We start from the raw sequence: 121,896 nt of genomic DNA, 5'->3' as shown, positions 1-121,896 counted from the left end.
AGAAAATAATAAATTCATCTCAGAGTTTTTGCTATAGGAACTTGGAATAAATTCTTCTAAGCTGCTTGGTTGGCATACATTTGGAAATACTTATAGGGGGATACTTACAAACAGTATCTCAACACAGTATTGAAAAAAGGATCAACAAGAATATATACTCGTTTGTAAATAACTAAACACATCTTGTGTTTCCTTTTAAATTCAGGACCAAAAAAGGCAAACATGTTGTTTGCAATCTTCATCAGCGTAGAAATAAAATCTCCATTCAGGAGAAAAACATCAGTGAATCATTTTCATACCATTCTATATAGGAGTCACCCCCAAAAAGAGTTCACTGAAGAGAAAAAAAAACACCGTGTCATTCAGGGTCATAAGGGCCAATTTATTTTGGATCCAAGGCACTAGTCATATTTTTTAATGGTTCCAGCAATTATTGAGAGGGTGTCAAAATCTATTTTTCTCCTTGAAGTTGTATTAGCTTTTGCTTCACCTATTATAAACCTCTGTGGGTAGGCACATAAACCTTTAAGATTGTTATATCCTCTTGACTGAGCCACTTTATCATTATGAAATGACTGTTTATCCTTGGTAATGCTCTTTGCTCTTAAACCTTCTTCAGGTTTGTGCTCATTGACAGTCTTTACACTGGCAGAAGAATATTCCCTGCCCAAAGGAACAGCAGTTCTTTTGCTACTATGGTCTTTCATTTAACTTAGTTCAAAGGGATTTGTTTACTGAATTCTTGGTATATTAGCAGAAGATGTTCAGGGGATATTTACTCACAGAATAGGATGAATGTCAAGATTTAAGTTTTAAAAACATGTTATGTCTAGTTAAAATGAGGGCGTTTCAAGGGCTACAGACCTAATCCCAAATTTTGCTTGCAGAAGTCTAAGTATTATTCAGAGACTTGAATTTCAGATCTTCAAAACAAGATAGAAATCTAGTTTTGCCTGCTTATGGTTTTTGTGGGAAAACTAAAGCTCACAGGAGGTTCAGAAGGGCCGATTTTCTGGTAGAAATAACAGATTGCCACAATGAGTATACCAGAACACCAGCTTCCTGATTCAGAACAGACCCCTCTGAATGGCAGCGTCCTGTGCCTATGGTTTTATCATCTTCACACCTTTGTTTCAGTTTTTTATCTTTGAACCAGTAGACAGAAGAAAAGATTAAATATTGAGGAAAAAAAATCAAATGAGTTCTGACTTTCCCAAAATGTTCATATGTCAACGGTGGCTTTCATTTTAAAATTCCACTTACCCTTCATCTGGAGAAATAACCTTCCACTTACAATTTCCTCAGACATTGTAAATATTTTCCATTTTCACTGTGGTCTAAATATTTTTTCCTTGTTTTTAAGATACACCTTGCTACTTCTTCATTCCATTGAGCTTGAATATATTAATCTCTGTCAGAGTATAGACAGACCAAGAACATATAAGCTGCTAACAAATATCATGTATGTCTGTGACTAGGATGTTATTAGTGTAGATTCTAAGAATGTCCTGAGCATACCTGACGTCATGCTTCATGGGGTCAAAAGAAAAAGAACCACGCATTTGAATTAAGAATCGAGACTTGCTGGGTGGCACGGACTGGATGTTTTGAATAAGTAAGATTAACAAGTGATTTCAGAACATTTTGATGCAATTATTATAATCTTAAATCACACTACCATATAACAGAACAGAGGTTTCTGAACATAACCTTTATTTGATCATTTTAGCATATGTATTTTTTGCCCATTCATATATTTATTTCACCAGTTCAGAATACTTATAATGCATCAGGCTACATGTGAATTACCAGGAATTCACAAATGTATAAAATATCAAGGAACTTGGCATCTAATGAGGGAGACACATGTAAATAAATAAAGTTTAACTTACGTGATATAAAAAGTGAAGTGGTAAATAGTAATTTTGCCAAGTTACTGTTGTTTCTGGGGTATTACTGGTTTTCTACAGAAAGCGTTATATACAGAAAGTATATAAGCATAGCACAATAGACAAGCCAATGTCCTTGTTCCTTCTCAGGGGACTCTGATTATCCCCTATATCACAATATAAATAATATAGCTGAGGGGTCGAAAAGACAAAACAATTCCACGGGATGAATTAAAGCAGGAAACTGATAGGATTAAGAGCATATTCGAGCCTCTCCATGTCCTCACATGGCCTCTTCTCTGTACACGTACAGAATGAGCCAGCTCCGGTGGCTCTTCCTCTTCCTATAAGGACAGCAGACCTTTAGGATTAGGGCCTCACCTTTATGATCTCTTGTAACCTTAACTGACTCCCTTTAGGACCTATCTCTGAACACAGTCACACTGGAGATCAGTGCTTCAAAATGTGAATTTTGAAGGGATACAATTTAGTCATAACACATTCGCCCCCCACTCCCACGCCCCAGCCATAACACATTTACACTTCTGGCCCCCATAGGCCACATGCATAGCAACACTAAATTACTTGAGTTACCTGAATTGCTCACATTTTTTTCCTCCATGGCGTTGCTTGTGCTTTTCTCTCTGCTTACTTCTCCTTGCTTCCCCGCCTGCCAAACCTTCAGCTCAACCTTATCTGTGAAGCTTTCCCTGACTTTCTTTAGGAAGAATTATTGTATCTCGTATATAATCTCCAGTATGGCGTTATCATATTAAATATTTGATGGTAGATGCTCAATAAATATGAATATTTTTGAACATATGAATGACTTAATATTTGATAAGACTTCCCAATGTTGCAGAATTCTGAAGCCAGTTCTCCATTAAGTTATATTCATGGAATATATGTCTTTCCCTGCAAACTTGATATATGAAGTAAGAGACAGGGGCTTTTGCCTAAGACTTTCAGGGAGAAATTTAATTGAGGAAATATCTAATAATAAACATTATTGCTAATTTTATATTTTCAGTCCATATCTTAATCTTATTTCCCGAAGATGAAGAATTTTTAGTTAGGAAAGACAGTGATGTTATTTAAAATAAAAAGGATAAAACAGGCACATCTGGGAAACCCAGACTCCCTAATGATGTGGAACAGCTTCTCCAAAATGACCTATGACTCCATTGTAGCATTACTCAAACCCTGCTTATTATTCCCTTGGACTGCTGCAGTCCAGACAATTTCAGGTCATAGACCAGTGTATATTCCAGATATTGAGGGTGCAATCAGATTTTCAAGTTCATACCCTGTGTTAACTGCCTAGCACTCACTGTCAATTGGAACATATGGCCCAGATAATAGAAAAATTTAGCTGCTAACACCTCTCACTAATAAAAGGAACTGTCCAACGACCTTGATAATGTGGAACTCATAACGTCTCATTGTACTCATAATGTAACAGGTGACTTACTTATATGGATGATACTTCTTATGATCTGAAACAGGCAGTCTGAGCTTAGAAGTATTAGCTGTGTTACCTTAGGCAAATTTGTTACTCTGTGGCTCACTTTCCTCATCTTAAAACAGAAATAAAGCCTACCTCTCAGGACCACTGGCAATATTAAATGAATTAATATATGCAAAATACTTAGAATAGTATCTGACATTTAGTAAACACTGAAATGTTAGCTATTATGATTATTATTGAAGTAGTGCTTACTTAGAATTGGTCCTACTTAAGTATACTCCAATGAACAAGCCTGCAGTCTTAGAATTCCACATAGACTTCAACGACTACAACCAACCAGGGAATGATACTTCTCATATGAAGGATACTTCTCATATGAAGGATGTCTTAACTTTTCTACTGATGAAGCTTTGTTTATGGGCCAAACTAGAAGATCTGATCCAAATGTTCCAAAATGAGTCAAGAAAAAAAAAAAAAAAAGAAAACAAAAGAAAGAAATGAGTGAAGAGAGGAAGCAGTGCTGATAACCAAAACCCATCAACTCCATTAGCTATTATTCTTTGAGAGTTGAAAATATTTGTACAATGCTGCTATTAGGGCGTTTCTTTAGAAAAGACAGCATATAACCTTTTAATGTATACCTAGAATTCTCACATTTCTAGAATTACAAGTCATATATAAATTCTACAAACATATGAGGATATTAATTTTCAAGACCCATAACTAGAGTCTTTTTCTTGATGTAGTCCTGATGTCAGTAAACTTCCTCGGCCATGTGAACCGTGGGAACTATTCTTGGCTTGCAGCTCCATTCAGCAGTGATTTGGTGAGATATCTGTGGCAATCATTGTCAACAGAACCTTATTTTTTCTTCTCCCTCTGCCGCATTGACAAAACACTGTTATCAGTTTCACTTGGAATGGTCACAACAACTTGGAAACATTGCACTTCAATCTAACTGTGAGAGGAATTCCACAACTTTCCCTACTGCAGTACGTGATTACTTATTCCTTGCAGGCATTCAGGTGAAAAATCTGGAGTCAACCTTTACTCCTTCTCTTATGTTCATACCTCATATCCAGTTTACAGAAATCCTGTGACTCTACTTAAAAAAAAAGCTGCCAGAAACCAATCCCATTTTATTACCCCCAAGGCTACTCCTGGACTAAGACATCGTAACATCTCACCTTGATTATTGTAATACTTTTTTTTTCTGAGAAGGAGTCTCGCTCTATCGTCCAGGCTGGAGTGCAGTGGCGCCATCTCTGCTCACTGCAACCTCCGCCTCCTGGGTTCAAGTGATTCTTCTGCCTCAGCCTCTTGAGTAGCTGGGATTACAGGTGCGTGCCACCATGCCAGGCTAATATATATTATTTTTATATACATACATTTATATATTAATGAATATATATTCATATATATGTACTAGAGACGGGGTTTCCCCATGTTGGCCATGCTGGTCTCAAACTCCTGCCCTCAGGTGATCCGCCTGCCTCGGCTCCCAAAGTGCTAGGATTGCAGGTGCGAACCACCGCCCCCGGCCTGTTGTTAATACTCTTTTAACTGGTCTCCCAGCTTCCTTCCTTACTTACCACCCTCCTTATGGTCTATTCTCAACATAGGAGCCAATATGATTATTTGAAAAGTCAAGTCACATCAGGCTACGCTTCTGCTGAAAACCTTTCCAGTCAAGGCCCTAACAAAAAAGCTGTATGATCCTAAGCTTTTAGCTCCCTCACCAACTTTTCTCCCACTTATACCCTCTGACCTGATTTCTGTCTACCTGTTGGGAATGCTCTTCCTCTATGTATGTATCTGCCTAACTACTCTTTTCCTTCTTTGCTCAAATGTTACCTCGGGGAGGTCTACGCTGGCTATCCTATTGAAATATGCGTATGTCTGTACACACCTAAACATCTCCTATCCTGTCCTCAATGTTTCCTCCATAGCATTTATCACTATTTAATACAGAAGTTCCCATAGTGTGGTCCCCAGAACTTTCTAGCAAGTTCGCAGGTGATGCTGATGCCGGTCATTCAGACACCACATCTTTGAGAACCAGTTTCAGGAGAATCTGTTCTCAGACTTGCAATATTTCTGATTTGGGTAGAACTAAACCACTCAAACTTTAGGGACCATCTTAAGTGTCTCTTAAAACTCAGAAGGCTGGGACCCATTCCTAGAGTTTCTGATTGGGTAGGACAGGTGGGGCCCAAGATTTGTATTTCCAATCACACTCGGAGAGCCACTGATGAAATGTACTGTATATTTTATTATCTATTTCCTCCCTTTTAGAATGTTAAACTCTGTGACGGAGGGACTTTTTTTTCCTGCTGTTTCTGCTTGCAAAGAACAATACCAGGCACATAGTAGCTATTCAGTAAATATATATTGAAGGAATAAATGAAAATTGCTCATCCTATTGTTACATCAGAACACATCTCCTAATTTTACTGTAACATTTTATAGGAAAAAATACAAATACAAAGTTAACAAACATTGTATAGTTCAATCCCCTCATGCAAGAAGGCATTTTTAAGCACTGGGCCACATAGACAACTGGGATTTCCTGATACTTGGGAAATAAATTAACAATTTACATTACTAGAGCATTAGTATTGACACTAAACATTTATGAAATGCTACGAAGGTGCTAAGCACTTCGGGTACTGCATCTCTTTTAATTCTCATGACTACTGAGATGGCTAGTGGTGTCATTTCCATTTCACAGAGAAGGGCTCTGTCACACCATGCAGCCCACTATCAGCGGACTCCATAGTTTCTATATCATCTCCTTCCCTCCATGTGCTCTCCCAACTGGGAACCAAAAGGTACGGTATGAAATGGGAGGTGATGGGTTTACTTTTTAGTGTACAGACATACCAAAGTTTAAATTAAAATTTGCTGAACATCATATAATGCTAAAGGTCATCCTGGCGATCTAGTAACATTCTGAAGAGCACTGGATTTCTAGATGCAAATGTGGAACCCTACAAATGTTCATACATCTTGTAAAAGATAGGAAAATGTTTTTTAGGAGGCATGTTTTTTGGGGATATTTTTGTGATAATTTAGAATAGTCAGTCTGAATATTTATTCTACCAAACCTTGTACAATAGCATTACATTTATGCAGAAAATAATGGATATAAATGATTATGAGTTAGTGATGCGTTTTTTTCCCAAACAGGCCATTAGACTAGGTGTCTAACTTTTTCTTAGAGGGCCAAACAGTAAATGTTTTCAGACTTGCAAGCCATACAACTCTGCAGTTGTGAAGCAACCACAGACAAAACATAAATGAGTGAGTATAGGCTTGTTTCAAAGAAACTTTATTTACATTAACAGGTGGCCAATCCATGGGCCAAAGCTTGCTCACCCTTGTGTTTAAAGATTTCCATCTTAGTAGCATGAATAAAATGGACCAGATAAATTTCAGGTAACTTTGTCAAATTTATCTTTAAAAACAGCAACAACAAAAAACCTGTTTCTTCCTATAGAAACACCCATATTCCTATAAATAAAAATGACTTTAAAAAAAGACAATTCTAGCAGGCAAATAAAAACAGACATTTGTCTTTGTAGTAAGTTGAATTAGCTAAACGAATCCTTGTATTTATTTTTCACACAGTACAAATGCAGGTGGTACACAGCAAGTTCATAATTCCCCACAAAACTTATAAACTTAACAAATGGGAATCTAAACATAATATTCTGAATCATCCATAGCTATCCACTGTGTGGAATCCATTCTACAGCAGCAGAGGAGTACCTTAATTTAGAGCACCAAGTTTCCAGGCAAATACCTTCTTTTCATTCTCTAATACATGCAGTCAAACTGCCTATGAAGCAAATACCAATTCATCTTATGCTTTAATAAATAAGGTAAAGCAGTTGGGGAATCAACATTATTCTTAAGTCTGAAAGTGATTCTACCTCTTTACCTTATCATATTTTCTCCCATGAAATATTAAACTTTTAATAGAGTTATATTTAACATGAGAATAAATTAAAATTTGAACTGAATGTCTTTTCAGATTAATCCACCAGTTTAGAATGTTCATATTTGTTTTATGTCTCGAGGGAAACAAAAACATAATTTCTAATTTAGAATATTCTGGCAATCTTTATTAAAAGTTACATTTATAATTTTATAGCAAAGTAATATCATCTGTTTGTCCAAACGTTACAGATTTTAAAAAATTCCCCTAATGTATGTAAATACAAAGGTTATTCCCAGTATACATTTTATAGATGTGTTTTCATTTGTTGAAGCGGGGTTCAATGAGAATTTTTAGGGTCTTGCTGACATCAGCCCTATATACTCAGAGATGACTGAATCTACTAAATGGACAACGAAAACTGGTTGAGGCTGCTGCTGAATGCTTCAATAAAAATCTGATACACACAGAGTTTCATTGTCATATTAAATGAAACCAAGTCTTCCTTAAAACTGTGATCCTGATAGGCTGAAGATAGAGTAATGGACTGTTAGTTCCTCATGCCAAAAATACATGGGTCTGTTATACAAAGGCTTCATTCTCTGCCTGTCGTCAGTAACTTGAGCGCCTTTTGTAGATTCTGTACAGCAGTACTTACATCTTCATACTGCAGAGCACTGCCAGCATATTTGCAGTACTTCTGAGCTCTAGCAAAGTCCTCTGGGGTTAGACGAATATCCCCTAGAAGAAAAAAAACAATTAAGATATTTATAAGAATATAAAAAGTGTTCTGTAAGGTTGGGCAAATGCTTATGTTTAAGATTAAAAAATATATTTAAGGCTATGTAAAAACAGTAGTTTTAGTAAATCTCATAAGAACTTTGATACATTTTCTTCATTCTTTTCAATTGTCTTTTTATTACTAATATAAACCATAGACACATCAATATGTAATAACTTAGATGAACAAGATTTTCCTTCAAGAAGCAACAAGGACAAACAAGGAGAGTAGCTTTGGTGTCTATGCTAGAATCACTTAGCCTTTCTCTTCATGGAACAATACACACAGACTAAACCAATTCAACCCTCATTTGAGCTGGAATATAAATATCACCTTCAATAAAAAAAAGTGAATAACAAACTTTATGTAAAGAAAACCAGGTTGCCTAGCTTATTTTAAGCATGAAAATATTTTACATTTTTGTGCCACCTATGTAAAAATCTCTTAAGGTTTCTTAAATTTTATATCACTGAAATATGCAATTAAACATGTAAACAACCATTTCATATTATTTCTCTAAAATTTATTCTTAGCAAGTTTTCTAGTTATACGTATGATTAATATGTAGGGCCCAACTAAACAATTTCAGTAACAAAAAATTAAAAACATTTCATTTAATCTAAGATACAAATTTCCTTGAATATATACTTCTAAAGACAAAATTAAAAATGGACATTATATCTTGTCTTTTGAAATAACCACCATTTTCTTTGGAAATTTTTATAAGAATTCTAAGGAGTACTAATCAGAAGGCTGGGAGGCATAGAATATAACAAGCAGATAACATATTTCAATTCTGTTTGAAATAAGTGCAAGACTGTACTGCTAAATAGAATGACTTCATTTAGTTGCTTTTAATTTTGCCATATGTATATATTTTATATATCAAAGATTTCAAAGTAGGTAGCAACTCCAGGCAAGCTGATACAATATTCTGATCCAAATTATTACTTTCTAAAATTTTCAAAAAAGAGTACTGAAACAATATATGCTATAGTTTTCAGCACAGTGCCAGGCATCTCTAGGTACTCAGTAACTTCACTGCATGAATATGAAAAAGTTGTATTTTAAATTATTTAGCCTATTTTAAAACTAAGTTCATATAGAATGAAACATTAATTAAACTGCAGATTTTAAAATACACATATATTTACTAGTGTAGGGTGCTATAGTAAGTCTTCAAATATTTGTTGAACTAGTAGTATATAAGATTACATAAAATTTGGCCTTCACTGTGGTGAATCAGGGATTACCGATTCCAATTTTAACAGAGGTTACTGACTTGGCGTTTGTTGCCCATTAAACGTAAACATCAGCTATCCTGCAGTTCTGTTTACAATTTAGTCAGGTATGCTCCAGTTCATATTTCTGATCTTGAAAAATACCTACCAGATTCTTTAATGGTTTTTCAAAATATATTTACCCTACATATGCTATCTAGGTGAGGAAACATCGTTGAAAATTGAGTTTACTTTAATGCTACTTTTTGTGCTTTAAGTCTCTCCTCTCTTGGGGCACTCTTTTAAATATACAGGGCATCCATCCAGAATTTACTGGATGTGCTGAAAGAGGGCCGCAATGGACAGATTAATCTTATTTCTACAGCATTAGCTTTAGCACTGTTTGGCTGACGTATCACTTATTAATAAGGTAAAATGTGTATAATGGCAAGATCTCTGTTACTATTTTTGTTTTATAAACTTATCTACTAAGGATTAAATTATTTTAAAACACAAATACTGTATTTTTGTGAAATAATTTCAATATTTATAAAACGTGAATGAAAATATATTAACAGAAAAATATAATTAGATACAAAATATATAAAGTTCACAGACATGCATAGCTAATTATAACTCATATATAAAATACAAGAACTAAATAACAACCAGTGTATAGATTTAGATCCAAAATGTAATTTATAGACATAAAGATATTAGATTTATTTTCAACAATGAAAAATATAAGCTAAAAAACCATGTTACTTGCTATTTTGTAACACATAGGCTCTCCTTTATTTTAAAAATATAGTAGTCTACAATTCATTAATAAAATATGAATTGAATTCTTAAACTGAGTAAAAATGTCACCTAATTATGAGTCTTTAAAATTAGCATTTAAAAACTCAACAAACAAAAAATATATGAGTAAACACATTTCAGAAAGAGAACAAGTGTTAAATTTCAGTTTACCTGATTTTATGCTCAAAATGGTCAATATAAGCTTAATGCACCAAAATAAAAGCTGTTTTTTCTATCATTAACATTTACTAGAGGCCATAATCAGAACCACAGTGTGTGCAAGTGGACCTAAAAGATGTTTCAAAGATTAGAGGGGTTGTCTAATATATCTCTCTTCTGAAATCTTAGCTTATAAGTTCCAGATGAGTTGCAGACAGGACCATCTATATATAAGAGGGCTTCATCTCTTCAGAGGTCAGGACAAGATCAGGCAGAAGAGAGCTAGAACTATCAGTTAAATTCTCTACTACAGTGGCAAAGAGAGCCTGGGTCCGCACTGGATCAAAGATAACATCACTTGGTGTGAAGAGAAAACACTGCGTGCCCAGTTAACATAAGCATCCATTTCCAAAGTTGATATATCTAACGTCATAAGAGAGGATAGAACACTTGTAAATAATCTCCAAAATGAGTCTAATGAGGCTCTTTCCAATTTTACTAGATAGTTCTAGAAATTCTTATGTCAAGGGCCTTGGATAATCTCATTCTGGTATACTCTATTATCCTTTGACTTGGATGGAACGCATAGGACACAGACAGAACCTTCATACATACAGGCATTGCTAAGAGATGTCACTTAACAATTCCAACGACAGTAGTAATGCATACAGGCAGAATTTCATTATGTCAAGGGCTGTGCTAAATACTATTCAGATATTATATCACTTAATGCTCAAAAACCTTTTTTTTTTGTTTTTTTTTTTGAGACAAGAGTTTCGCTCTGTCACCCAGGCTGGAGTGCAGTGGCGCAATCTCGGCTCACTGCAAGCTCCACCTCCTGGGTTCACACCATTCTCCTGCCTCAGTCTCCCGAGTAGCTGGGAGTACAGGCGCCCGCCACCATACCTGGCTAATGTTTTTTTATTTTTTTTTTTAGTAGACAGGAGGTTTCACCGTGTTAGCCAGGAAGATCTCGATCTCCTGACCTTGTGATCTGCCCGCCTCAGCCTCCCAAAGTGCTGGGATTACAGGTGTGAGCCACCACGCCCAGCCAATGCTCAAAAAACTTTATGAGGTAAGTTGTCATTAACACTCTAATACTATTCAGAGACGTAAAAGTAAAAATGTAAACACTGTGCTTCAAATACCTACCTATGCAATCCCACTCTCCAGAGTCAGCCACAAATTCATTACAATATATTTAATATCCATTAATATCACACATATATGCATTAAAAGGTGATTAAGTACTAAGCACGAAGGAGAAATATGTAGCAGAAAAGGGATATAAGAAGTACTAGAAGTGGTGGTAATGGTAGTGACAGTGGTTATAAATGCACTATTTTTTAAAAAACACTTTATTTTTTAGAGCAGTTTTAAGTTCACAGAAAAGTTGGGAGGAAGGTACAGAGATTTCCCTTATCTTCTCTTCCCCACCATGCATAGCTTCCTCCATTATTAAACTCCCCAACTCGAGTGGCACATTTGTCACAATTGATGAACCTGCATTGATCCATCAGTATTACCCAGAGTCCATGTTAGGGTTTACTCTTGATGTTGTGCATTCCATGAGTTTGGACAAATTTATAATGACATATATCTATTGTTATAGTGTGATATGGTTTGGATTTGTGTCCCCACTCAAATCTCCTGTTGAATAGGAGGAAAGGCCTGGTAGGAGGTGAGTGGATGATGGGGGTGGATGTCCCCCTTGCTGTTCTTGTGACAGTGAGTTCTCATGAAATCCAATGGTTTAAAAGTGTGTGGCACCTCCCCCTTCATTCTCCTATTGCCATGTGAAGAAGGTGCCTGCTTCCCCTTCGCCTTCCACATGACTGTAAGTTTCCTGAGGCCTCCCAGTCATGCTTCCTGTGCAGCCTGTGGAACTGTGAGCCAATTAAATCTCTTTTCTTCATAAACTACCCAGTCTCAGGTACTTCTTTATAGCACTGTGAAAACAGACTGATACAGACTGATACTTCTTTATAGCACTGTGAAAACAGACTGAATTGGTACAGGGAGTGAGGCACTGCTATAAAGATACCTGAAAATGTAGAAGCAACGTTGGAACTGGGTAACAGGCAGAGGCTGGAACAGTGTGGAAGGCTCAGAAGAAGACAGGAAGATGTGGGGAAGTTTGAAACTTCCTAGAGACTTGTTGAATGATTCTGACCAAAATGCTGATAATGATATGGACAATGAAGTCCATCCAGCCTCAGGTGGTCTCAGATGGAGACGAGGAACTTACTGGGAACTGGAGGAAGGTCATTTTTGCTACGCTTTAGCCAAGAGGCTGGAGGCATTTTGCCCCTGCCCTAGAGATCTGTGGAACTTTGGAATTGAGAGAGATGATTTAGGGTATCTGGCAGAAGAAATTTCTAAGCAGCAAAGCATTCAAGAGGTGACCTGGCTGTTTCTAAAAGTATACGCTCATATGCATGAACAAAGAGATTATCCAAAACTGGAACTTATATTTAAAAAGCAGAGCATAAAAGTTTGGAAAATTTGCAGCCTGACTATGTGGTACAAAAGAAAAACCTATTTTCTGGGGCAAAATATAAGCCTATCACCCAAATGTGCATAAGTAAAGAGGGGCCAAATGTTAACAGCCAAGACAGTGGGGGAAAATGTCTCTAGGGCATTTCACAGACCATCACGGCAGACCCTGCCATCACAGGCTTGGAGACCTAGAAAGAAAAAATGGTTTAATGAGCCAGATACAGGGCCAGCTGCTCTGTGCAGCCCTGGGACATGGCACCCCAGCTGGTCCAGCTCCAGCCATGGCTAAAAGGGGCCAAGGTGTGGCTTGGGCCATGGTTTTAGAGGGTACAAGCCCCAAGCCTTGGTGGCATCCACATGCTGTTGGCCCTATAGGTGTGCAGAAGGCAAGAGCAGAGGTTTGAGAACCTCCGCCTAGATTTCAAAGAATGTATGGAAATGCCTGGATGTTCAGGCAAAAGTGTGCTGCACTGGTGGAGCACTCATGGAGCACTTCTATCAGAGGAATGCAGACAATAAATGTGGGGTTGGAGCCCCCATGCAGCATCTACTCTGGGGCACTGCCTAGTGGAGCTGTGAGAAGAGGGCCACTGTCCTCTAGATCCCAGAATGGTAGACCTACTGACAGCTTACATCATGCACCTGGAAAAGCCACAGACACTCAACACCAGCCTGTGAAAGCAGCCAAGGGGGCTGTACCCTGCACAGCCACAGGGGTGGAGCTGCCCAAGGCCTTGGGAGCCCACCCCTTGCATTGGCATGACCTGGATGTGAGACACGGAGTCAAAGGAGATTATTTTGGAGCTTTACAATTGAATGACTGTCCTGGTCGGTTTCAGACTTGCCTGGTGCCTGTAGCCCCTTTGTTTTGGCCAATTTCTCCCATTAGGAATGGGAGCATTCACCCAATGCCTGCATCCTCACTGTATCTTGGAAGTAACTAACTTGCTTTTGATTTTACAGGCTCATAGGTGGAAAGGACTTACCTTGTCTCAGGTGAGAGTCTGGACTATAAACTTTTGAGTTAATGCTGAAACAAGTTAAGACTGGTGCACTATTGAGAAGAGATACTTGTATTTTGCAATATGAGAAGGGCATGAGATTTGGGAGGAGCCAGGAACAAAATGATATGATTTGGACTTGTGTCCCTGCCCAAACCTATGTTGAACTGAAGAAGAGGCCTGGTGAGAGGTAACTGGATCATGGGGGTGGATGTCCCCCTTGCTGTTCTTGTGATAGTGAGGTCTCATGAGATCTGATGGTTTAAAAGTGTGTGGCACTTCCCCCTTCCCTGTCTCCTGCTGCCATGTGAGGAAGATGCCTGCTTCTCCTTCACCTTTCGCCATGATTTAAGTTTCCTGAGGCCTCCCAGTCATGCTTACTGTTAAGCCTGTGTAACTGTGAATCTTAAACCTCTATTCTTCACAAATTACCCAGTCTCAGGTAGTTCTTTATAGCAGTATGAGAACAGACTAATACACAGTGTCATGCAAAACAGATTCACTGCCCTAAAACTTCTCTGTGATCCACTTATTCATCCCTCCCTCTCCCCCTAACTCTTGGCAACTGCTGATCTTCTACCTCCTCTATTGTTTGCCTTTTTCAGAATGTCACACACTTGAAATTATACAGTATATAGCTTTTTAAAATTGGTTCCTTTCACTTTGTAATATGCATTTAAGTTTCCTCCATGTCTTTTCATAGCTTGATAGCTCATTTCCTTCTAGCACTGAATAATATCCCATTGTCTAGATGTACTGCAGTTTATTTATCCATTCACCTACAGAAAGATAATCTTGGTTCCATCCATGTTTTGGCAATTATAAACAGAGCTGCTATAAACCTTTGCTTGCAGGTTTTCATGTGAATATATGTTTTAAACTCATTCAGGTAAATAAATACCAAGGACACAACTGCAGGATCCTAAAGTAAATACATTTAGTTATGTAAGAAACTGCCAAACTATTAAAGTGGCTGTATCGTTTTGCATTCCCACCAGCAATGAATGAGAGTTTCTGTGGTTCCACATCGTCACCAGCATTTGGTGTTGTCAATGTTGTACATTTTGGCCATTCTAACAGGTGTGTAGTGGTATCTCATTGTTTTAATTTGCATTTTCCTGATGATATATGCGGTGAAGTATCTTCTCATATGTCTGCTTTCCATTTGTATATCCTCTTTGGTGAGGTGACTGTAAAGGTCTTTTGCTAATTTTAAAAGAGGGTTGTCTGTGTTACTGTTTTATAGGAGTTCTATGTATATTTTGTTAACAGTCCTTAATCAGATAAGCCTTTTGCAATGTTTTCTCTCAGTCTGTGGCTTTTCTTTTCATTTTCTTCACAGCATCTTTAGAAGGGCAGAAAATTTTAATCTTAATGAAATCTGCCTTATCATTTCTTTCTTTTATGGATCATGCATTTAAAAAGTCATTGCTCAGTCCAAGATCATCTGGATTTTCTCTTTGCTATCTTTTAGAGGTTTTATAGTTTTGCATTTTACTTCTTAAACTTATTTTTATTAAGGTAAAGTAATCATATATAATTTGCCATCTTTACAATTTCAAAGCATACATTTCAGTGGTAATAAAAACACATACATTCTTTTTTTTCCATTTTCATCCTCCACACCTTCCCCCTTTCCTTCCTGGCCTTTGGTAACCACCAATCTACTCTCTGTTTTCATGAGATCCACCTTTTTTTGCTCCCACATGTGAGTGAGAACATATGATATGTGTCTTTCTGGGCTTGGCTTATTTTATTTAAAACGATGACCTGTAGTTCTATCCATGTTGCTGCAAAAATATAATTCTTTTATTTTTTTGGTTGAATAATATTCCACTGTGTATATATACCACATTTTCTTTATTCATTCATCCACTGATTGTCATTTAGGTTGATTCTGTTTTTGGCTACTGTGAATAGTGCTGCAATAAACATGAGAGTGTAGATTTCTTGCAGCATATTGATTTCCTTTCTTTTGGATTTTCTTTTGGAATTGTTGAATCATATGGTACTTCTATTTTTAGTTATTTGAGAAACCTCTGCACTGTTCTCTATGCCTGTCTTTTGGTATGAGCCATTTTAAGGTAAAATGATATTGCAATGTGATTTTGATTTGTATTTCTCTTACGATTAGTGATGCTGAGCATTTTTTCATATACTTGACATTTCATATATGAAATGTTAGATCTTTTGTCCATTTTTAAATTGTATTATTTGTTTTTTGCTATTGAGTTGTCTGAGCTACTTATATATTCTGGTTATTAATCCCTTGTCAGATAGATGGATTGTGAATATTTTCTCCAATTCCATGGGTTGTCTTTTCACTTTGTTGGTTTCTTCCTTTGCCATGCTGAAACATTTTAGCTGGATCTAATCCCATTTGGCCATTTCTGCTTTATTTGCCTATGCTTTCGAGGTCTTCCACAAAAAAATCTTTGCATAGGCCAATGTCCTGGAGCATTTCTCTAATGTTTTCTTGTATTAGTTTCATAGGTCTTAGATTTGAAGTTTCAGATGTAAGTCTTTAATTCATTTTGATTTGATTTTTGTGTATCATGAGAGATAGGGGTCTACTTCCATTCTTTTGCATACAGTTATCCAGTTTTCCCAGCACTATTTATTGAAAAGATTGTTCTTCCCCCATTGTAGGTTCTTGGCACCTTTGTCAAAAATGAGTTGGTTGTAAATGCATAAATGTATATCAGGATTCTCTGTTCTGTTCCACTGCTCCATGTGTATGGTTTTATGTCAGTACCGTGTTGTTTTGATTATCATAGCTTTGTAGTAAATTTTGAAATCAGACAGTGTGTGATGTCTTTAGCTTTGCTCTTTTTGCTCAGTTCTGCTTTTGCTATTCAGGGTCTTTTATCATTCTATTTAAATCTTAGGGTTCTTATTTTTTGGTGAAATGTCATTCTGTGAAGAATGTCATTGGCATTTTGATAGGGACTGCACGGAATCTGTAGATTGCTTTGGGTAGCATTGTCATTTTAATAATATTAATTCTTCTAATCCATAAGCATGGAGTATCTTTACATTTTTTATGTGTCCACTTCTATTACATTCATCAGAATTTTATATAGTTTTTCTTACATAGCTATCTCACTTCTTTAGTTAGATCAATTCCCAGGTATTTTATATTTTTTGTAGCTGTGGTAAATGGGATTGCTTTCTTAATTTGTTTTTCAGATTATCTCCTGTTGGTGTTTATAAATGCTACTGATTTTTGTATGTTGATTCTGTATCCTGTAACTTCACTAAATTTATCAGTTCCAACAGTTTTTTGGTGGAGTATTCAGGTTTTTATAGGCATAAGATCATGTCATCTGTGAGCAAGGCTAATTTGTTTTCTTCCTTTTCAATTTGGATGAATTTTCTTTCTTTTGCCTAACTGCTCTATTCTCTGTATTATAAAATTGCTCCATACTAAAAAATTCTATACAAAGTATTAATTCTACCAGTGGATTTTATACCTTGAAATGTTTTCTTCTGCACATTAGTGTTTTCTTTCAGACTGAAGAACTCCCCTTAGCTTTTCTTGCAAGATGGGTCCGCTTTTGAGTTTAGGAAAGACTGTATCTCTCCTTCATATTTGAGTGACGATTTTGCTGGATACAATATTCTTAGATGACAGTTTTTTTTTGAAAATGTTGTTCCAATCCTTCCTGGCCTGTTGAGAAGGCTGTTGCCAGATGACTTGGAGCTCCTTTATAGGCTATTTGCTTCTTATCTTTTGCTGTTTTAAGGACCTTCTCTTTGTCCTTGGCCTTTAGCATTTGATTACTACATGCCTTTAGGTAGTCTTATTTGGGGGTTGAATCTGTTCGGTGTTGAAAGACCTTCCTGTACCTGGATATTTATGTCTTTCTCAAGTTTTGAAAAGTTTTCAGTTATTATTTCTTTGAATAAGCTTTCTACCTCTCGTTCAGCTCCCTCTTGAACATCAATGGCTCTTAGATTTGGTCTTCTGAGGTAGATATCTATATCTTGTAGCCAGTCATTTTCATTCTCTTTTTTCCCTCCTCTGACTGTGTATTTTCAAATAGCTGGTCTTTGAGCTCACCGATTTTTTTCCTCTGCTTAGTTCATTCTGCTGTTGAGAGCCTCAAAAGACTTTTCCAGTTCAGCAAATGTATTTAGCAGTTCTAATATTTTATTTTTTGTTTTGAAAAAGTATTCCAGTATCTGTCAAATTTCTTTATGGCTTTTCTGTATTATCTTAGAGGTCAATGAGTTTTCTTAAAATTGTTATTCTGAAGTCTTGGTCAGAGAGCTCACAAACTGCTGTTTTGTTAGGGTTAGTTTTGGGATTTATTTTTTTTTTTTGACGGAGTCTCATTCTGCCACCCAGGTTGGAGAGTGCAGTGGGGCGATCTTGGCTCACTGCACTCTCCGCCTCCCAGGTTCAAGTGATTCTCCTGCCTCACCCTCTCAAGTAGCTGGGATTATAGGCATGCATCACCACGCTTAGCTAATTTTTTTTGTTTGTATTTTCAGTAGAGAGATAGGGTTTCACCATGTTGGCCAGGATGGTCTTGAACTCCTGACCTCAGGTAATCCGCCCACCTCAGCCTCCCAAAGTGCTGGGATTACAGGCTTGAGCCACCGTGCTGGGCCAGGATTTTTGCTTTGTCCTTTTGAGAAGGTCATGATTCCCTGTTTGCTGTTGTTTCTTGTGGGTCTTTCCCATGTCTTTGCACTGGAAGAATTAGTTATTTATTCCAGTTATCTCTGTCCAGCTTGTTTTGGTTTTTATTGCATGTATTTGCTGACAAATCTTCACTGCTATGTCGCTACCTCCTTTTCAGCTCTAGGTGGCGCTGTAAGCCCAGGTTTCCCTCAGTTCTAGTAAATGTTTGGAGCACTGAATGTCCCAAATGGATTACACTGGCAGTGTGGGAAGGCAGACGAGGTAGGGGTTTGTGCTTACAGGACCTAGGAAATATACCTCCTGCAGCTTAGTACTGCTGAACAGCCACTCTGATTTGGTGTCTCCTTTGGCCAAGATGCAGAGTGAAGTTCCTGGGGCTGGGAATAATAGTCGCTGCTGGTCTTCAGTGGTATTTTCCCTTCAGGCAGTCATGATGCTACCTGTGGGTTAAGGCAAGGACAGGTCTCCTGCCAAGGAACCCAAGAAGGTGGGGACGATGGTTGACCACTTCAATTTTACTTCTTCCAGTGTAGAAATTATGAGGTGGCGGAGATTTTCTGTGTGGGCATAAGGACAGGGCAGAAGCATCATGAAAGTGAAAGTCCGATTCTCCTACTGGAGTTTTTCCACTTCTCTGTGGCCCCAGGAACTATTTCATCCTCATACTTGGGCTCTGGGTTGTTGCTGGTGTCGATCTCGGTGCTGTATATTTGTTTTTTTTGTTTTCTGTTGGTGGGGAATGAAGTCAGTATGCTTCTACATTGCCATTTTGGAACCAGAAGTCCCTAGTTTTGGAGTTCAAATTTAGGCATCATACCATTTTGAGTTAAATGTTGAGATGAGTGGAAGGTCTGTGTCTAGATTCACTTTTTTTTTTTTTTTTTTTTGCTGTATGTGACTGTCCTGTTATTCCGGCACCATTTGTTGAAAAGAGTATCTTTTTACAATGGTATTCCCTTTGCTCCTTTGCCAAAGATCATATGACTTTTTCTATATGGGTCTATTTTTTGGACTCTCTGTCTCACTGATCTATTTGTCTGTTCTTCCGCCAATACCATACTGTCTAATTTACTGCAGATTTATGTTTTGAAGTCTAGGTGGTGTCAGTCCTCCAACTTTGTTCTTCTCCTTCAATACTATGTTGACTATTCTGGGTCTTCTACCACCCCGTATAAACTTTAGATAGTTGGAGTTCATATGCACCAAATAACTTGCTGGGATTTTGATGGGAACTGTCCATAATCTATAGATCAAGCTGGGAAGAACTAACATCTTGAGAATACAGAGTCTTCTTATGCATGATTATGAAATCTCCATTTATGTAATTCTTTGATTCTTTCATCAGCATTTTGTAGTTTTCCTCATATAGATCTTGTAATGGGTTTTGTTACATTTATGCCTGAATATTTTTGGTGGAATGCTAATGTAAATGGTACTTTGTTTTCAATTGTTGTGTTTATGTAAATACAAACACAATGGCAGTGTATTTTAATTTGAAATCCCACTTGTTTTGTGCTATGTGGAAAGCAATTAATTTTTGCATATTAATCATGTATACAGCAATCCAGCTATAACTGCTTATCAGTTTTTTGATTGATTCTTCCAGATTTTCTACAGATCATCATGTCATCTATGAACAAAAATAGTGTTATTTTTTCTTTCCCTATATTTATAGCTTTTCTTTTTCCTTTCTTACTGCACTAGCTAGGACTTCCAGTATAATGTTAAAATGTCAGTGTTGATGTTTATATTTCATCCTGAATAAAGTACTCTATGTTTTGTCATAATTAAGTCAAATGAAATCCTTTTCTTTTATATTCCATAATTCTATTACTGTTCAAAATCATGGCATATTTTTGTTTGCTTCCAAATTGAGATTTCTTATATAATATCAAAATTTTTCTTAGATGTTTTGTTTTAGTTTTTTTTTTCCTTACTGGCAGGATTCTATGGCTTCTTATCTATGTCTTTCATATTCTGAAGCTTCTATTCCATATATTACATGAAATTCATGTTACTTTTCTTAAAGGAGGGGAGTTCTCCAATTTCCTCTTCTAATTTTGGAGCAATTGCTTTCCAAGCATGTGGGAAAGCTATCATAGAATCTTTCTTCTTTAGAGTATCTAAAGAAGTATATTTCACCATTTCGTATATCTCATATTTCTCTTTTGCTTAATTACCACCCTCATCTTGATGGAGGACATCCTGAGTTAAGTTCCTTAAAAAAGGTATGTGCTAGGCAAAAGGTGAGAATTCTTACATATATAAAAATTATTTTGCCCTAACACCTGCCTAACAGTTTAGATGGGTAAAGAATTCTAGGGTTCTGGTTCTATGTGTTATACTAAGCATATATAATTAACTATTCTTCCTCCTGAAACCATAATGAAATGATAAAGTAACACAAAAGGAAATAAATCTACAAAACTGAAAAGGAGAAGAGAAGAGAAAAAGAATGAAAAAACTGAAAAGGGAAAATTGACAAGAGATTTAAAGAACATCTCCCTAAAACTGTGTAACAAACTGCCCAGACAGTGTTAGGACTCTTAAGGTAGGTATGATATCCAGCTCACCCACAAAAGGCTCTCCTCATTCAATGGCTGAGAGGCAGGAAGGCTTAATTAGCCAGTTCCCACTCATACAGGGAGAACAGAAAATTCGAGGTGAAAACACACCGACAGACAGTATCAGAGGAAACTAAATAACAGCTATTAGAAATAAATGGCTGGGCACGGTAGCTCAATTAAAGCTTACCAAATATCCCAGCACTATGGCAGGCTGAGGCAGCTGGATCATGAGGTCAAGAGATCGAGACCATCCCCTGGCCAACATGGTGAAACCCCATTTCTACTAAAAATATAAAAATTAGCTGGGCATGGTGGTGCACACCTGTAGTCCCAGCTACTGGGGAAGTTGAGGTAGGAGAATTGCTTGAACCCGGGAGGCAGAGGTTGCAGTGAGCTGAGATTGCGCCACTGCACTCCAGACTGGGGACAGAACGAGACTCCATCTCAAAAAACAAAACAAAACAAAAAAGATCTTTACTTTGAATATAAAAGGATTAAATATCATCTGACATATGAAGAAAACAAAAGTCTGAATGAGAAAGACCAAAATAAACACAATGCCTGATTTGGGCTAAAAAACAGAGAAGTAAAGATTATACTTAAACCAATCATTTAGCCTGTAAATCAACCAACCAAAGTAACCTCAGAGATTTTTATTTTCAATAATGGTCAGTTCCTTTCTTTTTAGATAATTTAATAACACTGTAGATAAGTCACAATCAGAACTCACAATAATCATGAACTAAATTAATATAATCTAGCATAGGCTTCCATGGCAGCCTTGGCTATACGTTTGCTCCTCTATATTCGGTACTGCATGAAGAAAAGAACTGTAACAAAAGAGGACACCTTTGGATGTTGGTATTTTTAATATCAAACAATCCTGGCTCATTTGAGAATCTAGTGAACATAGGCATTCAAGGAAATTTATTTCAAATTACCTAGAAATGCAAATTTAAGTAACAACATTTAAATATATGGTACTGTCAAGGTAAAATTACAAAACAGCAACCCAAAACAGGAGATAAATGTATCTCACAAAACAGTCAGCTGACTTACCCTGGGAAATTGTATTGAAAAGTGCGGGATCAATGGCAGGTATAGTCTGTGGAGTAGGTTGGATAGTATTACTTGCTACACCTGCAAATCAGAAAAGCATAAATGAGTATAAAAGTATTACACTTTTTAATTATACAGTAGGGTAGCACTTAAAAATCATGAGGCAATTTCATTACTTTGTTTATTTTCTTGAAACATCAATGGATTCTAATTGGATATACTTATTTGATGTTGGAGGGTATCAAGTGTTTACATATGTGTATCGGTTATGCTTTCCTAATATATATTTTGTCTAATGCTTCAGATTACTTCTCAATTAAAGCTTACCAAATTCTGTAGAATTAACAGACTTCCTACTTTTCAATTTCTCAGCCAATTTAATTTGGTGATAAAGTAAGACAAAATTCTAATTTAGTTTAACTTAGAAGATGAATCCAGTTTCATCACTGTGCATGAAATTCCAAATTAATATTTGTAATTCTCTAGTTTACACATTTTAAGATATTTTTATATATCCTAACAATTATCCAATAAATAACAGTTTTGACTTTGTTACAATGTTTCAAAACTGTCATATTAATGAGTAACTTAGCATTCTTGATTAATGGTAAGGAATATACTAAAGTTGAAGATTATTTATTAATCATCTAAAAAACTAACAAAAAGTGTTAAAAGTCCCTCCCCCCCAAAAAGGACTGAAATGATTCTATCAGCAGGAAAATAAAATGAGGAAAAGTTGATTATGGTAAATCAATGGAGTTAAACAGTCTTTCAAAATGGATTGTTTGCCAAATTAATACACTGAATTCGAATAGGCAATTTGTAGAAAGGGTAAAGTGGGAAAAATGCTGGAGAAAAAGGAAACAGAGAAAAAGGTTAAATAAAGAGGAAGTTTCTAGGGGAATGGATATGTATCCACTGAGAGTTCTAGAATAATGGTTTCACAAAAGATGGCTGAAGTTCTAAAATTTTCTAAAGGTCTAAAGTTTCTCTGGTATGAAGTTCCAAAGTTCTTCTGGTGTGAAGTTTTAACTTTTAAGATTTTTCTCATTCCTAACCTAAGAGAAAAAATGGTTTAAATATACATTATTTACCTCACTTAATTGTGCTTAGGGACAAACTCGCTCCGTATTTATACTCTTTGGAACTATTAAAAGCCATACAAATCTTGTTTTTTAACTAAAAATTGAAAAATTTTAAAGTACATAGGGATACAGATGAACAGTGAAATACAAATTTTATATAGTACAAAAAAATATAAAGGAGAAAGCCTGCCTCTCCTACTCCAAAGCACTTTAGGGCTAGCACCAGTTTCTATGACACCTTTCCACCTACCTACGAATAACTGTGTCCAATCCAATCCACATATATGTCAATGCTATTCTCTGCTGAGAAATTTGTGTACTTGTCTAAACCAAAATCTTCCAGAAGGCATACTTTGTGTGCGTGTTTTGCAAATGGTAGTAAGTTCTGCATACTATACTGTTTTATGCATTTTTCACTTAATGTGTCCTAGCAATAATTCCAGATTAATACATATAAGTTGTGCTGTTTTTAATGGTTAGTGTCCCATTCTCTGCATTGCATAGTTTATAAAGCAATCCATTACTGATGGACATTTAAGTTTTAATTTCCAATCTTTTGCTATTACAAATAATGCTGCAGTAAATATTCTTATATACTGTGTATATGAATACATTTATAGAAAACTGTATAAAATATAAATCCAAAGTGAGGAGACAGACCAATTTTAGGCTGATCTATTCAATGACTATTTTTTTGCTTGATTTTGATAAATACTCACCGAATGTATTTAAATTATAAACATCTGACAATTTTCTCCATAAAAGTTGCCAAACACTGAAAGGCACATAAATATATATTATTTTAAAAATGCTAGAATGTAAAATCTGAGATGGATCTTCAGAGACTAGTCGTGTCTAGTGCTTTGAAGCAGGTGTACCTATAGCTTATGTAGATTACATGTATTTTTCATATACATCTTTATAAACAAGGTAAATCTACCACACTTTAACGGTCCAATCTATAGATCAATGCCATTCGTTGCTAAGTAATTTGCATTTCTGCCTAAATTAAAATACTCCAAACAAATCTCTAAATAGAGAAGGCTATCCAGAAAGTGTGATTAAACAGACTCCTGAAAGAACATAACATTTGGAAAGACACAGAAAAAGAGAGAAAGACATGTTACCTACATTACCTATGAGGAACAGCATAAGCAAAGAATGAGTGAAACCTTAATCATGAGAAATAGTGTTGACAGAAATGCGTAGGCCAGAGTATCAACAATAGGATATCAAAGCTTACAGAAGAATGCAAACATGGTACTTCTGACACAAGTACACAGCCTATATTTTGATCTATGAAGTGAGTTGCATTTTACAATGAAAGGCTAGCTTTGATCAAAAAATAACTTTATTATTTAATCTAGCTTTATTACTAAAATCTTCTCCTGTAATATGAACTGTAAAAAGCTTATGTTTCCTGAGAAAGAAAAAAACACACTGTATCAACTACATGTGATATTTGTGCAGTGGTGAAAGCACAAGAAGCAAACATTTCGCCTGTTTAAACAATCACTATCCCTGTCCTCATTGCACCCCCTTTGCTTTTTTGTGGAAGAACTAAAAACTGCAAATTAGTACATACTATTCTTTTCAGCTATCTTAAGGATTTCCCTTTGATAAAAGTGCATCCTGGACCTTTATATGAGAGAAAATAAATCATTCTTAAAGTGAGTAAGAAGGGAAACATTTGCTATTATTTATACATTAAAAACATTATTTTGTTTTTTATTAGGCAACTATGAACTTCTTTTTTTTTACCGTTTCAAATATAATAGAAAAAAAATCAGGGGCTAAAAGGAGATTTCAACATCTCAAACCAATCTTAAGGGGAAATATACTATCAGAAAAGTAGGTTTTGAGAGGATTTGAATTCCTTGGAGGAAGGAACATAGAAGGCAGGTGGCCAAAACATGAAGTCAAAAAAACTTGGATTCAAATCCTGGTTCTGTCCTTACCGGGTATGTTTGTTTTCTTAGAATAACTGCTTAGTCTCTTGAGAGTTTGTGAATTAAAGACAGTAACATATAATATAGTTGTGCGAGAATAAGTGTGGAAATTAGCTATGATAATCATTTGACTGGTAAGGCTACAAGAGTGTATAAAATATGTTTAGATCTCATTCTATAAAAGTTTTAAGTTTTTTAGTTTTATTCTTCCCACTAAGGAACAAAAGAGAAAACAAGAGGCTCATGCTAGAGTTAACTGGATCAAATTGAACTGTTTATGACAGAAAACTTTCTAATGGAAAACCACCTAATATTTATCTTTATGTCATGACTATTCTAGCCAGGAGATACATTGTGTATTAGTTTGAACATATAAGACTACCAATACTGTATCGTTTTTGTTACACAAAACTAACAATTTCATATGGATCAATCTACTATAGCCTCCTACTAAAAGTGTTTTCTCTTTCGTATACTCATAGAGTTTACCTATATATAAAATATACATTGATATGCCCATGCCACAACTCTGCCTGGAGATATACTGTCTAAAAACTTTTTGGACAGTCTTTCTATAAGGTTAATATCCTACCCCCAGTTGTGATACTTCTCTTGATTTGCACAATAATTTTAAGTGATCATTAACTTGCCATTAAATACCTTGTCTCTCCTTGGCACAGAAACAGGAAGGAAAAGGAAAAAAAAGAGGGAAAGGAGGCTAATTTGCTGAACACTGATTTTGTGATAGGCCTACTACTAGTCCATTTTTATAGTTTTTCCCTTTTAATAATTAAAATAACCATGAGAAATATGATTAATTTCATATTCAAAAGAGGAAAAATTAAGGTCATGAGAAGTTAAATATCAGCTGAGTTTATGCTTTAGCATGGGGTAGAAACAAATAACCAATATGATTTGCCTCCTAAATGCATTTTATTTCCTCTTGGCTCCTCTATAGAATGCTTGTGTCTGGGACTCTTGATCAGATTTAAACCTTCAAGTATAATTTGAACAGTATTCATCTAAGGCAAAGAGATCTAAGTAGCTGGTTTCACTTACATTATTCTACACTGGAAATAACAAATATTTCTAAACATAACAAAATACTTAATAGTGTTCCAAGAAATTTTACTTCCAAAATAAATGCAAATAGGTTTGTCTAATAATGTCATCACACAGGCCATAAAATATTGAAATGTCAGGGTAAAATATGCTGAATGAAGACACAAAAAGAGATCAGTGCTAAAATTATCATTTCATCAATAATCTTAAAGAAAATGTTAGCAATATTTTTGCAGATAATATAAACTTGAAAGTTTAAAATAGGAGGAAAGACATTAATCATACTTGATGTTACGATGGTCAAAATAGAAAACTTGCATATAATGTAATTCACGTAAAATAACTTACAAGGTTTGGGTAAAATAAGGCTGACAAATGAAAGTCAATAAAGTAACAGTGTGTTGCATAATAGGAACAGTAGAAATCAGGGCTCGAAGGATGACTATCATTCCATTCATTAAGTATTTTAAAGCATTTATATAGTTTAGACCATAAGTCACCTGGGATAAAAGTAAATTTTTAAGAAAAGTTTCTGAAAAAATTAAATTAAATGTAAAATTTAAATTACAGTTGCAAGTGTCCTACTTGGAGATAAAGGTGACACTTTGTCAACAATGCAATTAAAGGGAAGAGTAACTGAAATTTTGTCAAAGTGTCTTTACTGACCCTGACTTAACTACTGAGGACTAATTTTGTCAGATTTTTAAAAATAAAAACATACACATAAACCACTGATTTATTCAAAGATAGGTCTCTCTTTCCTGTTAGTTTTTTAAAGTGTCACATTTGTAAGGTTAAAAAAAAAATAACCCAAATCCCTCCTTTCACTTGTCTTATGATTTCATTGTTACTGAGATTTTATGCCTTAAAGCCTACTCCCTATCACGGGCAGAGGCATAGTCCCAAGGGAATGAAACAAACCTAGGTATCACAGTGAGACCCTAACTGACACATCCTATAATCAACCCCACTCACCTCTGAGCCATTCTAAAACAACAGTGAGGGGAAAAGAAAGGGAAGAGAAGAAAAAGAAAAACAGCATATATATGAAAAGCATAGAAACTAATCTTATTAATAAAATATAAGGTTAATAGCAATCAATGCACATAATACTTGTCATTTCTCAAATAACTAGAACACAACTTTTATTAAAACTTTAATTAAAATAATTTAATGTTTCTTGTGGGTTCAAATGGAATTCAAGGAACTTGTCATGTTTCACGACCATCATTATGAGGCACATATATGATAAGAAATGCAGTTCTTATTTATAAAAGGGGAATTAAATAAATCATTCAGTTATAGTTTCCTACCTGTGCTATGAGGCACTTCTGCTGGTGTATTAGCTGGAGCGTGTGCACCCGGAGGAATCTGTATTCCAGTATAGTTGCCTGACGGCATGTTGCTTGGGTCATAAGTTGAAGATGATGATGGCTGAGTTGGCTGAGTGGGCAGAGAGGCTGCTCCAGCATCTTCATTTTCTTCAACATCTATCAGATCACATATACACAATGTTACACTAGGTATTTTGAAATACAAATGCTAAGTATTCTTATTTCACTATACACATGACAAATGGAATCTTTAAATGCAATTCTATTTAATGCAGTGGAGAAGCAGGCTCTCTATTCTTAAAACAATATTTTTAATTTTTTTATTTTCTTAAAAAATGTAAACGCACCTGACAATATGATTATCACTTCTTTCAGGTTAATATTTTCTAATTCTATAAAATCTCTGCATATAGTGTGTGTGCATGTGTATATATATGTTTATATATATATACACAAACATATATATATATATATTTTTTGAGACGGAGTCTTGCTCTGTTGCCCAGGCTGGAGTGCAGTGGCATGATCTGAGCTCACTGCAAGCTCCACCTCCTGGGTTCACACCATTCTCCTGCCTCAGGCTCCTAAGTAGCTGGGACTACAGTGGCCCACCACCACGCCCAGCTATGTTTTTTTTTGTATTTTTAGTAGAGACGGGCTTTCACCGTGTTAGCCAGGATGGTCTCGATCTCCGGACCTCGTGATCTGCTTGCCTCGGCCTCCCAAAGTGCTGGGATTAAAGGTGTGAGCCACCGCGCCTGACCTATATTTTTCTTTAAAATAAACTTTCTTTAAACTTATGAAGACTCAAGGATATTTCTGGCAAAACATGTCACATTTATGCTATCCAATAAGAACTCCATTTTCTGACAGCTGACTTTTACTTAAGATTTACTGTGTAGTAGCTACTAAATGATTGTGAGTTTTTCAATGCATTTAGCTAATAAACAAAAACAGGAATAAAATTTTGCATTTAGCTATGTAGAAAGAAATGAGATATTTCATTTTGAAAAGTCCTGAAATGTAAACTTTTAAAATATACTGTATCATGAGCCGAATTTGAAAACTACCTTGAAAAATTGAGCTTTGAGTATGAAATGACAATCAGTCACTATTGGTAATCATAATAACTTAAAATAAAAGCAAGCTAGAGCTACAGGTTCATCAAAGAGAACAGATCTTATTGTTTCCTACCACATCTTTAAATAACTTTTTTGTCTGATTATAAACAGGTTATTCAATGTAGTTAATTTCGAATAGGAAAAAAAGTTAAATTTACTTACTAATCTGAGATAAGCATTTTATCAAGCAGCCTTGTGGATGTATTTATACTTTACACACATTAACATGACTTTCCCCAATACTGGAGAACTCTAACATTTATACATTCTGAGAAAGAAAAAAGCTCCACAACATAAAAGCACTAGAGCACGACCAAAAGTTGGTAGAAACGAGAGTAAGGGTAAGAGGAAATCTTACCAGGTAACATTTGATTTTATGTGGCTTTTCATCTGAGGGCACTCAATAGTCTACACAAAAGAAAGAGTTGCCAAGAAGTGAGCCATGAAATGTTTGTATGAATCCCAACTAAATACCTACAAGTTCCTGAATTATGCACACTCAGGTAAGACTCTAGGGGGCCCTGGAGAAAAGCAACAACTTACAGCTGAAAGTGGGGGACAAAGTTTGAGTTCTGGCAAGTCAATGGTCTGCTTGAACAAGAATCAAGACTTTGCAGAGAAAGACAACAGGCTGCAGAGGAGCTTCAACATGTTATCAACAATAGAAGTTATTAAAAATTAGGGAAGAAAAGGAAAATGTAAAAAAAGGAGTCTACAAAAAAGACCTCAAAATGACCCTGATACTGAAATCAGCAGAAAAGCACTTTAAAGCAACTATGATAAATTTGTTCAAGGCCATAAAGAAAAACATAGACATAACAAATGAAAGAGAAAAACTAACCGGAGGGGGGAAAATTGTAAGAGGAGAAAAAAAACAGATGGGATTAACAGAAAGGAAATGGCAAAATAAGTTTAAATCTAGCTATAGCAATTACATCAAATGTAAATGAACTAAACACTATTTCTCACACAGGGGCTGAGAGTCAATAAAAAAGTGCCTTTATGCTTTTTGCAGGAAAAGTACTTTAAAACACAAAGACCTAGATTTGTTTAAACTAAAAGGATGAAAATTGACATACCATGTGAATATCCAGTAGACAAAAGCTGGTGACTAATTTTAATAATAAACAAACAGAATCAATGACAAGGAATATTAGCTGAGATAAAAAGGACCATTTGATAATGATAAAAAAGTCACATAAATATCAAGCTGACAAAAGCTGGAGTGGTAAACTTTAAAATGAGGACAAACAGAATTAATAACCTCGAATATCAGCAAGATATAGTGGGATGTTCCATAATAATATAAAGGTTAGTACATAAAAAATAACTATAAAAGTACATGTGCCTAATAACAGAGTCTGAAAATGAAACAAATTGACAGAACTAGTAAAACCACTATAGTTGGAGACTTAACACAGAACATCATAACCAATAACTGCAGAATACATTCTTTTCAACTGCACATAGGACATTCACCAAGACAGATCATATGCTGGGCCATAAAATAAATCTTGGTAAACTACAAAATACCGAAATCTTTTATAGTATGTTCTCCGACTAAAATGGAACTGAATTAGAAATCAGTAAGATATCTAGAAACACCTCCAACATTCTGAAATTAACATATTTATAAATAATCTATTACTCAAAGAAGAAATCACAAAGAAAACTGCAATTATGGTGAACTGAGTGATACCAAAATTTGCAGGATGTCACTAAAAACCAATGCTTAGAGGGAAACTGATAGATTTAAATTATTCTATCAGAAAAGAAAGATTTAAAGATCAAAGATCCACATTTCCTCCCTAAGAAGCTAAATAAAACAAAAGCAAATTAAACTCCAAGTGTGGTGCAGGAAAAAATAAAAGGAATAGAAAAGAAAAAAGAAAAAAATTTACTAAGTACTTGTTGAAATAATAAAAAAAAAATTAAAACATCTCTGTCAAGAGGTTGGGGGGAAAAAAGAGGAAACAGCTATTATGAATATGACAAATGAAGGAGGTGATATCAAATACATCCTACAGACATTAAAAGGATAGTTAAGACAATAAAAAAATATTATGCCAATAAACGGCGCTACCTCAGGGAAATGAACAAACCACTTGAAGATACAAAATACCATAACTCACCCAAAAAGAGATGATCTGAATAGTCCTAAATCTATTGGGAAAATTGAATTCATGGTTAAAAACCCTCCTACAAAGAAAATGCAGGGCCTAAATGGAATAAGCAGTGAATTATATCAAACATTCAAGTAAGAAAAAATACCAATCTTATGCAAACACTTTCAGAAAACAGAAGGGATTACTTTCACCTTGTTTTATGAGGCCAGTGTAACCCTGATACCAAACCTCACAAATACTGAAATGTAGACATACAAATTCTTAATATCAGAATCAAATCCAGTCATATAATACAAGGCCTCATCATGACTAAGCTTACCAATGAGTGCAGGGTTGGTTCAACATTTGAAAAATCAATCAATGTAACTCATATTAACAGAAGAAAAAAAGTCCTATGACAATTGCAGTAAGTGCATAAAAAGCACTTGACAAAATTCAATATTTATGACAAAACTTCTCAGCACCCTAGAAATAAAGAAAATTTCTCAGTATTGCATAGGGCAAAAAACCAAACAAAACAATGGACATATTTATTGCCCCTGGCACAATAGGCAGGAAAAAGAAATGAGGATTGGAAAGGAAGAAGCAAAACTGTCTCTCCTTGCAGATGACATAATTATCTACATACAAACTCTCAATGAATTTACAAAGTAATTATGAGAATCAACAGGTAAATTTAGCAAGGTTGCAAGATAAAAGATTATACAAAAATCAATTGTAATTTATATTAGAAGCAAACGATTGGAAAACTAAATTATAAAATTAATTTCATTTACAAGAGAATGAAAGGACACAAAATACTTGAATTTAACGAAAGAAGTACAAAACCTCTACTCCAAAAAATCTAAAATACCGCTGAAAGAAATTACAGAAAGCTTAAATAAATGGAAAGATATATTATGTTCATGTACTGAAAGATAATTAATTCTCCCTAAGTTTAATACTAATCATAATCCCAGTAGGCATTTTTTCTAAAAAAGAGAAACTGAAAATCTAATTCTAAAATTTATGTGGACACTCAAAGGACAGAATAGTTAAGATAAAGGAAAAAGAAAAGACTGAGTTACTCAGCAGATGGGTCCGAGCAATACACCCAAATGAGGAACGTGTGGACTCCAAAATCCAAATAGGCCCACTAGGTACCGTACCTCTATTCTTGGTTGTAGGAGTGGCTAGATAGAACAATATCACCTTAGTATGAATATCTTGACATGCCCCATATTACCAGAACTTTAGAAATTTCACTGAGGTTCCTGAATTTTAGTCAAATTGATTTCCCATTCTCTGAGAAGCAAATGTCTTACCACTAAGTCCAGATTAGTTGCTCACTAGGTCCAATCAGCATAATATCATCAATATAATGGACCAGTGTAATATCTTGTGGAAGGGTAAGAAGGCTATTAAGATCCCTGCAAACTAAATTGTGACACAGAGCTGGAGAGCTGATACACCCCAGAGGTAGGACAGTGAAGGTGTACTGGGGCCGTGCCAGCTGAAAGCAAACTGCTTCTAGTGAACCTTATGGACAGCTATGAAGAAAAAGGCCAGATCAACAGCTGTATACTGGGTACCAAAGAATGTTAATTTGCTCAAGTAATGAAACCACAACTGGTGCAGAAGCTGCAACAGGAGTCACATAAAGGAACATAATAAAGAATAACGGGTAATGAATTATAATCACTGAATATAAATTCATGAGCCCATATTGATGTAAATAATTAAATGAATAAACACACACATTTATTTATGTATAGACTGGAAAGTCCATCCTCATGGTAGAGTGCCAACTAATTAAAACAAAAAGAATGATAAATCATCAACCCACGGGGTGAAGTTGCATAAAAAATATAGGATATTTACGTAATATCAAAGTATCTTCCTTAAATTAAATAGCAAAGGGAAAAATAACTTTAATGGGGAATAACTCAGAAGACACCACATTACCCAAGTGATCACTTAATATCACCAATATTTCACCAAAATCGTATACTTCTAATGTAAGGCAGGGAGGACAAAACCTTATTTTGGGCTATTCTGCAAAAAATGCATAGGGTTAAACTAATTATGAGGCAACATCAGACAAACAAATTGAGGAACAGTTAACAAGTAATTGTACTTTTCAAAAACATCAAGGCAAAGAAACACCGGAAATCCTGAGGAGCTACTCCAGATTAAGGACACTAAAGAGATATGGCACCCAGAGGGGCGACGTATGATCTATTTGCATGAGGAAGAAAACTACAAAGGGTATTACTGAGTCAACTGCTGAAATCTGAATACAGATGGAGATCAGTTGATACACTGAATAAATACTATACTTCTCAATTTTGGTAAGTACACTGTAGTAAAAAGAATGCCACTATTCTTAGGAAACACAGAAGTATTCAGGAGTAAAAGAGCATATCTCTAATTTACTAACAAAGACTTCTATATATACAATATGGAAAATAAATACATATAGAAAATAAATACATATATAGAAATATATATATATATGTCTTGTGAAGCCATAAGTCATTTCTAAGGAGATACAGCTAAAAATCATGACATTAACACCAGATTATGATGCCAAGTTGTATTTTAAAATTTTACACACACACACACACACACACACACACACACACACACAAAATCTATCTATAAAATAACCTCATGTCCTTTCTTGCGTATGTGTGGTAGGGGGAGTGGGGAGAGACAAAAGGGGACAAGGGGTGAGAAAGAGAGAGAGACTATGAATCAATGAGAGAATGTTTAATTCGGGATCAAAGGCATATCGGAATTCTTTATATCATTCTGGCAACTTTCCAGTAAATTTGACATTGTATCAAAACAAATTTACCACATAAAATGAGTGGTTTCAATGATCTATTGTTCTTTTTTTATCATTAATTCTACAGATGCTCACCAACATATGATGGTGTTATATCCCAATAAACCCACTGTAAGTCAAAAATCTAAGTAAAAAATGCATTTAAAATACCTAACCTACTGAAGATCATAGCTTAGCTTGGCCTACATGAAACATGCTCAGAGCACTTACATTAGTGCAAAATCATCTAACACAAAGCTTTTATGTAATTTAATAAATACTGTACTGAAAGTGAAAAATGATGACTTTGTAAGGGTTCTCGAAGTACAGTTTCTATTGAATGGATATTGCTTTGCTATCTTCTTAAAGGTGAAAAAGTATACGTTAAACGATAAGTTGAAGCCTGTTTGTAATATCTATTAAAATGTCATGGTGATGTGGTATTCAGCTAGAACTTAATACACAGTACTGTCTTCAAAAGTATATACGCTTGTTCTTTATCTAAGTTAACTAAAGTACAATATCTATTATTTTATACTGGTTTTACTAGAAATTCAATTCCAGAACAATAGAAAATTAGGTTTTTGTGAAATATACTACCTTTTACACTTAAGACTATGATGCAAGAGTTAATCCTAAAACACAACAGAATATAATTCTACACTCAGAAAAAGAAAACAAATCAAAGTCTTAAGCGTTTTCTCACACAAATTCAGATTTAATGACAGTATATCTTGTAGATATATAGGCTATCTTTGAGAAGATATTATTAGATGTTATGGCATTAAGCCCTGATTATGACACCAGGTTATGTTTTAAGTTAATGAGTTGAAAAAGTATGCAGTGAACATATTCTTCTTTATATTGTAGAGGATTTATTATTAATATTCTATAGCTTACAATTTTCTACTATCCAGAAACTCCATCAAATCTGTATGAAAATAACAGAAATGACAACTTCCATTTAAGCTGACTTTTGGAAAACAAAAACTATCTACATTTAATAATCTATTTGGTATTATTAATAGTAAGGGCCTACAATAACCATTTCAGAACAAAACAGATCAACGTGATAATCAAAATGCACATTTCCTACTTTCAAAGGCAAAATGTTAAAGAGTTTTTAAAGAAGTCACTGATATTGAAAGAAAGCCAAAAAAACCCCAAACTGACAATTTATTAGGTATTTCAATATACCTAAAATGAAACATCTAAAATAGTCCTGAAAAGTAAAACAGCTAGTTGGTTTCACAAAAAAATGTCTAGGGTGAATTTAAAGACCAGATAATTCCACTGTTCCAAAGCATAGAAAAAGACCAGAAACATTCTGATTATATTTATGAAGTAAGCATAACATCATAACATTGATACCAAAAAGGAAAACTGTAGACCATTTTTAGTTATAAATGTCAATGTAAAAATCCTAAATGATATAGTAGTGAAATGAACCTATCAGTATAATAAAAAATATATATACATATCATCACCAAGTGGGGTTTATTACACAATGTAAAGTTGGTTCAATAATAGGCAATATTTCAATATAATTCATTATAATACTAGATCTAAACAGATTAATCAGATTGGGGTTAGCCAACTATGGCCAGTGGGCTGGTGGCCTGTTATTGTAAATAAAACTTTACTGGAACACAACCACACTCATTTTTTTACATATTATCTATGGCTCCTTCTGTACTATAACAGCAGAGCTAAACAGTTGCAACAAAGACAGTATCATTCATAAACTGAAAATATTTATTATCTGATCCTTTAAGAAAGTTTACTGATGCCTGCATTGGATAATTATCTTCACATATGCCTAAAAGTGTGTAGCAAAATGCAAGGATCGTTTGGAATTTTCTCAGTTCCAAGAACAGTGGTCATTCTCTTTATAACCATCTATTTACTACGTCTAATACATAAAAAACAAGTAAGTGAAAAAAGGTTTCCCTTTTCTATTATACATTAACTGAAAGGCCAAGTAAAATAATAAGACCTTTATTTTTTCGTGATTAAAATTTGTAAAACACACTATGTGATGGTAAAATTTTCCTGTACATATTAAGTTTAAAAAAAACCACAGCCAGGTGCAGAACAGCATGTATATTACCAGTTGTATGAAAAACGGGAGCATATATGTTTCTACTCGGTAGTAAACTCATAAAGAATGATCTCTGTAAAGATACACAAAAAACCTAAAAACAATGCTTACTTGAGTTTTGGTAGGATCTGGGAAGATAGGAGATGTGGTAGACAGGAGAAATGCACTTCATATTTTTTATATACTCTATGATTTTTTTCGAACCATGTGAATGTATTACTAACTCCCCAAATAACCTACACAACTCAAAGAGATTTACAAAAACTTATACAGTATTCTTTGCAGTTTTAAAACATTTTATAAATTATAAATGGATTGCCTTTCCTATATAACAGGAATGAAATCTGATTAAAAGTAGGAGACAGGTAAGTCATTTTGTTGACGTGGACAGGTATTACAAGTTTGACCTTTATTTCTATTTCTCACTGTTCCTAAGTTTATGATTTTATACTTAACTTTCATAGATTCTGGGCCTGATGAAAACAAAATTGTATTGTTCTCTCCAAAAACTCTGAATAATCTACTGAATAATTATGATTCTACTAAGTCCTTTTACTCAGAATAAATAAATACATACCATTATCTTCTTCAATTCCAACAGGGCCTGCTTGAGGAGTCTCCCCATTCTTCAAACAATTATGGATGTATGTTGCCTTCCATCTGGCATACTTCCTGTGTTTCACATTCTAAAAGAGAGCATTTTTATATCAACATTGGACTACAGTAAAAAAGTAAAAAGTAAACATTTATGATGATCTATATCATATTTCTGAGATAAAACCTATTTATGCAGATTACAGCTCTGAAAGAAACTGGCAACTCCCACCCTATTGCTAGAATCCACCAAGTATTTAAGGCTTGACAGAATTCATAAAAAGCTATTGTCCTCAAAACACATGCCTAGTTCTCTTTTATCATTTAACATTTCAGAAAGGATATGCAAGGTAAAAACAGGAGTGTCCTTCCAGCAAAATTTGTATCTCTTCTGCACAGGGGAGAAACAGGCTAAAGTAGAATTCTAAGACTAAATATAAAAATAACAATAGATTGAATTATTTTCACTAAAGACAAAAAAAAGACCTGCACAAATCAAGAAAAAAAATTAAGATGATGTAGTGGTTAAAGCAAATGCTAGATTGATAGTTAAACCTGACTTTTTAACTAGTCACCTGCTAGTTAACAGCTCTGAACCTCAGTCACACTGATTCTAAAAAGGGAAAAATAATACCTGATTGGGTTGTAAGAAGAACTGAAAAGATCATGAAAAACCTGTTAGTTGCCTCTTCTATGCCTTAAAACTAATTTTACATGATATGCTAATGTTATAGGATATAAGATTAAAATTTGCTTTAAAAATATAAAAACCTCTTAGAATTTTGGATGTGCTAGTGATTTTTAGTTTATATTTTCAACTGACCTTTATAGTGGTATCGTTATAACTTGGGAACTTGTCAGAGATGCAGAATCTTCAAGCCCACCCCAGATCTACTGAACCTGATCTACAAGTGCCAGTCTGCACCTGCACTACAAGAACCCCAGGTGCACATTATAGTTTGAGAGCAAAATATGCACATTAGAGTTTGAGAGCGAATGTGGTTTTACTATCTGAAAACAGGCATGGTGGCTCACATCTGTAATCCCAGTACTTTGGGAAGCTGAGGCAGGCAGATCACGAGGTCAGGAGTTCGAGACCAGCCTGGCCAACATAGTGAAACCCTGTCTCTACCGAAAATACAAAAATTAGCTGGGTGCGGTGGCAAGCGCCTGTAATCGCAGCTACTCGGGAGGCTGAGGCAGGAGAATCACTTGAACCCGGGAGGCAGAGGTTGTGGTGAGCCAAGACCATGCCACAGCACTTCAGCCTGGGCAACAGAGCAAGAGTCTGTCTCCAAAAAGAAAAAAAAAGAAGAAGAAGAAAAAAAAAAGAAATAGAGAGCTAGGCGCAGTGACTCATGCCTGTAATCCGAGCACTCTGGGAGGCCAAGGAGGGTGGATGGCCTGAGCTCAGGAGTTGGAGACCAGCCTGGCCAAAATGGTGAAACCCCATCTCTACAAAAAATACAAAAAATTAGCCGGGCATGGTGGCAGGCACCTGTAATCCCAGCTACTCAAGAGGCTGAGGCACGAGAGTCATGTGAACCCAGGAGGCAGACGTTGCAGTGAGCCAAGACTGCGCCACTGCACCAGCCCGGCTCCGGACCTCCCCCTGGCCAAAAAAAAAAAAAAAAAAAAAGAAATAGAGTAACCTTCTGCAAAGATCCACTAGGTCATTGATGAGTACAAATGCAGCATGTGGTCCAGATACTTAGTTGAGTATTCTATAATGTGAGTCTCTAGATACTACTAGAGGTAGCTTCTGTACAGAAAACTAAAAAAATTAACCCCTAAATTACTGAATTTGTATCACATTTCCTTCTTATCAAACACTCCTCTTACATATTCAATTAAAAAATCTATACACGGATTCTGATTTTCTTCCAGGTATGACATTTTGCTCCACTTCACAAATGAGCTTTCCAACAGAAGTATCCACATTTAAAGTCTTCACTTCTTTACCATTCAGGTCACTCTGGGGCTGGGGAGGGTGTATTTCTTTTCTGTTTACTTCATATTCTCCAGTAACACAAAAGGTTAGGGAATCTGAATATGCCTGTGTCTTTTACTGGTAGGGAGCCCACGTGTGTCAGCCTGTACCTCACTTAAGTTGTCAGTTCATTTGAGGAACTGATCTTGCTAATATCAACTGCCTAGTCCACTCTAGAAAATCCAAGGCACACTTTTTAGGTATCATCTTACCAAACTGCTACGCTCTGTAAATATATTAAAAGCCCTGGACTATGCCAATCTTTGGGAAACATTCTCTATCTCTTGTTTTTGTGACATTCAATTCTCTTGATTTCTTTCCTATCTCCTTTGGCTCCTAATCTTCTAGCTGACCTTCAAGTAATTTTAAATACTCTGTCCTAGCAGAGAGTGCAAAATAGTGGGCGCAATCAATAATAACACATTTAGAATTTTAAATAAGAATTATGTTTTCTATATTCAAATATGGGAAAAGTTACAGAAAGCAAATTTCTAACTTCTCTTTTAAAAATGAAAGATCTGGGCCCACATTTAGTAATAATCACCTGAGCTGATACAGGCAGTTCCCTTCAGATAATGTACATTCATTCATTCTCCCTCTCCCCCATCTCAAGTTCGTACAACATATCAGTTGCCATTTGTTATCTTACAGTGGGCTGTCTTAAGTCATTATACCACCTACCAGATTCATACAAGCATCATGATCCTGCCATCTAGCTTATTATTTTTTTTTTTTTACCTCTTCATATGCCTTCCTATAGCTTTAAGCACTACTGATACATTTATTATTCTTAAATTTATGAATCTAGCCAGAATCTCCTTGGACAAATATCCAACTCACTATGTGACACCAGCACTTGGATGTCTCACATACAATTAAAATTAAAACTGTTCTTTTGATCCCCCTACCACCTTTCCTTTCCTCTGGGAACTTCACTCTCAAGTAAATGGGAGGAGTCATTTTTAACAGTTCTCCCTATGCTTTGCCTCTCTCCCCACTCCCTTACCTAATTTACCAAGAATCCAATTGATTTTCCTTCTGAAACATACCTTGATTTGTCTTCATCTCCCCATTTTCGCTGCAATAGCCCCCTAATTTGTCCCAACTTCCATTCTTGCCCTAGCCCCTACCACATCTTCCTCATCTAATACTCCGAGTTCAGGGATCTTTCTAAAATATAAATCCACTCATATCAATCTTTTCATGTAAAATGCAAAATCAATTCTAAGTTTGGATACAAGGATCTACTCTACCTGATTCTTGATTGTCCAACCTCTTCTCAATGTCCCTATCCCATTCACTGACTACTATCCAGCTATGCATTTTTCTTCTGTTACTACACATGCCACGGCCCATACATCCTGTTTGCCTGTTGTCTTTTTTCTTCCTCACCCAGCTAACTCACTCCTACTCAGCTCATTCCTCATATGCCAGATCAAATGCCACTTCCTAAGAAAGGTTTTCCTGATGTTCCCAATCTAAGGTCAGACTCTCCAGTAATCTTACATCTTTTTTTTAAAACAACATTTATCACAGTTTGTAATTATATAAGGATGCTGACAAAGTGTCCTCTCCAACCCTCAAAACACACACACACACGTTAAAATATAAACTCATTAAAAGAAGAGTCTATCTGTTGTTTATACCAACCACTTGGCTTTGTGACCAGTATGTAGTAGTTGCTCAAGATGCATACACATCTCCAACGTATGACAGCTTAACTGATTCTAACTGATGTTTCTGTGGTAGTACAAGAGATCATTATTTCTGTCGTATGTAAGGGGCTACTGGATTTAGCAAGTTCTGTTACATTTATGATACAGTCAGATAGAATGACTTGAAATTTCCAGTGTTTGTTTTAGGCCTATAGAAACAGCAATAACCTGTGGTTCACCTTTTTCTTCCGTTTTCATTCTTTCAGAGCAAAAAATATATGCTAAAGCACTGACTTTTCCAGATTTTTAATTTTTCAAAATCTTGAGCAATTAGAACTGAAGGGCTACAAATGCTAGATTATTATCAGATTTGAATCTCTATGTTCACATGTCCACTTGAATTCAGTATCTGCAAAATGACATTATTTTAAAACGTTTATTATTAACCTATGCTCCAGCAATGAAAACTAATGAAGGTAATTAACTACTCTATATTTTTAGTGGTTTAAACTTTCCCTCTTTGGGGGAAAACATAAGATATGTATAGTTAACCTCAACATACTTTTAGGCTCTGAAAAAGTTTGCTATTCATTAAGACCTTTAATTAGCAATACAGGATATATAAAGTAAGTCAATACGTTACTTCTGCCTTTAGGGAGCTAATCATCTGGCTATGGATATGAAATTAAAATACAAAGAACTATTACTATAAAAACACACTTAGTAGGAAGTATTAAACTTGTTTCCTATAGTAAGTACATGGAACAGTTCAGAGAATAAAGAAAAAACAGAATAAGGTAAAGGAAATGATGCTTTAGTTTGGCCATGCAGCATGGGTAAGTTATGAAAAAACTGAAGCGGTAACAAGATTCTGGAGAGAAGGACAAGTACAAGCAAAGGTAGAAATAAGGAAATATTTGGGGAATAAAGATAAAGAAATCAACATGCCATGGATAGAAGACACATATTAAATGCTAGTTGGACAAGATAAATCCAAGAAAAGATTAAAGTATTAGACTGACATCTTTAGAACATCCTACAGGTTATAAAGCATTTCCACACATTTTCCTCTACTTGGTCCTCATCAGAACCTCGAAATTTAAGCAGGTCACATTGTACTCACACTAAGGCTTTGAGACATTATAGGACTGGCTCAATGTAAATACAGTTTAATCTGGCATTCAAGGCCCTCCACCTTGTGCACACTCAGTCTTATTTCCATTTCCCTCAATCAAGATTGGATTCCTGTCTTACCTGCATTCTCTTCTGTTATTCTCTCTTATCTAACATGGTTTCCTTTCCGCCCAGTCTCCTTTCCTCCAAGGCTAAGTGCAAATGCTTACTCCCTATGAAGCGCCCTCATTTCCACTAAGTCAACAGTTATTTATTACTTACTCACGTCAGGTACTATGCTAAGTGCTGGGGATCCATGAGATGAATGAGTCAAGCATGAGCTTTACAGTCTAATGTGAAACCAGGCAATAACTGACATTCCTAAATCTGGCACATGTCTTATCTGAAGTCCCATATTTCTTCATCCTTCTTTCTTGGGATTCTATAATCCTATCATTTTAGAGACAAAGAAAGGTCATTACAAAAATAAAGTAATTTACTGAAGGTCATACTGTTTTAGTAGTAAAGTTAGCCACTCATTTGGGTCTATCTTGGTAAACTACAATTACCACACTGCAATTTGCAACTCAGATTAAAATATATGAAATAATAGAAAATAAGCCTTAAAGGTCAGCTACTTAGTGTTTATCAAGGTAGAATGTACCTTTTGGTAGTTACAAAGAAAACGATTTTAAAAGTAGATGAATAAATTGCTAAGGAAAGTTTAAACTGCCTTCTTTGAGGGTCTTTAAAATTGGGCCAAATTTTTTTCTATCTGAAATAATTTAATCCTGTCTAAAGACTTAGTGGAAAAGTTGTAATGACTTTGGAAGGTTCTTTCAGTCCTAATATCTAAGTATTAGCAGTGTAGAGAAGTTTAAAACAATTTGGGTTTCTGCATTAGTAAGCGAAATTTAAGAAACTAAGTTGAAAAAGGTTCATTTTAGTAAAGCAACTTAACTTTTTATTTCATACTGTTTCCAAAACATCCCTATTCCTAGAAACTGATGCATATACTATTTAGCAGAAATTTCTGGCAGTTGTAACTCCACTAATTCACTTTTCAATGTTGTTTTATTTAAAATAAAGGATGTAAAGGATGCTGGATACTAAACAATATTTTTAAAGGAAACTTTCAAGATGTATTTTTGAAATTCATTAACTCCTTTTTGCTGATTAGACATCCTTTCTAAGAAACAGGAACTGCAAAAAGAACTTTTACTTTTGTCCTTGGCCTCTAAGTTCCTGTTTTGTTACTGGATTGATGAGAATCACTGACAACTGCAAATTCTGGCCACTTAAGAATTACCATGAATTTTCATTTAATTTTTAAATCACTTGCTACACTGAAGCATGACTGGTTAGAGAACAGCAACTGCAGGCCGGAGCAGGAATTTTTAAACTTAGTACCTTTAAGAATCACAAGAGTGTAATAATAAATTCCTGGCTAGAACGATGAAAAATTTGATATAAATTATTCTCCATTAGCATACCAAAAAGTCACCTTGAAAGACAAAGTTTTATACTAGCTGTCTCTATCTAATTCTTCCTCTTTGATTTTATATTGAACCCATCCTAGGCAAGTTTTTAATCCCCACTACTCACTGCAACAGTTTTCGTCAAGGTTACAGATTACTTCTATATTCCTATTAGGTTGGTATGAAAGTAATTGTGGTTTTTGCCACCTAAATTCAAGGCTTACATGCCATCTTCCTTGACCCCTATCAGCATGAACAGGTGATTATTTCCCACCCCATTCCTTGATGCCCCACTTCACACTTGCTTTCCTGGTTATCAAGACCTCCTAGTTTTCCTTCTCCCTTCCTGTGTTCCTTCAGTCCTTTATACTGGTTCTTTTTCATGTCCCAGTGTCAGGAGTTCCTCAGGCTTCAGCTCTTGGATTCCTTGTCTCCTCTTTCTACACTTGATGATCTCATGCAGTCTAATAAATATACCACCTTTAAATATCATGAGGTGTATTTGCTAACTTCCAAATTTATATCTTCTGTTCAGACTTCTCTAAACCTTTGGATTTTGTATAAGTACATATCCAATTCCACATTTCTCCTGTGTATTTGATAAGTTTAAAACCAACTCCTGATTTTCCCCCACAAGTCTATAAACGGCTAAAGTGGTTAAGAATGATCTTACAGTTGTCAGGTCCAACTTTTGGGAGTAATTTTTGAGTTCTCTGTATCTTTTACAGTTTGCCAATGAATCTGTTATATTTTGTCAGCTCTACATTCAAAATACATCCAGAATCCAACCACTACTCACCATGTCTTCCTCTGAAAACTCTGATCCTAGCAAGATCTTTTACCTTGATTATTTAATAATGTACTAATGAGTTTGCCTTTTCCAATCTTGTCCATTACAGAAAGGAAAAATACTTTAAAAATACAAGTCAAAATTTATCAATTCTCTGTTTGAATCCTCCCCCCCCAACACCCTCATCCTCATTTCCTATCCTATCACTCCTTCTCATTCTGGATTCTGCCACATTGTTCTCCTTGTTATTTCTTGAACAAGAATAGGTAGCTTGTACTGTAGTCTCAAAAATGTAGCACTTTATCTTGCCTCTTCCTGGAACACTCCCCAAATTACATGCAAAAATGCAATACACATTAGACTGAGAATCCACAGCTTTCATAACACTTTCAAAGTAGTCAGTGATAACAATGGGATTAATAATCTCTAACTTTGTGGCAACATCACAAATACATTTATACTCTTAGTCCCTCAACCTCCTAAGTTATTATATAAACAAGACTTCCACATAACTCCGAGAACACTGAGAAGTGGTATAATGAGAAATGCTTGAAAAACACATATTAAACAAATGTATTATCAAAATGATTCAGATACTGAAATATTTATAGTCACAGATTACATGTATTTCCTGATATTTATTCAACATTTTAATCCCTTTATATTTTTCAAAGCAACTATAATGTCATCAAACAAGTTTTTAAAAAGGAGAGCAAAACTATACCCTCAAAATCAAAACTATAACTTAATATACAAATACTTAAATATAACTCCTCTATTTTTAAAATATCATAACATTGGAATATACGTTCCAAGTAAACAAAAGATTTCCAAACAAGGTATGGTCGGTAACTGTTTAATACTTAATCTACTGGGGTAAGACAAGAAACCAATGTTAATTATTTTTTGAAAAAAAAAAATTATATATAGTTTTCATCAAACTTACAGGAAGTTTTAAAAATAGGACAACATACTCCCACGTCTTCTACTCAGATTCTCCAACTATTTAATTTTTGTTTTATTCATTTACTTCTATATATAAATGTATACAAAAAATATATATATATATATATACATATAAATATAAAAAGTGTGTCGGGCCAGGCACGGTGGCTCACGCCTGTAATCCCAGCACTTTGGGAGGCTGAGGCGGGTGGATCATAAGGTCAGGAGACTGAGACTGACCTTATGATCCTGGCTAACAGAGTGAAACCCCATCCCTACTAAAAACACAAAAAATTAGCTGGGTGTGGTGGGGGGCGCCTATAGTCCCAGCTACTCAGGAGGCTAATGCAGGAGAATGGCATGAACCCGGGAGGCAGAACATTCAGTGAGCTGAGATCACGCCACTGCACTCTAGCCTGGGTGACACAGCGAGACTCCGTCTCAAAAAAAAAAAAAAAAAAAAAAAAAAAAAAAAAAGCTTGTGTGTCTGTATGTATCTATTTTTTTTTCTGTATCATTTAAGGGTAAATAGAAGACACTGTGTCCCCTTTCCCTTTCATTGCACTTTCCAAAATCTAGGACAATCTCAAAAATCAGAAAATTTAATATTTCAACAACACTACTGTCTGATCCACAGTCCCAAGAAATTTTGTCAATTGTCCCAATCATGTCCTTCGTAGTTATTTTCCCTCCAGGCCCAGATCTAATCTAAGGAGAATGATTAGTATTCCTTGAACTTACTTTTTTTTGTTTTTTAAACAACACAAATTTATTATCTTACAGTTCAGTAGGTCTGCTACACATCTCATCAGAATAAAATAAAGCTTTCAGCAGTCTGTAGCCCTTCTGGAGGCTCAATAGGAGAACCACTTCCTGCTCATTCAGGTCATCATATGGTTGTAGGACTAAGGTGCCTGTTTTCTTTCATTTATTTATTTATTTTATTTTTATTATACTTTAAGTTCTAGGGTACATGTGCACAAGGTGCAGGTTTGTTACATATGTATATATGTGCCATGTTGGTGTGCTGCACCCATTAACTCATCATTTACATTAGGTATATCTCCTAACGCTATCCCTCCCACTGCCCTCACCCCCCTACAGGCCCTGGTGTGTGATGTTCCTCTTCCTGTGTCCAGGTGTTCTCACTGTTCAATTCCCACCTATGAGTGAGAACATGCAGTGTTTAGTTTTCTGTTCTAGCGATAGAACAGAAACATCATTTGCTAAGAATGATGGTTTCCAGTTTCAAACATGTCCCTACAAAGGACCCAAACTCATCCTTTTCTATGGCTGCATAGCATTCCATGGTGTATATGTGCCACATTTTCTTAATCCAGACTGTCATTGATGGACATTTGGGTTGGTTCCAAGTCTTTGCTATTGTGAATAGCGCTGCAATAAACATACGTGTGCATGTGTCTTTATAGCAGTATGATTTATAATCCTTTGGGTATATACCCAGTAATGGGATGGCTGGGTCAAATGGTATTCTTAGTTCTAGATCCTTGAGGAATCGCCACACTGTCTTCCACAATGGTTAAACTAGTTTACAGTCCCACCAACAGTGTAAAAGTGTTCCTATTTCTCCACATCCTCTCCAGCACCTGTTGTTTCCTGACTTTTTAATGATCACCATTCTAACTGGTGTGAGATGGTATCTCATTGTGGTTTTGATCTGCATTTCTCTGATGGCCACGGATGATGAGCATTTTTTCATATGTCTGTTGGATACATAAATGTCTTGAGAATTGTCTGCTCATATCCTTTGACCACTTTTTGATGGGGTTTTTTCTTGTAAATTTGTTTGAGTTCTTTGCAGGTTCTGGATAATAGCCCTTTGTCAGATAAGTAGCTTGCAAAGGTTTTCTCCCATTTTGTAGGTTGCCCGTTCACTCTGATGGTAGTTTCCTTTGCTGTGCAGAAGCTCTTTAGTTTAATTAGATCCCATTTGTCAATTTTGGTTTTTGTTGACATGGCTTTTGATGTTTTAGACATGAAGTCCTTGCCCATGCCTATGTCCTAAGTGATACTGCCTGGGTTTTCTTCTAGGGTTTTTATGGTTTTAGGTCTAACATTTAAGTCTCTAATCCATCTTGAATTAATTTTTGTATAAGGTGTAAGAAAGGGATCCAGTTTCAGCTTTCTACATATGGCTAGCCAGTTTTCCCAGCACCATTTACCAAATAGGGAATTCTTTCCCCATTTCTTGTTTTTGTCAGGTTTGTCAAAGATCAGATGGTTGTAGATGTGTGGTATTATTTCTGAGGGCTCTGTTCTGTTCCACAGGTCTACATCTCTGTTTTGGTACCACGCTGTTTTGGTTACTATAGCCTAGTAGTACAGTTTGAAATCAGGTAGCGTGATGCCTCCAGTTTTATTCTTTTGGCTTAGGATTGTCTTGGCAATGGGGGCTCTTTTTTCGTTCCATATGAACTTTAAAGTAGTTTTTTTCCCCCAATTCTGTGAAGAAAGTCATTGGTAGCTTAATGAGGGTGGCATTGAATCTATAAATTACCTTGGGCGGTATGGCCATTTTCACAATATTGATTCTTCCTATCCATGAGCATGGTATGTTCCTCCATTTGTTTGTGTCCTCTTTTATTTCGTTGAGCATTGGTTTGTAGTTCTCCTTGAAGAGGTCCTGCACATCCCTTGTAAGTTGGATTCCTAGGTATTTTATTCTCTTTGAAGCAATTGTGAATGGGAGTTCACTCATGATTTGGCTGTTTATCTGTTACTGGTGTATAAGAATGTTTGTGATTTTTCCACATTGATTTTGTATCCTGAGACTTTACTGAAGTTGCTTATCAGCTCAGGGAGATTTCGGGCTGAGACGATGGGGTTTTCTAAATATACAACCATGTCACCTGCAAACAGGGACAATTTGACTTCCTCTTTTCCTAACTGAATACCCCTCATTTCTTTCTCCTGCCTGATTGCCCTGGCCAGAACTTCCAACACTATGCTGAATAGGAGTGCTGAGAGAGGGCATTCCTGTCTTGTGCCAGTTTTCAAAGGGAATTTTTCCAGTTTTTGCCCATTCACTATGATATTGGCTGTGGGTTTGTCATAAATAGCTCTTATTATTTTGAGATATGTTCCATCAATACCGAATTTATTGAGAGTTTTTAGCATGAAGGGCCGTTGAATTTTGTCAAAGGCCTTTTCTACATCTATTGAGATAATTATGTGGTTTTTGAATTTTGTTTGGTTTATATGCTGGATTACATTAATTGATTTGCATATGTTGAACCAGTCTTGCATCCCAGGGATGAAGCCCACTTGATCATGGTGGATAAGCTTTTTGATGTGCTGCTGGATTCGGTCTGCCAGTACTTTATTGAGGATTTTTGCATCCACGTTCATCGGGGATATTGGTCTAAAATTCTTTTTTTGTTGTGTCTCTGCCAGGCTTTGGTATCAGGATGATTTTGGCCTCATAAAATGAGTTAGGGAGGAATCCCTCTTTTTCTATTGATTGGAATAGTTTCAGAAGGAATGGTATCAGCTCCTCCTTGTACCTCTGGTAGAATTTGTCTGTGAATCTGTCTGGTCCTGGACTATTTTTGGTTGGTAGGCTAATAATTATTGTCTCAATTTCAGAGCCTGTTATTGGTCTATTCAGGGATTCAACTTCTTCCTGGTTTGGTCTTGGCAGAGCATATGTGTCCAAGAATTTATCCATTTCTTCTAGGTTTTCTTGTTTATTTGCGTAGAGTTGTTTATAGTATTCTCTGATGGTAGTTTGTATTTCTGTGGGGTCAGTGATGGTATCCCCTTTATCATTTTTTATTGCATCTATTTGATGCTTCTCTCTTTTCTTTTCTATTTGTCTTGCTAGTGGTCTACAAATTTTGTTGATCTTTTCAGAAAACCGGCTCCTGGATTCATTGATTTTTTGAAGGGTTTTTGTGTCTCTATCTCCTTCAGTTCTGTTCTGATCTTAGTTATTTCTAGCCTTCTGCTAGCTTTTGAATGTGTTTGCTCTTGCCTCTCTAGTTCTTTTAATTGTCATGTTAGGGTGTCAATTTTAGATCTTTCCTGCTTTCTCTTGTGGGCATTTAGTGCTATAAATTTCCCTCTACACACTGCTTTAAATGTGTTCCAGAGATTCTGGTATGTTGTATCTTTGTTCTCATTGGTTTCAAAGAACATCTTTATTTCTGCCTTCATTTCATTATATACCCAGTAGTCATTCAGGAGCAGGTTGTTGAGTTTCCATGTAGTTGGACGGTTGTGACAGAGTTTCTTAGTCCTGAGTTCTAGTTTGATTGCACTATGGTCTGAGAGACAGTTTGTTATCATTTCTGTTCTTTTACATTTGCTGAGGAGTGCTTTACTTCCAACTATGTGGTCAATTTTGGAATAAGTGCAATGTGGTGCTGAGAAGAATGTATATTCTGTTGATTTGGGGTGGAGAGTTCTGTAGATGTCTATTAGGTCCGCTTGGTGCAGAGCTGAGTTCAATTCCTGGGTATCCTTGTTAACTTCCTGTCTTGTTGATCTGTCTAATGGTGACAGTGGGGTGTTAAAGTCTCCCATTAGTATTGTGTGGGAGTCTAAGTCTCTTTGTAAGTCTCTAAGGACTTGCTTTATGAATCTGGGTGCTGCTGTATTGGGTGCATATATATTTAGGATATATCATTAGCTCTTCTTGTTGAATTGATCCTTTTACCATTATGTAATGGCCTTCTTTGTCTCTTTTGATCTTTGTTGGTTTAAAGTCTGTTTTATCAGAGACTAGGCTTGCAACTCTTGCCTTTTTTTTGTTTTCCATTTGCTTGGTAGATCTTCCTCCATCACTTTGTGAGTCTCTGCACGTGAGATGGGTCTCCTGAATAAAGCACACTGATTGGTCTTGACTCTTTATCCAATTTGCCAGTCTGTGTCTTCTAATTGGAGCATTTAACCCATTTACATATAAGGTTAACATTGTTATGTGCAAATCTGATCCTGTCATTATGATGTTAGCTGGTTATTTTGCTTGTTAGTTGATGCAGTTTCTTCCTAGCATCAATGGTCTTTACATTTTGGCATGTTTTTGCAGTGGCTGATAGCAGTTGTTCCTTTCCATGTTTAGTGCTTCCTTTCCATGTTTAGTGCTTCCTTCAGGAGCTCTTGCAGGGCAGGCCTTGTGGTGACAAAATCTCTCAGCATTTGCTTGTCTGTAAAGGATTTTATTTCTCCTTCACTCACGAAACTTAGTTTGGCTCTATATGAAATTCTGGTTTGAAAATTCTTTTCTTTAAGAATGCTGAATCTCTTCTGGCTTGTAGAGTTTCTGCAGAGAGATCTGCTGTTAGTCTGATGGGGTTCCCTTTGTAGGTAACCCGACCTTTCTCTCTGGCTGCCCTTAGCCTTTTTCCCTTCGTTTCAACTTTGGTGAATCTGACAATTATGTGTCTTGGAATTGCTCTTCTCAAGGAGTATCTTTGTGGCATTCTCTGTATTTCCTGAATTTGAATGTTGGCCTGCCTTGCTAGGTTGGGAAAGTTCTCCTGGATAATATCCTGCAGAGTGTTTTCCAGCTTGGTTCCACTCTCGCCGTCACTTTCAGGTACACCAATCAGACGTAGATTCGGTCTTTTCACACAGTCCGATATTTCTTGGAGGCTTTGTTCATTTATTTTTACTCTTTTTTCTCTAAACTTCTCTTGCTTCATTTCATTCATTTGATCTTCAATCACTGACACTCTTTCTTCCAGTTGATCGAATTGGTTACTGGAGGTCGTGCATTTGTCATGTAGTTCTCGTACCACGGTTTTCAGCTCTATCAGGTCATTTAAGGACTTCTCTCTACATTGGTTATTCTAGTTAGCCATTCGTCTAATCTTCTTTTAAGGTTTTTAGCTTCTTTGCGATGGGTTTGAACTTCTCCTTTAGCTTGGAGAAGTTCGATCGTCTGAAAGCTTCTTCTCTCAACTCCTCAAACTCATTCTCCGTCCAGCTTTGTTCCGTTGCTGGTTAGGAGCCACGTTCCTTTGGAGGGAGAGAGGTGCTCTGATTTTTAGAATTTTCAGCTTTTCTGCTCTGCTTTTTCCCCTTCTTTGTGGTTTTATCTATGTTTGGTCTTTGATGATGGTGACATACAGATGGGGTTTTGGTGTGGATGTCCTTTCTGTTTGCTAGTTTTCCTTCTAACAGTCAGGACCCTCAGCTGCAGGTCTGTTGGAGTTTGCTGGAGGTCCACTCCAGACCCTGTTTGCCTGGGTATCAGCAGCAGAGGCTGCAGAAGAGTGAATATTGCTGAACAGCAAATGTTGCTGTCTGATTGTTCCTCTGGAAGCTTCGTCTCAGAGGGGTACCCAGTCGTGTGAGGTGTCAGTCTGCCCCTACTGGGGGGTGCCTCCCAGTTAGGCTACTTGGGAGTCAGGGACCCACTTGAGGAGGCAGTCTGTCCATTCTCAGATCTCGAACTCCATGCTGGGAAAGCCACTACTCTCTTCAAAGCCGACAGACAGGGACATTTAAATCTGCAAAGGTTTCTGCTGCATTTTGTTTGGCTATGCCCTGTCCCTAGAGGTGGAGTCTACAGAGGCAGGCAGGCCTCCTTGAGCTGCGGTGGGCCCCACCCAGTTCGAGCTTCCTGGCTGCTTTGTTTACCTACTCAAGCCTCAGCAATGGTGGGCGCCCCTCCCCCAGCCTCGCTGCTGCCTTGCAGTTAGATCTCAGACTGCTGTGCTAGTAATGAGGAAGGCCCCATGGGTGTGGGACCCTCCAAGCCAGGCATGGAATATAATCTCCTGGTGTGCCGTTTGCTAAGACCCTTGGAAAAGTGCAGAATTAGGGTGGGAGTAATCCGATTTTCCAGGTGCTGTGTGTCACGGTTTCCCTTGGCCAGGAAAGGGAATTCCCTTACCCCTTGCACTTCCCGGGAGAGGCGATGCCTTGCCCTGCTTCAGCTCTCACTCGGTGGGCTGCACCTAACATCCTGCACCCACTGTCTGACACACCCCAGTGAGATGAACCTGGTACCTCAGTTGCAGAAATCACTTGTCTTCTGTTTTGCTCATGCCAGGAGCTGTAGCCTGTAGCTGTTCCTATTCGGCTATCTTGGAACCACCTCAACCATGACTTTTTAAAAAATACCAACCAAGCTGTAAAATGTCTATTGATTTGTCTGATGTCACCTCATGATTAGGTTTGGGTTATACATTTTTGGTAGCATTATCACTGAAGCGATATTTATCTTTTTCAGATCATCTTATTAGGATGCACATGATGTGGGTTGTGCCAACATCAGTGGTGTTAGGTTTAATGACTTGGCCTAAAGAGGTGACAAGTTTTCTCATTATTAAATTACTATTTTCCTCTGAAAGAAATAAGCGATTTGGTAAGATATTCATAGACATGTAAATTTACTTCTTATCAAACTTTCCACCTACTACTTTTAAAGCTCACTAATAATTTTCTAATTTTATCATTATTTGTACATTTATAGTTAGAATCCTATGAAAAAGAGCCTTCTCTGCTCTTTTATTATTTATTCATTTATTTATTTCATCGTATGTATCAGTATGGACCCATACAGATTCTTTATTCAATGAGTTATCACTCATTACTATCATTCTAATTTTTATGCTCAAACTGTCCCTGGCTTGGACAATGGGAACCCTTTCAAGTCGGCTTCTGGGTCCTATGATTATGATAACACTTTCCTACTTTCTGTCACAAGAAGGTCCGGCCTTATCTATAGCTTTCCTGGACTCAGTCCTAGATTAAGCACTTTCTGTGAAAGTCCTGGTTCCTTATGCAGAATAAAATTAGAATAGAAAATCAGGTACTAGGGATGCTCACTGTGCTCTCACTGCTACTGGTGCATCATTGGTCCCAGGAGAGCACAGAGACATACAAATAGCACACGTACAGTATACATATTATACCTATATATCTATTCATCTAATATATTTAAAAGCATGAATTAATAAGATTACAACAATTCCAACCTAACAGCATAACACAATCTAGTCTTCTCTCATTCCACATCGTAACTAAATTCCCCAAAAGTGAGAAAACTGTCTCCCTCAATATATTTAATCATTTGGTCACTCCTAGAATACAGAATAAGCAGGTTTAGAACTGCCAACCCATACTAAGACAAACCAAACCTATAAACAAAATAGTTCAATATTTAACTTCTGCAGTAAAATGAACATACTTTTGGGATGTATACATCTTCAGTGCACAATATTTTGACAAACAGATTAGTATACCTGGGTAAACCATACTTCTAATTATATCCCTTCCTAGAGCAACTTCCTTTGGTGTGCATGCATGTACACACACATACACACACGTGTATGAAGGCAGTCGTATAGTTTGCATTCTTCCGGCTTTTTTCCTCAGCATAATGTCTACTAGATTCATCCATGTTGCAGGGTATATCAGTAGTCAGTTCCTTTTTGTATCTAACACCCCAATGTGTTTGCCAGTGCCCCCAGTGCCCCTGTTGGTGGACATCAGGGTTGTTTCTAGCTTTGGGCTATTATGAATAAACTTCCCATAAGTGCTCCTGAACTAGTCTTTTTCTGGACATATGTTTTTATTTCTCTTGGAAAAAAACCAGAAAAAGAATTGCTGGGTAAAAGGGAGTATGTTTAGCATTAAAAAAAAAAAACTGGCCAACTCTTTTCCTAAAGTGGATGTAACATCTAACATCTCCATCAAGCAATGTATGAAAGCTCTTGGTTTTTCACATTCTAGACAACAGTTTATGTGGCCACTCTTTATTCGTGTTATTTTATTGATTTTTAAAAACTATTCTATCAATGACTAATGGGGGGTGTTAAAATTTCCAACTATGATTATGAATTTTTTCTTACTTTTCTTTTCTGTCAATTTGTTTCATATAGTTTGAAAGTCTTATTCTTAGGTGCACAGATATTTGTAACTGTATTGTTTTCTTGATGAACTGACTCCTTTATTATAATAAAATGTTCCCTTTTATTTCTAGTAACACATATACTCAAAGTCTATTTTATCTATGGCCACTTGGGATTCTATTTACTTAGTATCTGCATTGAGCATCTTTTTCCATATTTTCATTTTCAAAATATTTATCTTTGTATTTGAACAGTACCTGCTATAAACAGTATACAGATAACTGAGAAATAGAATAGTGGCAGACAAAATATTAAAAAATAAAAAAACAAAAATGTTGAAGGACTAGAGAAAATAGACTTTAGTTTTATACAAGTGAGTAATGACATGAAATTAAAAGGAAAAAAAAAATCAAGACATGACCAAGAAAAATATCATTAAGTAAATGAGATCTATTACATTTTAGAAAAGTTATGAAATATAAGTTATATATAAACAAGTATAAGGCATTTTTCCATCTACAGATTAAACAATGAAACACTACTGCAACTTTTCAAGCAGAAACTAATCAAGAAGACAAAGCCCCCTCTTCAAGTACTTGCAATATAATTTATTCAAAAATATAATACACAAAAATGTAGTTAATACATTCATAGTGTAATATTCATAAAGTTAGAACTCTAAATACAGGTGGGGGAGAGCTGAGAGAATGGAGAAATTCATGTAAGGACTAGAATAATGTAGGTGAGACTCGAAGAGAAGATAAAACTTAGGCAAAGCCAGCTAAAAACACAACATTTCCAAGGGTGAAAAATGAGAAGACAGTGAGCAGCCTGATCTACAAAGAAAGTAGGACTGGCAAATAGTGCTGCAAGCAGAGTACGGAGCATGACAGAAAACCTGAAAATCTGACAGAGGAGTATGGACTTGTAGTGTTAGGAAATAAGAGGTTCCTGTAGGTTCTTCAATGACAGAAGAATAAATTGCCAGGGGAAAAAAAGCTCAAAATAGGATGCATTAGTTATGCAAATTGCATAATTCATCTTGTGAATCAGTGGCCTTTTTGAAAAGGGATGGAATTTTAAGTAAAAAGAACTTAATTAGAATACCCCAAATCATCACATACAGATATCATACAGAAGGCTTCGGTTATTCAGATTGTGTACATCTTGTATTAGTCTATTTTCACTGCTACAAAGGAATACCTGATGTTGGCTAATTTATACAGAAAAGAGGCTTCACAGTTCCGCAGGCTGTTCAAGCACGGGCCGAGCATCTGCTTGGCTTCTGGTGAGGCCCAGGAAGCTCTTACTCATGACGGAAAGCAAAAGGAAGCCAGCGTGTCACAAGGTAGGAGAGGCAGCAAGACAGACGCCAGACTCTTTTAAAACACCACTTCCCACATGAAATAACAGGGCGAGAACTCCCTTATTACCATGGGGAGGGCACCAAGCCATTCAAAAAAGATCCACCCCCATGACAACTCCTCCCACCAGGCCTCACCTCCAACACTGAGGATCCCATTTTAACATGAGATTCGAGGGGGACAAACATCCAAACTATATAATTCCACCTCTGCTTCCCGCCCCCCTCAAATCTCACGTCCTTCTCACATTGCAAAATATATTCATCCCTTCCCAAGAGCCCCCTGAAGTTTTAACTAATTGCAGCATCAACTCAAAAGTCTGAAATCTCATCTAACAATCAAGGCACATTCCTTTCACCTGTGAGCCTGTATGATTAAAAGAAAATTATTTACTTCTAAGAATGAATGGTGGTACAGGCATTGGGTTAGCATCCCCAGTCTAAAAGGGAGAAACTACCCCAAAAAAGGCGCGATACGCTCCACACAAGTCCAAAAACCAACAGGGTAGACATTAAACTTCAAAGTTTCAAAATAATGCTTCACTCCATGACCAGCATCCAGGGAACACTGGTACAAGTGTTGGCCCTGGGCAGCTCTGCCCCTATGGCTTTGCAGGGTGCAGCCCCTGTGGCTGCTCTCATAGGTTGGAGTTGAAAGCCTGCACCTTTTCCAGGCTCAGGGTGCAAGCTGTCAGTGGCTAAACCACTCAGGTGGGCCTGGGTGGTGGCAGCCCCGCTCCTACAGCTCCACTAAGCAGTGATCCAGGTAGGACTCTGTGTGGGAGCTCCAACCTCACATTTCCCTTAGCACTGCCCTACTAGGATCTCTTTGTGAGGACTCTAACCCTGAGGCAGGCTTCTGCCTGGGCATACAGGCTTTCCCACACATCCTCTGAAATCTAGATGGAAACTGCCAAGCCTCCTTCACTCTTGCATTCTGTGTACTTGCAGACTTAACACACCATGTGGAAGCTGCCAAGGCTTACAGCTTATGTACTCTGGACCAGTGGCCCAAGGTATACCTGCGGCCCTCTGAGGCACAGCTAGAACTGGAGCAGCTGGGACAACCATAAAAATTTTCAAACTTTAAATCAATTAAAAATAATTGTCTGCATTATAAAGATGTTTAAATTAAAAGACAAATATACAAATAAAAATTATGCCATTCCCTTGCCCATTTTCTTTTTTTATTTTAGATTTCAGTGTTTCCCAAAACACATTCTATGAGAAGGAAAACAACCAATTTTGAAGAAAGTTTCAGCTTTGTTAAAAAGCTACGGAATATCAAGCAGTTAAATAACACCAGTGCCTTTCCTTATCAACAAACAAACCAGTTATGGTTAGTCTTGAACTATATCTAAATGTATCTAATGAGTATATATCAAAAAAAAATCTTGTCTACCTGAAATCTTCAAACTCATTCTTTCCCCACTTTTCTGTTCCCTGTCTTTGTCTCTACCAGTGTTTTCAAATTACACAATTAAACTAAAGTGAAATTGTAAAGGAGGAAATGAGTTAACACTGCTAAATGATTTGAAGACCAGTTTATATTCGTGGTTTTGGAACAACTCATCTTTTTATAGTTTTTGAAATAAAGGTTATAATAGTTTGTGTCTTGTTTTAGGCATATAGTGCTTAAATGACAGGTAAATAAAAAAACTTCCACGTTCTTAGACAACAATGAGGACCTGTGAGAGGGCTGATGCCGCTAACTATCTTGCTTATCAATATTTTTAAGGGCTAGTAAAATCACAGCTGAAGTGTACTTCTCCCTTTTCCACCTAAACAAGCATTACTGAAAACTCCTGGCATTTTAAATCATCATTATTATTATTATTTTAAACAGAATCTTGCTCTATCACCCACGCTGGAGTGCAGTGGCACAATCCCGGCTCACTGCAACCTCTGCCTTCTGGGTTCAGCAATTCTCTGCCTCATCCTCCCAAGTAGCTGGGACTATAGGTGCAGGCTGCCACATCTGGCTAATTTTTTGTATTTTAATAGAGAAGGGGTTTCACCGTGTTGCCCAGGCTGTTCTCAAACTCCTGAGCTCAGGCAATCCACCTGCCTCGGCCTCCCAAAGTGCTGGGATTACAGGCGTGAGCCACTGCACCTGGCCTAAATCATCATTTTTTAAAAACCTCAGTAATCACCATGAAGACTCTGTTTCTAAAATGGAAAACGATGGAACAAAATACAATACTGAAAATAAGAGAAAACAAGTCTGAATAAGGCTGATCACACTGGTTGGCCTGAGGCATATGGATAGACTTAACAGTATTTTCCTTTCTTTGGCTGACTTTATACAGTTAGTCAACCTTAGTTTGTAGTCAAAAATCAGTTTACTAGCCATGTAAGGGTAAGATCACTGTAATATATTGCATATGAGAAAAGTTAGTATTTTGAGTGTCAAGCAATTTGTACACTAAGTGCAAACTTTATATATAACAAATTTAAGTTAGTAAAAAGCACCTACATAATTACATATTAACTGTGTATACACACATTTTTCAACACAGATATGCAGGATTTACAGAAGGCCCAAGAATATACTTCAGCCCAAAGCATATGACCACAGAGACTCCCTTTCCACTCTGGCCATATAGGTTTAATTTCTTCTTTCCATCCCATTCCAGACCCCTCCAACTATCTAGAATCCTTTATCTACCAACAAAGACGCAATCTCCTACTTTATTCTAGCACTAGTGCAAGGCAAAGGGGCTTAGGGAGCAGGTTACGTAGTGAGATAAGGGGTAAAAAAAATCCCTTTACCCTTACTCTTTAGTAACTCTCATATCTACACAAATCCCATCCCATCACCCCAATCTCACCTGAAGCCTTCTCATTGGCCTCATTTACAGTGTTTGCCCTAGGTTCTATGTTCAAAAAACTAAGGAAGCTGGTTCTTCATTAATGGTAGCTAAAAGTAGCTAAAAGTAAACCTAGATTTTTCTCCTGAAATACAGATAAATTATGTAGTTTATGTACGTGGAAGTGTTACATATTCTTTAAGTGAAAAGAACCTATTACTCACTTAAGATTTCTGGAAATTTTGTTCTTTTTCCTATGACTATTACTTAACCTGTTAGCTGGGTTCACCATTGTTAGCAGTTATAACTTTAAAGGATTATGTGCTTGCTTCTAAAATACATAGGCGAAGGTAGCTTCCCTAAGTAAGAAGGAGCAGAAGGCAAGGAGAGCACAATAAACCATGTGGCATTTTGATCTGCTACTTTGCCTTATCATGATCCTCTCCTCTCATATCTTGAATTTCCATTTACATCTACAAATGTGTTTCTTTACTAACTTCTTCCTCTTACATTGCAAAAATAGGTGTTTACCAAGGGTTTTTACTTAGTCATCTTCTCTCTCACTCAAAACAATCCACTTACCTGAAGGGTTGGTCTAATCTTATAACTTGAATTGTCCCCTCTACTTTGCTGTCTTTTGCTTATTTATTTCCAAGAGGCTTCTGATGATTCCTTTTTGGTTGTCAAACTTGCAACTCTAATTTTAAAATCTAAGTTTCAATAAATTATTGTTTCTCAAATCAAAAACAACTCATCATGTACGGTTCTCCACCTCTCAACTAAGGCCCACAGTTAATCATCAACCAGTTTTTTTTTTTCTTTTTTTCTTTCTTTTTTTGTCAAATGGTTCTGTAGTTCTCCCTCACTACAGTTCATTGTACAGACTCCTATTATACGAAGCACCCCAAGTCATAATTCTTTACTCAAAAATACAAATTGAAGATTGCAGGTCTTCCATCATCTGTCTGACCTGGCTTATGACTTACTCTTCTACTCTGAATTCTCACCATTCTCCTTCACCTACCTGGTACTCTCCAAAGTTCTACTGAACCACTCAAAGCTTTCCATCATGTCATGTTTATATTACCTCTGTATCCCCAAGTATTTAGCATAGTTCCTCACACTAGTAAAACAGAGAAGAAAAGAAAATTTGGATCATTAATAACAAGAGATGAAGTGAAAGGGAGTTAAAAACGTGGATCCATGAGGCCATCAGAACATAAAAAGGTAATACCCATTGAATAACAGTTCAGGTTTTCACACTCCAGGTTATCAGTTCTCCTTTATACGACTCTGTACAAGAGTTAAAACATCTGAGAGCAGTGGCTCTGAATGGGCATTGCTCCATAACCGAAAATATCTCAGGTGGTTTCTGGTTAGCTCAGTTAGTGGGAAATGACACTGGCAGTGTGTGGGCAAGGGCCAAAACTGCTTTATGTTTTGGAATAAAAGGGACAGTCACATTAAAAAAAAAATATCCTGGCTGGGAGTGGTGGCTCATGCCTGTAATCCCAGCACTGTGGGAGGCCGAGGCAGGTGGATCACAAGATCAGGAGATTGAGACCATCCTAACCAACATAGTGAAACCCTGTCTCTACTAAAATACAAAAAATTTGCCAGGTGTGGTGGCGCACACCTGTAGGCCCAGCTACTTGGGAGGCTGAGGCAGGGTAATCGCTTGAACCCAGGAGGTAGAGGATGCAGTGAGCAGAGATTGTGCCACTGCACTCCAGCCTGGTGACAGAGTGAGACACTGTCTCACAAACAAAACAAAACAAAACAAAACAGTCCTTCATTTGTCACAACTTTGAAATGACCTGAACAACTTTCATGCTGGCAAAACCCCTGCTTATACTCATCAAGCTTAGAGAGTAACTTCATTTTGAATATAAAGAAAAAATAACTTTTTGCAGTTTTGCTATACAATCTTTTATAAACATGCCTTATACACTGATTGTACTTTGTTTTGTTTGGGACTTTACTAAGAGCTAGTCATCATTTTGAAAAAAAAAAATTCTATCACAGAAAACAACATTGCCCGTAGTGTTCAAATCATTCATATACACATATGTATCAATCTTATTTATAACTCTTTCTTTTTCTAGATTAATACATTCCCTCTCAGAAAATAAATTCTCCACCTGAATGGTAAAGCCTGTTATAGTGAAAATAATACTGAACTTAAGGCAGTAAATTTGTCATTGAGCCCCCATTTGCCCATGTATAAAATGGTTATGTGCTTTGCTTACATTAGAGTCATTATGGGAATCCAACTGATAAAATGAACAGGAAGTATGTTATAAAATATTAAGTCCTATATGCATTTTACAAGAGAAACAAACCATTAACAATAATGCTGACTAGAAATGAAACAGAAAAAAAGATCATAAAAAGATTCTACCTCCAGTGCCAGTGTGTTGGCTCACACCTGTAATTCCAGCACTTTGGGAGGTCAAGGTGGACACATCACCTGAGATCAGGAGTTCGAAACCAGCCTGACCAACATGGTGAAACCCTGTCTCTAGTAAAAATACAAAAATTAGCTGGGTGTCATGGCATCTGCCTGTAATCCCAGCTACTAGGGAGACTGAGGGAGAAAAATCGCTTGAACCCGAGAGGCAGAGATTGCAGTGAGCCGAGATCGCGCCATTGCACTTCAGCCCGGGCAACAAGAGCAAAACTCCATCTCAAAAAAAAAAAAAAAAGATTCTACCTCCACTATGTTCAACAAATTACAGTGTAAAAACTTAACAACATACAGGATTAGTAATATGTTAATACTTAATAAGATCAAACTCTAAACCTATGCTGTCCAATACTGTAGTCACACATATGCTGAAGTGTAAAATACATGCTGGATTTAAAGAACTTATTACAGGCCAGGTGCAGTGGGGTTCACACCTGTAATTCCAGCACTTTGGGAGGCTGAGGCAGGCAAGATTGCTTGAGCTCAAGAGTTCCAGAGCAGCTTGGTGAAACCATGTCTCTACAAAAAAATACAAAATTAGCCAGCTATAGTGGCTTGTGCCTGTTGTCCCAGATACTCAGGAGTCTGAGGCAGGAGAATTGCTTGAGCCCGGGGAGGCTGAGGCTGCAGTGAGCTGAGATCACACCACTGTACTCCAGCCTGGGCAAAAGAGCAATAACCTGTCTCAAAAAACAAACACAAAAATAAAAATAGAGAACTTAGTACAAAATTAAAGTATATTATTAGAAATAATTTATTTTTTGAAAATTGCCAATAAAAAATGCAAAATTACATTTTTTGCTTGCATTAATTTCTGACAGACATTCTGCTGTAAATAAACAATGCAATAACAATATTGATAAACAGAAACGTTACTGATCTTCAGCTAAGACAATAAAGAATGTACACTCACTTCATCAGTGAGTTCTCCAAATACTGTTATGACATCTATCAAAAGACTTGCAGTATAGAAGGACTTGATCATGTTTCTGGAAGAGAAAAGAGAGTCGGTCTAGTTTAAATATGAAACACATTAAAATGTAGTTTTGTCATGTAGTTATAAGAAAAAAAAATTCCTATCTTTATAAAAGCACTCCGAAATTAATGTTTTAAATAAAATCAGATTTCAAGAAAGTAACAAAAATCGTTTTATAATCTGTTACTATGAGAAAGTAACAGGGCTCATATTATAAGTAAATGCGCCACGGCAAAACTTTTTGTATGTTTTTGATTTTAGAAAAATGTAATTATAGTATTATCTGACTCCATATGAAACCATAATGTATTTCTTTACATGCAAATATTATACTGAAAAATCATTTGAATTGACTGGGGTGGGTACCTTCAAAATCAGAATCAAAATCAAAATCATGAGGCGAGGCTGTGATTTTGCCTAAAATCAACTCAGATTTTACTAAATGTTAAAAAACAGCTAAGTAGAGTATATTTACTAAGTAAATAAATCTGCCCTGGGTATTTCTTCTTTCAGCCATTTTCTTTTATGAGAAAGGCCAGAATTTGTAACCTAAAATCACTGTGAGGTTCGATAATTTTTTCTAAAAAAACCTAAATCAATCAGCAGGTTAGAAAGTGTTCCAGAGAAAACTAGTTACTTTTGGTTATACAGTTACAAAATTAATAAAATAATTTTTATTTTTCTCTTTACTTACTTGTGAAATCGCCCAGCACGATCTTCATTGTCTGCATACAAAAACATTTTCAAAGCATAATTCTCCAAATGGGCACAACCCACTATTTCTTGAGTAATAGCTTCATTATCACCCAACTGCTTCTTTAGCTAAAATAAAATCAGATACATAGCTTATGATTTTGGACTCTTAGAAGTGTTGGCTTAATTACAAATAATTCTAATAATCATTTTAAGTAAATTATTTTACATTCATTTCAATAAAAGATGTTATCAATGAAATTTGCAAAAAGAGTTGCTATGCCTCAGCCCAATGCATTTAAAACAAAATCCAATGCTTACAACTTTGAAGAAACACACTTATGATAAACTGAAAATATAATTTAGCTCTAACAATCAAAATAACCAAGCATAAAATGATAACATATCCAATTATCTATATGAAGGAAGCATCAAATACTTCAAAATGATGTTTTATTACCCAAACTATAAGTTATCCTAAAAATAGAATTAGAAAATAATTTCTAGGCATATATAACTTAAAATTTTAATTTATTCCCATTTCTTCTGTCAAATCTAAAAAAAAAAAAAGACTAGAAGGTTCATCATGTCCTAAAATAGTATCTCTCGGCTGGCCACAGCGACTCATGCCTGTAATCCCAGCACTTTGGGAGGCCAAGGGGGCGGGTCACGAGGTGAGGAAATCGACACCATTCTGGCTAACTCGGAGAAACCCCATCTCTACTAAAAATACAAAAAGAAATTAGCTGGGCATGGTGGCGGGCAGCTGTAGTCCCAGCTACTCAGGAGGCTGAGGCAGGAGAATGGCATGAATCCGGGAGGAGGAGCTTGCAGTGAGCCGAGATCGCACCACTGCACTCCATCCTGGGCGAATGAGCTACACTATGTCTCAAAAATAAATAAATAAATAAATAATAATATAATAATGTCTCTCAGAGCACATCATGTAAAAAACAAAAAAGATCTAATTCTAAGTAAGGTATAAGACAACAAACTCAGAACCAACTTATGGAAGCTTTTAAAATTTAGACAAATATATACCTGCAATCAATGCAACTTATATCTGTAAATTTTTAGCCCTTTTCTATAGACAAAATAATTTAAAGCATTAAAAAAAAGTTCCTAATTTTTACTCAGACTACAATACAGGAATAAAATAACTCCCTGGAGTATCAGATCTGAGCATCATAGTAGTTGATAAAAACCTGCTTTTTTTTAAAGTAAAAAATTAAAATCAAAAGAAGCCCCAGGACTTTTCATAAAATCAGCAAAGTAAATACTTTCATAATTAAACAGAATAACTTATGGTCCAGAAGAGATTTAACGCTGAAATTTAAGGCAATTTTATCTATGTTTATCCTGAACAAAACAGAAAAAAGAAAAAAAAAATCCCCACAGATAACAGTAATTTATGTATCTAAACTGCAAAATCATTTGTAAAGGCAGATTTCGTTATAGCATAATTTTAGTGAGAGTAGGCCACTTCATCTCATCTTCATCAGAAAATATCTGACAGCAAAAACATAATATATTTGAAGTTTTAAAACTGTAATGCAAACATTATAGTGTGCCCTCACCATGGAATAAACTTACCCTACCTGTCATTTAATGTACGTAGTGATAAATTCCTGATGAGTCCCTTCATAAATGTGATTTTACACTTCAGAAATCTGTTTGAATTTTGTCTTATCCAAGAACTATTATCCGAGCTACTACTGCTATACAGTGAAGTTAATAAAGAGACATTATACTATACAAAATGCTAGAGTTGGATTTTACAAATATACTGCTATGTGTGAGAAACATTATCCCTTCTACCCCAACCCATTCCCTAAAAAGAGAGTACTCAAATTTATCTTGTATCCACAGAAGCAGCTGTAGAAATGGAAGGCCAGATAGGCTCCAGCAACAGCTGAATTTCCTCAGTGTTGCCATGAGGCTGATTTTGGGTAGTTAACAGTAGCAGATGACAGGAGTCAATAAGCCAGAGAGCCACACCAAGTGAGAGAACACTACTGCCCATGGCTGCTTTATACAACTAGGTAGGAAGTTCTGTCTTCGCATAAGTCTTGTTTGAATGATAACCTCCTAAAAATACATAAAAATAATAAAAACAATGAAAAGCTCTGGGCTGAAAGTGTTTTCATTTTGGTTTTTGTCTAAATTTTCTCAAAGCAAAATAATACAACTGATAGAATAAATAGGTTTCTAATTCTCCTGAGGTTGGATATCTAAATAAGCAAATAAAAAGTAAATCACGACTATTAATGTAACAGTCTTGGAGGAGATGAATTAATGAGTGTACCCTGACTTTGTTAGAAGAGAAACCAGGTATGGCTGAGTCCAGGAGTTACAGGTAGGCACTGTAGACTACTAAGGTTGGCACTGCCGTCTTTGTGCACTGATATCCAATCCAGTAGGCACTTCTCAGTAAGTACCTCTACAGTGATCTGTGAAGTTATATTAGGTTCAAGAAGGTGACTAATTAGTCACCTACCACTTTCCTGCTAGGAGGGATGCCTAAACCCTAAGAATATCTTGCCCTGGGACCCCAGAGAGGGAGGAAGAAAAGATAAGTAATTGGCATCATTTCCTTCATTGTTCCTTTCACTAAATACACACCCTATTATTTCATTATTACAAGAAATATTAAGATTCCCAAATTAATCACCCATGTAACTGCAAGGGAAGGTTAGAAAGGGTTTTTCACAGTTGGGCATGGTGGCTCATGCCCGTAATCCCAGCACTTTGGGAGGCTGAGGTGAGTGTATAACTTGAGGTCGAGTGGGAGACCAGCCTGGTCAACAAGGTCAAACTCCGTCTCTACCAAAATATACAAAAAAATTAGCTGGGTGCGTTTAGTGTGTGCCTGTAGTCCTAGCTACCTGGGAGGCTGACGTAGGAGAATTGCTTGAACCTGGGAGGTGGAGGTTGCAGCAAGCTGAGAGATCACGCCACTGCAATGCACTCCAGCCCGGGTGACAGAGTGAGACCCTGTCACAATTTAAAAAAAAAAAAAAGAAAAGGTTTTTCACTTATAAAAGGATGAGCCAAAGGCTATCTATAATAATGTGGAACAAGATATGATGGCATATGCAAAGATATTTGAACATACTTTAATTAACACTCATAACTCCTCTGGAAGTATACAGCAAATAATTGAAAAAAACTTATGTCTAGTTTTTCCTCAGGTATAATGGCATTGTTGATTGTTGCCAAGGGAAAGAACTAAAATGACAACACAGACACACAAATGAATAAAATGGTATTTTAACCATAACCAGAAAATAAATGATTAGCGTTCAACTTACAGCTTCTAACTGATCCATTAACTTTGATAAAAATTTGCGACATTCAGGAGTTTTACTATCGATCTTCATTCCAGTCTGCATTGCGTATAAACGACCTAGAAAGAAAAGATAATTTGAACAATTTCATTTTAAAAAACCCATGTTTACGAGTGTTTAAGATATAATTGCTAATAAATAATTTAAAATTCAAGTACATTTAGAAATAAAACTGATTTACTATGGAAGTTATAAACCTAAAAAGCACAAAAATATTATTCAAAGAATGCAAGATATCCATAATGATAATTTTTTTTTTTTTTTTTTTATCAAGTAAGGCCTTCTCTTCTGGCATTATGTTAAAAAAAAAAAAAAAATGACGAGGTATGTCCTAAGCTGTCAAAGGCAACTATAATTTAATTGGTAGGACAAAGCACACAGCAAACAACCATATGTACAAGAGCACTTGCCAAATGCCAAATAAGTGATACTGACAAAATATACAAAATCTGGGATAGTAGGAAATAAGACTTGAACTGCAGTTTATAGAAAGAATTGCTACAGTAATTTTACATATACTCTCTCTTTGAATAAATGTACCTTCTCTTTAAAGAGTTAATAAAAACAACTGAGATAAGGCTAAACCTAAATAGCTGACACCACAATTTTTATTGCTTTCCCAGTGATAAGAACTGTGAACAGTTCTGGTGGTAATTGCTGTTACCACTGATGTATACATACGATGTCTGTAATTTACCCCTTACATTCAACAATATGTCCTGGAGATCTGTGTCAGTGCTAATGTTCTACAGTATGAATGCATCAAGGTAACAAAAGCACATTCAGGCAGCTCTCAAAATTTCATTATAACTAATGTTGTGCATAAATGCAACAACAAAATGCAACGAAATTTTTGAATGAAGACTGATGGTAAAACTCATGAATTGCAAAATACCTCCTTGTGCACAATGCAAGAGAGTTCCCAGGGGAACCAAGAGGTGAGATTCCTGGGTCATAGTCTCTGTGCCTTTTTCATTTTGAGACCTACTGTTAAGCTGCGCTCCCAAAACAAAAGTATCAATACACAGTTGTATCTGCAACATATACAAGCACTCATTTTGCCTAAACTCACAAAAAACTTATTAAACTTACATTCCTATCAACCTGAAGACTAAAAGCACTCTGTTTGATTTTATATTTTCTTTCCTAACCACTAAAAAACTATTAGGTATTTACTGAATAGCCCTATATTCTCATTTATGAATTAAGGATAGCTATCAAAATAAAATAATCTTCTGCCAAATTGGTTTCCTTTTAAACAAATTGACTTGTAGCAATTCCTTACACAGTATGAAGTAGAGATATAATGTTCCCCCACCAAATGAAATCTTCTACGTGTTTATTCTGTCTCTACCCTAACTAGAATTTACACTCCATGATGACAAGGATGTTAGTCTATTTGGTTTGCTGATGTATCCCTGGCATCTATGATAGAGGTTGGCCCTTGATAAACATTTTCTGAATAGATAAACACATGAATGAAAGAATAGCTCATTTTGTCCTACTGATTTAAATGTCATTTTTATCATTCATTATCATATATTAAGTTTCCATGGTATAATAGGGCCCAGCTCTGTATACTGCCCACCCTGCTGTGCTATTCTACGGGTCTATTGTTGTTTGATTTACTAGAGCTTTATAACAAAGCTGAATATCTGTAACTCTCAGAATTTCCAATACAATTATGTTTACATGTCAAAAATTCTCTTTAAAAATTAATACATGCGTGAAACAGTTATCTATTTATCATATCTGTGTGTTTTTAATTTTAATGGTTTTATCCGGAGGAACTGCTTTTTAGTGCTTAGGCTTTGAGGGCGTCATATTACAGAGCTTGAAGTTTAATTTAATAATGTATTCATAACCACATATCAATTTTAAGGATTCGATCCATCTAGATATTAAGGAGAGAGAGAGAAAAAAACAGAGTTCCAAAAGTGTCACCTAGATTTACTGCTACCCAGTGTAGTGCATGTTGCTTTCAATGCACACTAACTAGCACTGGAGATCACTTTGACATACAAAGGGATTCTAATTTGATCTCAGATTAAATGTTATCTTCTCACAAGATAATATCTATAAATCTTAATATGCTCTTTCCTCCTCAAATTTAAGCTTACTGTATTTTACTGTATTGCCAAAATTTCCCAAAGAATATTAGGTATCCTTTATCTTATTTTTAAGAGGATACTTCTAGCAGAAAGTGGGATCAGTTCCATGCCAGGTGGCTCATATTCCCCTAAGAGAGCCACCACCCTAAGTTATACTGAAGCTAGCTAGGTCCTTGAGACCCATATGATCCCAGGGATTGGCAAAAAAATTGGCTAGAGTATGGAAAATAAAATATTAGCATTTCTATTGATATTTTATCTAATTCTTTAAAAATTTATATTTTACATATCTCAGTACATCAATATGTAAATGTAATTCATAAATAGTTTACATAACATATTGCAGATTTGTGTTCAACGTTTTTTCTAACTCATATGGATAGGTGATTAAAAGGTCGAGAATTGCTGCTTTATGGCATCCTCACTCGTGTCAACTATGAACGATGTTTTCTTGCCCCAACCTAGCCCACGCCTCTTCCCCACACCCCCATACCTTCTACCAAAATCCCATGGAACCACTGCTTTTCATCAGCATACTCCTCTATATTTTCTGATTCCTTCTCCTTCTCTCTCTTAACTAAAAGCAAGTATCACTTGAAGAAATCACTGTATTTGCAGTCCTCTTTAGTAACTTAAAAAAAAAAAAATCTATCACATACCTCCTTAGGACTGGCAAGCTGCTATATTATTAAGGAGTTGTAATGTACCTAGCCCAAAGAGTACATTTCCCAGTATTCTCCAAAGCAAAGTATGGCCATGTAACCAACACTAATATTATGTGCCCACAAATAGTTAGGAAAGACTGTTGTAATGTCTCCACAAAAGGGGGAACGACAGCAGGGAAATATCTTGCAGACCCTCTCCCTTTTTTGTTCCCTACTACCTAGAATATAAATACTAGATGACTGAAGCCCTAGTACCTATCTTAGGCTACAAAGCAACCTTGAAAATGGTAACCATGTGCTGGCTGGTAGACTTGAAACTGGAATCAGCTGGGGTCCCTGATGACTTACTGGAATTGGTACACTAGCACAGGGTACTGCCAACATCAGACTTTCTTTAAATTATAGAGTAAATCCTTATTTTACTTACCCATTGTTATTTTGGATTTTCTGCAATAAGAGAGTAAATCAGATTCAAATGTAAACACAGCCCATATTCTCAATTCTTATTGACCCTTGACCTCCAATAATTTTATGTGCTCTCTTTCATTCAGTGGTCATTCTATAATTAAATTGCCATCTCAAACTACTGCCAAAATCAATACATCAAGCACCCACTCTCTAAACATAATCTCTTCTTCCAACATTCAACTATGTGCATTACTACAGGTTTCCAGTTCATTGGCTTCTTACTACTTCTTCATTACTATCAGTCTTCTCTCCTTTAACTTCTCTCTGCAACTAGCTTTGATGTTACATTTTAAGAACTTTATTTTACTATCTCCTTCTACCTCTAAATTTTTTTTATTACATCCCTCTGGCAAAAGCATACTTATACATAAACCCAACTATCCTCTTTCTCTGTACCTGCATCCAAGTAGCAGAGACTGATGACAGATTGTCTTCATTACAAATACCATAATTATCAATCTCAAATGGGCTTGATACTTGCTTTCCCAACATCCCAACTGACTATTTCAAACACACTTTAATCTCTAAGACAACTGTCTTACCCAAACATACATACACATTAGGTAATTACTCATGATCTAAATGTGCACTGACCAATATAAAAAAATGATAATTTGAAGGATGGTACCAACAGTGTCATCTCCCCACAGGTCTTTCTCTTTTTTTTTTTTTCTTTAACCACAGTAGTGAACACTATGTGAGGCCTACCATTCATGAAGCAGAGTTAGCTACTTGATAGATCAATTTTGGGAAGAAATATAGGGAACAACCCAGTCAGTAAAGAAATAAGGTTGATTCCAAGACTGTCCTTGGCTTTAGTGACAGCCATTTCAGGATGCAACCATTAAGCAAACATGCAGATAATTAATACAGCACATACAAATATAAACAAAATTTCCACTTCTTGTCCTCTTGAAGTTAACCTAATCCAGATAACTAATAGTTAAACACAGTGTAATAATAATATAGTTTAATTAGCCTGGCCTACATTCCTTTCTTTCTTAGTTTGTGTGCATATTTAGTCGTTGCAATTGCAAGGACATTATTATATGGTAATACCTTTAATTGAAGAATTGGATCCTCTCAGCATTAAAAGATTTAGGACAAAAATCGGCCTGGCTTTTATATTTCTAAATACCTTATGTTGCAAAGAATTCTTAAGTACAAAAAATTTACCATAAGATACATTTTCTACTATTAATAAAAAGGAAAATTCCTTGAATTCACTTAAGAAAACTCAGTTTAAGTACACTAAAACATCTTTTTGCCACAGGGATGAAAAAAGGATCTCTTTCATAAAGAACTCTGAGACAAGTAATTCATTCTAGCAGCAGCAATATGATGAAAAATTAATGTCTAACATGGAAAATACCTACAAAAACAGAATAAACATGTAGCTAAAATCATCTATATGAAAATATATTTGATTTATTTCATCAAGGAAATGTGTTTCTTTTTATGAATATTATATTTGATGAGTAATGAAGCATATTTGCAAAAGGATTAAATACTTTCCAACATGACTTTAATTTAATGTGAGACATTTAGAAAACAAACATTTACTAATTCTGAAGGTATGTGTAATCCAGAGTTCCTCAGAATTTGAACATTAACATTCTAACACATCCTTTCTTATCCATAAGAACATAAAACTATGAAATATGCATGAAAAATCATATGCAAAAAGATATAAAAGCAACTATGAGGAGTGAGGCTTTGATAGGTTAAAAAATGTGGCACTCAACAGAATACATATTGATACATAAAAGCAAACTATATTCCAAAAAATTGAACTGAATCTTATTCTATTCCTAAGTATATTGCAGATCTCTTCTATATGGTTAGTATCATCCTTTGTGAAGGGCTTTCTGAGTCAATGATTATTACACAGTTTTTATACAAAATATATCCAACTACTTTCCAAATTAAATAATTTAGGCACACTATTTGACCAAAAAAAAAATAAAAAAGGAAAAAGGAAGGAAGCATGAATGAATGCCTGCTAATGAAGAATACTTACTTCACTCGTCCCTTCATTAAATAGATAACTTTTGGAACTCCTATCATAACAGTGATTTTAAGAAAAAGTCACTCCTGACTTCCTATTAAATAATGTAATGAAAATCAAAGTATAGGGTAAGAATATCTGGCTTTTTCATTGTCCAAAGAATAAACAGATAATCACTGGGATTCTGGATATTAGCACTGTGCTGACACATAGCAAACACTAAGTGATGATCTGATTATTAAAATGAGAACACGGATTCGACTTCTGGACTTAATGAAGTAACTATGGTTATCATCCCAGTGTAAACAGAAAAAATCTGGACAAAATATATGAAACAAGCTTTCAGACAACAAAGACAGAGGAAGACCATGATACCTGGAGAAAGGAAACAAATGAGGTGGCACCAATGATCAACCCAGCATTCTGCCTGGAAGCACATGCCAAACTAAGGCCCAGGAAGAGGAGTCTCAAGCAGAAAACAGTCCTCTTGAGCTGAAAAAACACACTGGAGTGAATTCAGGGAGACTGACGCAGTTGTACATTAAGGGGTAGAGTTCTAAAGAGAAGGGAGCTGTGCAGGAAACAACCCAGAAACCTGAATAAGGGTAACCTGGAGACACAGCTGAATACTAACATGTGGTGTGCAGGGGGAAGCTCCTCAAGGCCAAAGAATGAACAAAACCTGTTCAATAAGCTGAACTGTTCCCAATGCACACACAGGGCTAGAACGCATTCAAGTTCCAACAAGAGAGAGTGAAAAGTCCTATGTGTTACACTGGGTATTCAGTAGACAGTTCAAGATGGGCATACTTTGGTAGTGGTGTTAAAACTCTCCCTAGAGCAAAGACTACTTTAGACCTACCCAAAAAAGCTAAAAACAAACAAAAAACAATACGCAAAAGAATCAAATTGAACTCCAAATTTATTAATTGTTGGCCAGATGGAATCCCTTCAAAGAAAGACCACAAACTCCAGACATTCAAGAACGTAAAATTCACAAAGTCCTACTGCCAGTCAAAAATTACCGAAGAGGCCAACAGATAGGAAAATGTGATCCATAAGAAGAAAAAATATAAGCCAACAGTATGAGCAGATCAAACAATGACAAAATAATAAAAACAGGAGATAATGACATTAACATACTAGAGAACTATAGAAAGAATTTAAAGAAAACAATGAATAGAAAGGAGAAATGGTACATACACAAAGAAATCCAAATGAAACTTCTAGAGGCAAAAAATATAATACCAGCAGGGCGCGGTGACTCACGCCTGTAATCCCAGCACTTTGGGAGGCCGAGGCAGGTGGATCACGAGGTCAGGAGATCGAGATCACCCTGGCTAACATGGTGAAACCCTGTCTCTACTACAAATACAAAAAATGGGCCGGGAGTGGAGGCAGGCGCCTGTAGTCCTAGCTACTCAGGAGACTGAGGCAGGAGAATGGCATGAACCCGGGAGGCAGAGCTTGCAGTGAGCAGAGAGGTGCCACTGCACTCCAGCCTGGGGTGACAGAGCGAGACCTCATCTCAAAACAAACAAACAAAATATGTATATAATATCTGGGCCATGTGTGGTGGCTCATGCTTGTAATCCCAGTACTTTGGGAGGCTGAGGAGGGCAGATCATGAGGTCAAGAGATTGAGACCATCCTGGCCAACACAGTGAAACCTCGTCTCTACTAAAAATACAAAAATTAGCTGGGCATGGTGGTGCGTGTCTGTAGTCCCAGCTACTCAGGAGGCTGACGCAGGAGAATCGCTTGAGCCCAGGAGGCGGAGGCTGCAGTGAGTCGAGATCACATCACTGCACTACAGCCTGGCAACAGAGCGAGACTTTGTCTCAAATAATAATAATAATAATGATGATACCTGAATTGAAAAATTCAGTGGGTAGGACTAATAGTACAGACACCAAAAAAGAAAAGAGTAGTAAACTCTGGAGCACTGCAATATAAACTACCCAAAGTAGTTTACCTAATTTTTGAGATGGGGTCTCGCTCTGTTGCCCAGGTTGGAGTGCAGTGGCACAATCTCAGCTCACTGCAACCTCCGCCTCCTGGGTGCAGATGATCCTTCCACCTCAGCCTCCCAAGTAGCTGAGACTACAGGCACAGGCCACCCATCGGGGTAATTTCTTTTTGTATTTTTGGTAGAGACAGGGTTTCACCACGTTGCCCAGGCTGGTCTTGAACTCCTGAGCTCATGTGATCCACCCACCTCAGCCTACCAAAGTTTTGAGATTACAGGCATGAGCCACCATGCCCAACCAATACCAGATTTAAAACTTGGATCTTGATGAGTACTAAAAATCATATTTATGTCGCAAAATATGAAAATTTTTATTTTTACATTTTATAAATTTCTTTAAAAGAGAATAGTTAAAAACATACATAAGGTTTACGGTATAAGTATAAATACAATGGATGACAACTATAGGCAAAGGACATGGGGGGAAAGACAGTAAAGATCTTTCCTTATATGTTAAGTGGTATGAGACAGTAGACTATGATAAGCTATTGTAAGCATTCTAGAGCAACCACTAAAAAAATAAAATAGGACTATCTAGTAACTCCACAGTGGAGCTACGATAGAATTCTAAGAGAACTTCAATTATCAAAAAGGCAGAAAAAGGAGAAAGAAGAAACAAACAACAAATGAGACATAGAAAACCAATAGCAAGACTTAAACCCAAACATATTTATTACATTAATTATAAATGTTTTAAACATTGCAATTAAAAGGTAGAGGCTGCATAATGGATAAAAACATAAGACCTAGCAATATACTATCGACAAGATCCCAGTGAACTGGAGTAATAACTTGATAATAACTAATATTAAATGAGTAATCACCATGGATCATGTACTCATTTAGTCATATAAAAATAGAAAAATTGATTAATCTACCAAAAATGTTTGTGAAGTTGATCTTACTATTATCCTGAGTATATTAATAAAAAACCTGAAGCTCATAAGGTCATGGGGGGCCATAAATGGTAGGTTAGTATTTGACTCAGGCGCAGTCTGGCTCCAGAGTCACTGTATCCTGCATCCGGCAAGATGTCTCTCTTCATACACATACATAAAATTATATCTAACCACAAATTTTACATACATGGCAACACGTAATTTGTTTGCACCCTTCATTTCTACATTATGCTGTGGGTTATGGCATCTTTAGTGATAAATGTAACTCCACATATCTTTAACAGTTACATAATATAACCTTTCCATACTGATGGGAATTTAGATTTTCAATTATACTGGCTCTTGGGGGAGCTAAAAAAGTGTGGAGGCTTTTTTTTTTCCCCCTTCCATTTTAAAATGCAATGTCTGGGGGTACTACTACCATTTAAAACAGTAATATCCTGAAATGTACTGGGCAGCCCTGACAGCAAAGAATTGTTGCTCCAAGATGTTAACAGTGTCACCAAATAGAAACAATAATAAATTGAGGTTAAAAAAAAAAAAAAAAAAAAACTCAAATAGTAGAAACATAAAAACCTGACAAGCCACAGAAAAATAAATATAAAAAAATATAAAAAATGTAAATGTAACAGCCCAATGAAGAATTTCAGTGAAAGTTGGAACTTATATCAAGCATGGTCATTGAAACCTACTATATATACTCCTTGACTGTTCAAGAGTATATAAGCTTCCACTTTGAACAGCCAAATATAATTGTCATAGAAGACAAACCTTATCAAAGATGTTTAAACTTCTATGAATGCCAAAAAAGAAATGAAAGTTAAGAATGTGTTATTTGACTCCATAGCCCCTTTGACTTTACATTTTTTTCTAAAGAGATGTAAAATGAGTTGACATTACTCAAAAAGGAAAGTATTAAATGACAATTTAAAAAAAATAAAATTCATGTTTGCATGTAGGTTCACAAAACAAACATAAGAGGAATGGAAGGCTAATGGATAAAACAGCAGTCCAACATTCTGTGTGTTTATTGTCTTTGCTACAGTAAAGTACCCTGAGAAAGCTTATTAATTAAAAAAAAAGTAAGTACTCAAGCAATAAGACTATAGACTCTAGTTTATCATTCAGGAACCAGCAAAGACTGAAAGGAACTGCTTCTCTATTGGTTTAGTTAAATTTGTCTGAATGAATTTAAAATCCAATTTCTATGTGATTAACCACAACAAAAAATAATAAAAGGCAAGTTCTTTTTTTTTTTTTTTTTTTGAGATGGAGTCTCGCTCTCTCACCAGGCTGGAGTGCAGTGGCACAATCTCGACTCGCTGCAACCTCCGCCTCCTGGGTTCAAGCGATTCTTCTGCCTCAGCCTCCCGAGTAGCTGGGACTACAGGCGCACGCTACCATGCCTGGCTAATTTTTGTATTTTTAGTAGAGACAGGGTTTCACCATATTGCCCAGGCTGGTCTTGAACTTCTGACCTCGTGAGCCACCCACCTGGGCCTCCCACAGTGCCAGATTACAGACATGAGCAAGTGATTATTAATGCTAATATCCATGTAGTTTACCATATATCAATAAAGAAATCTATTATTATTTAGCATTTACACTAATATTTTCTGCTTGAATGTCCTGTAACATCTCAGAACTGAAATAACTTTATTTATACTTACAGCTTCCTGAACAACTGTACTATATTTTTCTGATGATATAAACAAATGAAGACTCTTGAGACTGTGTACTTTCACTAAACGTTTATTAACTTTACAATGTCACCCCCTAGAGGAAGCTTTAAAAATTGAAACTTGAAATTTTATACATTTATTTACTCATTGCAAAATGAAAAAGGAAGGGGAAAGTTCTTTCCGAGTTTAGCTTTATCTACAGTACTAAACCGGGCAGAATCAAAATATTCATGTAAGAGTACCCACTTTTAGTACAGATTCAAATATTTTCTGGCTTCATTAAAGAAAAATAAAGAGATGGAGCTCAGAGACATACTGTTAAGAGAAAGCATCTCCTTCATTTTCCACTCTCCACTTAGGGAATCTCCCAGATTATTTCACTGGCTTTTTTGCCTTTTTCTTTTGTCATGGATTGTACTATTCCCTTTCCCCTCAGTTACTCTGTGGCTCACTCAATAACTGGTTCTCTAATTACTAGCTACTACCAACAATTTTTCATTTAACCTTTTTTTTTTTTTTATCTGACTTCGGTTATTCAGGTCCTGGTTCAATCACTTAGTAACAGAAGGACTAGAAAGATTGTGAGGATCAAATCCGACATCCTGAAAGAAAGCACTGTTAAAATGCGAATCAGCTACAGGAATGCTAGTTGTTTGCCTTCCTTATTAGGTGACAACTATATGGCCATGCTTCCCTCTAGGGACCACAACTGCCTTAAAATTCAGGTCAATTTGGCTAACATTTTTTGAGCAGGCGTTCTTTAATATGTAAATATCTCCAGTGGCCTAGCACTACCAGGCAGAGTAAATGAATAAAGACTGGAGCAGAGTGTAAGCCTTCCTCAGTTTATAGTCTAGAAGAAAGAGAAGCAAATGAAAAAGCAATTATGGTAAAGCTACACCAACGTACAAAGAACAAAAAGAAACACCTTAAAACCAGGAGACTTAAGAAAAGGCCTCCCAGAGAAAGTGACATTCAAGCTAGTACCCAAAGGATAAAAATCTAGTGAGTGTAGTGGGGAAGACAAGAGGTGTCAAGGCAGAGAAAGTAGAATGTTAAAAGGCTTGGAGACAATACAAAGTGCCTAATGTTTTAGTAGCAAAGTGAAATTAATTTGTAAAACTACAAAAGGTGATTCAGAACTCAAATCATGAGGGGTCACTGAAGACAAAGATTTCTTCAGATAGACATATGGAACTGCATGTATAATAATTCCGTATCCTACACTTTCATGTAAACTTCCCCCCATGTTATAAAAGATGCTTTGTGGTGTTTAAACAATTACATTACTTTCTATGCAGCGGATATAACATAATTTATTTAGCCATTTCCATAATGATATATATTTTAGGTTATTTTGAGCTTATCACAAATGTATAAATAATCATTCAGGAAATTCTGCATAAAGGTCTTACTAAATGTATGGTTATTTCCTGAACACGTTGCCCCAAATTGGAATTACTGAATTAGATACTCTACATTTTGCCAAATGCTTTCCAAACTTTGTACCAATCACACAACCATGACAGCAAGGATTTGACCACATACTCATTTGTACTGAGTCATATTTTTACAGTCAAAAATTGTTATTCCATTTTAATTTACATTTATTACTAACTAGGATGAATGCTAATGATTAGTATTCCCTCTTTCAGTAGTTGTATACACCTATTTTTAATCTATGGGGATCTTTTTTATTTTTAAGGGATATTTATAAGCATTTTATATATCAGGGATATTGGCTCTTTGTCACTCATCTACTGGAAATGTTTTTTCCCGATATAGTACTTGTTAATTTGTACTGCTTGTGTCACACACAATTTCTAAATGTTCACAGTCCACTCCATCATTTACTCCGTGTTATTTTCACTAAGCATTAGAAGCATATCATTCTAGTGGCAACAGGGATTACACGTTTGAAGCAAAAACTGGGAAGCTATGCCATTAGCTTAGAATGTCTAAGGTATGGATACAGTCACAGAGAAAATGAGAAAATAAAAACAATTTTAAAACTTTTATGATTGGTTGATTATGAGACATATGAAAGAAGAAAAGAAAGATTAAGTTTTTAACTTTCAGCTAATAAATTTCAAAATACAGTAGAAATGAAAGATTTCCTAGAAAACTCTACTATATCAACAATGGCTCAAGAGGAAAATATTTTTCTAATGGAAGAAATTGAGAAATGTAACTTCCCCCAAAAGTGCAAAGTTGTGTTGAATCAATGATTTTTTTTAAATCTAAAAAAAGCGATAAATCTGCTGCCTTTTTAACCCAACTCTCATTTGAGGAAAAAGAGTAATTTTCTCAACAATATCTAAGAAACCAGAGTAACATCGTTACAAAAATCTCAAAATGATAACATAACTACAATATATTAAGAACTCTCAAACTCAACAATAATGAGCAAAGACATGCAGACATTTTACTGAAGATGATACCCATATGGTAAATAATTATGTACATGAAGAAGTTTTCAACTTTATCAGCTATCAGGGAAAGAAAAATTAAAACCACAATGAGGTATCACTGTACCTATTAACACTAAAATTAAAAATAGTTACACAAAATGCTGGTGAGAATGAAGAGAAACTGGATCACTTATCATGCATGTGTTGCCAATAAGAGTGTAAAATGGTACAGCTGCTCTAGAAAACAGTTTGACGGTTTCTTATGAAACTAAACATGCAATTACCATATGATCTAGCAATTGCATTTTTGGGCATTTATCCCAGGGAAATGGAAATTAGGGCCACACAAAAACTATATGTGATTATATTCACTTTATTCATAATTGTCACAAATTGAAAACAAATTAAATGTCTTCAATGATTGAACTGTTACACTATAGTACACACATACCGTGAAATTCTACTGAGCATTAAAAAAGGAATAAACTTGGATAAATCTCCAGAGTGTATGCCAAATGAAAAAAGCCAACAGCACATTTTAAATGATAAAATTTTAGAAATGGACAACTAGTTACTGGCTACCAAGGAATGGGGGTGAGGTAGCGAAAGGGAGAAGGTAGGTTGTATTAATAAAAGGGCTACAAGAGGAATTCTTAACTATTCTCTATCTTGACTATGGTAATGGGTACAGAAATCAACACCTGACAAAGCTGTTTAGAACTAAATACATACACACACACAAATACATGTAAAACTGAGGAAGCCTGAATAAACCAGTGAATTGTATCAGTCAATATTCTGCTTAGGGTATATTATTAGTTTTTTAAGATATTATCATTGGGGGACATTGGGTAAAGGGTACACAGAATCTCTCCGCAATATTTCTTACAACTACATGTGCTGCATGTGGACCTAAAACTATTTCAAGGGTAAAACTTTAATTAAAAAAAAAAATGCAAAAACTAATGGGATTCTTTCCAGAAATGGAGGGATGTTTCAAATATGAGAAAATTTACTATTTTGCTACTTACTACATTAAAAAGTTAAAAACATTAACTACATTAAAAAGTAAAAACTACAGTAAAAAAAAAAATGGCCAAAAGTAATTTGATATACATTATTTCAACATTCATTCCTGATTTAAAAAGAAAACAAGACCAAACAACTTCGAAATGCAGGAATATTAAGGTAATTTTAAAAAGTGATAAAACACTAGAAAATTCCCATTAAGGCCAGAAGTAAATCATTTTTGGAAATGATATAAATACTAGAAAGGAGAGGGCACAAGGTGTAAATCATATGATAATGACCTATGACTCAATCAAAAATTTATTATAAACATAGTAAGGTAATGAGTTAAGACAGAGTACTGGGATTGTTTCCATTATGTTTTGTCATTGATCTGTAGTAGAACATTAACAACAACAAAAAAAAAGCTGTGAATTACTGTATAGTTCATTTACTCAATCAACAGGTATGTTTTACAGGTTATCTATCATGTCTTAGATGCTATATTAGGAGTTGGAAATTCAATGATCATCGTAAGACATACTCTTGTTCTCACAGAGTTTACATTTTAGTGGACTATTAGTAGTATTTAGAGAGGAGGCATTCATTAAGAATTTATAAATTCCATTTATGTGTCAGGTGGTAAGAAAAGAAAAAGATAATCCCTGTCCTCCAGGAGAATCAAGATTGAAAGATAAACAGATGTTTATATTATAACACATGTGATGAGGGGCACACAGGAACAATTCCTAGATCATCTTTAAAAGAGGTCATGAAAAATAATCTGTAGGAAGTAAAATTTGTACTGAGTCAGAAAGTTAGTCAAATTAATAGAAATGCAGAAGGATTCCTGGCAGAGGGTAGCACATAGCCCATGGAGCTTTTATGAATCAGCAAGTAGTTCAGCAAAATAATCTTGAATTTTTTTCTCACCAAAAAAAAAAAAGTTCCCTTGCTCTAGGAATTTAAAAAATTATTATATGCTCTAAGAGTATAGAAATGTATCCCTTAACACGTTTTTATGTTGATGTCTACATCTTTTCACAAGAAGGTTTCACAGGTACAAAAAATGTGATTTCTATACTTCATCAAATATTGACAATAGTTATATCTTTAAAACTAAAATATCATAGCAACTTGATATTTATCATGTTTTAAAATACAAAAAAGTTCTTTTTTAAGAGTCAGAAATTTTACACTATTTTCTTCTTTTAACCCATATTTCCATTTACTTAGCCTACAGAATTTCACTTTAAAGGAATAGATTTGTATGCTCAAATTTTTACTTGATTAACATAACACATTTCTCTGCAACAAAAGATTGAAAATTGAAATTTAAATTTTTACAAAATTTCCTGTGAAATAAGGTGCTAAGTGTTAAAATCTTCCAAAATTGAGTCTGCAATTGTTATAATACATAATTGATCAAAACAACAAAAATAACACACATTTCAATAATCATTAAATATAAAAAATAAAATTGTATTGGCAATACAGCGTATAATGAATTAAATCAAATATTTATGTATTAATATTATTTACTCCCATAATGAAGAAGAGGAGACTATTGGGGTTCTATTGTTATTTTTATTTTTATAAATTAAATTCACAAAAAATAATCCCCCCAAAATCCCAGTTTTCCTGACGTTACAAAGCAAAATCACCAAATTCTTTAAATTATTTCTGGGTTATAGGCTAAAAACCATATAATCATCTATCATCAAATATTTTAAATAATTTATAAGTGACAAATTAGGCCCACTTTAAAATTTGTTTAAAAATTAAAAAGGATTTTTTACCCCACCATTACTCATTTTCTCAATTCCTGTGATATGTGCAAAAATATATTACAAAGTTTCATCATCTTCTTTCAATCAGAGCCTTCTTATTTATTGTAGGATGCAGAAAAGATTGGGAAAACTTGAAATACTTGTTCCAACGTCCCTCAGCAAAAAAAAAAAAAAAAAAAAAAATTGTAACAAATAAGGTTTAATCTTATCAGCGACTTTATTTTCTTCTTCTTTCTTCTTCTTTCTCCTTCTCCTTCTTCTTTTTATTTTATTTATTTATTTATTTATTTTGAGACGAAACCTTGCTCTTGTTCCCCAGGCTGGAGTGCAATGGCACAATCTCAGCTCACTGCAACCTCCACCTCGAGGTTCAAGCGATTCTCTCACCTCAGCCTCCGTAGTAGCTGGGATTACAGGCACCTGCACCACGCCCAGCTAATTTGTGTATTTTTAGTAGAAAAGGGGTTTTACCATGTTGGCCAGGCTGGTCTTGAACTCCTGACCTTGGATGAACCACCTACCTCAGTCTCCCAAAGTGCTGGGATTACAGGCGTGAGCCACCGCGCCCGGCCAAGCTGTTTTAAATGTATTTCCAGAAGAATAAAACAAAACAAAAAAACTCAGAGCTGAAGATTTTAGCTCATTTAATTTAAAGAGAATGTCTACCATACTGTTTAAAAGGCACTGTCAGTTGCTAACGCCAAACCAATCAGCCAACTAAGAGTTACTTTTTCAGAGAAATACAACTTAATATTCCAGTTGGAATGTCAATTCATGTCCCCATTTTATTTCTGAATTCTAATTCTAAACCAGTAATAAGCTGCAGAGCCTTGCAGGAGCTTGCTTGGATGAAAAAAGGTACTCTCACCTTCAGTATTTCTTCTTTGTTCTTGGTTTTGCTCTCAACTCAAGAATGGTATTCTTTAAAAGGCATGCAGAATGAGGCGGTAAGGTCAACTCATGAAAATTTTTATCATTTTGAGAATTCAGAATACTGCAACACAGGAGAGTTTTTAAAATGAGGCATTACCCTTGACAGATATATGTATAAATGTAAGAGACTCTGAAAGTCTGAGATTTCCCACTGTGGTCCCTCTATGTCCCTGTCCCTACAGCTAATCTTCCTCACATCTTCTTGCACATGACCTTGGCCCTAAACTGTTCCTCCTCACCCTCCTGATAAAATCCAAAATGACCTAACAATGGCTGCTAATATCCCAGAATAACTCCTCCCTCTTCTGAGAGCCACTGACCAACTGCTCCTGAAAAGAGACAAACTCCAGGTGACTCCCTGCATCTCCCATATACAACTCCAGGTGACTCCCTGTATCCCCCATATACAACTCCAGGTGACTCCCAGCATCCCCCTTATATAAAGTTCCACCCCCTTTCCCCCAAATTAGAATGCTCTTTTGGAACCTTTCATGCTTAGCATTTTTTTTTTTTTTTTTTTTTGAGACAGAGTTTCGCTCTTGTTGCCCAGGCTGGAGTGCAATGGCATGATTTCGGCTCACTGCGACCTCTGCCTCCTGGGTTCAAGTGATTCTCCTACCTCAGCCTCCCAAGTAGGTAGGATTACAGGCACGCGCCACCACATCTGGCTAATTTTGTATTTTTAGTAGAGGCGGGGTTTCTCCATGTTGGTCAGGCTCGTGTTGAACTCTCGAATGAAGCATTTATTCTTTGCTCTGGCTGGTTTTCTTCAATGTTATACCAGGAAAGATAGGAAGGTCTATCCAATGCCTTAATTAATGGAGGCTTCACTGACATTGGTAATTTGAATTGTCTCTTTTGTCTGGACACCTTGGAGGATTTTCCACCTTCTCTTTCAAGGCAATACAACATAAAAAACACTCAGGATGCCTGAGAGTATGCCGTTCTCCATTAAAGTGGGAGAAACACAATTGTGAACAGGATGTAGGAAAAGATAAGCAGCATATTATATACTACTTTGCTACCCTGATCACAGGAGCTTTGTCAAGATCAGTTTTTGGAAGGAAAACACGGAAGTCAAGAATTGGAAAATTGATTCCTTTGGAATTATTTGCCTACTCCAGTTTGAAGAGTGCTGGTCTAGCCCGACTAGCCCACAATTGTAAGGAAAGAAGTCACCATGAGCAGTGTTCTGTTGAAAAGCAGAATCAGACCCACAAATACAGCAGCTACAGATGTTATCAAACAGCAAATATAAATCGATATATTTAAAGTGTTCAAAGAAATAGAGTGTTTAAAACATCAGTAACAAGAAACTATCAGAAATGGCCAGGTCAATATGAAAACAAAAAGAGAGCACTCAAAAAATTAAAAGGGTTAAACAATAATATACAGGGAGGTGAAGATAGACCTCAAGAAATTACACAGAATGCAGCACAGAAAAACAGAGATTAAAAAAAAATGAGAGACTCAAAAGAAAAGGAAGTTAAATGGGAGAAGTGCAAAACATGTCTAATCAAAACTTTCACAAGAATAGAAATAGAAGCAACATTTGAACAATAGTAGAGAAAATTTTCCAAAATTGATTAAAAACACCCATCTACAGATTTAGAATGTCAAAGTCCCAAACAAATACACAAAAAGAAATGAAAGCTTATAAAATCAGAAGGTTAAGTCCTAAGAAATTCATACATTGATAACATTTTTAAATTAAGAACTTTGGAACATCAAAGGTCTTCATAGAGTGAAAAATGAAACTGAAATGGGAGAAGATATTTACAACACATATAACAAAGGATTAACATCTAACATTATTAAGACAAGACTGTGACAGATAAATGGGCAAAAGCAATAAACAAGCATTTCAAAAGCGAATCACAAATGGTTAATTAACATATGAAAAGATGCTAAACCTCATTAAGACTCAGAGAATTGCAAATTTCGCTCCAATGAGACACTACCATTTCACACTCACCAGATTGTCAAAAATTAAAAAGTTCAATAAATCAAATGTGGTGGGCATATTAGTGTTCATTTTATTATTCCTTAAACTGCACATTATATACGCTTTCATATGCACGTTTCATAACTCAAATTGTTAAGTGTCACCTGAGCAATAAAAATATTTCTTCGTAAGCCTGATGAGAGCAGTTTCAGTGAAATACTGGGCATGAACACCAGACTGCACAGGCTGAAAGGCTCTACAAGATAAAGGCGTAAAGCTAACTTACAGACAACTATTTCAAGCTTACCTATGAGGCTGGAAAGGCAGAGCTGCAACTTTAGGGAATGTCATGGTGAGAGTTTCTGTTTTATTTTTAAATAAAGGAAACTGGATTAGGTTTAGAAACATCTAGAGGGAAAGGACGACAATGAATAAAGTGTCCCTGGTTTGTCACAAAGATACATAATACAGGGATCAGGAACAGGAATTTCCTTTAGGGATGAGAGATACTTTGTCCTTATCCTATCATTCCTGAGCCCCATCCACTCCAGTCACAATGGTCTACTTGCTCCTCCTTCCAGCAAGCCTCTACCTCGGGACTTCTATATCCTCTACGGAGAATACTCTTCCCCAGATGGTGCAAGGCATGCCTTTCACTCTTTTCTTTCCCCAAATGTCAACTCAGTGAAGTGTTCCCTGACCACTATGAAACTGAAATCCCATCTGCACTCCCTGCCACCACTACTCCTGATACTCTTATTCCTTTTCCTTGCTCTATTTGTCTTCATAAGCACTTAATACTCTACGTACAATAGACTTTATATTGTTGAAACTCTCTACCTCCATTGTATGTAAGCTCCAAAAATGCAGCAACTGCAGTCACAGCGCCTACTAATGCTTGACACAAAGGTAGCTCAATTAACACATACTGAATGAATATGGACCCTGCTTGAGAAAACTGAAGAACAAGTATAAAGGAAATGACGCTGTAAGATTTGAACAAAATGAAGTAACGCACAGAGAATAATCAATTTGTTGCCCACAGAAGAGATGACATTTGGGTTAAATCTTGAATCATGAGTTTGCGAAGTGCAAGAAAAAGGTGCACATTCCAAGAGTGGAACATGGGAGTTCTGAAAGGGCCTTGCACATTTGAGAAAGAGGGTACATTTGGAGTATGGCACAGGTAACAGTGACCAGATTTTAGCTAACCTTACAATATACACAACAAAGGACGCATTATATCCAACTTCTCAACTCTAAAAATCATTTTCTGAATTATAGTTGTTCAGTTACTTATTTTGCAGTAAAGAGTACAGAATACAAAATAAAGTTAACACAGAATTACTGGAACTATTCCCTTTACTCACTGCAAGTCTGAGCAGATATAACCTATGTATTTTTTTAACCAAACTGTAAATTAAATGTATAACACTCAAAGTGAAAATACTGCTTTCAAAGGTCTCAACAGCAAGTATTATTCAAAGAAGTCAAAACTAAAAATTCTGTACGGTAGGAGAGAGCAGTTGGGTGGGGAAAGGGGAATGGTCAAATTCAACTGCTTATTTAGTAGCAGATACTCCCCATTTAACCATCTGAGTTTTTGAATGGGCTTGCATGCTGTCATAAGTAACCTTCACTTATTACTATGTTTTCAACTAGTCTATTGTCCTTTTATCCACATCACTACTTCTTTCGGACACTCACCTTCGTTTTAAACCTAACTCGATTTATTTTCAGGATTCCTATTTGAGACAGGAGGCTCTTGTGTGTTACACACAGAGATAAAACCTTGGAAGATCGTATTCCACAGTTCAAGAGCCCGTGTAGTCAGTACTGGAGTATTTAAGCACAAGATACGGGAAGCAGTGGACGCCCCGGTGCTTTGGGATTCCTACTGCCAGTGGGTGGGGACCCAGGGAGTTCCCTGGGTAGGTTCGAGGTCAAAGCTCAGGTTTAAAGCCAAGGGGGCGGGGCATGCCCCAAAAACCTCGGAGAGGTGTGTGGGCCCTAAAATGCAACTGGGAAAAGAGGGGCGCGGTCACTCGAAAAGACTCACAGTAATAAGCCACCACAGGGTCCCGCTTGTCATGCTCCTGAGCCGTCCTCAGATGATGCTGTATGCTCTTAAACTGTGCGGGCAGCGGGGGCAGCGATGCAAGCGCGGCCATCTCTACTCAGAACTCACCACTTCCTACTCGCGCGCCACCGACACTTCCGCTTCCGCCTGGGCGGTAGCGCGCACGAGCGTTCAGAGCAAATCCTGCCCACTCTTCCGTTGCTCAGCGTCGTCAAGACAACTACGGATCCCCAGCTGGGACAACCTCAGTGTTCTCGGCTCTCGGTGGTTAGAGCCCACAAAACACTGAGCGTTTTGGCGCCTGTGCCGCGCATGGCGGTAGCGCTCTCTGCTGGTAGGAGGAAGGGTTTTTGTTTTGTCTCGCTTTTTTGTTTGGTTTTTCGTTTGTGGCAAAAGGAAGGATAGAAAAGGAAAAACAAGAAAATAATGTATGTTGACTGGGAGAAAGTGTAAAGGCAAGAATCGCCTTTGGTGTCATTCAGGAATTACCACTTCCAATTAATATTCCATGTTAATATTCCATATAATAGTGTCCATTAGCAGCCTTTTTGATTTTAGAAGCTTTAATGTCAGTAATTGCATGAGAGAGAAATAATGTGTTTAAATTGTAAATTAAATTTTTCTGTGTTGACATACTGAATAAAATAATCAGATTTCGCCCCAACTTAAAACACTAAACACATGAAGCGTAAAGAAGATTGAACTTTTGTTCTCAGCTGTCTAGTATGTATTTTAGTGAATGAATAACCTGTAGATCACCTTTTTTTTTTTTTTTTCCTGGAAAGTGATTAACAATTTGCAAAATATTTTCATATTTATTATCTTTTCTTAATGTAAGATAGGGTGTTTGGGACTTTTTCAACGCTGGTAACTCTTAACCATTGTACAGTAGGCATCAATTTTTCCTTCTACCCTCAATGACTTCAATTCTCTTCCACTCCTCTCCATCCCATACTTATATCCTTCAGGACTGTACACTTTATTTACTTCCTCAAATAACCTTCTTCTTTATTTTATCTCAGTCCTCAGTTTTGAGGATTCATCTTAAAACTAGTTTGCACTGAAATCACACTATCCCCAAGAGCCACAATCTCCAGCTCGGAAATTCCCCTCTGCCTACTATTTTCTGATCACTCTCTCACGCCCAGAAGAAACCGCTCCATGTCCTTATACTATCCCACTCCACATACGTTGTCTAGACCTATTTGCAAAGTCCATCATCTTATTCTGGGTCGGGCTTTTTTACTCAGTTCTGTCTTCAGGACTAAAGTTTGCCAGTCTCTCATTTGCATACATTCATGTGTACTCTTATTTGCATACCCTCATGAGCAGGGCCGAGGGAAAAATGAGAAAGTGAAGTGGTTGGAATTGGATTTTACTCTCTGATCTGCCAATATATGCTCTTTTCTTTTCTTTTCCTTTCCTTTCTTTTCTCCTTCCTTCCTCTCTTTTTTCTTTCTTTCTTTTTTTTTTTAGACAGGTTCTCACTCTGTCACCTAAGCTGGAGTGCAGCACACTATCAGAGCTCACTGCAGCCTTGAACTCCTGGGCTCAAGGATCCTCTTGCCTCAGCCTCCTGAGTAGCTGGCACCACAGGCACATACCACCATGGCTAATAATTATTATTTTGTTGCCTAGGCAGGTCTTGAACTCCTAGTCTCAAGTGATACTCCTGCCGTGGCCTCCCAAAGTGCTGAGATTACAGACAAGAGCCTCATACTCTCTTCTTTCTAAATATGCTACCCCTTTCATGAGATGATAATTGATTTGATGGAGAACAGTACAGAGACAGTGTTAGTGTAACACACATTGAAATTAGGCTATGAAACAAAGTAAATATTAATGACTATGAGGTTGCTTTTTCTTGTTTTACTACGATATTTTACTAGAAAGACCTAAATTATTCTTCTCCATTCACCTCAGACCAGTTTCTGAAGGATCTGACATCACCCTCCAGGACTGGGCTAGAACCTTGGCAAGTAAGGGGAGGGCAGAGCTGAAGGACAAAATAGGGGGTGAGGGCAACCACAGGAAGAAGAAAAGGGACAGGAACTAGAGCTGACAGGTGTTTTGATGGGAAAAAACTTTTTGTAACATTCCCTAGACTCCATGTTGTGATCATCTGGCAATAAAAATATTCTGTGTCAGTTTGGTCAGAACCATCTTGGTGGCAAATGACAGGGCATCAGTCAATGTAATCAGGATAATATATCTATAGCTGTATCTTTTTAATATACTGTATGTGGTAGAAATTTGGCTTCCAGTATCATGAGACTTACATCCTATTATTTTCACACCCCACAAGTAGAAATAATTTTTCCTTAAAAGTTCCAGCAGAAGAATGATAGGGAAGACCCTGAAAACTTGGTCAGGACCATTTGCCACCCCATCCGACCATGGCTGGGACATGCAGACATTATAAACATTACATTTTATGTTTTAAACATGGATATTTAGTTGTTCGGCACATTTGAATTACATTAGCACATTTAAAAAAATAAGCTAACTATATGCGAGCAAACATATTTCCAGTCTCTTGATTGTTCCATTCCATATGCCTATCTTCATGCCTGGTCTACATGATTTTGATTATTGTACCTTTATTTTATTAATTAATTAATTTATTTATTATTATTATACTTTAAGTTCTAGGGTACATGTGCATAACGTGCAGGTTTGTTACATATGTATACTTGTGCCATGTTGGTGTGCTGCACCCATCAACTCGTCAGCACCCATCAACTCATCATTTACATCAGGTATAACTCCCAATGCAATCCCTCGCCCATTCCCCCTCCCCATGATAGGCCCCGGTGTGTGATGTCCCCCTTCTCGAGTCCAAGTGATCTCATTGTTCAGTTCCCACCTATGAGTGAGAACATGTGGTGTTTGGTTTTCTGTTCTTGTGATAGTTTGCTAAGAATGATGGTTTCCAGCTGCATCCATGTCCCTACAAAGGACACAAACTCATCCTTTTTTATGGCTGCATAGTATTCCATGGTGTATATGTGCCACATTTTCTTAATCCACTCTGTCACTGATGGATATTTGGGTTGATTCCAAGTCTTTGCTATTGTGAATAGTGCCGCAATAAACATACGTGTGCATGTGTCTTTATAGCAGCATGATTTATAATCCTTTGGGTATATACCCAGTAATGGGATAGCTGGGTCATATGGTACATCTAGTTCTAGATCCTTGAGGAATCACCATACTGTTTTCCATAATAGTTGAACTACTTTACAATCCCACCAACAGTGTAAAAGTGTTCCTATTTCTCCACATCCTCTCCAGCAACTGTTGTTTCCTGACTTTTTAATGATCGCCATTCTAACTGGTGTGAGAAGGTATCTCATTGTGGTTTTGATTTGCATTTCTCTAATGGCCAGTGATGATGAGCATTTTTTCATGTGTCTGTTGTCTGTATGAATGTCTTCTTTTGAGAAATGTCTGTTCATATCCTTTGCCCACTTTTTGATGGGGTTGTTTGCTTTTTTCGTGTAAATTTGTTTGAGTTCTTTGTAGGTTCTGGATATTAGCCCTTTGTCTGATGAGTAGATTGCAAAAATTTTCTCCCATTCTGTAGGTTGCCTGTTCACTCTGATGGTAGTTTCTTTTGCTGTGCAGAAGCTCTTTAGTTTAATTAGATCCCATTTGTCAATTTTGGCTTTTGCTGCCATTGCTTTTGGTGTTTTAGACATGAAGTCTTTGCCCATGCCTATGTCCTGAATGGTACTACCTAGGTTTTCCTCTAGGATTTTTATGGTATTAGGTCTAACATTTAAGTCTCTAACCCATCTTGAATTAATTTTCGTATAAGGAGTAAGGAAAGGATCCAGTTTCAGCTTTCTACTTATGGCTAGCCAATTTTCCCAGCACCATTTATTAAATAGGGAATCCTTTCCCCATTTCTTGTTTCTCTCGGGTTTGTCAAAGATCAGATGGCTATAGATGTGTGGTATTATTTCTGAGGACTCGGTTCTGTTCCATTGGTCTATATCTCTGTTTTGGTACCAATACCATGCTGTTTTGGTTACTGTAGCCTTGTAGTATACTTTGAAGTCAGGTAGCGTGATGCCTCCAGCTTTGTTCTTTTGACTTAGGATTGTCTTGGAGATGCTGGCTCTTTTTTGGTTCCATATGAACTTTAAAGCAGTTTTTTCCAATTCTGTGAAGAAACTCGTTGGTAGCTTGATGGGGATGGCATTGAATCTATAAATAACCTTGGGCAGTATGGCCATTTTCATGATATTGATTCTTCCTATCCATGAGCATGGTATGTTCTTCCATTTGTTTGTGTCCTCTTTTATTTCACTGAGCAGTGGTTTGTAGTTTTCCTTGAAGAAGTCCTTCACATCCCTTGTAAGTTAGATTCCTAGGTATTTTATTCTCTTTGAAGCAATTGTGAATGGAAGTTCATTCATGATTTGGCTCTCTGTTTGTCTGTTACTGGTGTATAAGAATGCTTGTGATTTTTGCACATTTATTTTGTATCCTGAGACTTTGCTGAAGTTGCTTATCAGCTTAAGGAGATTTTGGGCTGAGACAAAGGGGTTTTCTAAATATACAATCATGTCACCTGCAAAGAGGGACAATTTGACTTCTTCTTTTCCTAACTGAATACCCTTGATTTCTTTCTCTTGCCTGATTGCCCTAGCCAGAACTTCCAACACTATGTTGAATAGGAGTGGTGAGAGAGGGCATCCCTGTCTTGTGCCAGTTTTCAAAGGGAATTTTTCCAGATTTTGCCCATTCAGTATGATATTGGCTGTGGGTTTGTCATAAATAGCTCTTATTATTTTGAGGTACGTTCCATCAATACCGAATTTATTGAGCGTTTTTAGCATGAAGGGCTGTTGAATTTTGTCAAAAGCCTTTTCTGCATCTATTGAGATAATCATGTGGTTCTTGTCTTTGGTTCTGTTTATATGCTGGATTATGTTTATTGATTTGCGAATGTAGAACCAGCCTTGCATCCCAGGGATGAAGCCCACTTGATCATGATGGATAAGCTTTTTGATGTGCTGCTGAATCTGGTTTGCCAGTATTTTATTGAGGATTTTTGCATCGATGTTCATCAGGGATATTGGTCTAAAATTCTCTTTTTTTGTTGCATCTCTGCCAGGCTTTGGTATCAGGATGATGTTGGCCTCATAAAATGAGTTAGGGAGGATTCCCTCTTTTTCTATTGATTGGAATAGTTTCAGAAGGAATGGTACCAGCTCCTCCTTGTACCTCTGGTAGAATTCAGCTGTGAATCCATCTGGTCCTGGACTTTTTTGGTTGGTAGGCTATTAATTATTGCCTCAATTTCAGAGCCTGCTATTGGTCTATTCAGGGATTCAACTTCTTCCTGGTTTAGTCTTGGAAGAGTGTAAGTGTCCAGGAAATTATCTATTTCTTCTAGATTTTCTAGTTTATTTGCGTAGAGGTGTTTATAGTATTCTCTGATGGTAGTTTGTATTTCTGTGGGGTTGGTGGTGATATCCCCTTTATCATTTTTTATTGCGTCTATTTCATTCTTCTCTCTTTTCTTCTTTATTATTCTTGCTAGCGGTCTATCAATTTTGTTGATCTTTTCAAAAAACCAACTCCTGGATTCATTGATTTTTTGGAGGGTTTTTTGTGTCTCTATCTCCTTCAGTTCTGCTCTGATCTTAGTTATTTCTTGCCTTCTGCTAGCTTTCGAATGTGTTTGCTCTTGCTTCTCTATTTCTTTTAATTGTGATGTTAGAGTGTCAATTTTAGATCTTTCCTGCTTTCTCTTGAGGGCATTTAGTGCTATGAATTTCCCTCTACACACTGCTTTAAATGTGTCCCAGAGATTCTGGTATGTTGTATCTTTGTTCTCATTGGTTTCAAAGAACATCTTTATTTCTGCCTTCATTTCGTTATGTACCCAGTAGTCATTCAGGAGCAGGTTGTTCAGTTTCCATGTAGTTGAGCGGTTTTGAGTGAGTTTCTTAGTCCTGAGTTCTAGTTTGATTGCCCTGTGGTCTGAGAGACAGTTTGTTATAATTTCTGTTCTTGTACATTTGCTGAGGACTGCTTTACTTCCAATTATGTGGTCAATTTTGGAATAAGTGCGATGTGGTGCTGAGAAGAATGTATATTCTGTTGATTTGGGGTGGAGAGTTCTATAGATGTCTATTAGGTCTGCTTGCTGCAGAGCTGAGTTCAATTCCTGGATATCCTTGTTAACTTTCTGTCTCTTTGATCTGTCTAATGTTGACAGTGGAGTGTTGAAGTCTCCCATTATTATTGTATGGGAGTCTAAGTCTCTTTGTAAGTCTCTAAGGACTTGCTTTATGAATCTGGGTGCTCCTGTATTGGGTGCATATATATTTAGGATAGTTAGCTCTTCCTGTGGAATTGATCCCTTTACCATTATGTAATGGCCTTCTTTGTCTCTTTTGATCTTTGATGGTTTAAAGTCTGTTTTATCAGAGACTAGTATTGCAATCCCTGCTTTTTATTGTTCTCCATTTGCTTGGTACATCTTCCTCCATCCCTTTATTTTGAGCCTATGTATGTCTCTGCATGTGAGATGGGTCTCCTGAATACAGCAGACTGATGGGTCTTGACTCTTTATCCAGTTTGCCAGTCTGTGTCTTTTAATTGGAGCATTTAGTCCATTTACATTTAAGGTTAATATTGTTATGTGTGAACTTGATCCTGCCATTATGATATTAACTGGTTATTTTGCTCGTCAGTTGATGCAGTTTCTTCCTAGTCTCAATGGCCTTTACATTTTGGCATGTTTTTGCAACGGCTGGTACCGGTTGTTCCTTTCCATGTTTAGTGCTTCCTTCAGGGTCTCTTGTAAGGCAAGCCTAGTGGTGACAAAATCTCTCAGCATTTGCTTATCTGTAAAGGATTTTATTTCTCCTTCACTTATGAAACTTGATTTGGCTGGATATGAAATTCTGCATTGAAAATTCTTTTCTTTAAGAATGTTGAATATTGGCCCCCACTCTCTTCTGGCTTGTAGAGTTTCTGCTGAGAGATTTGCTGTTAGTCCGATGGGCTTCCCCTTGTGGGTAACCTGACCTTTCTCTCTGGCTGCCCTTAAGACTTTTTCCTTCATTTCAACTTTGGTGAATCTGGCAATTATGTGTCTTGGAGTTGCTCTTCTCGAGGAGTATCTTTGTGGCGTTCTCTGTATTTCCTGGATTTGAATGTTGGCCTGCCTTACTAGGTTGGGGAAGTTCTCCTGGATGATATCCTGAAGAGTGTTTTCCAACTTGGTTCCATTTTCCCCCTCACTTTCAGGCACCCCAATCAGACGCAGATTTGGTCTTTTTACATAATCCCATACTTCTTGCAGGCTTTGTTCATTTCTTTTTCTTCTTTTTTGTTTTGGTTTCTCTTCTCGCTTCATTTCATTCATTTGATCCTCAATTGCTGATACTGTTTCTTCCAGTTGATCGAGTCGGTTACTGAAGCTTGTGCATTTGTCACGTATTTCTCGTGTCATGGTTTTTATCTCTTTCATTTCGTTTATGACCTCCTCTGCATTAATTACTCTAGCTATCAATTCTTCCACTTTTTTTTTCAAGATTTTTAGTTTCTTTGCGCTGGGTACGTAATTCCTCCTTTAGCTCTAAGAGGTTTGATGGACTGAAGCCTTCTTCTCTCATCTCGTCAAAGTCATTCTCCGTCCAGCTTTGATCTGTTGCTGGTGATGAGCTGCGCTCCTTTGCCGGGGGAGATGCCCTCTTATTTTTTGAATTTCCAGCTTTTCTGCCCTGCTTTTTCCCCATCTTTGTGGTTTTATCTGCCTCTGGTCTTTGATGATGGTGACGTACTGATGGGGTTTTGGTGTAGGTGTCCTTCCTATTTGATAGTTTTCCTTCCAACACTCAGGGCCCTCAGCTGTAGGTCTGTTGGAGATTGCTTGAGGTCCACTCCAGACCCTGTTTGCCTGGGTATCAGCAGCAGAGGCTGCAGAAGATAGAATATTGCTGAACAGCGAGTGTACCTGTCTGATTCTTGCTTTGGAAGCTTCCTCTCAGGGGTGTACTCCACCCTGTGAGGTGTGGGGTGTCAGACTGCCCCTAGTGGGGGATGTCTCCCAGTTAGGCTACTCAGGGGTCAGGGACCCACTTGAGCAGGCAGTTTATCCCTTCTCAGATCTCAACCTCCATGTTGGGAGATCCACTGCTCTCTTCAAAGCTGTCAGACAGAGTCGTTTGCATCTGCAGAGGTTTCTGCTGCTTTTGTTGTTGTTTAGCTGTGCCCTGTCCCCAGAGGTGGAGTCTACAGAGACAGGCAGGTTTCCTTGAGCTGCTGTGAGCTCCACCCAGTTTGAGCTTCCCAGTGGCTTTGTTTACCTACTTAAGCCTCAGCAATGGCAGGCGCCCCTCCCCCAGCCTCGCAGCTGCCTTGCGGTTAGATTGCAGACTGCTGTGCTAGTAATGAGGGAGGCTCCATGGGCGTGGGACCCTCCTGGCCAGGTGTGGGATATAATCTCCTGGTGTGCCCGTTTGCTTTAAGTGCAGTATTGGGGTGGGAGTTACCTGATTTTCCAGGTGTTGTGTGTCTCAGTTCCCCTGGCTAGGAAAAGGGATTCCCTTCCCCCTTGAGCTTCCCAGGTGAGGCGATGCCTCGCCCTGCTTCAGCTCTCGCTGGTCGGGCTGCAGCAGCTGACCAGCACAGATTGTCCAGCACTCCCTAGTGAGATGAACCCAGTACCTCAGTTGAAAATGCAGAAATCACTGGTCTTCTGTGTCGCTCGCGCTGGGAGTTGGAGACTGGAGCTGTTCCTATTCGGCCATCTTACTCCGCCCCTGTCTTTTTTTTTTTTGAGAAGGAGTCTTGCTGTGTCACCCAGACTGGACTGCAGTGGTGCGATCTATTGTACCTTTAAAGAAGTCTTCAGAATATGTAATGTAAGTCCTCTGTCTGTTTTTGTTTTTATTTTTGTTTTCCTTTGATTTTTGAAAATTGTGTTGGCTATTCTAGATCTCCTGTATTTACATATAAATTTTAGAAACATCACGTCAATTTTTATATAAGTTTCCTAGGATTTTGACTGGAATTATATTGAATTTACAGATCGGTTTATAATGACCAAAGTTACAAATACGTAAGACTTCCAAGCCGTGGATGTGACATGGTTAATTTTTCCACTTAAAATGGTACAGTGGCTCACGCCTGTAATTTCAGCACTTTGGGAAGCCAAGGTGGGTGGATCACCTGAGGTCAGGAGTTTGTGATCAGCCTGGCCAATATGGTGAAACTCCGTCTCTACTAAAAACATAAAATTAGCAGGGTGTGGTGGCACATGCCTGTAATCCCAGCTACTTGGGAGGCTGCGGCAGGAGAATCATTTGAACCTGGGAGGCGGAGGTGGCAGTGAGCCAAGATTGTGCCACTGCACTCCAGCCTGGGCGACAGAACGAGACTCCATCTCAAAAAATAAAAAATAAAAATTAAATAAAAATTAAAATAAAAAATCTTTAATTATTTTCATCACTGTTTTGTAGTTTTCATTGTGCAGGTCTAGCACATATTTTGAAAAATTTATCGCTATGCACTTCATATTTTTGATTCTATTGTAAATGATTTTTTTTTACATTTACATTTTATTTTTTATTACTCTACAGAAAAATTATTCTTCATAAGTTTATTTATTTATTTATTTAAGAGACAGAGTCTTGCTCCGCCAGCCAGGCTAGCGGGCAGTGGCACAATCATAGCTCACTGCCGCCCCAATCTCTTGGGCTCAAATCATCCTCTCACCTCAGCCTCTGGAGTAGCTGGGACTACAGGCAGGCACCACCATGCCTAGCTAATTTCCTTATTTTTTGCAGGGGGGTGTCTTGCTGTATTGTCCAGGCTAATCTCAAACTCCTAGACTCAAGCGATCCTCCTGGCTCCACCTCCAAAAGTTCTGGGATTACAGGCATGAATCACAGTGCTTGGCTTATAAATTTAATTTTCTGGAACATTCTTTAGAATTTTCTATGTACCTGATCACGTCTGTGAATAAAGATATTTATTATTTTGCAATTTATATATTGTTTGTGTTATTGTACTTATTGAATAAATATATATTTAGTATGTATATGTTTATTTTGTTTTTGTCTTATTGAATTTTAGTTCAACGTTAAACACAAGTGGGAAAAGTAGAGAGCCTTGCCTGTTTTGAGACTACAGGGGAAATTGTTAATTCCTGTAGGTTTCTTTAGATGCTATTTATCAAGCTTAGGTAGATCTCGTTTAAAGTGAGAGGTTTAGGGGTTTTGGTTTGTTTCATTATAAATGGGTGTTTATAATATAACTTTTCATTTCAGGGATAAATCCCACCTAACATGATGTATTATTTTTATATATATTGCTGAATTCTATTTGTAAATATATTTTTGCTAAGAATTTTTAATATCAACATTATGCTGGCCTCCTTACATGAAATGGCAAATATTCTCTTCTAATTCTTAAAAAAGATTTTGGAGTATTATTTCTTCCTTAAAGATTTAATGGAATTCACCGCTGAATTCGTCAGGGCCTGACATTTCTTTATGGGAAGGTTTTGGATTTAAAATTTTAAAAATCCATATATGGATAGTTATATTTTTTGTTTGTGTCTGTCAATTTTTAGTAGTTTGGAATTTAGAAATTTTTTCATCTAAGTATCAAAAACTTACTGACCTAACATTGTTCTGGATGTTTCCTTATAATTGTTTCAAGGTTTTACTATAATTTCCCTTTTCTAATTTATCTTATGATTTTCATTTTCTCCCTTATTATCTCATATTATCAAACCAGAAATTTATAAGTTTTATTAATCTTTTCAAAGAACGAGATTTTGGTTTAATTGATTTTCTCTATTGTCTTTGGGTTTTATATCACTGTGTTTTATATTCGTATTTTTATTTGCATCTTTCTATTTAATTTGTATTTAACGTATCTTTTAAAAACTTCAGGCTGGGCATGGTGGCTCATGCCTGTAATCTCAGCACTTTAGAAGGCCGAGGCGGGTGAATTGCATGATCAGGAGTTCGAGAGCAGCCTGGCCAACATGGTGAAAACCCATCTCTATTAAAAATATAAAAAATTAGCTGGGTGTAGTGGCGGGTGCCTGTAATCCCAGCTATTCAGGAGGCTGAGGCAGGAGAATCGCTTGAACCCAGGAGGCAGAAGTTGCAGTGAGTCGTGATCGCGCCACTGCACTCCAGCCCTGATGATAGAGTGAGACTCCTTCTCAAAAACAAACAAACAAACAAACAAACAAAAAAACCCAACAACTTCAGAAAATGAACAGTTAAAATTACTATATAATGTCTTTTCTAACATAATATTTATAACTTCCAATATTCCGCCAAACACTGTTTTAACTGCTTTCCACTTATTTTGATAAGTTGTAATCGCAATTTTGTTTAAAGCAGTTTTTAATTTCCCAGGTATTTTTTTTCTTTGATCCATGGGTTAATAAAAGTATGTTGTTAATTTTTCAAACATTTGGATGTATCCCTGCTATCTTAATTTTATTAATTTCTAGTTTAATTCCATTGTGACCAGAGACTATAGTCTGTATGATTTCAATCCTTGAGACTTTCTTATGGACCTCTTTTGGTGAATGTTACAACGATCTCTTTTGGTGAATGTTACACACGCACTTGAAAAGAATGTCTGTTCCGTTGTTGCTGGGTGGAGTATTCTATAAATATCAATTAGTTCAAGTTATGGATTAATAATTTATAATCTTCTGGTATCCTTTCTGATTTTCTATTTACTTTGTCAGTTTAGATGCTATTACTGAGAGAGAAGTGTTGAAATCTTTAGCTATAATAGGATGTATTTCTTTTTTCAATCTACCAGGTTTTGCTTCATGCATTCTGAATCTCTATTAACTGGTGGCATACATATTACAACTATTATGCTTCATGATGAAATTATACTTTAAACATTATGAAATGTCTCTTTAATCTCTGTCATCATTCCTTGCTGTAAAATTGACATGAGTTTTCTCATATTAATATAGTCAATTGAGCTCTCTGATGCTTAGGGTTTGCATGATACATCTTTTCCCATTTATTTTCTATAAAACATTTAAGATTTTAAAATATTAAACCTTTAAATATTTAAAAATGTTTAAAGTGGGGTTCTTGTTAATAATTTGGTCTGGCTTTTAAAAAACACATTTAGACAATCTCTTATGTTTTTGGAGTGGCAAGATCTCTTGTATTTATTGTTAACTATTGATATGTTTGGGTTTGGTTCCACTACCTTGTTATTGTTTCTATTTGTTTCATCTGTTTTTGTTCTCTTTTTTCCTTTCCTGCTACCTTTTGTATTAATTGAATGTCTTATGATTCCAGTTAATTTTGTTCGTTTGCTTGTTAAACCAAAATTGTGTTGCTTTTTTAAACTGGTTGTTTTATATTTTATAATATACAACTTTAAGTTATTACAGCAAACTTCAAATGATAACATACTTTACCTATATTACAAGAATCTTATAATAGTATACTTCTACATTTGATTTGATTTGCCAAGTTTTATCAATTTTATTGTTATTTTCAAGAGTGATCTGGGATTTATTTTACTTTGTTTTCTAAAATGTTACTTTTTACCTATATCCTTATTAAATTATTTTTGTTTATCTTTGTTTAATAAGTTCTTATGTTTGCTTTTTGAATTACATTTATTGTTTCCTTTTTTATAATAGATTTATTTTCAGCTGTCAATTTTCAGTGCAATACAAATTTGCTCATATCTCATAGGTTTTAATATGTAGCATCTCACTTCTTGTTCATATAAATAGTCAGAAAAGCTTCAGTTTAAGTTATCTTCTTTGACCCAAGAGCTTTTTATGAAATGGTTTTAAATAGCATTTCAAATGGTTAGATATTGTTTAGTTTTGATGTTCTTATTAATTTTTACTATATTTGCATTTTAGTCAGAAAAATTAGTTTTCATATTGGAATATGAATTTTTATATATTCAGGACTCTATAGCTGTGTGCTAACAATTCTGATATAATTACTAATAAAATGAAATCATAGTAGGTCAGTAGTGAATTTCCAAGACTGTCTAAACCACCTCTCTCATCTTATCTCTGTCTTTAAACATAACAATATGTAGTGTTTAGTTCAAAGAAGTAGAGGCAAGCAAGGTTTCTTTGGTGGCTTGGAGATGCCATCCTTCCACCTTGTCAGTTGAAGAGATCAAGAGCTCAGGGAGGCTGAGGAAGCTAGATTTTAATGGATGCTACAGTAAGGTGAGAGCTGGAAAATGAGAGAGCTTCAGAGATCTGCAAAGGGCTTTTCAGTGAGTCCTGATCAGTGCAACATCTTTAAATATCTTTCCAGGAAAAGAACTAATTGAAAGGATCAAAAGGAACAATACTCAAGATTCATACAAGACTGAGAATATTTGCTGTTCCCAAAGTCAGAGTGGAAAAATCTCTTAATAAAGAGATATATGTTGACCATGCCCTACCCTAAAAGATGAATCAGAGTGAGAATAAATCCAAGTGTTTATCTATGATTGGGCAATAATATTAAGGGGAAGTCTTCTGTGAGATTTTTTGGAAAAATGATCTTCCCTGGGAAAGAATCCTGAGAGGCAAACCAGAATAAGGTCCTTTTGCCCCATCTCCCTTCTTGCCTTGGACAGAGAGAACCTGTTTCCTGTAGCAATGGCAATTTGTGTCACCACCACAAGTCAACCAGCAGGAGGGAAGAATTCAAGATTTTTGAGACTAGTGAAAGGATAGTATTCCCAAACCACAAAAGAGGCATCTGATAGAGCACTCAGAAAGGTTCTTCCTTAGTATTGGGGCAAAACTGGCCTTTCCGTAAGTACTATGCTGGTCATATATAACAAAGCTTGAAAAGAAGCAGAAAGGATCATCTGTTTCCAAGTAACTTAACTGTGCTCCAGAACTAAGTTGAAGAATTAGAGAAGAATTAGAGAATTAGAGAAGAAAAATAACTGTCATCTAACAGGATAAAACACACAATGCCTGACATTCAATAAAAAATTACCAACTTTGGAAAGATGCAGCAAAAATAGGACCCATAATGAAAATGTGTATGTTTGCCAGCAGATTGGCAGGAGCATTCCACCTTGAATGCGGGCAATCAAGGGGTATGTTATCTATAGAGAATTTAAAAATAAGGATAAAATATTAAACATGGTTGCTGTTTGTTAACACCAACAGTTAGTTATTCTAAACAAAGAAAGTCAATACATATCCTTTGTTTGTAGAGTGGACAATTTTTACCAGTCCCCACCCTGTTGGCATGCCACTGCTATAGTATGATTTTACAGCTCACATGCTAGATTATGATTTTATAAAGGTATTAAATCTTGATGATCTTTTTTATACGAATTTTTTAATGCAGTACTTGTTAACAAATAGATATCAGTAGCTATTTGTGGAATGAAGATAAGTTGGATTTTCTCCTGTGCTCTCATGTAGATGAAACCTCAGTGATGAAAACCTTAGATACAGAAATTCATGATGTCAAACATAGGCTGCATAAAGCTTAAGGAAAAATGGAAAACCTTAGTATCTGAGTATACTCATTTGCCTACTAAGTTACCAGTATAAAGCAGTAATACATAAGGATTTTAAATAATATCGAATGAATCAAATGATTGTTAGTAAGGCAGGCAGATAAAAAGAAATGCACTAAATCAATATACAATTGTCTCTGAAATAATTTCATAGCTATTGAGGAAGTCTAACTTAATATAAACACAGTGTTCCCTTTTGATAAATATAGAAGTTACAGTTACAGAACATCTGTGGGCACAGAAAGGTTTTTTTTCCTGAGAAGAAACAAGGATCCCATATGCAGTATTATCCATAGCATTTTTTATTTATTTGGTAACTATATTTCTATATCATTTTAATATTGAAACTTTCAAGAAAATGATTGAATAAAATTTTAAAAATGTAATTGTTCAATTTCTTCAAAGTAATGGTCAAACTATAGAATTACTCCTTAATAATTAGTTTATAACTTTTGTGCTTAAATAAGTTATATTTTACATGAATGCAAAATAATTACACCCTCAAATTTAAAACTGTATAGTTCCACAGAAAGGAAAATATGAAGATCTGGATTATGACTTTGGCCACCCAAATTAACCTACCTGACCATCAATTTTCCACTTCGTAAAAAAAGACAATAAAAGTTTCTCTGGCCACAAAAAACTGATCAATTAAGATGTATGTGAGAGAACTCTGTAAAAGCACCATTTAAAAATAAATTAACAGTAGTTCTGTTTATATTTTCTAATAAAAGTGATCAAAATTAAAATAAAATGAAATAGTTCTTCAAGAATCCTTATCTTACAACCAGGCATTATATTTTATAGTAGACGTGAATTTCAGACACATTGAAGTAAGTTTGTTTTGAAGTTGTGGTACTCACTAAGTATGATAAAACTAAATAAAAATGATAAAGAACTGTAACATGACAATAGGTAATCCATTCTTTGGTCATTGTCCGAATGGAAAGTATAATCTTCTAAATATGATCTCAAAAATCTCAGCAACACATAATACCATTGTAATTGCTGTAAATGTATACAATGCAATGAGAAAAATGGTTTTTTCAAAGTATTCTGGAACCATGCATCTTACAATCATGTTTTCCCCAAGAAATCTAGCATCACACAGGTAAAGAGATTTTACTTGGAAACCAAAGAGGTAAATCTGAAGCCAAAATGCTATTGCCTCTAGACTAATTCTTAATAAAACAGAGAGTATATAAATTACAGTGCAAATAGGCTTTTGAAGAATGCATTCTTGATTGATGCTTTTACATGCAGCATAAAGATGAAAAATAGCTCCAGGAACCAGGACAATCACTAGTTGTAATGTCCAGAACACCTAAAGTATGTCAGAAATATCTTAGTAAATCAATTAATCAATATGTAACTAAAAATACACAAAAAACGCCACTAACTCTCAACAGAGACTAACTTAAAAATTCCAAGTTTCATAAATATCATATATATGTCTTAATATAATGAAGGTAGTAATGTCAAACATATTTATTGTGAAAACATAGTCATATATTACTATAGCTGCCTCTTAATGACTGATAATGATGAAGTAGTTTATTTTATTAGCCAGTTAATTTCTATATTCCAAATATAGGTCTGGAGAATAATGATAACATTAGTAGATAACAAAATGCCAGAATTGGAAGAAACTCCCCAAAACTCAATTTATCTGAAATATACAGCTAATTAAAGAAAAAGTAACATAATCCTTAAAAAAAAAAAAACAAAAAAAACAAAAAAAACAAAAAAAACAAAAAAAAAACCTGTTAGGGTATTTCTCATATTATGACATTATTTTACATTTAAAGAGAAAATGAGTTTGTTGTAGAGTTAATGTTTATGTGCACACAGAAAAACTTACTTGTGGAGTGATTGGCCTGAACTGATTGTAACAGAAGAGATTTATTTCTCTTTTGTCTGTATCGCAACTGAAGTGCAAGGCCTCATTCCCATAAACTGCAAAGCCTAGCACCCCGAGGAAGAACATTTGGATTGATCAAAAGAAAAGGGTGTGGAATTGACCAATCACAGTTGGAGGTTTAACCTGTTATGGTTTTAGGAGAAAAAGAAATCTTTTAAACACAAACATTAAAGGAGGACATTTAAAAAACATCCTTATATCGCATTTAAAAAATGTAAGATTCAAGAAGTTTTGAAGCCAAATTGACCCTTAGAGATCATCAAATCAAATATAATTCCTGCATTATGAGATTTCTCACTCTTAAAATATGAAAAGCAACATTTGATAGGGACATGTGTAATTTTGGAAATATTTAAACAGCTTTGAACTCAATTAATATCCCCACCACCGTAATCCATTTGCAGTAAAATCAGAATATCTAATACTTCTTTTTGAAAATTAGATAACAAATCCAGTAGTAAGCTCAGTCCATACACTACCTTAACAACTAAATAATGTTTATTAATTGTAATTAAAGCTTTTTTCCCCTACTTCTTAATTATGAAATTGAGAGTGAGCCACACTAAAACAGCAACATCTAAAGATACTTCCTGAATTTTTCTCTTTAGAGTTTTAAATTCAGAATATTTTGAAGTATATGGTTGACACTTACAGTATTCTCCATAGATGTAGAGAATTTATTCACCAAGACTTATGCAATTCAGGTTAAAATACTCAGAAAAGACTCATACAATTGCTTTTTTGTTTGTATAATACTTACACATCCTTCATAGAAGTTTTTGATGTAATTTAGAGACATGTCTCAGGAGATGTTATCCTGACATTCCTGTGGGTTAATTCTTGACCCACATTGCCAGTTTGCTTCTGCCAGAATCAAGCTCTTTTATTCTCTCAGGACTCTTACAGCAGAAAACACTCATCACTACAAATTTCTCTCCCCTCTTCCTTTTCTCTTAGATCTCTGGGGCCCCATTCAACTTTCCTATCTCTGTCCCAAAACAAAACAAAAACAAAGAAACAAAAGCGGAGAGCATGTGGCCAATCTAATAATCCCTTGACTTACACTGTCAGCATAGCCAGCCAGGAATGCCAGCAAAGCAAGAGACCAGCCCCACAAAGGTTCTGAGCACTCAACGCTTCTACAATTACCTAAAAATGGACTGTATCTAAATTAGTGGGCTCTTTAGCTTGGAGTTTTCTCTGATAATGTTGAAGTAATCTTTTTATTTTCCTTTTTATTTTATTTAGGTGTGTCCTAAAGGATAGTACATGGGAAATATTCCTGATTCTTTATTGTTTACTTCCATAAAGTATAACTAATTTCTGGGAAGTCTTAAGAAACTGTAACACAGGATATAATAACTATTGCATTATTGAATATTATTGATGTATTGCTATATTTGTCTAGTTGTTGAATGCTTGCCACAGACATGGAAAAATCTGTAATTAGATCTCTGGGCTAAGGAAAAAGATAGCAAACTGCTAATTAAGGCAAGACCAGGAGCTAGCACATATCATGAGAACAATCCTTCCCATCCTTTCTTTTGTCCTTCAGTAGATACATCATCTATTAGACATTGTTATGGGTGTTGAGGACCAGCAGGCACCAAGACCAGTAATTACCTTCTGACTTACATATCTGCTTACTATCTTCCATCCACCTATAATGTCATACAGCTAATTGTTGATTATATTTGCTTTCTTTACTTGCCTTTCTCATTTTCTTGTGATCTGCCAGAGGTTGTAACTTCAGACAATGTCATTGCTTTCTTCTAGCAAGTGGAGAAGTGACTGCATGATACATGTATTTGTAACCAATAAACAAGGGACAGTGTTCTTGTTGAATAGGAGTGCTGTGCTGGATAGGAAGAAATAAAAATGGACAGCTTAATGATCCTTCAGAATGGTTAGATAAAAGATATTTGTGTATATTCCCATCTTCTCAGAATCAGAATTTCAGGTTTACTTTGTGTTGATTCCCAAGAAGGGACATCTAAAAGCCCTAACAACTATTTGCATAAGAAGGAATAGTGCTTTGGCTTTTACCATTGTACAGTAGTGAATGCTATTGTTTAGTCAACTGTATACAATTGTCAGACATATAGAAATCATCAGTGTCTCCTTTCAGGGGTGTATAAAATTGTCTTGAACCTTAATTGCATGTGTAGAAGAAGGGAGTGTAGCATCATTGTCATTGCTGAGATCTACAAGGGGCCAAATAATTAATACCAATCTTTCTCTTACATGTTCTGATCCAATTGGGTAATAAGACAAAGGAATAAACCATATGTGGGCCAAAATATCACACATAAAGATTAGGCTGAGGAGGGATGTTGCTTATCTTTTTAGGAAAGTGTGATCCTTAGTGAGACTGGCCTCAAATGTATGGCAATTGGTAAGGGTGTTTATTCAAGTGACAACCTGGGTTTCTTGCATACTAATGGCCGCAGGTTCCATAGCCGCAGGTTCCAAAAGCAGAAAAAGGGTGATTCTCAATATTTTCAATGCACAAGCATTGTTTAGCACTCAGCTTGCTTCATGTTTGCTAATCTTACATTAGGCAAAGAAAGTTTCAAAATGAACCCAGGTTTGAGAAACATCATCTACCTCTTGATGGATCTGTGAAGTCATGTTGCAGAGGTGTGAATGTATGAAAAGAAAGTATTTGTGGCCAAGTTTATATTCTATCACAGTGTGCCCACTGATTACAAATATTAACATCCCTCATGCATGTCTTCACTTTCATTATAGGATGCCAAAACTATCATCTAATTGTAGAATTAAAATTGAAGTCCAGGATTTTGTGATTTGCATTATATCTGGATGTGGCTACTCTTGATCTAGAATCTGGAGAAACAAAGGGAAAAGTTACATTCTACATGACATCAATATACAATGGTGATACAGGAATAGGATGACTGCAATAGACACTTCCACACCAAAAGTAGAAGAACAGGAGATATGTAACTGTCACTGGTCCGTAACAATTCTGAAATCGTGCAAGGAAAAATATTGCCTGTTGTCCCTACTCTGGAGGCAGGGAACATTCCATGATTGAGGCATGGTTGTATTACCCCGAAAGCTGTTCCGCAGTATATTATACTCTCCTTAATGGAAGTGGTTCCCTGGTCCATTGTTGTCAGTGGCCTGTAGTTCCATTCTCTGTGTTCTTGGCTGAAAGCATCTTCCCTTTTTCTTGAAAAAAAGAAATGATTATGCTTGAATAAATGACTTGCTCAGACTGCTTCTTGCTAGATAAAAGCTGGGGGGCCAGAAGTCTTTTTTATAATTTGACCAATATCTGGCCTTTTAAGCCATAGTAATAGCTGTTTTGCTGATACAAACCTCTTAATAACTCTTTGGCTTTCTGTGTAATAGATTTCATATACTTAGTTTTAGTAAGAGTCATATAATTAAATAAATATATCTCTCTACAAATGTATTTATGGCTGTTTTTGGATTAGACTTTTCTGAAGTGCTCTTAAGATATTTAGAAATCTTTTGTCTAATTGAGATAGTCATTAGTCGTGCCTTAAATATTTAAAAAGTCTAATCAAAGGACATTGTAGCCACACCATTGATTTGACTTTTACCCTAAGACCGTTTCTTACATTAGAAAGTTTTATTGGCTAGGGAGACTAGAAATGAGATAAAACATTCACATGTAGCCAGTCCCGACCTCTCTATATTTTCTCCAAGTTTTTCCTGCAAACTCATTTCTAGGTCTCTTTACAAGGTAATGTTGATTGATTGCTGAAACATGGGTAAGTGAGGGGGAAATAAACTTTGACCTTATTTTCTCCTCTGAAGAGCTCAGAAAATTATTGGGGTACATAGCACCTGGATGGTGCTGCAGAGCTTGACCCTTATCTACACTCCTCATCAGATCTCAATATGAAGAACAAAGGCCAAGCAGAGAAGTAACCAAGTACAACATATACCAGGGGTGTAGTTGAGAAATACAAAGGACCCCATATAAATGAATGGCATCAATGTGAGTGGGAGGGAGCACACAGTACCTAAGATCACGGGCTCTGGAATCAGAGATTTGAGGTCTCAAGCAGATTATTTCACACCTTTGAATCTCAGTTTCTCAAACTGGCAATGAAAATTGTACTTACCTCAAATGATTGTTGTATGTGGATTATTAAACGATTTGGAAAACATTTATCCTGTCGTTAATGAGAGCCTGGACCAACTATGGTCTCCTTGTTATACAGACTACAATATATTAACAAATTAATACTCCTTAAGCAAAGAAAAGTCACTACTTCCTTGAGGGTAAAGAACCTTTGTGTCAGCCAGAGTAAGAGTGTTTTTTGGAAGAATAAATAATACATACAAATTCCATGTCTGTTTTCAATGTCTTTTCTCTCTCTCTCTCTCTGTCTCTGTACTTGGAAACTGAGTGCATTTTCCTTCTGAGTCTATCAGGATACCAAGACATCTACTTGTCAGCAAGGACTAGTGGGATTGAACCCCAGAAAGGCTTATGGCTGTTAGTTAATTTAATCATCAAAATATACCTCTGCTCTTTCAGCCCTAAAGATTTTTTAGGAAGCATGGCTGGGGAAAACTTAAAATCACGGCAGAAGGCGAAGGGGAAGCAGGCACATCTTTGCATAGCCAGAGTAGGAGGAAGAGAGAGAGAAAGAGTGGGGAGCTGCTACACACTTTTAAACAACCAGATCTCACGAGCACTCACTATCACAAGAGTAGCACTGAGGAGGAAATCTGCCCCCATGAGCCAAACATCTCCCACAGGCCCCACTTCCAACACTGAGGATTACAATTCAACAAGATTTGGACACGAACACAAATACAAACCATATCAACATTTAAATCACAAAAAAGAAGTAAAATTATCTCTGTTTGCAGATAACATAATTATACAGCAGGAAACACTAAAGACTCAACCAAAAAAATTCTGTTAGAACTAACAAATGAGTTCAGTAAAGTTGCAGGACACAAAATCAACACACAAAAATCGGTGACATATCTGCACACAAACAAAAAATGAGCTATCTGAAAAAGCAATTAATAAAACAATCTTATTTACAGAAGCTGTAAAAAGAAAAAAAATACTTACGAATTAACTTATCCAAAGAGGTGAAAGACTTGTACAATGAAAATTATAAAACACTGATGAAGAAAAAAGATAAATGGAAAGACATTCATACGCATGTATTGGAAAAATTAATATTATTAAAGTGTCCACACTATCCAAAGTGATCTACAGAGTCAATGCAATCTCTATTAAAATCTCAATGGCATTCTATACAGAAATAGAAAACATAATCCTAAAATTTATATGAAACTACAAAAGACCCCAAATAATCGAAGCGATATTGATCAAGAAAAACAAAGCTGGAGGCATCATACTTCCTGATTTCAAAATATACTATAAGGACTACAATAATCAAAATAGTATAGTATTGGCATAAAAACAGACACATAGACAAATGGAACTTAAGGGAGCCCCAAAATAAGTCAACCAGAAGGTCAACTCATCTTCAACAAGAATGTAAAGAAAGTCCGTTGGGGAAGTGATAGTTTCTTCAGCAAATCATGCTGGGAAAACTGGATATCCACATGCAGAAAAATGAAACTGGACCTTTATTTCACCCCCTGCACAAAAATCAACTCCAAATAAATTAAAGTTTTAAGTGTAAGACTTGAGAACATAAAACTACTGGAAGAAAACATAAAGCAAAAGCTTCTTTACATTGGTCTGAGCATGGATTTTTGGATAGGACACTAAAAGCCAGACAACAGAAACAAAAAAAAGATAAGTTATTTGAATTAAAAAGCTCCTGCACAGCAAAAACAAAACAAGACAAAACAAAAACCACACACACACAAAAGTAAAAAACCTTCAAAACCAAAACCAAATAACCACCCCCCCCCATCCAAAACCCAATGTTGAATGAGCAACCTACAGATTGGGAGAACATTATTTGCAAACTGTGTATCTGATAAGGGTTAATATCCAAAATATAGAAAGAACTCATACAACTCAACAGAAAAAAAAATATTCCTCCAAATAACCTGACTCAAAAATGAGCAGAAGAATAAATAGACATTTCTCAAAAGAAGAACCATAGATGGTCAATAAGTATATTAAAAAGTGCTCAACATCTCTTATTATCAGGGAAACACAAATCAAAATCACAATAAGATATCACTTCACACCTGTTAGAATAGCTATTATAAAAAAAAAAGATGTGTTGGTCGAATGTGGAGAAAAGGGAGCGCTTGTACATACTGTTGGTGGGAGTGTAAATTGATATAGTAATTAAGGAAAACAGTAGGGAGATTCCTCAAAAAATTAAAAATAGAGCTACCTTAATAATTCAGAAATCTTACTTCTAGGTATATACCTGAAGGGAATGAAATTATTATCTCATAGAGCTATCTGCACTGCAGTGTTCGCTACAGCCTGATTCAACAATAGCCAAGGTATGGAAACAACCTAAATGTCCATCCACAGATTAATGTATAAAGAAATCACACACACACACACACACACACACACACACACACACACACACACACACACACACACAGAGACAGACAGACAGACAGAGAGAGAGAGAGAGAGAGAGAGAGAGAGAGAGGAATATTATTAAGCCTTTAAAATGAGGAAAATCCTGCCATTTGCAGCATGAATAAAAATGAAGGACATTATGTTTAAGGGAAATAAGCCAGAAACAGAAACACAGATACTATATGATTTCACTATATATGGAATCTGTAAAATAGTCAAACGTATAGAAGCAGAGAGTAGAATGGTGATTGCCAGAAGCTAGTGGGGAGTGGGAAATGGGGAGATGGTCAAAGACTAGAAAGTTTCAGTTATGCAAGATGAATAACTTCTGGAAATCAAATGTACAGCAATGTGACTATAGTTAACTATACTGTATTGTATACTTGAAATTTGGTAAGAGGTAACTCTTACATATTACATATTCTTACTGTGAATATGTGCGCGCACACACGAAGATAATTATGGGAGGTGATGGATATGCCAATTAGCTTTACTGTGGTGATTATTTCACAATGTATATGAATATCAAAACATGAAGTTGTACACCTTAAATACATACAATTGTTTGTTAGCTGTACCACAATAAATCTGAAAATAAAAAAGCAAGTTACATTCATTGCTTTAGAGCTGTGCTTTTCTATGTCTTTGTCCTTATTCACTCATTTTTTCATTTAAATAAATTTTGAATATCTATAATACAAGCTGCTGTGCGAGGTGTTAGAAATTTGTGAGTACAGTGTAGTCCTTGCCTCCATGGGGCTTAAATAATAGCATGAGTACTTGTGTATGTATGTGTATGTGTATGTGCATATACATGTATATGTATATATGGTTGAAATGTATGCTGCTGATAATTTGCTTAAAATAAAGCATGATTTATATTTAATCCTTCAGAGTATGGTCACAAGCTGTCTTGGCTTATTTTACATCTGGGAAACAAGGGAAAGTAATCTCTATATATGTTTCCTCTCTACCGTTTTTTGATTCTCAGTATTTTGCATTGTGTCAGAGTAATTTAGCCTTCTTCTCATGAGATACCCAATGATGGTAAAGTGGGGTTGAATAGAGGTCAATTTAGGTACTCAGAATAGTATGTTTCACAGAGGGACAGCTGAGATAAGGCAATCTGAATAGCTGCCTAGATTCATAAATCACAACCCTTAGCCAATTCACATCTCACTGAAATCTCTGACCTGCCAAAATTAGGTTTGTCTTTCTGCATGAATAATTTATATTTTCTGGAATGAAACTGGGGATGGCTTAGTAGAAAAGGTCAATAACCAATCATGTTATTTCGGACAAATGATTTAACCTTCTGGGGTATGTTTCCATTTCTCCAAAAAGAAGGGATTGGATTCTATGATGTGTAAGTAATTTCACAATTCTATGGTTTTATGATTCTAATTCTTATAACCATACTTAGAAGTATTGTACTTGCTCTGAGATTTATTGTCAGTAATTTAGACGGTGCCAGCAATTGCTTGACCTAATGGTTAAATTGAAGGTCTTATTTTCCTCCTTTTTCAATGAGTTCATATTTAAAATATTCCTAAACTGCATGATTTCTAGTTGTATAACACATAAAACAATTTCTTTTTTGGATAGGTCACCCACATATCTACAGCTATTATTTTTGGTGAGCGATATGCCATCCACATATCTCCATAGGAAAGCCCTGCCTAGAAATCCAGAAGACTTGAGAGTGCATTTTTTTCACTACTTTACTGGCAATTATTTAAACACACAATATTCATTTTGCTAGTTTCAGTTCTTCCATCTGTAAAATGGAGAAAATGATTCTTACCTACTAGACGTGTTGTGACCAAATGAGATAGTACATGAGATAATAACTTGTACAGTGACCAATACATATGGGTTTCTCCAAAAGCAGTATTTTCACTCTTATTACGGAGACTAGACTCATTCTGGCAAGCTTGGGAGAAAGTGTACCAAAGAGGTATAAACTTGGGTTCTTGAATAAACAAACATGAATAGGTACATACCTTGCAATAAAAAAACCTTGGAAAAATTACCTAACACGTCTAAGCCTACTTTCCTCATCTTCTTGGGGTTTCTGGAGCTGTCTTGATCTGTGGGTTTGTTTTCAATAAATTTTGGGAAAAATAATCAGCCATTATTTTTTCAAATATTTTTTCTGTCCCCTTTCTGTCTTCAGGGACTCCAATTTTTTTGGCTAGACTGCTTCATATGGTTTCAAACGTAACTGATCCTCTCTGTATTCCTCCTTTTCCATCTTCATTCTCATTATATTTCATTATGAAGAGTTACTGTGTTAATTTCACTAATCTCTTCGCTATAGAATCTCATCTGAAGTTAATACTATTCATGGCTTTTAAAAAAATATCCAATGTGGTATTTTTAGCTCTAGGAAGGGGTTCCACAAACTACAGCTCATGGGTGTGCCACTTCTTCTGTGAAATAAGGTTTAACTGTAGCCTAGCCATATCCTTTCATTTACATATTGTCTATGATTGCTTTTTGTCACAAGGTCAGAGTTGAATAGTTTATTGTTTAAAAATGCTAATGATCACCCCAGGCTTCAGGGAGTTGTAACATTTTCACTGTGGAGGATCTTGCCTTGATGTAGATAGCTGCTGACAGATCAGGATGTTGGCTGCCAAAGGTTGGGGTAACTGTGGCAATTTCTTAGTGTAAGACAATGAAGTCTGCCACATCAACTGACTCTTCCTTTCATAAAATATCTCTCTGTAGCATGCAATGCTTTTTGACAGTATTTTACCCACAGTAGAACTTTTTTCAAAATTGGAGCCAATCTTCTCAAACCCTGCTGCTGCTTTATCCACTAAGTTTATGGGATATTCTACATCCTTTGTTGTTATTTCAACAATATTCACAGCATTTTCACCAGAAGTAGATTCCATCTCAAGAAATACTTTCTTTCCTCATCCATAAGCAGCAACTCCTGGTTTTATCATGAGATCACAGCAATTCAGTCACATCTTCAGACCACACTTCTAATTCTAATTCTCTTGCTCTTTCCATCCCATCTGCAGTTACTTCCTCTCCTGAAGTCTTGAAACTTTCCAAGTTTTCCACAAGGTTTGGAATCAACTTCTTTCAAATTCCTGTTGATATTTTGACCTCCTTCTATGAATCACAAATATTCTTAATGGCATCTAGAATGATGAATTCTTTCCAGAATATTTTCAATTTATGTTGACCAGATCTGTCAGAAGAATCACTATCTATAGCTTTATTAAATGTATTTCTTAAGTAATAAGACTTAAAAGTTGAAATTACTCATTGTTCCATTGGCTGCAGAATGGATATTGTGTTAGCAGGCATAAAGACAACATGAATCTCTTTGTACCTCTACACCAGAGCTATTGGGTGACTAGGTGCATTGTCAATGAGCAATAATATTTTGAAAGGAATCCCTTTTTTTGAGCAGTAAGTCTCAATAGTGCATTTAAAATATTCAGTAAATTATGCCATAAACAGATGTTGTCTCATCTAGGTTTTGTGATTCTATTTATAGAATGCAGGCAGAGTAGATTTAGCATAATTCTTAAGGGTTAAAAGATTTTTTTGAATTCCAAATGAATATTAGCTTCAACTTTAAGTTACCAACTGTATTAGCTCCTAACAAGAGTCAGGCCTGTCTGCTGAAGCATTGAGCCCAGGCATTGACTTCTTTCTAGCTATGAAAGTTTTAAATGGCATCTTCTCCCAGTGTAAGGCTATTTGATATACATGGAAAATCTGTTGTTTTGTGTTGCCACCTTCATCAATTATTTTGGATCTTCTGCATAACTTGCTATAGCTTCTACACTAGCACTTGCCACTTCATTTTGCATTTTTATGGTATGACAATATGGTATGGCGATATACCATCTTGCATTGCATGGTTATTTTTATGGCTGCTTTCTTCAATCCTCATAAACCAATCTCTGCTAGACTCAAACTTTTCTTTTGCAGCTTCTTTACCTCTCTTAGCCTTCATAGGACTGAAGAGAGGGTATTTTCTGGATTAGGTTTTGGCTTAAGGGAATGTTGCGGCTGGTTTTGTAACCCAATACAAACTCAGCTGCTGACTTCTTGCAAAGCCAATAACATGGACAAAATTCAGTGAAAGGAAAGTGACTTTATTCCTGAGCTAACAGTGGGAGAAATGGCCAAAGCTCATGCCTTAATGGAACCATTTCCAACTTTATGCTAAGGAGAGGGACTTAAAAAGGGAACTGGGAATGAGAGGCATGAGGGGAGTAGTGCTGGGTACAGGGTCTGTGTGTCTTGTTCTGGCAGCTATCTTGAGTCATGGTCCACCTGGAGTGTGGTCTGGGGTCATATCAACAATGGCTGGGTATTGACTACCACCTTGAGGTAATCTCTAGAATTTTGCAGCTTAGATCTCCATTCCTGGTCTGTCTCAAAATTAGCCCCTGGAACTTCTAAGTAAGCACAAAATTAAATACAAGTATATAGTTAGGTAAATGTGCATGGTGTAACAGAGTGTAGAGTGGGAAAGGGAGGGAAACAAAGAGTTTTAAAGCATGTTTTAATCATTTTTTTTTTTTAAGACTAAGGAGGGAATAAAAGATTTCTGTCATTTGCTTCAAGGTTACATCTTGAGACTTGGGAGAAAATAGAAAAAGAAAAAAAGGTTTTAAAATGTGTTTTGAAACTAAGCTACTGAGTTACAGTTTGATTTTCTATCCAGACCTCTATTATTTTCCCCATGTCAACAATAAGGTTTTGTTGCTTTCTTATCATTCTTGTATTAATTGTAGTAGCACTTTTAATTTCCTTCAGGAACTTATCCTTTGCATTCACAAGTTGGCTAACTAGAGCAAGAGATCGAGCTTTCAGTCTATCTTGGCTTGGCTTTGGTCATGCCTTCTTCACTTGGCTTAATCATTTCTAGTTATTGATTTCAAATGAGAGACTCGTGACTCTTTCTTTTGCTTGAACACTTAGAGGCCTTTGTTGGGTTATTATTTGGCCTAATTTGAACATTGTTGAGTCTTTGGGAATAGGGAGCCCTAGGAGATGTAGAGACGTGGGGAAATAGCCAATTGGTAGAGCAGTAAGAACACACACAACACTTGTCAATGAAATTCACCATTTTGTATAGGTAGTTTTTGAGGTGTCCCGAAAAAATTACAATAGTATCATCAAAGGTCACTGATCACAGATCATTATAAAAGATGTAATAATCATGAAAACTTTTGAAATTTTGTGAGAATTCCCCAAATGTGACACAGAGACACAAAATGAGCACATGCCATTGGGAAAATGGTGCTGTTGGACTTGCTGGATGCAGGGTTGATACCGACCTTTAATTTGTAAAAAATGCGCTATCTGCAAAGGACAATAAAATGAAACACAATAAAATGAGGTAATTCTGTAACAGGTAATTTTTGACTGGATGTCCGATGTTGTAAATTTTATTTTGATGTTTGCTGAATTTTAAATAATGTTAGAATTTGTTCTGGCATGCAGTTAGTTTACAGGAATCAGGTAGATATCTTTGAAGCTTTATTTAAACATTGGCAAGGTAGGTCTAGATTAGCTTGTCATATAGGGCAAATTTAGGCTCACAACCAAAGTAACATATTTGTGAGCATTCTACAGGATAGACCTTACATTGCAAGGTCTTTCCACTCTGCTCTGGAGACAAATTACTTTCAGCCCTGTTTGTATTTCAAATGTTTTCAAGTGTCTCTCTGGCCTTGGGTATTTACTTGTCACACATGAACAGGTCAATACTCAGAGCCTCAAGTAGACCTCTCTGCAGATCTCTGAAATTCTCCCTGTTTAGCTTCTACCTCTACAGTACCATATTCTTAGCAAATTCTACCCATCTTTATTCCTCCAATGTTGATCTCTGGTTCCTCAATTCAGTGAGACCACTGGGCTCTGTTAGGGTTCCATCTTCCTAAAAGGTGGTGTGAAAACTGCCTCTGGAGTAAGCTGATACATTCAGGGATCACTCAATTTGTTTCCCTTTTCTCAGAGATTACAGTCCTGTGCTACTTGTTTTCCAATAGCAGTCTCATCTTTTATAATGACTGTTACAGGTTTTGTCCAATCATCTGGTTGTTTAGGACAGAAGAGATTATTCAATCCCTATTATTCCATTTCTTCCAGAATGCATAAGTCTCCTAAACTGGTCTTGTGGTTCTCAATAATGTTCTGAAGAGTTAAGATCATTGGATATAGGACCTCTGAATAAATACAATGTCAATTTTACAATATTTGTAACATAGTACACATGGCTTTATACTTAAAATGATTTATATGTAAAATGAAGCCAACAGATTTCCATGCAAGTGGCAAGTAGTATAAAGTCATTAATAAGCCAGACTTTGTGGGTTGTTTAGTAAAATTCTTAAAATGAAAGACTCTGAAACTCTTTGTTTCAAGGCTGGTGATTTACTGTTTGTATGTTACTGGATACATTTTCCATTTTTTTTTCTGGGTTTCACTTTTCTTTCTGTAACAGTAAAATAACACTTACCTCATAGGGTTCCTGTTACGATTAAATTAGATAAATTGTGTAAAGTATTTAGCATAGTATTTAGACTGTAGATGCCAAATTAACATACAATATTATTATATTGTTTCTATTTCTGTGTTGTTATTGAGAAGTTGGTAATTTGTTATATTGAAGATGAGTTTGTAAACCTTTACATCCCTGCCACATGTAGACTCTTTGGCAATCTTTCACACTTTATGTTTTGGGTGAGAACAGACCAATTTACTTGGCATAACTGGTTAGACCAGCTCTTAGGGCACCAGCAAATGGCAACCATGAATAGACTTGGTATGATAAGCCAAGCCTAATGAGATGGTCCTATTTAGATGAGGGTATCCTGACCCAGTCATATGTCCCTTCCTGGTGTGATGAATACTCTGATCCTTCACCTAAGTGCCATTTCTCTACTGCTGGGAATATTGGCTGCTGACAGTGTACAACTATTTCACTCACTGAGCATAACCCTCCATTGCAGGGCAATATTTCAGCCAGTTTATGTCACTTCCTAGAGGCTGACACATAACCAGTAACTGGCTGATGTGGTGCTAAACGGCCTACTTCCATCTCAATTCAGAACAATAGTCAGGGTTCATTCCATTTGCCATTGGCATTGCCTAACACTTCCGTTGCAATGACATTGTAGGTGTTTCTTTCTCTGTTCAGTCCTGCCTTCCTCATTTCTTTATGCAGGCAATTCCTGAGAATACTTCTCAATAAAGTTTCTGCAGAGAGCTTATTATCTCAGAATCTTTTCCTACAGAACCCAAATCTAATGCCCTTGGGGAGTATGAATGTAAGACACACACAAATAAGAGAACGCTGTATTCTGGGTGCTGACAATCCGCTACTCTCACCCTTCGTGAGACTTGACATAGGCCAATTAGAAGTACTGAGATAAAAAGTTGTACAACTGCTAAGATGGTTTCTATGTCCTTCCTTCCATGGGTTTCTTAACCAAAACCTTCTATTGCCTTAACAAGTCTGTAAATGTTTTCTAATTTTAAACTGAAAGACTTTTATAAAACATGTGTTCCTAAATACATTTCATGCCTGCTGAGTAAGAGCTTAAAGAGAAAGAAAGGTTATAGAAAAAGTGTAGAAGCAGAGGCAACTAGCACAGTGCCTTCTGAAATTCAAAAAATGATAGCTCTAAGCAACTTAGAGGTCAGTCCTTCAGATATTCCTACCTAAAACTGAAGGGATATAAGTGTGATTCTTCAATTAACAGGTTCTTCCATTATGAGACAATCTGCATCATATAAACCTAACTTTGGGAGCTCTCATCTGAAGTAATCAAAAACTGTCATTAGCAAATGAGAAACATTTGCATTAAGGTTGGCTGTGTGTATGTGACGAATGTTATTAGTAATGACCACAAATATAAGTGTATTAGAACTGGACTGTTAGCATATAACATTCAACATGCTCAGGTTTTTATGTTATTTCAAATCATTTTAATACAAAAGGAGTTAATGAACATTATGGCACCAGAACTGGATCAATTAGATTTATTAGTAGGAAGATTATACTCATCTTTCTGGAAAATACTGATTTTAAAATTTGTGCATGCCCAGTTTTCTTTTTTTTTTTTTTTTTTTTCTGTGTAGGGACAGATACATCTAATAGTCAATGGTTTTTGCAAAGTTATTTGTAACAAGAGTCAAACTCAGAAAGCCCAGGTTTAATACTACTCCTATATCAGTGCTTATTCCTCATGTCATCCCAATTTTCATCAATATAAATCCCATACATCATCAATTTGCTATCATTTTTCAATGTTGGATATAATGAGAAATTGTAAATGCTTTTATTGCATACTTTAGTGTGAGAAAAATTAATGATTGCCTTGTTTGGCAAAGCAGTGTACTATACTTCTTAATTTTGGTACATACTGAATCATATTTTTTACTATTTTTTCATATTTGACATCATTGAAATACATAGCATTCCTTTAATTTGGGAAATACTTGTAGAATTGAACTTTGGTTCATATAATCAGTCTTATGTGCATAAACTCCAGATTAATTAATTAAAACCTCATGCTAAATTGCTGGGCTATCATTAGAATTTCCGTTACTTATTCCCTTTGTGACATGTTACCAGGGAAAATTCACTGCTTTGAATAATAATGAGCTTGAGACAAATTTAGCTTTTGAAAGCTGATTAATGCCTTTTCCTGTTGTGAACACCTAATTTATAAGATACCTTTGCTTCCTTTTATAAGGAAAAGTTAATGTCCATTATTCCTTGAATTTCTACTTATTAAGTATTGAGATGTGCTAATTTATATTTAAAATATAAGTATAGATATAAGAGTGTAGATTTATTGGAGCTGGCAAAATATAAAACCATATGCGAGGTGATTATATTAATATGCTGCTAACTACAATTATTTGACTTTTTGGAGTCATATGAACTAAAACTATTAAAACCATCACATATTTTCTGATAGTTCCAAAAGAAGTGATTTCTCTAGCTCTATATGTTAGGGCTATATACTTTTCAAGGAGTAGTGAAAGTTTCTGTAAATGTCTTGGTGACCTTTAGTGACCTTCTCATCTCAAGCATTATTGTACACACAAATAAATGGAAGCCGGTCCTACTATTTATGTTATTGGGATGGGAATGGAAACAATTTAAGATATGAGTTTAAGGTGCTGCAAGTTTTTAATAACAGTTTTTATCTATAAAATAAGCATAGGATTTCTTAACATTTTCAGTGAGGTGGCAGGTTTCTAATAATATTAATCATGATCATACTAGCAGAAGTTAATAATTGGTAAAAAGCAATTATGCTAATGGCAATAATAATAATTATGACTTATTTGTCTAACAGTGAATAACATTTACAGTAATAATAAGCTGAAAGATGATTTATACCAATAAATCAGTTGGCAAAAATTTATAACAAATTTTAACAAAACATGAATAGGTAAGAAATAAAAAGAATGTGCCTAAATAATACCTGGCTAAAAATTGCTTATCAGTTGTCAAATGATACAAAAAGATCTTTACAAAAAGGAAGACTCTGCTGGAATGAATTCCCTGAAGTGGTAGACAGAACAATTTGGAATCAAATGATATCACAGATATGATATAAGGGACTTCTCTTGATCTCAAGATGTCAGTACTCAAAAGCATCAATACCTGTGTAGGGTTTCAATACTGCTATTTAGTGGATGTATCGTCCTATTAATTTATCCTTGAGTTCTTCCTAAAAGGCTCTGAAAATAGAGCTCCTTGAGGGCCTCTATTTGTGTCCAAACAAGATGTTAATAACTTACATACCCTCTTAGAGCCATTCTATACACTGCATCCTACAGTAACTGCAGGCTGAAGAGGTATTTTTGTGTCAATGTGGGCATATGTGTTTGAGTATCTTTTTGGGAGACTAAGAGGGTGAAGAGAGAAATGGGTATTGTATTAGTCCATTGTCACACTGCTGATAAAGACATACCCAAGGCTGGGTAATTTACAAAAGAAAGAGATTTAATTGGACTTACAGTTCTACAAGGCTGGGGAGGCCTCACAATCATGGTGGAAGACAATCAGGAGCAAATCATATCTTACTTGGATGGCGACAGGTAAAAAAGGAGAGCTTGTGTAGGGAAACTCCCATTTTTAAAACCATCAGTTCTCATGAGACTACTTCACTATCAGAGAACGACGCAGGAAAGACCCACCCCCATAATTCAATCACCTCCCACCGGGTTCCTCCCATACCACGTGAGAATTGTGGGAATTCCAATTCAAGATGAGATTTGGGTGGGGACACAGCCAAAACATATCAGTTATTAAAGTTCATTCTTTGACTGAATTCTTAAAATCATAATTCAAAGTTGGCCAGGAGCGGTGGCTCACGCCTGTAATCCCAGCACTTTGGGAGGCTGAGACGGGCAGATCACGAGGTCAGGAGATAGAGACCATCATGGCTAACACGGTGAAACCCCGTCTCTACTAAAAATACAAAAAACTAGCAGGGCGAGGTGGCGGGCGCCTGTAGTCCCAGCTACTCGGGAGGCTGAGGCAGGAGAATGGCGTGAACCCGGGAGGTGGAGCTTGCAGTGAGCTGAGATCTGGCCACTGCACTCCAGCCTGGGTGACAGAGTGAGACTCCATCTCAAAAAAATAAATAAATAAAAATAAAAATAAAATAAAAGCAAAGTCGTTAGATAATTTTCACAACTATTATCAAATTCCAAAACATTTTAGTGTTTAAATTTGATGACCACAGAAGCAAACATTAAGTCTAAGAACTGAAAAACAGCTATTGTTCACAGGAAGAAAGAATAATACTTCTATGTTTAGTGATAGATTACCTCTCTTCTCCATTTCTACTACTTCTACACTAGTGTAGTTCAGGTCTAGCCTTAAAAGTTTCTCCATTGTCTTCTTATTGTCATATTACCTGCTCAAAAATATCTACACCCACCACCAGAGTAATAATCCTATTTTTGACTTTGTCGTTTCCTTCCTAATTCTCCAGAGCTTCATGACCATAGACTACACACCTTAACTTAGCATTCTGAGTGTTCCACAAGTTGGCCTTTCTAGTCTGATCTCCCATCTTTCTAGAAAATCTATGCTTCAGCCAATCCTAACTCCTATACCTCAAATATGCCTTATTTTTTTTCTGCATGTGGATCCTTTGCATGTTCTAAAAGATCCTATTTTACCTTCCCAATGTACTCTCCATCTTCCCCATTAAAATCCTATTTATTTTTTAGGTTAAATTTAAATTTCTTTTCTCTATGATCTCATTCCTGGTAACTGAGTAAAAGCAAATTTTTTGAAATTTTAGAACATTTGGCAACACACAGGCTAATATGAGGTCACTTGATATATTTGTATAAATTAGAAAAACCACTCGATTTGAGCAGAAAGTCCTGAAGGCACACAGCTTGGTGAGCAAATAATCACTCTGAGTGAATTAGAAAGGAGTCTCTCTCAATCTTTGCAGATTTAGCTCCTTGCTAGTATGTATGACTTATTGATTAGAGATCTGCTAAGGTTCAGCTCTCTTTACTGTCACTAGCTGAGTGGACTTGAATATATTATTTTACTGCTCTAGATTTGCTTTTGTCATCTGTAAAATGGGAATAATAATATGGAGTTCACAGTGTTGCCATGAATATGATAAGAGATAATGAAGGTAAATTAGCAGCGTGATATCTGGCTCATAAACTCTAATCATTAAATTGCACTGACTATTACAACAATTATGTGTTACGTTACCACCTTTACTCTCAAGGCTTACTTGTTTTTCTCCTTAAAGTTTCTGTATATTAAATATAGTTAGAGACACAAATACATTTTTATTTATATTTGACTGAAATGTTTACTGATGTTCATTATCAAGTCAATACCTCATGTAAATATTAACAGTACCACATTTCTTGAACCCTGATGTTATTTTCCATTGCTGTTGACATCAGCTAGACACATGCTGACATGAAATAAATATGAGGAATATAGGAGGCTCATATTAATTCCCTGACTTTGATTTAAAGTTATGACAGGTTTTGAGAAAGACATTTATTAGCATGATCCATCATTCTCGTTCAATTACTGAAAAAATTTTCCATTTCCTGAAAGAAAATTTGTGAAAAAGTATTAGATTACCAACCACAAAAATGTCAAAACCACCTAGTTATCTTAAAAAATGAAAAGAAAAAAAGGTGATAGAGATGATTATCTCACACAATAGCAAAGAAAAAGGCATTAGCCTTGACCCATGGAGATTGCCTTCAAGGCATAAAGGTAATTTATTTTTCCAACCTGGGCTCATTCAAATTCTCTTTTCTGGCAATATTGCTGCAGGTTATATGCAGTGGACCAAATTTATACCAGTCTTTTAACCTCTCCAGAACACTTTGCAACTGCATGTATATATAGGCTTTGAATGGTGCTTTTCCTACTTTGTAATTGGGCTCTTCATGCTGAGAAACCCTTGGGGGATCAGGAGGGATGGCCACGAAGATGCCATGTACAGGGAATTGGGCAAAAGGATGATTTCTGTTACACATTAATATATTTGCATGTGGGAAGTGGGATTGACTTCAATATTTTGGCTACATTTATATTTACAAAATGTCAAAGCCTCCACATAAAGGTAACATTTCAGGCAGTTATCTTTTATGTTTATCACAATCATTTAGAGGTTTGTAGATATTTAGATGCTTCCAAATTTGGTAAGGCTGCTTGATATTCTTGTATATTGTGGATAAGAAAACATGCAAAGAGAGCATCATTTGATATTTGAAAACTTGTGTTCTACCTGCACTATGTATATGATAGAAAGAATAAATGTAGTGAATGTATTTAATCAGATATATGGAATCACCTAATGTCTATTTTATTTTTAATTATTTTATATTGTTTTATTATTTCAGATAAGACCTACAGAAAGGTGATGAAAGAGTCAAAGCTTGTGAGAGGAACATTTCTTATATAGAATAAATCTATTTTATAGACCTTACCAACAGTTGAATGTCAGTAAACTTGATACTTAATCACATTAAGTTCCTCATGCGCTTCATGAATACTTTAGCAGTTTCAGCAAAACCAGAAGTTTGAATCACCAACTTTATTTTTATTAATGAAGTCTTCATATGCCACTCTCAGTGTGTATGATTCAATCTATTTTCAGAACTGAAAAATAAATATGACTTTAGACTATAAAATAGCTTGTCTATTTTTATAGAAATGAGAAAACAATATAAAAGGGATTCTAAATCATTTAATGTAGAACATCTTCAGCCTTTGAAAGTATGTATTTCAGCTTTTCTGAATGCTAAGCTTAATTGCACCTAAAAGTAGCATCTAGCATGTATCACAAATTCAGTTGTGGCTTTTAAAAAATTTTTGAAAAAAATGTATAAAATGAAAATGCTATTGCATTATGGAATAATGCTTTTACATTTTTAATGTTTTGTGGTTCCCAAGGATTTTTCACATAAATTATTTTGTATAATTTTTGTTATACGTTGTGAGATGGGTAAGGCAGGTACGGCTTAATAATATTTGCTTTTGTCAATGTAAATCCTCTTTTAATCAAAGTAACTGTCATATTTATATAACTGTAATTTATAACGAATTCTTTTTCTGATATGACGTTCACTGCTCTGGTAACTGTACCTATACTTAAATAACACTGATGAAAATAAAAAGCTGGAAATGTCATCATTCTATTGTCATCCTTTTGTTACTTTGATTTGTTTCCTTTTGCATTTTCAGCCAGTGATTTGTAACTGAGATTTACAAAATGTGACCAGCACTCAGTAGGTGGCGCTCACGAGACGTACAATATCTAATTGTCAAATTCTATTGCCACAGAGGATTTATCACTGAGTTTAGTAATAAGGATGTTGGGAGTAAAGGCAGGCTGATTGTACTGTCTCTCATTTGAGGAGTGCAGATGCCACATCAAATTATTTGAGAGATTTATTCAATCCATGCTTTATATTAATTTGAGCATAATGTTTATTGTTTCTTGTCTACTTCATAATGTTTGGGGAAAAAAAAAAAAGCATCTTTCTCCACTGAAAACTAAGCCTAGTTTTTCACCTAAATGAAGTGCTTCCCTGACATATGCTGCAAGAGGAGAAAAACTAGATTATATTGTGGTGATTCTGTTAAACATGACATACCGAATTCAAATGAGATTATTGGGAGCTACTAAT

The 121,896-nt window shown here is 36.0% G+C and overlaps 2 protein-coding genes and 1 long non-coding RNA gene across 4 annotated transcripts; 1 reads left to right on the top strand and 2 right to left on the bottom strand.

The window, feature by feature from the left end:
* Positions 1-5,727: 5,727 nt before the first annotated feature.
* VTA1 (vesicle trafficking 1) lies at positions 5,728-84,813 on the bottom strand. Of its 2 annotated transcripts, none has more exons than XM_005551989.4 (8): positions 84,677-84,813; positions 64,633-64,727; positions 61,323-61,450; positions 60,566-60,641; positions 36,200-36,308; positions 27,445-27,621; positions 22,036-22,116; positions 5,728-8,038 (listed from the first exon to the last, which is right to left on the bottom strand). In XM_005551989.4, exons 1-8 carry the CDS (start codon positions 84,786-84,788, stop codon positions 7,893-7,895), a joined length of 924 nt encoding a protein of 307 aa, XP_005552046.1. In that variant the 5' UTR covers positions 84,789-84,813; the 3' UTR covers positions 5,728-7,892. The 2 variants fall into 2 exon arrangements, with proteins under 2 accessions (XP_005552046.1, XP_065399539.1); XM_065543467.1 differs by lacking the exon at positions 84,677-84,813 and adding an exon at positions 80,551-80,554.
* Positions 11,197-55,532, top strand: LOC141410063 (uncharacterized). The gene is made up of 2 exons (XR_012433498.1): positions 11,197-11,333; positions 55,327-55,532. It is a non-coding gene; the product is annotated as an uncharacterized lncRNA (long non-coding RNA).
* Positions 84,814-100,157: 15,344 nt separating the features above from the next.
* On the bottom strand, positions 100,158-101,946 carry GJE1 (gap junction protein epsilon 1). The gene is given in 3 exon segments (XM_065543066.1): positions 100,158-100,550; positions 101,076-101,270; positions 101,908-101,946. Coding segments are annotated over 3 exon segments (627 nt in total).
* Between the last annotated feature and the right edge of the window lie 19,950 nt (positions 101,947-121,896).

This window comes from Macaca fascicularis, chromosome 4 (genome assembly GCF_037993035.2).
Source record: "Macaca fascicularis isolate 582-1 chromosome 4, T2T-MFA8v1.1".
NCBI classification, from domain to species: Eukaryota; Metazoa; Chordata; class Mammalia; order Primates; family Cercopithecidae; genus Macaca; species Macaca fascicularis.
Note: the sequence above shows the minus strand (reverse complement) of the source record. Positions and strands in the feature narration are given on the sequence as shown.

Bases quoted from the DNA above. Each gene is read 5' to 3' on its own strand.
- VTA1 (XM_005551989.4), bottom strand. From the start codon at position 84,788: ATGGCCGCGCTTGCATCGCTGCCCCCGCTGCCCGCACAGTTTAAGAGC. The intron at 60,642-61,322 runs GTAAGTAAAGAG...TTTCTCTTCCAG, and splicing joins CGTGCTGGGCGATTTCACAA to AAACATGATCAAGTCCTTCT. The intron at 27,622-36,199 runs GTATGTATTTAT...GTGATCTGATAG, and splicing joins TGGAATTGAAGAAGATAATG to ATGTTGAAGAAAATGAAGAT.